The 108,505-nt window shown below is 35.6% G+C and overlaps 14 protein-coding genes and 1 non-coding gene across 34 annotated transcripts; 9 read left to right on the top strand and 6 right to left on the bottom strand.

The window, feature by feature from the left end:
* The first annotated feature begins 2,739 nt into the window (after positions 1-2,739).
* TRNAS-GCU (transfer RNA serine (anticodon GCU)) lies at positions 2,740-2,821 on the top strand. The gene has a single exon. It is a non-coding gene; the product is annotated as a tRNA-Ser (tRNA).
* Positions 2,822-3,834: 1,013 nt separating this feature from the next.
* Positions 3,835-7,935, bottom strand: LOC113692722 (RING-box protein 1a). The gene is made up of 5 exons (XM_027211236.2): positions 7,669-7,935; positions 7,463-7,513; positions 7,271-7,330; positions 4,218-4,289; positions 3,835-4,115 (listed from the first exon to the last, which is right to left on the bottom strand). The coding sequence occupies exons 1-5, from the start codon at positions 7,823-7,825 to the stop codon at positions 4,078-4,080; spliced, it is 378 nt and encodes a 125-aa protein (XP_027067037.1). The 5' UTR covers positions 7,826-7,935; the 3' UTR covers positions 3,835-4,077.
* Positions 7,936-11,466: 3,531 nt separating this feature from the next.
* Positions 11,467-14,834, bottom strand: LOC140008451 (serine/threonine-protein kinase RIPK-like). Its single transcript, XM_072052850.1, has 5 exons — positions 14,128-14,834; positions 13,772-13,907; positions 12,782-12,918; positions 12,558-12,681; positions 11,467-12,307 (listed from the first exon to the last, which is right to left on the bottom strand). The coding sequence occupies exons 1-5, from the start codon at positions 14,500-14,502 to the stop codon at positions 11,739-11,741; spliced, it is 1,341 nt and encodes a 446-aa protein (XP_071908951.1). The 5' UTR covers positions 14,503-14,834; the 3' UTR covers positions 11,467-11,738.
* Positions 14,835-26,067: 11,233 nt separating this feature from the next.
* On the top strand, positions 26,068-31,989 carry LOC140008450 (vanillin synthase-like). Its single transcript, XM_072052848.1, has 9 exons — positions 26,068-26,227; positions 27,306-27,862; positions 27,961-28,082; positions 29,265-29,380; positions 29,735-29,808; positions 29,934-30,198; positions 30,560-30,691; positions 31,349-31,484; positions 31,643-31,989. The coding sequence occupies exons 2-9, from the start codon at positions 27,651-27,653 to the stop codon at positions 31,678-31,680; spliced, it is 1,095 nt and encodes a 364-aa protein (XP_071908949.1). The 5' UTR covers positions 26,068-26,227; positions 27,306-27,650; the 3' UTR covers positions 31,681-31,989.
* Positions 31,990-34,053: 2,064 nt separating this feature from the next.
* Positions 34,054-41,308, top strand: LOC113693853 (protein FIP1-like). Of its 2 annotated transcripts, XM_072052846.1 has the most exons (14): positions 34,054-34,344; positions 35,225-35,316; positions 35,411-35,515; positions 35,732-35,781; positions 36,388-36,454; positions 36,941-37,013; positions 37,254-37,309; positions 37,685-37,781; positions 38,944-39,028; positions 39,303-39,365; positions 39,854-39,913; positions 40,428-40,520; positions 40,814-40,876; positions 40,971-41,308. In XM_072052846.1, exons 1-14 carry the CDS (start codon positions 34,289-34,291, stop codon positions 41,073-41,075), a joined length of 1,065 nt encoding a protein of 354 aa, XP_071908947.1. In that variant the 5' UTR covers positions 34,054-34,288; the 3' UTR covers positions 41,076-41,308. The 2 variants fall into 2 exon arrangements, with proteins under 2 accessions (XP_071908947.1, XP_071908948.1); XM_072052847.1 differs by lacking the exons at positions 36,388-36,454; positions 37,254-37,309.
* Positions 41,309-41,715: 407 nt separating this feature from the next.
* LOC113691280 (uncharacterized) lies at positions 41,716-47,758 on the bottom strand. Of its 5 annotated transcripts, none has more exons than XM_027209367.2 (15): positions 47,244-47,758; positions 46,806-47,057; positions 46,479-46,603; positions 46,180-46,390; positions 45,875-46,000; positions 45,543-45,799; positions 44,694-44,801; positions 44,296-44,437; positions 44,034-44,199; positions 43,645-43,802; positions 43,232-43,555; positions 43,017-43,091; positions 42,764-42,833; positions 42,498-42,655; positions 41,716-42,083 (listed from the first exon to the last, which is right to left on the bottom strand). In XM_027209367.2, exons 1-15 carry the CDS (start codon positions 47,544-47,546, stop codon positions 41,934-41,936), a joined length of 2,625 nt encoding a protein of 874 aa, XP_027065168.1. In that variant the 5' UTR covers positions 47,547-47,758; the 3' UTR covers positions 41,716-41,933. The 5 variants fall into 5 exon arrangements, with proteins under 5 accessions (XP_027065168.1, XP_071908945.1, XP_027065167.1 ...); XM_072052844.1 differs by having other exon boundaries at positions 45,902-46,000; positions 46,180-46,396; positions 47,244-47,757; XM_027209366.2 differs by having other exon boundaries at positions 46,180-46,396; positions 47,244-47,756.
* A 9,983-nt stretch (positions 47,759-57,741) lies between these two features.
* Positions 57,742-64,562, top strand: LOC113691672 (protein OXIDATIVE STRESS 3 LIKE 1). 11 transcript variants are annotated; one of them, XM_072052834.1, is made up of 7 exons: positions 57,742-58,447; positions 58,986-59,407; positions 59,892-59,989; positions 60,109-60,192; positions 60,334-60,492; positions 63,500-63,677; positions 63,781-64,562. In XM_072052834.1, the coding sequence occupies exons 1-3, from the start codon at positions 58,014-58,016 to the stop codon at positions 59,912-59,914; spliced, it is 879 nt and encodes a 292-aa protein (XP_071908935.1). In that variant the 5' UTR covers positions 57,742-58,013; the 3' UTR covers positions 59,915-59,989; positions 60,109-60,192; positions 60,334-60,492; positions 63,500-63,677; positions 63,781-64,562. The 11 variants fall into 11 exon arrangements, with proteins under 11 accessions (XP_071908935.1, XP_071908936.1, XP_071908938.1 ...); XM_072052835.1 differs by having other exon boundaries at positions 63,768-64,562; XM_072052837.1 differs by adding an exon at positions 62,953-63,025 and having other exon boundaries at positions 63,500-64,562.
* Positions 63,462-64,334, top strand: LOC113692910 (uncharacterized). The gene has a single exon (XM_027211517.1). The coding sequence runs from the start codon at positions 63,462-63,464 to the stop codon at positions 64,332-64,334; it is 873 nt and encodes a 290-aa protein (XP_027067318.1).
* Positions 64,563-68,341: 3,779 nt separating the features above from the next.
* Positions 68,342-71,316, top strand: LOC113691288 (uncharacterized). Of its 3 annotated transcripts, none has more exons than XM_027209381.2 (6): positions 68,342-68,522; positions 68,623-68,784; positions 69,879-70,031; positions 70,124-70,299; positions 70,494-70,592; positions 70,949-71,316. In XM_027209381.2, exons 2-5 carry the CDS (start codon positions 68,653-68,655, stop codon positions 70,588-70,590), a joined length of 558 nt encoding a protein of 185 aa, XP_027065182.1. In that variant the 5' UTR covers positions 68,342-68,522; positions 68,623-68,652; the 3' UTR covers positions 70,591-70,592; positions 70,949-71,316. The 3 variants fall into 3 exon arrangements, with proteins under 3 accessions (XP_027065182.1, XP_027065184.1, XP_027065183.1); XM_027209383.2 differs by having other exon boundaries at positions 68,351-68,522; positions 70,494-70,600; positions 70,949-71,153; XM_027209382.2 differs by lacking the exon at positions 70,949-71,316 and having other exon boundaries at positions 68,351-68,522; positions 70,494-70,736.
* A 3,355-nt stretch (positions 71,317-74,671) lies between these two features.
* On the top strand, positions 74,672-77,379 carry LOC113693969 (GCN5-related N-acetyltransferase 6, chloroplastic-like). Of its 2 annotated transcripts, XM_072052832.1 has the most exons (10): positions 74,672-74,806; positions 75,080-75,159; positions 75,307-75,520; positions 75,642-75,694; positions 75,992-76,028; positions 76,114-76,179; positions 76,295-76,399; positions 76,541-76,694; positions 76,780-76,856; positions 76,933-77,379. In XM_072052832.1, coding segments are annotated over exons 2-10 (774 nt in total). In that variant the 5' UTR covers positions 74,672-74,806; positions 75,080-75,157; the 3' UTR covers positions 76,999-77,379. The 2 variants fall into 2 exon arrangements, with proteins under 2 accessions (XP_071908933.1, XP_027068580.1); XM_027212779.2 differs by lacking the exon at positions 74,672-74,806 and having other exon boundaries at positions 74,822-75,159.
* Positions 77,380-77,736: 357 nt separating this feature from the next.
* On the top strand, positions 77,737-81,368 carry LOC113694172 (12-oxophytodienoate reductase 3-like). 2 transcript variants are annotated; one of them, XM_027213036.1, is made up of 6 exons: positions 77,737-78,040; positions 78,135-78,247; positions 78,576-78,716; positions 79,170-79,300; positions 79,582-79,767; positions 80,588-81,368. In XM_027213036.1, exons 2-6 carry the CDS (start codon positions 78,168-78,170, stop codon positions 81,247-81,249), a joined length of 1,200 nt encoding a protein of 399 aa, XP_027068837.1. In that variant the 5' UTR covers positions 77,737-78,040; positions 78,135-78,167; the 3' UTR covers positions 81,250-81,368. The 2 variants fall into 2 exon arrangements, with proteins under 2 accessions (XP_027068837.1, XP_027068838.1); XM_027213037.2 differs by having other exon boundaries at positions 77,747-78,035.
* A 2,043-nt stretch (positions 81,369-83,411) lies between these two features.
* Positions 83,412-84,413, bottom strand: LOC113692906 (probable glucan endo-1,3-beta-glucosidase BG4). The gene has a single exon (XM_027211512.1). It carries the CDS (start codon positions 84,411-84,413, stop codon positions 83,412-83,414), a length of 1,002 nt encoding a protein of 333 aa, XP_027067313.1.
* A 5,571-nt stretch (positions 84,414-89,984) lies between these two features.
* LOC113692905 (probable glucan endo-1,3-beta-glucosidase BG4) lies at positions 89,985-91,028 on the bottom strand. The gene has a single exon (XM_027211511.2). The coding sequence runs from the start codon at positions 91,026-91,028 to the stop codon at positions 89,985-89,987; it is 1,044 nt and encodes a 347-aa protein (XP_027067312.2).
* Positions 91,029-95,942: 4,914 nt separating this feature from the next.
* LOC113692564 (auxin-binding protein ABP20-like) lies at positions 95,943-96,943 on the top strand. The gene has a single exon (XM_027210983.2). The coding sequence runs from the start codon at positions 96,014-96,016 to the stop codon at positions 96,635-96,637; it is 624 nt and encodes a 207-aa protein (XP_027066784.1). The 5' UTR covers positions 95,943-96,013; the 3' UTR covers positions 96,638-96,943.
* An 804-nt stretch (positions 96,944-97,747) lies between these two features.
* Positions 97,748-102,819, bottom strand: LOC113692561 (O-fucosyltransferase 35-like). Its single transcript, XM_027210982.2, has 9 exons — positions 101,996-102,819; positions 101,349-101,492; positions 101,202-101,271; positions 101,034-101,104; positions 100,861-100,949; positions 100,311-100,443; positions 99,860-100,092; positions 98,527-99,003; positions 97,748-98,295 (listed from the first exon to the last, which is right to left on the bottom strand). The coding sequence occupies exons 1-9, from the start codon at positions 102,503-102,505 to the stop codon at positions 98,094-98,096; spliced, it is 1,929 nt and encodes a 642-aa protein (XP_027066783.1). The 5' UTR covers positions 102,506-102,819; the 3' UTR covers positions 97,748-98,093.
* Between the last annotated feature and the right edge of the window lie 5,686 nt (positions 102,820-108,505).

Below are 108,505 nucleotides of genomic sequence, written 5' to 3'. Positions count from 1 at the left end.
ACTAATACCGACAGAGCTCATTCCATCTGCAGCAGGGAAGTATATACGTGAAGCTGAATGAAATACAAAGAACATATTGCACTCGTTTTCAGTACTAATTCCGTGCCATCCCGATTAAATCCTACTAGCTAGCTTATGATCGAGTTCATTGATGACCCTGAGATCCAAGATTGTATTTCTCATAAAGGGTCGCATAAAGGGTCTAAGTGATTAACCTCAACGAAGTGGTAAACAAAAAAGAAAAAAAAAAAGGCATAGGATTCCACCAAAACTAGCCTTTCACAAATGATCACACCAATTTTGAGGTTGCAAAAGGTGATTATAAAGCCCCCATAATTGCTGATCACTTGATGCTGCTGAAAGGGACATCGATGCTTTATGATGTTAGACTTGTTTTATACCTTAGTCACTGTCATGATTATAATTGTCCCACGCTTAATTAGTTGAAGTTTAGTCCCTTTTCTGCAAGCATTTATTTACATGCCCTTGGTTCTTTTTTTCCGATCCTTTTCAATGTTTGTCAAGAGTGTTCGATTTGAAAAGCTTCTTTGACTAATTAATTCTGCTTCCTAATCAACTGGTAGATTGGATTACAGTTTTACGCAACACCAAGTGATTCCAGCTGGATAATAAGATACAAACCATAGAAGGTTGTACGTGCTCCACCAGTGGCATGTGCTAATTAATGACCACTTATCTACTAGTAAAGGACTGCATGCACGGCGTTAATCTTTTGGTTTACTTGCGTTATCAAACAGAGAGCCTTCTTAGTCATGCATGATACCGTATGTTCTGTTTTAGCTAGAATATATGATGTCAAATTAAAGAGAGTAAATAGATTCACTACATATTAACAAAATTCAATTGCTTATCCAAACCTAATTTAGCTTTACAAGCAGGGTTGAGACAGCATTAGTCAATGGGGCCTAATACCTAACTAATACCACCGCGGCATCAAACTCAAAATTTTTTAGCATTACCCCATTATCATTCTTCCTGCATCGAATTTGTTCCTCTATATACTTACTTTTAAGGCATTCATAGCTTAAAGAAAAGTAACAAAAAAAAAAAAAAGGTGCACATAATTAGATATGGGCAAGATGCCAGATCTGTTTAATAATTGGCCAAGTCCACCCAGGATTAAATGAACCATTCTCCAGCAAGTGCAACTTTTTTAAAAGATAACGCTATACTCTTCCTAGTGGGAAATCTGGGCGTGGTTCACTAGCAAATGTTCGAACTTTTGGGCATGAAACTCGAACGGCAGCAAGTCCCACAGCCTCGCTTTCGTGTTATCCTTCTGTTCTGTCATTAGTGAGTTGGAACTCCTGATATATTTATCCTCCTGACTTGATTATTATACCTTAAAGAACTATGATCACTTGGGACTTGAAACCATGAGCAGAAGGCACATATGATAAAAGCAAGGGTTAAAAAAACAAAAAAAAAACAGTAAATCTAATATACAGAAAAACCCTTCATAATTTCAAAACGTTTCTAAAAGTGGCAAGCCACAAATAGTGGCACGACTGGTGGGAGGTAGGGTTTGAAATTTTGACGAACCCTTGACCTCCTACCCACAACCAAAGACTTAAAGTTTTGATAGTTTTGGTGATGACCAACGGACCAAATGGCTGTTGAGTCCCACCGGGATTCGCCACCAAATCTGTTTCTGGAATCTGGATGTTACATGGGCGAACTGGGCTGATGATGATGCTTCCACTAGTCCACTAGTACTTGTTTTTTTAAAAAAAAAAAAAAAAAAACATTGAGCATAAATATACATCTTCTGACAAAGCATGACGTCACGGTGATCTAAATATTAATGTGTTTATTTAGATATATGATAATTTGCTAAAAAAATAAAAACTTAGATCATAAATACATTTTCTAGTTATTTTATTATTTTTTTCAACCACACTTTTTATCATACATTCATCACATAACCTAAAAAAAAATTCTAAATAATCTTCAATCCAAACACAATCGATAATGTTCCAAGAACAGAAGAAGTTGGGCGGAGGTGGAAGTGCCTCTATATCTCTATTGGAAAGAGATTGCTGTCTTTAAGTTGGATTGGGGTGCAGCATGAGTGGAGAACATAAAGCTCCAGTAGAAGCCCCTCAATGGACAGGACGAAGGATTTTTTTTTTTTTGGTCACAATGATAACACTTTTATCATCAAATCCATCGTAATTAATTAGGGGAGAGGAAAAACTCCGTCGAAGAAGAAAGACAATAAAGGCCAAGGGGCTGGTGGCCAGGATGAAGAAGGATTCTTATGCTAGTGCATCTGTCCAAGTAAGATATGATGCCCATTTAATTAATATTTCCTGATCTCAAATGTCTCAAGACTCATGGCCAGCAAATTATGCATGCATCTTGGGGCTGTCTGCCTTAAAACAACAGATACCTTTTTTTTTTTATTATTTTTAAAACAACAGATACTTACTGCCATTTGTCCGTTCACTTTCTGCTATTTTCTAATGAATCTGAAAAGAAGGTACACTGCTTGTCTTCTTCTACCACCTTTCGCAATTCGATTCGATGTAGCAAGTTCTTCAACTGAGACTTAAATAATAAGATTTGTCTTTTATACCGCCAGGAAAAAAAAATTCGCTGGTTAAGGTCCTTGACTTTTTCTTTATTTTTTTTTAAGAAGAAATTATCGTTCGAAAAGACAAAGATCGCCTCCGTATAGACTGATGTTTAGTTACCATTCCGCCACCGTCCAGGGATGTCGCTTTGGCCGAGTGGTTAAGGCGTGTGCCTGCTAAGTACATGGGGTTTCCCCGCGAGAGTTCGAATCTCTCAGGCGACGTTCAAAAGCTTTTTGCTGCTCACCCGAAATTTACTGTGCCAACAGGAATCAGAACTTAATTTCCCAACACCGTTTTTCTTTATAAAAAAAAAAAAAGAATTTTTTTTCCCAACACCTTGTTATTGTGATTGACTTATATTTATAAATTTACCGCCCACTTACTTTTAAGTATCGACCTGAGGCTCCTACATGAACGAGATTTTTAACGTGAGTTATTGTTTGTGAGCGATAAGCTTTTCCACGCACTTGAAACAATGAGGATGATGACCATGAGGCTTCCAACCCCTTAGAACGATGACAGAGAATTTGCCAAACCTTTTCCACCTGCAAAACTTGGGAGTATTGAATTCCTCATCCGTGTTGATTATTCAAAATATTTGTATTCTTTTCAGGAGAAAATGGAGCACACACGGCGGCAAATCTAGCAACACTGGAGAAAAAGTTGAAGCAATACAGTACATCCGTCAGCGTTAAGCTTCCACCTGTGCATATCAGTCTAGGGTGGTAAAAACGGCACCCAATTAGCGTGCCATTTGGTCAGCCATTAAGCAAGTTGGTTAATCTTTGTCCTACTTTCCTCCAGCATTTGGCAAGGCTAGGGGATCAGCACAAAATATCAGGAGGAAATTACCAAGGTAATTTGAAACAAAGCCAAAACATTCACCACCATCTACAATTATCGGTCGTCATCCATCCCAGTTAAAATTATGGGTGTGTTTTCCCCCCCGCGAAAGAAGTTGGAGATTCTTATAGTAATATAAATGGTTCAAACGATTTGAACTACCAGCAGCACAAAAGGAATGGGTACCAATGTACTAGTGGATTTGAAGGTGAAGTGCAGTGCTTTCGAATTTTCAACACACACAAAACCATGGACAGCGCAACCATTTGCTCAACCATTAAGTCAATGATCACGCTAAAACTTCTTAATGCCGTGGCCAAATTAACAAAACCCGTTATGTATATGCACTAAGTGTACGGAAAAGAAAAACAAAATAGACAACAACCAGCAATAAGGTGTTAAAATCATTAAAAGCAAAGAACAGACATCAATTCAGTACGAGTAACTGCAAACTAATTTACTGATGAATCCCTACATAGTACCTAATAGAACCAGATATTGCATTCTACAACAAATAACGTTTCTCAGAATATTTGACTTCGTATTTGCAGCAAACTGGTAAAGGAAGGTAAAGGCAGGGCTAAATCTTCATTTTCAACAACACAGAGAAACCCAACTGTCAATTGCCCAAGCTCTAGTGACCGTACTTCTGGAACTCCCACTCACTGTTATCTGTAACATACAAGAATGAAAGGAAAATGAGATACCAGCGGTATTGAAACAAAAAGAAAAACAAAGGCACTATATAAAGCTTTATGGATCAGAGAAACTTACCTAATGGGCAAACCTGGCGTGTCTTGAGCCATCTGCTAATACAGTGGAAGTGAAAAGCATGATTGCAAACACCTACAGGGATTCCACTTCGAATTAAATTGATAATGATATGCACAATTTTATGTTAACAACATGTAAAAGGAGATTGTATGAATAGCCAGTCAAATTAGCAAGTCAATCTACCTGTGGGCGCGTAAAAAAAGAAGTGATCCAGAGAAAATGCAACTGTTAGACAGCTAACTCCATCCATGGTAAGCTGGCAGCCAGTAACCAAGGCAAGCCAAAAAAGTGAAAAACACGTGTGCGTATTCCTTTCTAGGTTTGACTTTATTTTGTTATTTATGTCGTGATGTTCCAGAAGCTGGCTTGGGAATCAAGGGAAGATCATTTCTTAAAAAACTTTACTCAACCCAAGGTATTAGAACTCATATCAATCATCTAACATCCCCAAACATAATTTCTGTGGAAGTATTGAACAATATGACCTTAACATTTAATACTCAAAAGCTAATGGAAGTTCCCAACAAACATGTATAAATATAGCTTCTCAAGAAAGGAGGTCTCCAAATAGGCAGCATCTGCTTACAACTAGATAATTGTCGCGCAAGATTTAACAATCTTATGCTTGTTAAATGATACAAATGCTATACAGCACACTAAATGATGTGCTATGTCGTAATTTTAGCTCCCTGCTACTCTTGAACAGCTTTTATTCTTATCAAGGCTATGCATAGTTTATATGGAAGATACACCACAACCACATAAGTAGGCTTCATTCATGAAGTGCAATTATACCTCCTACTAACCAAATGTCAACATAAGATGCATTCTGAACGTGATGATAAAAGGTTAAAGACAAAGTCTGATCTTCAGCAAAATATAACACCAATAAGAGGATCCTTTTAATTACAAAGGACTGAAGAAAACAACTGGATTGTAGATGCTGATGTTAACAGTAATCAATGAATGGACATGGTGGATTCAGGCAGACCAACCACATGAATTGCAGCCCCAAGCTATAGAGCAATTCTGGTTCATCAAAAATTCTTGCAGAGTGGAAAATGGCTCACATCATACCATATAGTATAAGCTAGACAATAACAGAAGTTCTCAGATTAAGACCAGGAAACTTTCACAGTTTTCATTTGTAATTAGTAAATACCTTATAACTTGAAGTAGTCAGCAAGGGGTAATGGGACCACAATGTTCTGTACTATTTATAAAGCACTTAATGGTATTATATCTACATTTGGACAAATTTCAGCTATTAGAATCCCATTGTAACAAGCAAACCAAGTACAAAAATTGCTTTAGAATTTTCTCTTGCCACAAGCAATAGGATAACACACTGCTTTTTACCATCTCAAACATCAGTTATTTGCAGAATAAACACAGTGAACAAGTTGATTGGCACAAACAGCTCATATCATCTAGATAACGAGTATCAACTTAGAATAGTTTTTAATGAAGGTAACACTGCTCCTACCAACCAGACATCACAGATAAAGTAGATCTTTGTGTGGCTCAATTTAGTGACAGCTAAAGTTATAAAACTCACAAGATCATGCAGTTAACCTCATATGCTTTATAAGATTAGACATCAATAGTAACATTAGGTACCAATCAGCTAGAAGTCTGAATATTGACCCCACCACTAATAAGACCCTTGCATAGGAAAATCAACTCAAAACTTCTTTAGCATAACCCAAACCACCCCTGCACCATATGCAGTAAAATAGTCATGCTCATCAATTGTCTTCAAAACACTATAGGATTATTAGTTTTTATAAGCATTTCTTAAAAAAACTAATTGGAATACATGAACCTTTTTGTTTAGGCTCCATTTTGGTAGTGAATGTGAAGATTAATACCTAATGGACAAATATTTACCATACATAGTCATCCCTATGTCCCACAGTTGCCAATGCTATGCAGAATCAGTTTCCCCATCATACAAGTCACACATAAGCATGTCCAAATGCTTTTCCAACTTTAGATATTAAGTAGGGAAAGAAAGCATGTACAAAGGGAGAAATCACCATCACGCTGCTCTGCTAAGATAAAAATATATAATGTTTTATGGTAACCGAAATTCCTGAGGATAATAACATGCTTCAATCAACACAGATGCCCATGCCAATAATGAGTGTGCTTCATACATACCCTTGGACCACATTACAAAGCTTCAGTCAAACTGAAACTAAGAAAACTTGGTATTCATAAGGAACATTATCACTCAGAATCTCATCCAATACTCAAAGTTCATTCAAAATTCAGAATTGGGCAGGCTCCTAAGGAACATTAGTTACACTATAGAAAGCATATTTTAAGGAAAATATGAGGAAAAAGAACAAAGTGGAGATATCTATTTCGTGTACCAAATTGTGATAAAAAGAAACAACTCACTTTAACCGCTCATTCAAAGCAATTGCATTTAACACAAGGAAATGCTCACAAACACATCATCCAATAGTCAGATACATTATGGAACTTCTTTTACATCCTTATCTTCTGAATTAACAAAACTCAACAAAGTTATAATCTAATGCCTTCCAAATTCCACAACAGAAAAGCAAAAATCCAAAAGCAACAGAAATTGGAAAATAATCAACAACTGAAAGTGGATACTGTAATAATTTTTAAAACAATTAGCACAGAGCATTATGCAGACTCCTATCAGCAACATGCATATTGTCTGTGGCAACACAGACCAGCAAAATACCAAACTGCCTAAAATAATAAAATAAACCAAGAGTATACAGCCGTCAAAAGTAATGATAATCAATTGAAAAGACACTGCTGTATAATACAACAATATACAATTACTAAATATCTCATTATTCAGCAACGTAAGCACAAAATCCTACATAAAATCCTTAACCATGAATAGACCTACATAAAATCCTTTACCCAAGCAGGACAACCTAAACATGTTACAATTGCATTCAGCACAAAGAGAGATAAAAAAACGGTAGGCCAACTGATACTCTGAAAGGAAAAATCAAAATAGCATGAAAACAAACGCCAGAGTTCGACAAAAAGATGGTACATACCCCAAGCAACCGTGCACTCCTCGCTAGTAGCACTGGCCTGATTAGCTTGACACTCGATGCCTAATAATGCACACCGCAAATCTCACTCAGCGATAAATTACCAGATAATTGAGCATCAATAGACCCAAAAAAAAAGAACTATATAATCAGAGGTATAAAGAATCAATAGAGCGGAAAACATGAAATACTCACAGAGATCCATAATATGATTCCTGCAAATTGCACAGTTATCCACCACGATATCTGAATTCAACCACAAGATGAATAAATAAACAATCGAGAAAATTGCGCCAAAATACCAACAAATTAAAAAAAACACAGAGATCGCAGAATCGCTTCAAATTAAAAAATATACAGAAAAAAAAGGAGTTCATGCTAGGTTAGGGTTAGGGTTTTACCCCAAGCCCAAAGAGCGACAGCGTTCCACTTCTTGATCTCGAATCGCTTGGCTTTCTTACCAGAAGTTGAGGTGGACGCTGTGGAGGATGAAGGTCCGGCTCCGCTGGAGCCTTCTCCAGCCGGAACCATGGTGACGTCGGTGTCAAGAGATGCCATTGGGTTGGCTCGAAGAGATCTCTCTTCTAAGCTCTTTTAGAGCACAGGTTCACACTTCAAACTGCGCGTGAATTGGATAAACACCTTAAAGACCAGGGAAGCTAATGGAATTTTGGCCTTAAACCATTCAGTCAACTCCGGTGTCGTCGATGGGCCTTGGCCCGTTAATTAGATGGCCCAAGGTTGAAGTCATTGTGTCGACATAATATGTCGACATTTCTAATTTTCCATACCAAGAATGTCAACACAATTACTTTTGACTCTTTTGACGTACGATTTACTTATATACTTGACCTTTTTTTTTGTTTTTTTGGTCAACATAGGGGTGTCCGGGTCAATTCTTACGGGTCCCGACTAATCCCCTGTGACCCAGGAGAGGAGACCCCACTCCACACCGAGCACGTTAATAACGGGACTCGAATTTTGGATAAACCAGGAAGGTCGCCATACTCTAAGGAGGGGGAGCAGACCGCTCAAGCTATTCCGTGGAGACAGAAGACCAGCCATGTAAGGTGACAAGTTTTTTTGTGGGAAGCAGCGGTTGAATCCCTGACCTCCAGCATCACTCAATAGAATGATGACCACTGGACTAGGGCTGCAAACGAGCCGAGCCGAGTCGAGTCGAGTTTTGACCTTATCGAGTCGAGACTTGACTTAATTTCATCGAACTCGAACTCGAGCTCGAGCTCGACGAACTGGTAATTTTCAAACTCGAGTTCGAGCTCGAAAAAAATAAAAAATAATTATTTTATTTTTAAAAAAATAAATAAAATAATATTTTTTCTTAGTAAATAATAAAATATTAAAGATATTTATGTAATTTTACTATTAAAAATAAAAACAAAAAAATAAATATATATATACTCGAGTTCGCGAGCCGGCTCGCGAGCTAACGAGTTTAATGTTTTGAGCTCGAGCTCGAGTTCGACTCTGACTCGACCAGCTCGAGCACGAGTCGAGCTTGAATTGAGCTGCTCGCGAGCGGCTCGATTCGTTTGCACCCTACTGGACCAAATGGCCAGTGGCAATTTACTTATACTTGACGTTGGGTGCTATTTCCGCACGATTTACCTTCATACTTTAGGTTGGGCTGCTACCGTGATGCAGGGCGTTACAAATTCCACAAGCAAGGCAACAATTGCCATGGATAGTATGGGCATTTTCTCAACTGGTTTTACAATTTACCTTCATACTTTATGTTGGGCTGATACCGTGATTCAGGGCGTCACAAATTCCACGACCAAGGCAACAATTGCCTTGGAGAGTATGGGCTTTTTCTCAACTGGTTTTACATACCTGATTTAAGCTTTTGATTTTTGAAAAGTTATTTTATTATGTTCTCAACTGATTTTAGATTTGTTTTGGCTCTAAAGACCTAATTTTAGATTTTGATTTTCGAAAAATTTATTGTATTATGTTCTCAACTGATTTTAGATTTTTTTTGGTATAAAAAAGTTGGAAATCAGAAACAGGTTGTGAGATACTTTTGGATTCTAGCCTACTTTATCATGTAGACAAAATTACCTTTCAAATTTTAATGTAATTTCCAAACTTTAACGTAAGTACCTAAAGATTAGATAACTTTTTATGGTCTTTCTATTTTCATTCTTTTCTCATTCAATTACAAATTCATCTTTGTGTCCATTGTTTTTCTCATCCATCATTTAATCTTCATAAAAAAAATTATTTAATTACATTAAAAATTATTTAATTAGCACAAAATTTATTTGCATAGCATGTAAGTGTAATATGGTCATTTTTTAAAATAAAAGTTAGCTTTTTAACTTTTCTTTTGAGAACATCTATGCATTTATTAAAATGGTTTTTAACTGTAAATGGAGACACATGAATTATTTTGAAATATCTAATTTTTATAAATCAAGTTTACAAAATCAACTTTTACAAAATTAGAATAAGTTGAGAGCAAACCCCATATTATATACATGAACATAACATGTAGACACCAAACATAAGTGTAGATACAAATACAATGACAAGTAAACAATTTTGCATTTACATTATAAGTAAAAAATTGTATTTGAAAATCGATTTCAAAACCAAACCAATCCCCACCATTATTAATTGCACCGTACAAGTCACTAGTGATTGTAACGTCCTTTGATTAGGTTGTGCCTTTATTACTAATGATGTGATTGATAACTCAATTCATCACTTAATACTATTAATTAATTCAGACATTAACTATATCATAAAAGAGACCAAATTTTGGGTCAGCAATTGCATGTAAAATATCCCCTTCGAGCCAGCAATTGCCTGGACAGACAGTGGAGTTTAGTGGATCCCCCCTTAAGTTGGTTGATTTTCAAGCATTGTTGGAAAAAAAAAATTGCATGTAAAATATGATAATTGGTCTTGGTCCTCAAGGCAAATACATACGGTATTTAGATCAGTCGTTGCATATAAAATATGAAAAGCAGGACGTTGGAAATAGAAAATTTTGATGGTATGGTCTGACTTTACGTGCCATATTAGTTGATGTGAGAAAATTGCGGTGTAGACCTCGATCCAGATTACACTTCTTAGTTTTCTGGTTTTATTGAACTTAAATTAGTGCTTACATTTTGTTGTCACGATAGAGGACATCATTGATTTTTTTTTTTTTTTTAAATAAAGTATTTGTATTAAACCTTTCCTAACCATCAACCCTACCAAATTGGTCTGAACCATTATAGATATTTCTGTCTCTCTCTCTCTCTCCCTTTTTTTTTTTTTTTTTTTTTTTGGACTCTGGCCATTTTAGAATAATTTAGATACTTGATAGAAAAGGGAGACTGCAAAATACAGAGTAATAAGGTAAAATTTGAAGTGAAAACGAACCTCCTAGTTTCTACGTATCAATTATTTGATCAAAGACATCAAACAAAAGGAGAAGAAAAAAAAAAAGAAACCCCCCTTGCATTTTTGGCTGGCTGGCTGGCTGCCAGTGGGAATTCTAAATCAAAGCTTCTAGATTGCTAGCAACAGTTTAAATATCGCTAGCTGTATCTTTCACTCGACATCTCCTCCATTTGTTATCTATCCAGCTAATTAGGAATCTCTTTTGACTTGGGCAAGTAAAGACAACTAATTAAGAACTCAGAAACAGGGGATTTTGTCGAATTTTCTTGTGTCATTCATTACACTACTACTATTTGTTAGGAAGCGGGTGAAATAGTCTTTTAAGAGGCAGCTTCCTCCGGTTGTTATGTTGAAGTGCAGTTGTTAAGAATGAAACGACCAGAATTTCAAAGATATTAGGAGATGAGTGGTTGGTGAAGCAACTTGCTGATGATCCAGAACAGCACATCTCTGCTAAATGTCAAACCCCATTACCAATTCCTCCATGGGACCCGACCCAAAAAGAAAAATCCCAGTGCCAGTTCCTAGAAGGAACAATCCAGCATAAGCAACTTAATGATGTGTAAAAATTCTTCTTCAAAAAACAAAATGATGTGTAAAAATTAGAGCCTATATTTTCCGTTGAATTCGAACTTCTTTTCTTAATTCTTCTAACTCATCATTGTTTAGATACATATCTGACCGAAATTCTGCCATAATCATTAGTTTTGGCATATTCGGGTCATCTTTTGAAGGTTTGGTTAGATAAATAAATGCATCGAATCCAAAATTTCAGCTAAAACTTATGAAACAAGAAAAAAATGTCCTGAATATTAAAATAAAGTCGATGAATTTTTTTTTTTTCATCTCTGGTACAATCAAGAAAAAGGGTATCTAATGATAAAACCTAATAATTTTTTTTAAAAAAAGTACAAATGCTTACACTTGACAGGTTAAAAAAAAAAAAAAAAAGATAAGGTATATGCTCAGCCTAGTAAGTAATCACCTTGTTACACAAGATGGCTTTTGATGTATATATATTTACAGCTTATATTAGTTATTACGCTTCATTAATCTATACTCTTTTCAATCTCTGATGCAGAGGCGAATTTATCCCGTCTTTCACCCTCTGCTGTAGCTGAGTTTCCGAGTAAATCGTTGGAGAATTAGGAGTTCCGAAACTACGTTTATGGTTGTGGTGGTGTAACCGGTGTTTTTGTTGGTGATGACCATTTTCTTTCTTCACTTTCTTCTTTCCTTCACTCTCCTTTTCGCTTTCTTTCTTCAAATCAGTTTCAACTGGAACCGTGTACACAAACGTCCCAATTGAAGTGTCATTGTAATCCTTGAGAGGCTCCAGGGTTTTTACAATGTCGCTCATATTTGGTCTGTTCTTAGGCCTATGACTCAGGCAATGATAAGCCAATGCTGCAGCTTGCTGAGCCCCTTCCTCGGAGTACATGCCTTCAAGCCTAGGATCCATTATCCGGCTGAGCTTCCGGGAATCTTTTAACATTGGCCTCGCCCAATCTGCCAAGTTCTGTTCCCTGGAAGGACGGGTTTTGTCCACTGATCTTCTGCCTGTAAGAAGCTCCAAGAGTACTACTCCAAAGCTATACACATCACTTGCTGCTGTCAAGTGACCTGCAGGGAGACAATTTGACATGTTTTGGCAAATGGTCACTCGTTTGTTTAGGATAATAGCAATCAATTTAAGTTTTTGTTTTTATGTGAAATTTGACTTCAATACGTAATTTTTCTAGTCGATGGAAGCAGTTAAAATGGCTAAGAACAACCCACGTTGTTGATTGTGGTAAAGATTGCGGCTAACCAACCGTGGAGATCGCCTTAATAAATCTTGCTTAAATTAGCAAGCGATGATATGAATCTTTACCTGTCATGATATACTCAGGGGCAGCATAGCCTTGTGTCCCCATAACTCTCGTCGAAACATGCGTATCATCTCCCTCTGGACCATCTTTTGCGAGCCCGAAATCGGAGAGTTTAGCAGTGTAATCCTGCAGTAAGCAAATTAAAAGCGATTTATTCACTTGTTGAAAGAAAATGAAGCAAAGGATCCCGTAAATGTGGGCAAAGCTAGGTAAACTAGATGCTTACAGAGTCTAGCAGGATGTTCGAGGCTTTAAAATCCCTGTAGATTACTGGTTTTTCTGCCTCGTGGAGAAAGGCAAGGCCTTTTGCAGCTCCAAGGGCAATTTTCATCCTTGCAGACCATGGAAGCGACACGGAATATCCTGCGGCCGGGAAAGTAAAAGAATGAGGACTCTTGTATATATGATTAAGATGACATTTTATGGTAAATTTACATTTTAAATATGTGGCATTTACCAAATTTTAAATCTAAAGCGTCTTAAAATGAGATTAATAGTTGCCGATCAAAGGTTAGTAAAAACTCTATCAGAAAAGTGAAAACCCCATTATGTTCAAAAAATTACAACAAAAAAAAAAAAAAAAAGTTTGTGAGCGTGAGATTTATACGGTATTTAGGTAATAGCATTATTATGTTCAAATATTACATCATTAATTAGAAGGTTACATATTGCAACGACTAATGAATCAACGAAAAGGTAAGCTACCAACCACGAATAGGGTAACGTGAGCTTATAATTCCAGGTTGAACTTTTCTATCTACAGAGAGCAGGTCTCGTACTCATCATGATTATACGGCACATTAATTATTTGCACAATTTCAAGAGGCAACAGTGTCAACATCCCTCACAGGAAATGGTAAAACTAGCAGACAATTATTAATTAAAGAAAATAGCCGTTTCGATCAACTGGAAACTATTACATGTGTGTCTTATAATTAATTGGTTGACGATGGATATCCTAGAGATTACATCCAAACTCTCCCGAAATTTCATTATCAGCAGACCTATTTAAAAAATCTCTTCCGCTAGTTGTTCTTAGTAAGACATTAACAGCTGTCCCAAGTTCTACATGTCTGACAGTGGATACAGCTTACCTACCATGCTGAAGCAACAAAGAAAATTGAGCACCATGGAAAAAAATACTATGTGCGGAAGACGAATCGCTAGCTACTGATATATATATTTCAAACAATGATAAAGCGGAGACAAGACGTACTTCTAAACAGCTGATTCTCCAGGCTGCCTCGTGGCATGTATTCATAGACTAAAAGTCGGTGTTCCTCCTCGCAGCAGTATCCGATCAACTTCACCAAATTTGGATGCCTCAATTGCCCCAGAAATATCACTTCAGTCTGTTATGTTAAGAAAGGAAATTAAAGTTGGTCAATCATTCAATCTGACAAGAAATCTTCATGCACAAAAGTTGAATATCAAAAAATTCTTCGACACTAACTTCAAGAACACTGCGAACCCTTGGGCATACTAACTACCAAGCAGGACGAGGCTATCAACCACCGGACTGCATGTCAAGCCAGTGAGGGAAATAATTAAGTTTGGTAGGTTCGTACATACCAGCCATTCCTTGTGACCTTGGGAGCCGTCCAGATCAAGGAGCTTGACAGCCACTGGCTGAGCCTTCAGCCCGGGTCTAAGCTTGTCGTCAATGAACCCTTTATGAACTGGTCCAAATCCTCCCTCACCAAGAAAGTTACAAGACGAGAAGCTCTGAGTGATCACCTTCAGCTCCTGAAGAGTAAATATGTGAATGTTGGAGCCGGCTAAAGAGATAGAGAGGTCCTCTGAAATGGTTGAAGAACTAAAATCCGACATCGAAAGCCTGTGGAATGAAGTTTGCTTGGCCACAACTTTCTTCTTTTTCGGTTTAGGGTTCTCAATCTTGTAACATCCCAGAACAAAACATTGCCACGAAACCTTCTGGACTGTCATCTCGTGATAAAAGTATATGCTTTCTGCGTGTATGGAAATACTTTGTTGTTTCTCCTCTTCTGCACCCAAATGCCTCGAAAAGCCTTCGTTTATATATCAGGTTGAGAGAATTGTAGAACAAGGAAAGAATGTGGCGATGACAGGAATTATGCAATGGGGTTTGGAAAACTTCTTCTATGGAAAGCCGTGGCCTAATATTCAAATGTGCCAATTATTCTCTCTCCTGGCTCTTGTCTCCGCAGGACATGATAGTATGATACAGATAAGAGGTTCACAACCCCTTTATAAGGCCTGGCTTTATGCTGATTTTCTTTTTTTTTTTTTTAACCATTTACTATTAATTTCTCTTTCGTGGACAAATACTTTTTGTGTGTATATATGGGCGTATATAGTAGTTCGTTTTGTAATGTGATCCTCCATCAATAGTTGATGTAGCTACTATTAAAGAATTTGGTGTACAAAATGAAAAGCAAAAGAGCACCACGAAGTCTACGAATTCGGTTGAGTGAGAAAAGACTTGGCTGCCCCCTCTTTGACTTAGTTCTTTGGTGGGAGCCTCAGTTTCACACCCTTCTAAACATATTGTTCCATTCGGTGGCGATGATGGAAAAGCGGTTTTCGAAATTGTTTTGACTCAGTTTTGTAATAAATTATTATTTTTTTTTTAAAAAAAATGACAAAGAAGAATTTTAATATTTGGTGTGGAAATTCCATCGTGGTATCTAGCTAAGCTAAGGGAGATTTCTCCTACGTGTTTTCCCTGACGCGGGGATCTTTGAATACTCACGTCCTCGATCATTATTATTATCTACTGGTATTCGCAAGTCTCACGTAAACATGAGCATCAAGTGAAAATTAAGAAATGAAAATTGTAGAGAGCTGATGAATGGATCGAGATTTGAGATCAACATAGCATTTTTTTTTAATTTATTTATAAAAGTCTTTGTCATTGTTAATAGTAGTAATTTTGATCCTTCCTTTGACAGCTTTGTATTGTTTGGCAGCCATCACTGCAAATGAGCATTGAGTTGGCCCAGCACTGTTATGTGCTATAGAAAACACGTTGTTAATCCAGTGTTTTTTTTTTTGCTTTTACGCTAAAATCATCAACAGCGATTCTTCACTTATTCTTTTTTGATGACTCGAATTCGCGTGTTATCAATTAGGCTGTTTTGTTATCTGTCAATTCAGTTTAGGTGTTCCTAATTTAAAATTGTTTAATGCTGCTTAAGGTCCTAATTGGGTTTTAGAATTAAGCGGAATAAAATTTTTCATAAATTATCCATTTGTGTTTCGTTTTCAAGAAAAATTAATGAAAAGCCAAAGAAGATATTTTGTCCTCCTTTTTCATGTAGATTATAGTCTGCTTCCTTTTTTTTTTTCTTCTACCAAATATAGGATTCAAAAACGGCTGAGAAATTAGTGGGAAGGAAAGAAAAATGTTGCGTACGAGGTCGGAGAGGGAGAGAGAGAGAAGAGGGGTGAGGGAGATTGAGATTCCATAACACACGCCTTATTTTGAAAAGGACACGCTTTTAAACCAATGATTTGGTCATAGCCTCGTAAGTCGTGGGTAATTAAGAAAACAATCAATGATGAACAAGAACAACAACATTTGGAGGAATTTGTAAGAACTAAGAAGAAGAAGAAGAAGATGGTAGGTTAGCCAGCACACTTGCACATTTGTCTTTGTTCTAGAAACTACGCTCATTATTATTTAGAGAAAAAAAAAAACAACCATTAAAAAGAATAATAGTTGTATATAACATCAGAGTCCACAGTATTCATCTGCGAAAATATGGAACATTTCCGGCTGACCAAATACGTATATATATACATATACGTATTTAGATGGGGCCTGCAGGAAGCGGTAGGTAAAGCATCACCCCCAGCATGATGTTCCCGCTAAAACCATGGAAGTCTGGATAACTAATTCTAGGACAATTATTAATTAACCCATTGCATGGAGCCGCATACCATTGGCAAGAATAGAAAGACATGATGGAATTTTCCTTCATTCTATCAGCTTCGAAAGATTTAGAAATTGGGGGATTCCATGGCGGTAGGTAGATGGGACCCGGCCATATTTTTCTTGCCATCAACAGCATGCAGGAAAGTCAATTCCATAGGATTCCAACTTTAATTGGTTAACGGAGTCAAGCTGGATAAAATTCCCAAAGCGTCTCGCGTAAATCCAACAAAGTCGATTTGGATTGCGATTTTCTGAAGGTTTTTCTTAGCACGAGGAGAATTTTATTTTTTTTAATACGTGAATTCGAATTTTAGGCTATTAGCAGAAATATGCCATTTTATAAATATTGACACTTTTTTCTTTAATTTTCAAGAGAATAAAACACTACTAATACTAATACTGGAAGGGTAAGCAATGCAAATTAGTAGTATTAATCTCAATATGCTAAAAAGCATGACGGCTATGTTTTGTCCAGGTCGTTTTTAACATTAGACACATGAAATTTGAGGACCGGCGGGCGCGTTGTTGTGATTTGAACTGTTTTCTTTTTATTTTCATATGCCAGGGAATTAAAGATTACAACAATTTTATCACCAAAAAAAAAATTTACAACAATTTCACAATCGTACCAAATTAGGTCGACTGCCTTCATTACTCATGTAGAGAAATAAAATGTAGGCCCTATTTGATAAATCAATTCAGCATTTAATTTAATGGCTTCAGATTTTAACATATTCAGACCCTTTGATAATAAAAAATTGAACATCTGAATTAATTAAGTGGTACTGAATTTTTTAGGCAAAACTTGTTCCCAAAGTCAGGTGATAAGCTATTCACTCATCATTGAATGTGATACGCACTCAAATGTATTATATTTAATATTTAACAATTCAATAGCTTGATGGATTCAGATTTCAGTTTTTTAATTTTAATTTTATCAAACGCACCCATAGTCTATTATACATCTTAGCTAGATACAATACTATTTGTCAATGGCGAAGGCACGTTCAATTGAGGGTAGGCAATTACCCTCCCTCAACTTTGAAGAATTTTCAGAATTAGCTCGAAAAAATATAAAATTTTTAAACTTGTTCTATAATCGCATCCTCTAAAATTTCTGATATGCTTCTTCACTTTACCCACCTAAGTTCTTGAAATCTACAATTATCACTTAGTTTATTAATGATGGCATGTGTGAAATGAAGCCAAGTACTAGCTAGTTGAAAATTTAGGAAAAAAGGGAATTTCAAAAGTTTTGATACGTAAAAAAAAAAAAAATTTGTTGTCTACTGTCATAAAAAAATTATCATCTAGTTTTTTTTTTTTTTTTTTTTGCTGGTTATTAGAGTTTTTTAACAAAAAATTTTGCCTTAATCATAGTAATTGCCTCCCTAATTAACCACGAGTCCTAACTTTGCAGTGCTATCTACGGACCTAGTATTTTATTCCAGGATTGCAAATCTTTGGAAGAATTAGTAGAGAAGGCAGTCAGCATGTCATTAGCAATAAGTTTCAGGTTTTAGTTTCGTTTCAAACTTTGTTATATGCCATATTAGCGTCTAATTCATGGAGAGCCAAAAGAAAAAGAAGACTTCTCAGCAAGATATTCCAGTTCTATAAAAAAAAAAATTTAATATTGTATACATATATATATATTTTTTTGGGTGCTCATTCCTGAGGACTCTGGAAAATGCATGAAATCTTCAAAGCATATCCTTTTAAGGGTGAAATTAAGAAGCCACACAGGCCGAAGCTCGCCACAGGATGTAGGCATTGATGTCAAAAGAGCCAGTTGACTAATCCTATTCATATAATATAATAAATAATGACTTGCAAAAAATAGCCACTGCTCATCACATGAACTATCAATTTAGTGCATAAAAGAAATAATAAATATCGCAACTGCTTTTCCAGAAGTTGGGGGGGGGGGGGGGGGGGGGGGGGGGGGGGGGTAAATAAAATTCTCTCTCCCCTGTTGGATCAGTCATCACCTGCAGATTATAAAATTCCAGAAGTGAATGGGCTTTCGGAACTTTCCACACCAATCTTTAACTAATTCTTTATCTAACGCTTGACACTGTAATTAGAATGTGGGTAGAAGTCTAATTTGCAGGAGCGAGAAGGGTCGAAGGTCAAGAATTCGAGATGAACAAATTAAATGAAACAACAACTACCTTACCTTTCGAAGTGGAGTTTTACCGAACCCCAGGAAAATCTTGAAACCCTTTTTTTTTTTTAAATTTTATAATACCATGTTGACTGCAATTAGCTTCCTTTTAATTTGAAAACTATCATCATAAGTAACCTCCCCGTTTTTTCCAAAATTTTATCCAGTTTGTAATTAATACCATCGTCTTCGTCCACACAGCTGCCGTACATAATAAGAAAAGGATGAATCTAAAATCAAACTAAACCAAACAATTCACTGGTGATAGTTTTCCTTTTTTGTTCTGCTTCATCTTTCATTATTTTCAACTCGGATTTGTTGGACCATCATGTCTTAGCTAATTAAACCTTCTTCCGAACTGCCATTCCAACTTTCTAAGCAACAAAATAAAAAACATGCATGCATTAAATTGAAGAGACGCTGCCACAATTAATTGTGTCACAGTCGCCTTTTCTTTCTAAATTTTTATTTTAATTAGGAAGAGGTGAGATTTAATAAACGAAAAGAGAACAGGAAATTAAATTTTAGAATCACTAGATCAAAATTTTCTCGAATTATCTCTACAATTCAGAATCGCTAGATCAAAATTTTCTCGAGTCGTCACTAATGCCTTGCAGGTGACAAAGGAAGAAATAATCATGCTACGAAATTATCAATATGTAGTTCGAACTGTCCGTCCAAATCACCGATCCGAGCAACTAACAAGACAATTTGGGATTTTAGTGCATGTGATAAAATTAAATAATGTGTGGGTTCTGCTCAACCACCGAAGACCATAAAAGCATGAATGGAGGACAGCGGACAGACACGGCTTCCCCAATTCTATATATTCATTTATATCCTTCAAACCTCGAGAGGGGGGCAAATGACAATTGACAACAATTTAAAAATCACGGCCAATTCATATACTACGTTTTGTTTGCAGTATTAGCAGTGCTGTCTCAACTAACTTACGAATACTTTGAATAATCAAATTAATAACAACGCTATGCCGTAGAACCAACCAGTGGATTGAATCACGACATGATTTCCTCGTAAGGGGTACAAATAATTTGTCAATTCTGCTGTGCATCTCCATGTAGGCATGTGGGTATGAATACATGAGCACTTTCGCACGCATGGATAATGGTGTGTATATGGGGCGCATTGGGCAGCGGACATGGTGACATGGTGGTGTCTAGTGTTTACACAATAGGGAACGCGGCAGCTATCTCTGTTGTATTTACAAACAGGGTCAAAGGTCAAAATTATATGGGACTGTTTTTCTACATGATGTGTATTGTATGGTCATATGAGTAAGGGACAAGCAAAATATACTCCAAGATCTCCTACAGCGGAAAATGGGATCAAACATGAAAGCTAAATGGGCAAATTAATAACATATGATTCAGTCCATGACTACTGTGCCCGTCCATGTGTGCATTACATATGGCTCCTCGGTTTGACTTATTAACCTTCCCATGCACGCAATTTGAGTTGCTTGCTTGCTTGGATTGTTGCTCAAGTCAAAATGTCAACTCTAAGAAACTGGATAAATTGTAGAAAACTTGATTGACAAATCCTATTTTTGCACGGTTGCAATTTTTGTAGGAGTGGCAATTGGATCGATGGCCACGGATTGGCAGGTCAGACTGAGATTTAGGTACGACGGGAAATATGTTGATTCGAACCCAAACCCGATCCCGCCAATTCGTGGTGGGTCATGATGCTCAACTTGAATTTGAAATTTTTGGATTGACGAGTCACCGGAATAACTTGATATGACTTGAAACAGAACTCCAATTTATCAATGTAATTTCTAACAGAACCAATTCCGCACAAGACTATTTAGATAATCAATCAATACAAATCTCGATAAAACAATTTCAAACCAGATATGATATGAAATAAAATTAAAATACGGCAAAAGTGTTTTTTCTCAAATCAAATTTGAAATAAATTGAAACACTGTAAAAGTATAAAATAATGTAATACATCATTTGTCCCAACATAACAATTCCAACTATATACAAGTTACACAAATTCATTTAGGATTAAGCGGTTAATGCCTTTGGGAAAAAAGAATAACTTAGTTTAGTTAGATAAAAAAAATTTTATATTTATTAAATTATTTTTAATTCATAAACGAGTTATCGGATCAACTCGTTGGTGATTTGAATTCGATCTATTTTCTTTTCAGATTCATCTGATTTGACTCGAACATGCGAAATCTCAATCCAAACTCATTAATAAAATATTATATTCATATCATATTTTCAGATCGTATCAAAAATTGTCACCCCTACAATTTTGTGTACTGTCTTCGTAAAGATGTGAATGAACATCAAGAATCAAATCATTATGCTTCTAGTTTTTCCAACAACGATGTAAGGCGGCTAAATTTTGAAACGTGTTTGGTGATCCAAGAGTTCGGTACTCCCGCCCGAGGTCCTAGTAAGAAGCCACGTGTAGACATGACCATTCTCATCCAGATCCATTTAACACATGACTGAATGGCTGAATCCATTTATAAAAATCTGATTAAATGGCAGAAAATAAATAAAAGGAATATAGGACGAACTCCAAATAACATAAAACAAAAAAGAAAATGTGCAACAAAACTCTGATCCTTACCATTCTTATATCCACTATTTATTCCCCCGTCATCCCATCCTTCATGTGCTTGAGGTGTTAGTCAAAACTGGTCACTGCTCACAAATATGCACTTCATTCGCCTCCTTCTGATTCATGCAACTGGCAGCACAAATTTCATTCGTTTTTTGTGTGGGAGAATTTTCTATTGGGCCCAGCTGGGTTACATGAACTTCTAACACCCTTGAAAAAAATCCAGGGCCCAGTTGGGCTCCTCTCCACCTCATGTATTGTTCCCATTATCATCCCGACCCAAGGAAAATCGAAGTTGAAGCCTTCAAATATTTCCTGTAATTTGAATGTCAAAATAGTAGTATTTTTAATATATTGATTTAGAGATTAAATGAAAAAATAATAATACAATCAGATGAGTATCAAATGATTTTGATGGAGAGACGAGACCAATGGAGGAAAGATTTAAGGGAGAAGACCCAGTTCAAGAAGATCCAGTATAAGCTTATAAACTCTTTCAAAGATGATGATGAACATGCACACACATTCACAGACTATGAGTCGTAGTCGAACTCTTACTCTGGAAATGACATTCCAGTTCAAGAATCTCATGGTATCTCAAAGTATCATGTTTGAAGTTTGAATGTTCTTGGCTATTGACGTTTTTGGAATCTTTTGCTACAAGAAAATATCTGCTACGCATGATGAGATGGGATGGGAATTTACTCCTCCTGAGTTCTGATGAATCATAGAGTTGGACAGAGGACGCCGCCATGCAGCCTTAATCAAATTTGCGTGAACGACGAAATGAAAATGACAGTCCACTTTCGATTCTTTTCTGGGCCTTTCTTTTTGTCACTGCTTTCATCATGCATCTTGTTGTTTTCTCTTTTATTATTAAGAGCAAAATTATACGCAACTTCCAATTACCCGTCGAATAAACCCTTTTTTCCCCCCCGGAAGAAATGAGGAATGCGTCTTCCATAAAGCGGAACAAGCTTGAAACCATTTTTTCCCCCCCGCGAGTGCCCGTCAAATGTTTGATTTCTGTTTCAGTTGTTGGGATCGTATGCTATTTTGGCTGCTGATTGGCTCTTGTTGGTTGGAGGTGATGTGTATTTATGAGCTTACGGCATGGACGGTCAGCATACGAAATATCTTCAATTATTGTGTGGTCATATGCGAGGACAGTATGGTTTCTAACTTATTTATCCTAAAGTCCAATCAATCATCCCTGACCAAAAAACCTGTACTCTGAAATTTGATGTTTGCTTTTCAGAAATAAAAAATAATAGAGGTGGTTCTTTATTTATTATCAAGGTCACCACGCTCCGAGATTAATCTTTCATGCATTGACGATATATATACTATCAGCATCGAATAATATATATCCCGTCAATGTAAGAAAATTTTACTCTAACTTATAACAGTATTTAGTTAAAATGCGTACACCGTGAAAGATTGAAGTTTTTTTTTATTTTTTTTTTTGAAATGGGAGATCTTGAATTTCCTATTTACATTCCACTCTCTCTCTGTCATTCAACCCGACTCGTGTCCGAAAGATTGAAGTTTAAAAAAGAAACATCTGTATTTGTCCAGAGGGATCCTATAACATGAGGCGGCGTGTCATAGTGAAACACTCATCCTAACATGTGTTTAATCGCAGTTGATTATAAAATAGGACGATGATTTTACAAAGTGACCTAAGATAGATCTAAAATATTTTTGTATATGTTTTTTGGCTAATTGATAGAAATATTGATGCTTCCCAAAATTAGCCGTCAAATGTGGCTCTTGAGTTGGGCGGTATAATTGTATGCCCGTCGCGCCATGTTGGAGCGACGGGCAGCAAAAATTTTTTTTTTAAGTTCTTCTGGCCGTCGCGCCATGTTGGAGCGACGGTCAGCAAAATTTTTTTTTTTAAGTTCTTCTGGCCGTCGCGCCATGTTGGAGGTGTCAGAAATTTCTGACCGTCGCTCCAACATGGCGCGACGGCCAGCAATTTTTTTTTTTTTTTTAAATCCTCTGACCGTTGGTCCAACGTGGCGCGATGGTCAGAAATGTTTTTTTTTTAAAAAATCCTCTTCCTCAGTAAAAAAAGAAAATTTTTTGTTAGGGTTACACTTACGGTAAGGGTTAGGGTTAGGGTTTACGTTACAGATAACTTAGAATTTGTTTTAATAAAAAATCCTTCAACTCAGTGATTTAGAAATATTTTTTTTTTAAATCTTTGTTCAATTCATTTGGAAATTTCTCAAAAATTTTTTTGTAAAAATTATTTAAAATGAAAAGTTTTAAAACAATGCATTTAGTTTGACAAAATTTTAAAAACAAGTATTTTAAAGGAGATTAGATTTAAAAATTTTGATCCATTTGTTAAAGGATTTAGGGAATTCTTAAAGAATTAATGTTTACCATTTTATCAAGTTTAAGTTATATAACATGCGTAACTGTTATGATTTGTTAAATTTAAAAAATAATTTAATAATATGATTTAAATTGAAGTGATTGCGTAATGGATGAAAGTATTGCTTAATATTATTATGATTTGTTAATTTTAACTTTATTATGTATCATGCACACAGAATGTTAAAGGAACCGTAATTGTATAAAAAAATGAAAAATTATAATATGAATTACGATTTATATATTTGAATTTTCATATAAAATGTAATGGTATAAAAATATTAATAACATATTTGTAGAAATGAAGAATTTTTTGCGTTTCATTATTTGATATACGATAATTAGTTTTAATAATTTAATGTATTAAAATAGCTATAAAACGACTAGTATTTATTTGTTTTGTAGGTATTATCGTATAGGGACCCTTCTATCCAATTATAGGGTTTAATAAAATAACTTGTACTTCTTTATTTTGAAAATGTTTAACGTTATTCAAATTAAAAGTGATTGGATTAAACAGAAAAAGTAGACAACAAAATTAAATTAAATGTCATGTGAAATGCATTAAATTAAATGGATGAGATATAAAATATCGTCGCGCCATGTTGGAGCGACGGTCAGAAATTTCTGACACCCCTGACCGTCGCTCCAACATGGCGCGACGGCCAGAAGAACTTAAAAAAAAAAAATTTTGCTGCCCGTCGCGCCATGTAGGAGCGACGGGCATACAATTATACCGCCCAGCTGAAGAACCACATTTGACGGCTAATTTTGGGAAGCATCAATATTTCTATCAATTATTTATGAAAATGACAAATGCTGGTGGGTTACAGATCAGATTAGAAAACTGCACAGGTTGTTATTAAATCTTTGTAAAAGCAAACTTTTCAATCTAAATTGAGTAATTAAATCTAGGTGAAAGCAAACTTTTCAGTCTAACTATTCTTTTTTTTTTTTTTTTTTCAATTACGTGGGATAGCCAATTGACAAACTAGTGAAGTAGTGACTTTTTTAAAAAAAAAAATAGAAATCATAATTTCATTTCATTTCATGATATATGTATTAATGACATAACACACGATAAAACATGAAGTAGATACAAACAAATATGAAAAATTAACAAAAAGATTACAACACATCTGAAAAATTTACAAATATGACATTTGAAGGCTCCAACATGCGTTCAAGATTCAAATAAAAATCAACTATTTTCAACTACAATTCAATGGACATCTAAGCATGGCTTCAATCGTTATATTAATTCCTTAAGTTCAAATAATATGATGCGATCATATAAAATAATTTTATATATGACAAAAATAGATCTAAAAAATTCAAATCTAATAAAAAAAATTTTTAAAAAAAGATTGAAAAGCTGTGATTAGGATACTCTACGGAAGAGCAAAACTCGCACTAGGAGACTAGAAGAAGTGAGCGAATTAACTGATTGGTGAGATTTAAAAAAAATTAATAGTAATAATTGAGATTTTTTAAAAAAATATATATTTTGCTACTAACTCACAAACGCTATTATTTTGTGTTTTTGTTAGAATAGAAATTCAAATGAAAAATTTTCCTCTCTTGTACTGGCATCATCTAATTAAAGAAAATTATAGGACTTAGTTTGCATGTTTTGGATTTCGATTCTACTTGTTTATACCTCATCGATTCCATTTGACCATTCGGAATTTACTTGCATTTTCAGATAGGCTAATATGTATCCACCTCAATTGTGGAAAGATTTATTTTCAAATTCAAATTTAAAAGAAATCATTCTTGTTATTAGTTTCCCTTCAACTCTTAGAGGCACGCTGTGTATTTATAGGTTAAAAAGACTAGTATTTTCCTCATTTATTCCCACTATCAACCTGAGCAAAAAGAGAGAGAAAGAAAGGCGACACCCCTTGCACGGGTCCACACCCAGTATAACTATAATCCTTATTTTCATTATTGTCACTCAACTGACTGCCATCAAAGAAAATAATTGGAGATATTTCTTATACTGACTTTTTATGCCATAACTAATACACAAAATTGAAGATATTACTTATACGTGTTTTTTAAATACAAAATTACCTTCAATTATTTGTGACTTTTTTTTTTTTTGAGGGAATTAAAAAACTATACTCCGACGGAAAAGACACTCCACTAGTCACCTGTCACTGCACTTAAGGCATCGTTGAATTTTGGTGGGTTGATGGTACATATGAATAATTGGGTTAAATGCAGAAAACCTCCCGAACTCTCATATGAGTTGCACAATACACCCTTTAAATATGTTTATAAGCACTTTACATCCAAACTCCATTGAAAAATAACGGATATTTACACACCATTTATTTTATGACTCAAATGATAACTTTATCCTTAGATAATAAGTGAACAGACAAAAACACCCTTCTTCTCCTCCAAACCCATTATGTCGGGCGGAAAATACAAGACAAAATTGAATCTTGAGTTTGCCAAAATTTTTTGCCTTTTTCTTGCGATCGAGAAAGAACCAAAATCAAATGACTGCAGAGGGTAACTAGAAATGGGCAAAAGACAGTTTGAAGAATCTAAACAAGTGAAATATTTAGAGTATCTTATCAAATCAGGTAATATGCAAAGCCCTAATTTTTTCTTTATTTAATCGACTTTTTACCCTTTTTGTATGGATCTGGATGCCCAAACTTGTAGTTTCATGCCCTTATTCTGCTGGCAGTTCATTGTTGTTTTTTACTAGTTGGTTTTATGTTCTCCTCGCCGTGATAAATTAATGATCGAGAGTAATGGTCGGCGGTAAACGGTGAAGCTTGCAACTTTTTCCCTTTTTTTCGTCGCTGCTTTCAATCAGTAGTAGAGTTCAAGTTGTGTTGTTTAACGATTGCCACTGGGTTTGTTCCGATGTCTAGCATTCATGGGTAAGTTTTTATTTTTACATTTTTTTCTTCGTTGTTGCTTTCTGAAGGTGAGATTTTGACTATTGAGTTTTGCTATACTTGTTCCTTTATTGTTTCAGGCTTTTATTTTTTTGGTATTTCAAGTAGCTCAGAAAATTTGTTCATTTTTCTCTGTGAATTTTTTTTTTGGTCTTGCATTTGGTTGTTAGCTAATTTATTGGGTTGGCTTTGGTTTTTTAATTCGTGGTTTTGTTCTTGCCCGTCTTCTTTTCTCCTTTTTTTTTTTCTTTTTGTTCATTGCTGGAACACAGCTTTTATCTGACTGCACTTCCTTTGGTTTGAGACTTGAGAGACCATTTGTATTGCTTGTGCTAATTTAGAAGTTTCTGCTTTTATGTAAAGTATTTTGAGTCAATTATTTTCACCATTGTCAAATCATTGTTCTACGGTTGGATGAAATGTTTTTTGAGATAAAGATAAGCCATATTGAAAGATTAGATCACTTTATTTAATAGTTGAAGTTTGTTGCTTCATATGCATTGCTTGAACTGCAACTATTTGGACTGTGTTCCATGTGAGTAGAAGAAGAATTGTGCATTTGTGAAGAAGAGAAAATACAATGAGGGAAAATAAGAAGTGGTGGTAGATGGTTCTCATTTATATTCACTGGAAAGAGGGTAATTCTATCAGCAAATTCAACGGACAGAAAGTGGTTTTCACGCATTTTGTTTCACCGTAAAATGTGTGAACGGTCGTTTTCTCATGGTGCAAAATGCTTATAAACATATTTCAGGGTGTTTTGTGCAACTTCCATGAAAGTTCGTGGGTGTTTTTTGCATTTAACCATATATTTCAAGGAGCATTTATACTGCGTTTGTTATCAACGGCCCCATCATTAATCAAATGGGCCATGCATCATCCCGCAAATCACAATCGTCGACTACCTGCCCAATCTAATATCGGACGCCTCAGATATCTTCTGACTCTGCATAAAACTCGACAGACAAAACACTCGATCAAATAATCTCACACTCCCCGAGAGACCATAAAATTGGCTGCTCACAACTCTACAGATCTGATTAGCCAACCATTCCACCTTTCAGAGGAGAATTAGAATTAGAAACGAATAGTTGCCGCCATGGCTCGCGTTTCTCGAGTGGCCCTCTTTGCCGTCGTCGCAGTTCTGGTCGCCTGCGCTGCTGGTGCAGAAGAAGGATCGGCTGCTACATTTTACAGTGAGAATCCGATTAGACAAGTCGTAACGGACGGTCTGCGTGAACTTGAGACCTCCGTTCTCCAAGCTATTGGGAACACCCGCCATGCTCTCTCCTTCGCTCGCTTTGCTAACAGGTGAGTCAGCTACTGAGTCACTATGTTTATTTTCATCAGCTGGATTTTTAACTTTTGTAATTGTAGGTTGATTTTTTTTTTTTTTGGTGTTGAGAAAGGTATGCGAAGAGATACGAGACTGTGGAGGAGATAAAGCTGAGGTTCGATATATTTAGGGAGAATTTACGGATAATTAAATCGCACAATAACAAAGGACTCTCCTACACTCTGGCTGTTAATGGTATATACTATCATTTTCCATCTCGGCTTGCTTTATATTTAGAAACACGGATAGTTTAAAATTAGGTATTATCATCTCATACTTTGCGAGAACTTCAGCAGTAATTTGAAATTTTATGAGGTAGAGCTAGTATTGAAGTTTTAAAGTTAGCTCTCGACGGTACCCCCAAAAAAAAAAAAAAAAAAAATTTTTTTTTTAAAGTTCGGATTAGATATCTTTTTTATTTCTTTTTCAAACTTACCGTACTTGTTATACTAAAAGGGGGAAAAAATAAGAAGGAAATAAAAGGAGCTAACAGACAACTTTCCGTACATGGAGAAAGCGTATTCGAACAGATATTCCATAATTACTGTAAATTTGAATGCAATATGTTTCTGTAATCCCTCTTAGAGCGTCTAATACATATTTTGAGTTGTTTATATATTATTCATTATCACATAAAAACCAGTATGTTTTTGTTGTGTGTATGTTTTTTAGTAGAAATTCAAATTAAATTTGGCGTATTGGAGACTGTATTTGTAGTCCGGTTACCATAAAATTCTTTGAAGTATGAATAAAAGTACCAAATAAAATATTGGATATTTAGTGTTTGGCTGTGTTTTAATTTTTGATGAGGTTGCAAATCAAATGAGAACACGTATGGGATTTAGCTACTGAGCACGTAAGGTAGAATAATTAAGGGAATACAGAAGTCTAGCATCGTAAGGGTGAATTTCTAGCCTTAGTTATTGAATCTTTTCATTTACTTTCTTGTTTTCTTTTCCTTGTTACCTTAATAGTTATTCTGTGGTCCTATTTCTTCTTGTTTCATTGCTTCCACTTGCTGGATGAGTCAGCACGATAGCGACCGACTGTGTGATACTTTGTTGTAGTGCTAGATATTTTTGGCAGTCGTGTAGCATTGATATCCTTTAGGTTAGTGTATTCACATCTTGTTGTGCTTGATGTATGTATATGATTAAGATGATACTGTAGCAAGTAAATACATATTTTGCTTAATTAAGAGAGGTGACACTCCGTGGTAAAAGACTTAATTCCACTATTTGAGTTTGAGAAAAGAGTGAGAATGAGATGAAGAGAGGAGGAAATGGGGTGCCAAAAGATAACGTATGCCTAATATCTACATTGGCTTTCTGAGAGAATTTCCCCCAATTACCTGATACTTGGTTGTGTTTATGGCAGAGTTTGCTGATATGACATGGGAGGAATTCCACAAACACAGACTCGGTGCTGCTCAAAACTGTTCTGCAACTACCAAGGGCAATCTTAAGCTCGCAAATGTTGTCGTCCCTGAAACGGTAATGCTTTATAGTTTCAATTTGTTTCAAAACTTAAATTTCGTTTAACCCTTAAGTATAAAATTTCTGCCACCACAGTTCAGGGAACAGTTTAAGTAGAATTTGCAGGTATCTTGTTCACTAAAGTTGCTTCTTGATTATTTTGAGCATCAAATTGGTTTTTAAAAGAGTCCATTCTTTTGATGGGTGAGATAATTCTTTTGCTGTGGTTTTGCTATGGAAAAATGAAAACGCGAGTTTGGATTCAGCTTTTACCAATATGGTGGTAATAAGAATCTTAGGTACTAAGAGTGGAGTTTATTATTTTAAGAGTAGTCTCTCTAATACCATTTGGACCTCACTAACATGCTACAGAAAGACTGGAGAACGACTGGTATAGTGAGCCCTGTTAAGGATCAAGGTGACTGCGGATCTTGTTGGACATTCAGGTGTGCTGGAGTTTATATCATGGCTACTGAAATTAAATGCTTCTTGAATAGTTGATCTAGTTCCTAATACAAATAAGAAATATAATGTTCTTGTAAGCTGTGAAATGAGAATTCATCTTTTACAGCACCACCGGAGCCTTGGAGGCAGCTTATGCACAGGCTTTTGGGAAGGGAATTTCACTGTCAGAGCAGCAGCTTGTGGACTGTGCAGGCGCTTTTAACAATTTTGGCTGCAATGGTGGCCTGCCATCACAAGCATTTGAGTATATTAAGTACAATGGTGGACTAGATACAGAGGAAGCATATCCATACACTGGTGTGGATGGTTTATGCAAATACTCGTCCCAAAATGTTGGTGTGCATGTCCTTGACTCTGTCAACATCACCCTGGTAAATTACTCAAGTACTTGTACAATTGTATTTCTTATTCTATTGATAGAGATTTGTTTGAATATAGATAAAAACAGATAATTCAAGTAACAAGATTAACTACTTCCGTTCCAACAGACATCCCAGCTTTTACCACTCTCATGATGGTCTAATTTCCATGTGACTGATTTCCTTCCTCATCCATGTTTGATTAGCGGTTACCATGTTAGAATCATTTATCAGTTGCTTATGATACCTGCTCTGGATTATGCTGTAAAAACTGCATCGTTTTCTAACTTGACACATCCAACTTTGATTTGAATATAAGATATATTTAAACGATCATATGCTGTATTGGTTTTTGATTTTTGAAGAATTGCAGGGTGCCGAAGATGAACTAAAATATGCAGTGGGAACTGTTCGACCAGTAAGTGTGGCTTTTGAGGTTGTAAACGGTTTCCGATTTTACAAAGGAGGAGTTTACACTAGCAATACATGTGGCAGTGCTCCAATGGTAAGCGGGTGCTTTACCTCAAGAATATTGTCCATATTCAGAAATTGTTATGCAAAGAGCAAAATTGCCATTTTTGGAGATTGGATTGTGAAGTCAAGCATTTTAATTATATGAAATCTAAAATTGCATGCTTGACAAAAAGCCAATCTAGGAGTTAGAGCTCTCTATAACAGAAATATTCTCGAGCACTCGCTTGGTGGACCAGCAGGTATGTGACGAAAGTGTGGAGGATGTGAGGGCATGAAACTTGGGACGCTTATACACATAGGGCCATACTATCTGTGACTATAAACTACATCAATATAAATCAGTAGAATCCAAGAGATAAAAGAGTGTGAAATAAGCTCCAAATTGGCTACAATGAAGAGGCAAAAACACTTGTTTATGTGCATACACACTTGCAGAGATGAAGAGGGAGGGAGGAAGCAAAAATCAGCTGCATCTTTGAGTCATTTGCTTTTGTCAAGTCTCTACATTTCAAGCATGAGTACAAGACTAAGCCCATCAGTACCATCACAAGATTTATCACCAATAGCTTGTGCCTAAAAAAATGAACATAGTTGATGTTATTAATTTGGGTTTTCACAAGCAGGTTCAAGGTAGTGATGGATTCCTCTTTCAAAAATAGTTTCTTATATATGCTCGTGATGATGGCAGGATGTAAACCATGCTGTCCTTGCTGTTGGTTATGGAGTTGAAAATGGTATTCCATATTGGCTTATCAAAAACTCATGGGGAGCTGAATGGGGTGTTGACGGGTACTTCAAGATGGAGATGGGGAAGAACATGTGTGGTAAGTGTCTGTCCCATCAAGTATGAGGGTCTCCATTTTCTTGGACATGTTCACAGATAAAAGCAACCGGCATTTACTCTCACTGTTGATCGTCTTGTTTAGTATAGGTTGACCTTTGCCCCAGGTTCATTCCGTAATTGTGATGATTTTGATTGCAGGTGTGGCGACTTGTGCATCATTCCCCGTCGTCGCTTAATTGTTCCAAAATGATGATAGGCTCTGCCCCTGCATGAGAACTGAAACCTCTTATCCATAAGATCATTCTCCGTTCCCCAAGGTGGACTGTTTATTTAGTGTAAAACTCATCTTAGTACGGCATACTCTAGTTTCCTCTAGTAAATAGGAGCCGTGTCATGTGAAGATTGTCCTTCAGGCTCTACGTACAATAAGAATCAGTAGAAAAAAGTAATCACATTGTTGACTCGTATATGCATGTATGAAAAAAAATTTCTGGATATGTATCATTAATGCTTAAAGAAAAGAATCATTATGTCCTTGGACTCAATTTTGTTGGTGGTTTAGTCGTTATTTTATTCATGATGAAAAGCTCTTGGTACTCACTAGGAATTATTTGGATGATTCGGATGGTTGCGGCCGAATGACAGGGTAGTGATTACTCCTGTTAAGCCTGATATTGCAAGAACCACCCAATTCCTATCCTTGAACATCACTCTCATTTTATACCAGACGCCAGTACGCCACCGCTGTTCACCCCTCATTTTCCTCCTTCCGTATGCACACCAGTCATTCCCTTTTACTTTATCCTCGTAATTTACAGCTAGTATGGGAGTTTAGGATAGAAAAGGATAGAAGAGAGAGCTTAATTTATAAGAAAAGAAGAGAAAGAAAAAAGAAAAGTTTTGATGTTGTCTGGGAGTTTAGAAAGGAAAATAAATGAAATGACATTCGATGCAAATGTTAATAAAATTCTGTTTAATAGACATTTAGGGATAAAATTTTATAAAGCTTGCTTCAACTTTCTTTCATTTTATGGGCAGAAAAATTTTTTAAACCACAGCTGTTAGAGTGATTCATAAGAACTAGTGTTAATACCAATGTTACGCACGGTGCTGATATTATTGAAAGAAATTAAAAGAGAAGGTGAATTAAAAAAAGTAAAAAAAAAAATTGTACCAACATAGTTAAAATTTAAGATTTGCCTAGTAATAGTTCAAAGCATGATAAAATGTGTACATCATTTAAGAATTGCGTTTTTGTGAAAGATGGATTTTGAAGTAATAATAGAAATTTATGTTAGAAAATGAATGATATATGAATAGAAATGAATGTAATCACATGTTTTATTTTATTTCAAAATGAAATATTTTCAAATATTATGCATTCGATTTGATAATCTTGTATAAAAGTCAAAATTGGTGGTTTAATTGACTTTGTTGAATTTTGTGGAATTCGCACTATAAAAGAATATTCAGTAAGACTTGTCTTTTTTGGAAGCGAACTTGCTAAACTTTTTGAAGTATTTTTAGGAGATTACTACGATGTAGACTTTGTTTTGTGATCAGTTATTTTCTCCTTTGCAATCTTGCAAATTTGGAATTGAGGTGCTATTGAAATCAATGACAAAGCTAGGGGCCCCCTAAATTTTAAAAATTTTATTTCATGGTGCGTAAATATATGTGTAAAATAAAATTGGTCCTTCTCCATTAATTTTTACAATTTTAATTTATATCATGAGCGTTTCACCATTGAATTAATTTTTTTCCTCAAAAGAAGGTTATTTATTTTTTATATACCTTTGGAATTAAAGTTAATATTTGAAGATTTTAGATGTCATATATTTAAATATATGAAAATTATTTTAAACATAGCATATTAAGATAATTTTGTTAGGAAAAATTTTGGCTCCCAAGCAAAAAATCCTGACTCTGTCACTGATTGAAATGCTTGTAGATGAGATTCGTCTATGGTGAGAGTATGATACGTAGCCTTTTTTTTTCACTGTATTTGATTTGTGTGAATGACAAATGAAATTGAGTTAGTAATTGTCAATTTTGTGAATGATTATAATAATAAAATACGTTATGACAATAAGATATGTAGGTATAAGATACAATATTTGGAGGTTTTTCATAAAAAACCCGTCGTTCAATACATATAGATATAGATTATCTTCTCTCACTTTCTTTTCTTTTCTTGTCAAATCTAAGCTTTCAAACTAAGCACTAGGAAATGCGACCAATTCACGCTATGAATAAATTCTGCACCCTCGAGCTCGAAAAGAAGCTGTGAAATGTCAACAAAAAATAGAAATTAAAGAGCCTAATTTAGTTCGTCATTAGGGTAGTATGCTTAAAAAATTCTAAAAAACATATGAAAAAATTTGTAGAGTTTCATAAGTGAATGATAATATATATTTCTTAAAAAAACAAATTTTTTTTTTGTGGTCCATTGTCAACATCTATATTTATGCAAGCTTACTTGGAGTTTTTTTTGTAGAAAAATGTGTAACAATTATTTGACTTAGATAAAAAAGGTGTTTAGGATACGTAATCACTAACAAATTTTTTTTTTTTTAAATAAAGATTGCAAACCAAAGAATAGATTATCCGTATCTTTCCCTTCAAATATTTACCTTCAACTTAAATTAAATTGACCAGTGAACCTCTTCCTTCGTAAGTCGACCTTTGTCACCTCATCTTTGTTTTGTTAGATACAGAGTACAGAGATCCAAGTAGCAGAAATTTAGTACTGCGGATTGAAGTCGTCGAGGTTGCTAATTAACGGAAAATGAGCTGACGAATTCTGGGAGCAGGAGGACAAAAAGCAGAACTGAAAAAAAAACGATGGCAGCGGACAGACAATCTTCCACCATCGCTGCATCTCCCGAAGAAAACAACCTGTAAGATTCCGGTTCCTCCTGCACTCCAGCGCCATACGCACCCACTCATGCACAAAAACAAGCACACTTGTTTCTATTACAGTCGATTGTTTGAATTCATCTGAATTTCGTCAGCAAATTTCTGGGGATTGGTTCGTGAATCGTGAATGCAATGCATTGGCTAAATAGTTAAGATAGTTTACATAATGATTCTTTTTGAGAAATAAATATCTTGGGAGAATAATTAATCTAGGATTATTTCCTTTTTCTTTGTTATAAGTTTTATTGTTTTTGCTGCTGGTACTCTCCTAATAAAGTACAAAGCAAGTGAATTTGAAACTTTATGGTCCTGTAATTTTAGGTTTAGGTCGTATTATGCGAGAATTAAATCAAACTCAGATGCTAAATGAAGTGATAGGAGGACCAAATGATATCTAGAATAAACAAAAATGATTGTTGCTTTGCTTAGCCGTGCTTAGGCTTAGTTTCCTGCTGCCCAATTTCAGTCATTTGTTTTACAAAACATTGCACAAATAAGGTCTTCAGAATTGCTGGAATTTCAGATTTAAATTGCTCAAAAGAGTCCGAGAATTCTTACGTTTCCAATAAAAAAATTTCCACCTTCATGAACATGCATTTAATATATTAACATGAGGAAATCAGAATTCTGTTCTTAGCATCTCCAAGCAGTAGTGCAGCAAGTTAACTCTTTGGTGTCGTGCTTATTTGCTTAACTGTTTAAGCTGTTGTATAAAACTGGACTGTTCGTTCTTTATTTATTTATTCCTATGCTGGAGGAAGTGTACATTCCGTTTGATTACATTTCTTTTGTCATGTATAAGCATCATGTTAAAGTTTTGGCTGTATTTGTGATGGATTATTGCGAATCATTTTGCCATAGGTTCCTTGACATTCTGCATGAGGCTCCTTTATTTGGTCACCGGAAGCCTACTAGCATTTTGGGGAGTATATTCTACTGTATTTTGCTGGCAAGTGCTAGCTATTATCTGCTTCGGAGTCAACTAAGTTAGATTACTACATTTTCAGTTTGTACCAAGAACTGCTGATTTTCTTGAATTTTAGGCAGGTTATGCTATTTTTGCTGCTGGAGCTACATGGTTTTTTCACCCTCAACCGGAACTGATTTCACCTTTGCTCTGTAGTTCTGATGTCATTCTTTTGGTAATCACAGGTACATGCTTGGTCTTCTTGCCCTTTTTTGATGTATTCTTCGATGTGATGACTTAACTGCCCTGGAAGTTGGCGGTGATTTTAACTTTGCTTTTTGCAGGCTTCATCTTTCAAGTTTCATTTGATTTAGATGTCATATAATTCATCTCAGTTTTTTTGAGTTTTCTTTTCAAATACTTCCTGATCTGTAGTTTATCATTGTTACTGTGTTTTCCAGGTTTATTTCAGCAATACCTTGTCTATCAAGTGCAGAAAATACGGTTACAGGTTCTCTCTCTCTCTCTCATACACACACTCACACACTCGCACAGACACACATACACACACAGAAGCACATACATAAACATGAGTTCATATGCATTTGGGGTATGTATGTGTATAATCCTTTCTATTTATCAATTGATTTCAAGTCCATCTTGGTACTAATTTGTTTTCTTTTGTGTATGTATGTTTCTTTTCTTCCAACTTTGGGAAGATGTAAATAATTCTTTGAACTAAAGGTAGAACTTCAGAAGGAAACCTTAACCATCATTGTCAACTGCATAAATAATTTGGAAGCCAAAGTTTTGATTGAATTTTGGGATTTGTGAAGTCTAAGCTAAGAGAGAAACTAATAAATTGACTAAAGAATTAGGTATAAGACAACACACAAGGCGAGATGTGAGGAGATTGGTGGAATCATGGGGACATTAGGACATTCTGAGTGCACATGTGTTCGTAATAGTTATGTTCTTGAACTAATTTATGTGTGCTGTTATTTTACTTAGCAAGTTTATGAGTATTTTTCTTGATCTCTTGGTTGCTGTTATTTTATCCCAGCTTAAAATTTGTAGCTTTTGAAGCTTAGATTCAAGGCATGCATGTGTTTTGTAGGGTTACTACGTTTTCAGCCAAAAGTTGAAGCACATTATTCGCCTACCTTTTGCTGTTATAGCATATGGTACGTTTGTATCTGCATTTTCATGCCCTATGATGTTGTAACCTGAAGAATTTCTAAATATGAAGAAATCATAGTAAATATTTACTCCATTTTGACATCAAATTAGTTTGTCCCATTCTATATAGTCTAGTGTTTATCTCGCATTTGCACGCAGTTCTTTGCTTTTTGTTTGAAGACATTTTCAGAATTCAATCTTCACCTAGCATTTTTTAGTCCTTAAGTAGGTCATCTTTGCCTTTTGACCAGTCTTCCATCCAAATATTACTGGAAATCCTACTAAATTACTACTTTTTCTTTTTCATTTTAAATTATTATTCTTTTTCTTTAAGTTCCTTGTTTACTGCATGATGATCAACCTTCTTTTATTTGAATGTTCCTCCATTTATCTCTTGTAATACCTTGCTCGTATTCTTCACAGAAATACTGAAATGTACTCAGCACCTTTTTGGCTTTCAATGAGATATCTCTATGATATATGCACTGCAGGAACTGCAGCTATGCTGCTTATCCATGTCTGGGAAATTTATATACGCTTTCTGTCCATATCAACAATACTTAGGTATGCTATTAGTTCTTTGAATACATACTCAAGTTCACTAGGTTCATCTGGACTAATGTAAACTCTTTTTTTTCAATCTGTCTGGAAGAAACAAACATGCATATGTTAAGCACTTTTTTTTATGTGAAAAGTTACTTTTGCCAAATGCAAGAAGCATATGTAGCATCTAGGAATCCATGATTGCTGCCAAGGGAAACTGTTCATTTCTGACTATTTAATCACTTAGCATTAAATGTGCAGGATTATTATGCTAGCTGAGATAATTTGTGCTGCGTTCTTCATGAGTGTCTATATTGGTGAGTTTTGACTGGCTAATTGTTATATGTAGTCATTAAAAATTCCACATTTTTTTGGCAATTAAATCGAGATGCTTTTGTTAGGATCCTGTTGATGACTGCACTGACATGCATTCTATCATATAATAGCAACTTCATCTTGCTTAAAACTTTATTACTTTTGCCTATCAAGCATTACACTAACTAGTCCAGTATATAAGGTTCAACTATAGCTGATTTGCTATCAGTTATAATTTTTCTTTCTGCAGGCTTCCAATTTTTAGTCATATGTAAGCATTGTAATGTTTTGGAATATGAATGCTGCAATGGCCAGCACAAGTAGCTCCGCAATGGTTCTTGTGCCATCAGTGTTTAATAAACATTTCGGTGCTGCAGGTTATGTACACCAGTACAATGCATTGGATTCTCAACCTGATGTTTTGAAATCATTATATTCTCCACTTCAACCATCCAGCTCTCTGGAAGAGTTAAGGTAACAATATTACAATGGTCGGACTGCTTCAGCCTCTGAACAATTTTTCAGCTAGTTTACTTTCTTTCCTGTAATGTCTTAAGGCTGATGTGGTAGGTCACCACACAGTGTAGGTGATTGCTTTCACTACCATAAAATTAACCTTCCACTGCCCCCGGTACCTCCCCTATCCAGAAGTTGTACTACATAATAGCGCATTTTGAGAACTTCTGATGACTCTGCTACACTTTTTGCCAGCAGTTCTCTTGAAACCGTTCTGTTACTGCCGGCATTTGAAACTTCCTGATAATTGCTAATCATGAGCTTGAGTTATATTAGACCACTTTGGATACCAATCTATCTAAACTAGATGTTCCAAGTCTATTTGTGTGCTTAAACTTCAACACTCTTTTTCACCACCTCTTGGTCATTCTTCTACAGATGCATATCCAAAGTTTGCTTTCTATTTGTCATTATTGTATTACCTTGATGAAACTAGAATGTATATTGTTGTAAAGCAGGAGTTTTCATGTTCAACTGGCCTATAAGGCAAAGTATTATGTAACAAATCCATGACATCATGATGTATTTGTGCTGACAATCTTCTCTTCTACATGAATTCTTGCATTTATGAAGATGTTCTCAGCATCTAGATAAATGCTTTCGTGATTGTTATCCCAATTTAATTTTGGGAATGATTATTGCTCTTATCTCATTCGATACTCTGGAAGATCACAGATAAATGGAGATAAAGTACTGAAACAGTAGGCCATTATTGTGCTTCCAGACCCAAGCAGAAAATGGGCGAGTAATTTTTGGTGCTCAATTGAAATCAAATGCTGCTTCTGTGCCAATTAGCTTGCCTGGATTTGGATTTTTTTGGGGCTCAACTGAGATGGCTCAATTGTGGTTTGAAAGTGGCATTTTTGAAATACTTTCCTAGGATGAGAGTTTTGATAATTAAGTTGAAATGTGTACAACTGTGACGTGGTTGGTTTTAATGCACTCTGATAAGGACATCTGTTTTTTTTTTTTTTTTTTTTTTTAGATTTTGTATTCTGAAAATCAGTACTTGGGATAGCACACTGATAAGGATGTCTCTTTTCTTTTCTTTATGTCTTAAAAAGTATGTTCTGGATGTTGTAGTGTGGAATGCAATAGTAAGAACTCCTTGTTGTGACAGGCATCATGAGGGTGGTAGGCTCTCTGATCAACAAATGGCATTGCTGCAATATCAGCGAGAAAATATCCATTTTCTAAGTGAGGAGGTATGTGATTATTTTGATGTATTTGATGGTTCTTCAAAGGTATTGATGCTTTTGGTGACTCTGAGTACAAAAGAATGTCTCCAGGAGCTGCTGTTGTTCTAATTCTCCATTTGGTCGTTACATGATTGAACTTTAGGCTTGTAGCTCGAGCAGTATCTACTAGCAGTCTTAAAATGCTGGGTCAATTACTCAGTCTGGTCAGGGGTTGTTTGCTTGACAAATTGAAATGGAAACTCCTTGTAAATTAGTTTAAAACTTTTTATTTCTCTTGTAGATTCTCAGATTACAAGAATGCTTGAGCAAATATCAAAGGTCTGATGATGGGAGCACACCTCAGGTAATGTTTCAAATTGGAAAAACAGATTTTCTGAACGGTGTCAATGATTACTTAATTGCTTTGTAAATTGCTAGGAGAATACACCTCATTTACTAATCATGATTCTGGAATTTTCATGCATCATATGAACAATATGTTAGTGAAGAATTAAACCATTGTAGTCGCTTGCAGATGTGGGAATCAGCTTTATGTACATTAGGATAGAGATGATTGCAGACAATTTAGAAACCTGAGATAATGGAGGAAGGGGTGCACCTAGGTAAAAGCTGTAGATTCTGTAGTAAGATTTAAAAGCATTTTAGTGTCACTATGGGTGTTCAGTGTTCCGATGTATCCAAAAAAGTAATAAAGTGGCTTGTAATTGCCGTTTTTGCATCATGAATCTTTGTTTGACTGAAGAACATTGGAGCTTCTCTGTTTGGTCTGAAGAGAAGAGACGGAGTTATTTTTCTGGGAAGTAGTAGAATAATTTCATATCGGCTTTGCAGGTTGATCTTGCTCATCTATTAGCAGCTCGTGACCAGGAACTGCGCACAGTGTCAGCTGAGGTACATGCTGCTTGCTTCCTCGCACTCCCCCAACAACCCCCTTTCTTTAATTTGGTTACCTCTTCTTTCTCTTTTGTTTTTGCCGGATCTTTTTAGAGGCACTTTTCGTAGTCAGAGCTTTAAGTAACTTCTTAGTCAGTGGAAAGGTTGACATTTTACCCTGATGGATTCAGTTCGGACTCATAAGCCCCCAGTAGAACACTTAATTTGGGGACTGCTTATGATCCCATATGGGCCAGATGGATTTTTTTTTTTTCCGAGTTCGTGGATTTTGTTAAGCATTTAGAGGATTGAACATATATATGCTGGACAGCAAACGGGAGAGCAGTTCCCTCTTTTCAACTTATTCAATCATGTAAAATGATGAGGATCAATATGGCCAAAAAGTTGGCATCCAACTGCCATCTAAAACATTGTGACATTCAGGAATATGATCAAGAATGCTTCTAAACAGATTCATAATCCTTGTATTTCCCATGCTTTACTCATGAAGTAGATGGTTCTTGTGTTTCAGATGAATCAACTTCAATCTGAGCTTAGTCTTGCTAGATCTCTCATTTCTGAGAGAGACTCTGAAATCCAGCGCGTCCAGAGTACAAATAATCAGGTTTTTACTTCTAAGCATCCTTGTCATCAATTTGTCACTGTGTGTTCCTGTATTTTGAGACTATCTCGTCTCATCAATATTAAGGTGCAGATAGCTTTCTTTCTACGTCAGTCAAGAGTGATATACTTGTCTGCTGCTGTGACAGAGGGAGAGAGTTGGCCTTGGCCTTCTGTTAAAAGCATTGAAGAGTCAAAATGAATCTAAAATTTTCTAACGAGTCGTTTTAAGTGTTGGTTCTCTCCAAGCAGTGCATGTTTGCATTCTAATATTACCAACTTGACCTTGCTGCACAGTATATCGAGGAGAATGAAAGGCTGAGGGCCGTTTTGGGTGAATGGAGTACCCGAGCTGCTAAGGTATAATTCCCCGACGGTTCTTGTTAAGATGACTAATTAGTTTTGTCCCGTTCGTAAAATGGTTTGTACTAACATGTATTTCTGGATTTAAAAGCTTGAGCGTGCATTGGAGGTTGAGCGATTGTCAAATTTGGAGTTGCAAAAGAAGTTGGCAACAATGAAAAGCCAAACATCGAGGGAATTAACTGGACCGAGTTAACAACTGGCTTGTCAATTAGGGTATATCTGAAACAAATTCATTCATTGATTCTCTATGTTGTATACGATCGTTTTCTTTTTTCAGCTAGTCTATGATGACTGAATGTCGATAAAAAAAAAAAAAAAAAAAAAAAAGGAGAGCGCAGCAAGAAGAGCTGACGACCCAATGTACAGATTACCATTGGCGTTAACGTTATTATCTGGACAATGGAGTGCGTACGTGTTTTTCCTTTTTTTTTTTTTTTTAATGACCGTCCAGATCCTGTAACAGTCTTCAGTCTTTAATCATTCGTAGTCCCCCCCCCCCCCCCCCCCCCACATCTAAAAGATGAAGATTTTTGACATTTCCAGTGCTTGCTTCTTCAGAGTAAGTGCAAAAGGGAAAATCTGTGACTTTGCGAAGTTTTAATTTGTACATGGTATGCGCTTGTACGGAAACGGTTGTTTCTAGTGCATCTGTCCTATTGCCTTCGAAAACTGAACAAAGCAGTGACAGACTTCCAGCGCAAATAAAATTCTGAGAGGTTATATGGCAGCAGCAGCTGATGTTTCTATCCTGGTATGCCAAAAAGTTACAATAAGGTTAAAATCAAATGTAAAAATTTTGTTGTCCAGAAATTTTCAACACACACACGGGAGGGTTGGACGTATAAACCATAAAAGTTAGATATATGCTAAAACATTACTATTTTCAAGTACAAGATTTGTATAACCTACCAAGATCTCTTTTGGCGAACTCCAGCATGATGAGGTTCAGCAAAAAGCCTCTTAGGAGCGGGCAAAAAGAGAGCATGAAGATACACACACGACATCATTTCTCAGTGGTCTATATACCACAAGAATTTTCCACGTAACTCAACTACAATGGGGATACATGAGCAGTTTCATTTAGAAAAAGACAGCCAAACACATAATTAAAAAAGTCACTGCCTTTAACAAATCCTCCTGCCCTGATCACTGGTTCAGTATCATACTTGCAAGCCCTAGTACAGTCAGGACAGTACGTCACCTGCATTAATGCAGTAATAACAAGATAAGCACGGAAAGCAATTTTATACTGTAATAGTAGAAGGAGCCAAAGTATAAAGGCCTGCAGATTCAAAACATATTTGAAACCTCTGAATACGTCCAACTCAAGCAAAATTAAAAGATCTTTACAAGCTTTTTAAAAGCCAGGGAGTTTCATACAAATGCTTTTTTATGATAGTTTTAGCACAGGACCTTCATTCTATCATTAGGTTCAGCATTCGTAATAATTCGCTTGCCCATGTAAGGATAGATTTGTGATAGCCTAATTTTTCAGATACATCATGTTATATGCACACAATTCCACAATATATGTAGAAAGTTTCTTTCCAGAACTTCACGTGTGTGTGTGTGTGTATATATATATAAACTTGGACCAAATGAGATAAGTCACAACCTCCAATATTTTAGGTTGGAAATGGCGGTCAAGCATGACATCCACCCCATAAATGGCCCTTGATGTTGGACTCTGCATTTCTGGATGAACTGCTGCTGCTGATTCAAAAATGGATCTGATCATCCTTGACACTCGTGAATGAATATCCATCCAGTTAACTGAAAGTGTAGGAAATAAAGTCAACAAATAGACCAAAACCACAAAACTTTGAAATCTCTCCCACTTAGAGGAAGTGAAATATTTGGAAGATAGGAAGATTAAAGTACCATGATGCTCCTTCTCAAACTCCTTAACGAACTCTGATGTATTCATGTGATTCAATCTTCCTCTGTAATTCTGAAACAATGAAAAGAAATCTAATTGTAAATGCATATATTACCTAAACAAACTTCACATTAATCAGCATCTGCATTCTGGCAAACTGCTAACTGCATTTTGTTGTGACAACCATCTAATCTAGCAATTTCTCCTTACCAGGCAGTTAAGCAACCAAAAACCATAAAATTTTCAGCCACTTACCATAACAGTAAAGTGTGTTTCATACTCAAAAAGACTATGTTTGTCCAGAGAATAAGTGTTGTTTGCCAATCGAACCTGAAAAATGAACGTAGAAATAAATTTAGCAAGGTATCTAGCATCCACAGACTTGACATGAAAACTTCTAGAAAGCAACTTTCTCTTGAGAGTCATGACAATTATATTAGTGCGGTACCCAGTAAAGATAGTGTCCATACCCAGAAAGTGTCAGCAAGAAAAATTTCCAATGGATTCATGCTGCGCACCAAAACAATATAACGAATATCAAACTTCCTCCCATTGAGCAATGCAGGATGCTCAATATATTTCTGACATACTTTTGGACCTGTCTCCATCAGACGGATAATTGCAGATAAATTTCCAGTCACAGTAGTATCAATCGTTCTTGCCATATTCCATGGCTTTAATATCCATAAATTGTTCAATCTTTCCCTTTCACGGATGCAATAATCGCCAATGAGTTGAGTAAGCTCTGTCTCAAGATTATAAGTAGGCTGAAGCCATTCAGGAGATCCATGAGCCTGCTAAAAAATAGAGATGAATTTAGCAAAAGGAGACACATTTTGACTTGGACACCTTTAGTCTTGCTAAAAGAAAGAGATGCAGTGACCTTCTGAATAGTTTCTGCTAAATGATGTTTCATGACAAGGCAAGCTTCAAAAGGAAATTGATTAATGAACTGCTGCTCATTCAGGCCCACAGCTTTCCTCATTTCCTCATCTACCTGCATGCTTGTCCATATAATATCTGCATCCTTTGGCTCAGATGCTGCAATAATAGTTGAATTCAGAAATACCACAATAGAAGCAGCCACTTAAAAGGCAAAATAGGTTAACATATTACATAATTTTGGTGGCCTCAACGAGTTAGAATCACAAGAAGCAATCACTAGACTTGAGTAAATAAGAGTAACAAAAAGTGCATACTGGACAAACTGCCGGTAGAAAAGAAGAATACCAGAACAATCATGAACTAAAAGTTTTACTCTCGAAAACATACTGATTATGAATTCAGGCCGGGTCAAAAATTCCTCCACTTGAGGTATATCTGTGTAAACGCGCAAGGCAGTTCCATCACTCCCGTACAATGCTTTTGTTGTAGAAGATACAACTGGCAGGGGATGAAACTTCTTTGATTGCAATTTCAGCCTCTGTTTCTCATACTCCTACAAGATTGCTTAAAAGTAACCTCCCTGAAAAGTACTGATGTATACCACAAGGACAAAAAAGAAACAGAAGAAATGGAAGGCGTAAGGACATACTCTGATAAAATAATTTTGAGGGGTATGGAACCATGCAGTAAGTCTAGCAGACCGCTGCTTTTCCTCTCCAATGCCAAAAAGGAAATCACGAGTGCACTCATCACCTCTTTCTATGTTCGCAATAGGCCAAACAATTGAATAACTGTGATTTTTGTTCAAGTCAGAAACTTCACAAGGAAATGGAATGACAAATCTAGGTCCCAACCTTCAGCAGGGAAGCATGGACTCATCTAGGAAAAGACACTGATTTAAACAGAAATACCATAACAGATAAGCAAATTCCAAGCTCAATTGGCTAGAGTTCCAAGTTAGATACCTAGCTTCACGCAAATGGGACCTATGCAACTTTGGAGAAAAGGAGAAGAGGAAAAAAGAGATAGCCTGTGTATTAAGACAACCTCACAGCTGATGCTAGGTCACCCCCCGGCATGTATAGAAAAGGAGAGACACTAAAATTTGGTTCATCACTATGCCACAAAGCTGAACCTAGTTCATCCATCACATACCTACAAGAACACCCAAAATATTGTTACTACAATACTTAATAAAGAAAACAAGCAGATATAGAAACAGCAATTTGTGCCATTTATTCCTCTCATTACTTTCAAAAACTAAGGCATCTATTTAATCGGTGCCACTCACATATTCAATATCCTGCTTCCAGTTAAGCAGGATGCCATATTGAAAGAATTTGATTTTTAAAAAAAAAAAAAAAGAGAGGCATAGTACCAATTGACACTTCCATAAAAATTTTTCTGCAAGAATTAAAAAAAGAAAGAAAGAAGATGCTGGGCCATGGGTTTAACAGAGAGTCTCAGTGAACAGACTATACTCAACATGGAAAGTGATATAAACTATTAGTCCACAGCAAAACTCAAAGCCAAGAATCAGAATTTCTGTCCCATAGAGAAGGTATTTCACTTCTTCGTGCAGGAGGGTCAAGAAAGAAATAGGTTTCTCAGTCTCTATCCTCACACATCTTAACGAGTTTTTACTTGTCCTGTGACTCTAACATGCACATTCAGTAACTGCTACGACTCTTCTGAACTGGAAAATCTGACACTAATAGAAGCATCGTGGAAAACATTTCCACAGCAATGATGTGAAATTTTGTTTTAAGATAGTTAAAGACAAATGAAAATTTGATATCCAGAAATTGACGAAAAATACATTCTCCATGCATATCTAATGATAATATACAAAGCACCAAAAGCAAATTATCAAGCATGAATATTTAAGTTCCATACCATACAGAAGTTTCATCTACTTTTTCCTCATCTGCAAGTCTGTATGTCATTAAGAATAGCCACATTGCACTAATAACACGGTCAGAAATGGGTTCACCAGCTGTCCACTCTGGAAGCCGTGGTTGTAACATTGAATCAATCACAGATTTCTCAGACTCCGATATTCTGGCTGCATCAACACCATTCAGTAAAGAAAGTTGAGGAAGGGACTCGAGAATTTCTACAGCACTATCTCCAAGTGGGCCTGGAATATCAACCTGTTTTTATCACTTTCCTGTATTAGTACAATTACATGCTTTCAAGTGAAAGAAAACTAGTATTAACATAAATACATCAAGGGCTTGTAAGCTGCTGAATACTCCAAGTAGGTCCAGCAGATCACCAACTGAATTTTCATCTAATGGGTTTCCATGAAGATTCAAATATGAAAGGCATGGCAATTCAGCAGGGGAAAATGCCTGATAAAGAAAAACCAAATAAACTAAATGAGGGCATTCTTGAGGAATATTGTATTTTACCAATCAAAGAGACAAATTTACCATTAGGTGACGCAATGCTGGACGATATCTTTATTTTGCAAACCAGTAAGAAATTGATGAGAAAAGAAAAAAAAGGCAATGTGATAAACAGCACTGACCTTGTTGATGAGATTGTGTATGCTCCTATTTGAAAGGTCTAAAGATGTCAAACTCTCGAATGGACAGTCACCTTGGAGATTGTGGCCAGAATTTTCTTTGTGATATATTCCTCCACAAAATCCAAGTGCCCATTTACCATAATTAGCAGTAAAGTGTGAGTTATAAATTTCCAGTTCGGGGCAACATTGAAGAATGGTATCAGCCATAGAACTGTCTCTGCAGAAAAGTAGCTACCGTCAGAAGCCAAAACCAAAAATCATGGAAAGAATTATCATTGTTACATATTTGTAAACTTTACCCCCTCTCCAGTACTGGATTATTGTTCAGCCATAGGGCTCTGAGGTGCTTGAATTGGGTAATTTCTTTTGCAACTACTTCAACGTTCTCGAGTTTGTTGTCACACAGGCTTAGTGCAATTAATGTCTGGTACATCAAAGCAGATAACCCACTGTAAAAGTTCATATAAAAAGCCATCTTAACGCAAGTTACCAATTTGATAAATACTACGGCATCTCCTAAATTCTTTTGCAGACAGCAATGGAGTGCAGAATTCCACAAAATCACTTCACTGGATCACTTTCCCACTAAAAATATCAAATTTTTAACGCTATAAAGAGAGACTTACAGGAAATTTACTAGGCAAATCAAGAGAAACAAGAACATCATCATCAATGTCAAGTTCCTCAAGTTCCAACCACCTCAGACCATCAGCTCGGCCATCTCTGATTCCACATAATTCTCTCTCCACAATATCCACAGCACTCAGTTTAGTAGTATCGATTTCATCTAGACCTCCGCTTTTAGCCTCTCCATCCAAATCAATGTCCACACACATCAATGCAGCCATTCTTTCCGCCAATCCGGGAATCTCCTGCAACTGCAAATTCCCTACATATATTACACTAATGCAACCCAACCAAAAAGAGAGAAAAGAAACCCACAAAAAAACCGCAAGAACCCATGTTCGAAAATTCCCTACATAGTATGGACAAAAGCAATTTAAAATAACTAAATAATTGAAGATAATACGACCAAAATCTAAACTTGGATTACTACTTCAAACCTGCTTATAAGCATCAGAAAGTCGAAATGTCCAAGCATGGTCGACAACAAAAAGATTAGACTCCTTGCCCAGAAACTCCGAGGTGAACACAAGCCTCCTCTGGCGGCCTTCAACCTCCTCCACTGGCTCAATCTGGAAATAGTTGCCGCCATCGAAAGTCTCATTTGTGAGCTTATCGAAGAGTTTGGGGTAAAGTGATTGTGGGATTCCAGAGGCTGCAAGTAATACAGCATGAACTTTTACAAAATCCTCGTAGGTTTGGATTCTGTTGCCACCGTCGATAGTGATGGCGGTGGCAGCCATTTTCTTCTTGCTGGTGGAGCTGGGGTTTAAGAGGGGTCGCTGTGATTCAGATTCCAGGGTTTAAGAGATAAAGGGCTTAAAATCTTAAGAGTGGAGCTTGGCAAATTACTGTATATATGTTGGAGTGTGCGAGCGCGCGAGCGTGTGTGATTACATTCTTGAACTTTTAGTCTCCACGGAGTTTTCTTAAGTAATCTTTTAGTTACACTCTACTCTACACAGAAGAGTAATCCTTGTTCTCTTTAATTTGGAGTCGCTTTGGTCATTGATCATTTTTTTATCTTTATGTTGCATTTGAAGTTGTAACTTCGCAATTTAGACGAAAATTGACTGTGAACCAGCACCTGATAGGAGCATAATGCCATGAGCAAAATTAGCTCGATTCTATTAATTTAGAGTGCTATCTTATTTGAGTTAGTTGTATTAAGTTCCTATGAACTCGTAGAGAAGCTACATTTTAAGCTCCTTACTACGCAGTAGGAATAAAACCTCACACACATGGGACTATCTTCCATCTTCCCAAAGGAACAGGGGCGGATTTAAGGTGGGGCCCGTTAAATTCCAATGATACTTATACAATTTTAATATATTTTTAAGTGTGCTGAAGAGTTTTCTTAAAAAAATGTGAAAGAATTACGTAATTTTTTAAGTTAGTTCATAAACTAAAATTCTAAAAAAATACATGGGGCACAAATTCCATTTGAAATAAGCTAAAAAAAAAATCTTTTCATTTCAACTAACAAGTATCAATCATATCATTCACTTTTTTTTTAGCCTCACTCCTCAATTTTCCTTCCCTCCGCCGAGCCTCCATTTTTCCCCCACAATCGAGAGCCACTACCTTCCATAGCCAAGCAACTAGCTACTCTTTCTCTTGATCAATTCATCCAATCATATCATTCACTTCTTTTTCCCCACTTTCTAATTTCCCTTTCCTCCACTGGTCCCCAATTTTCCCTCCACAATCGAGAGTCATTTTTACTTCCACAATCAAGTGAGTTATCAAAATATAAAAACTTGCAATGAACAATTGTAAATATTTTAGTTTATTTTTTAAATAAAATTATTATTACATTAATAATTTTGAATTGTCTTTTTATGTATTTCATGGAATATATGCATCATTTGTACTTGTTGATGAATTTTATTTATTTATTTTTTTTTGCTTAAAAAACTAGAAAAAAGAATAGGTAAAAATTTTAGTGTTACTTTTGCCCCCACTAAGAATTTTTTCTGGCTCCGCCACTGCAAAGGAACCTGGGAATATACTACCAACAACGAGTGTTGCTGATTATGCGTTTGGATAGGAGATTATTTGAATTTTTTTTAAAATTACTGTAACACTTTTTAAATGTAATATATGTAAGACAAAAGCGTGACTTAAAAATATATTTATGGCACAAACATATTAGTTTACGTAAATAACTTGCTATCCAAACACACATGCCCATCCAAATGGAACGCAACATCATTACTAATTGAGTAAATGTGTTCAAAAATACTGTTCACTATCTCTCCAATATATTTTATTAGTGTTCGAGACTTCCAAGTTTCTCCCATGGAGAAATTTTGCATAAACTTTTTTTTCCTTGGGTACATCCTACGAAGACATAATAAGTTTATCATAAACTAAACATCATCTAGAAGTGGCGATATGTCATAGGTCCAATGGACTACCCCTACCCAAAGGAACTTTAGGCAGGCTGGATATTCTAATTTTGATGTTATGTTTGAAATGGGACTAATTTCATATATACCTGTTAATTGATGAAAACTTTTGGAAAATCTTTGGGTACCCATTGGGGTCCAAGTGTCTCACCAAAAAATTATCTTATTAATTGTTGTATATCTTTTTAATGATCCAAGTGAACAACTTTTTTTCTTCCGGGCAGATCCTTCGGTTTTTTCCTTATGATTATAGTTAAAACTCCCATCTAATTTCATGAACCCCTTTGTCCCTTAGAAATAAAAAAAAAAAAATTTTTTTTTTTTTTGCAGAATTCTGTTGCCGGTCTTAATTTAGAGTGTTTTTTGAAAAAATGTCGAAAGAAATTTCTTATTTTGAGACGAAAACTTAATGGTTGCATAGTCAAGCCAAAAAAAGGTCTAAACGGGACTAATGGGAGTTCTTTTAGACTTATAAATGGTTTTGAACTCCTTTTTTTAGTATAATACTGATCAAAATGAATATTGGAACTAATATGGAAATCAGTAATCTATAATCTTATTAGAAAATATTTTGTCTAGTTTTATAATGATTCATAGTTCTAAACACATATCTTTATACTCATAAATACAACTCCTTTCAAGTTTTTATAGAACTTATTTTTTCCTCAACTAAAATTTAGTAACATTGAAAATCAAAGATTAAAAAAAATATATATACACAGAAAATAAATAAATAAAATTTGAGAAAAAATTCAGAAAAATATAAATTCACAATAAGACTAAAAGAAATTTAATATAAAAAATAAAAAGAATTAAAGGAAAAAATACATAAAATAAATTTAGATATTGGGCGGGATCAATCTAAATACATTTCAAAGTAATCCCATCTAAATTAATCCAAAAAACACAAATGAATAGGATTAGACCAAATTCATATTATTCAGTTCCATTTCAAACTCAAGCAAATCCTGCCACATTTTGCCACCTCTAACGTCGACCATGCATCCTAAATGCGCATCACATGTTTTGACCAGATCATTTTGTTATCTACCACGTTATTGCATGGAGATTGCAGTGGCGTTGCAATTGGCTGCCATGTCAGCTCACAAGTCAAAAAAAATCTTTTCAATAAGGTCTTGTTTGGAAAGGGATTTTTCATCAAAAAAAATCTCTGTATTTTTGGTAAACATCTTTTTAGTTATTTTTTATCTCAAATATATTAAATGACTACAGTATATTTTCTATAAAAATTTTTAAAAATTTGTAATCCAAACACAACCATCTTTATACGTATTTGGAATAAACTTTTCCTATCACTTTATATACACATTCCCATTTACCAATCCCAGTCAATTGACATCTCTCCCTTCACTCTTGCATCATTTGGTATACCACATAATTGCGGTTTTTTTTTTTTAACTTCCCAAATCATTTGTTAATAGTCTTTTTATCAATATTTGCTCTGCTCAATCAATTTTTTTGGCTAAAATTTTCAACTTTTTTCCGCAATTGGTAACTTTAATGCTTCTTCGTATGGCTTCTTTCCATATTGAGTGGTTATTGCTCTCACACGCATGACGTTAAATTCATCAGATAAATGTCTCTAAATTAGTGCACTGATTGCTGCTCTTTTATATATGCACATTCTTTTATCTAGACACATCTAAAAATATATATTTTTGGAATAAGCACACACGTAGAGAGTGTAGCATCCCACGTCGGGTTGATGAAGAAAGGAAATTATTTAAGACTTTGGGCCTTTTGGGTGCCTTGTAATTTGGGTTAACCCATTTGGACTAATGGATTTTAGGCCAAAAATTACTTGGGCCAGCCATTTGACTCGAGTCGTGACGGTGTTAGAGCGATTATCGAGTTGTATCTATGTGATGTCTGTTTAGGCCAACAGGTTATGATTCCAATCACGCAACGAAATGCAAGAATCTAAATGTTGTGCCGAACTAATGTTACATCGGATGGAGGTCACCTCGAGTGCAAAGATCTAAGTGCTGTGTAGGGTTAAGTTGTCACGTTCAATAAGAATCACCTCTAGAATTCGTATGAGCCATTTTTAGAATCCGAATACAATCAAATGAACAGTTTAATAGTGGGGTGAATGTAGCATCCCACATTAGAAGAAGAAGTGGAAATGATTTAAAAGCTTGGACCCCTTGGTTGTAATTTGTGTTAACCATTTTGACTCAATGAATTACGGTCCAAAATTACTTCAGCCAACTCTTCTACTCGAATTTTGATAAAGTGTGTGCCAAAAGCACTAGTATATACAAATTCAATCCCGCCCAAGTCACTAGAGAGTGTGGTGTAAAAGAATATCCTACGTCATTCATTTTAATCCATTCGCTTTTACAACTCGTTATCATTCTTCTCCAGCTCAATTGGTACCACTAAACGCATAACAACGTTGTTGGTTAAACTTCAATTAGCATAAAAGATGTGGATATATGAAATTTATTAATGAGCTCCACTTGATCAGGAATTCCACCAATAAACTTCCTGGAAGCACTTGCTGAATTTCTATTTGGAACAAAGAACATGGACCTGTTTGATGGTTTGAAGGTAACTTGTGTGGATGAATAGTTTCGGAAAGTAGTTCAGTCGAAACGGTCAAAGAGCCATTCATAAAGCCTGTGTAAATACGAGAAATACACCAATTATGGTGATATCTTCGGCCTTCACCACAGGATCTCTTGGCAATTCACACCTCATGGGGTGATTTTTTACATATATTCCACAAGCTACTTGTGTGCACTGTGCAGGCATGATATCATCATGTTCATTGGTTTAACTTCACCTCACAGCCAAATGGTTAAGCAAGTCGATGATACAATTTTATGCCTTCAATTATGGATTTTTCTTTTTTAATTCGACGATGTCTGTACACCAATCTACACAAAGGAAGACCCAATTAAACGGAAGAGAATTCAGAGGAGTTAAAAAATACCTCCAAAGGACAAAAAAACTCATTTATAGATCAGGGGATGTACTACTACACGCTCTATAAATTTAATTACACATGCAAAAGTTAAATTACACCTAGTGTTTTGTCGGATGAACGATCTAGCTTGGATGATTTTTCGAATTGTCCTGTGAATTTGGGACCTCCCCCAAGTTTTAGTAATTTTTTCTCAAGCATAATTATATAAAGCGTTAATAGCAAAATGCACCCTCAAACTATCTTTGAATTGTAGGTTGCATCTTAAACTATGAATTGTAGCACTATAATACCTTCATCTATTGATTTTTAGCACCTTACCTCAATCGATTATAAATCAATCAAGAAAAAACTTTCATGACTATTTTGCCCCATTTTGAGTAACTAAAATCCCTTTGGTGACCATTTCCTATGCTCACATTCTTTTGCCTCTCCCTATGAGATACACTCCACTCTCCAATCTCTGGAACATCCCCAATCCATTTCCATTTTGCTTTTCTTCACTGATTTTTTGTCCTCAAACAAATCCCTTATCCATTTTTTAAACTCCCTCACCCCTCTGATTCTTTGTTCTCAAGCAAGTCCCAAATTCTCCTTTCCACTCTTGCAAAACATATGAATCAATTGCAGTTCCTCTAAAACCCCAATAACCTTCGCCTTTCTATCCTAATCTCAAAGATGACGCCTATCTATTATCTCAATTTCTCCATCCCAAATGAATTAGGGTACGAGTTGTTTTTAGGTCTATGGTTTTGGTTTCATTAATGATGGGTTTATCTGGGTGGCTTGTTTTGGTTTTTCTAATTTGGTTAGTTTGCCATGTGTCTGCTGTGGTTATGAGCTTGGTGACGGTGAGTTTTGATCTACGGTGAATCTGAAGTGGAATTTGATGGAAACTAATTTTGGATTAGTAAATAAGAGATTAAGCATTCTAATTACCAAGACAAAAGCATAGGTGAAGAGATTTTTCCTTGCTTTTGCTGTGAAAAAATGGAAAAATAATAGATAAGAAGAGAAAATAAAATCCTTGCATGTGAACTTCTAAAATTGCTTCTGATGCCATTAATTAGTTGTAAATATGACTGTGACTGCAGTTGTAGGAGTAGTAAAAGATCAAATTAGGCACCGTATATTTTGCAAGGTTGTTGAAGTCTTTTCACTAACCTGTACCCCACCAAATTAATGATAATTGAGTAATATGCTAAAAATTCAAAGATAAAGGTAGTATATTGCTACAATTCATAGTTAGGGGTGCAATGTAAACCGGTAATAGTTTAAGGGTGCACTTTGCAATTAAGCCTTATATAAATTACAAACTCAAATTTTATATAGAAATTAATTAATTTACACGACTGACTTAAATTAGAATACAACTCAAATTGCAAGACGGTAGATCCATTGTCACACCGTACACTCGCGCAATCCATGTACAATACGATTGTAGATGACACAGTATCGGGTGCTGATGAAATCCTAGACGCGCCAACGGCATGGGTTATCACTTATAACATAAGTCGACGCCATTTTGCCGAGAGAAGGCATGGATATATATATAACACATGACGTTTGCAGCTATTTATGCTATATCTTTATCAACTTTTTATAAAAAAAGAAAAAATTCAAAGGATCATATAATAAAAAAAAATTAGTTTGAGAGTCAAACTAAAAATGTTATACTAACGTCTTTAGCAGCCAAATTAATAAGTGTTAAAATATCGACTTCAATTATTATTTCTCAAAGTGTAATTATATTAGCAAATCATGAAAAAAGTGAACTCGTTTTCTCTATCCTACTAGAGGTACCTCGGCTGTGCAAGGCACAACCTAGGCCCTCTAATAATTTAATTGAACATATAACAGCAAAATTTTTCGGCACATAATAGACAAAAACACGAGAAAAATTGAGCATCAGAAGAAATTTCAACTATGAAGTTAACTCTTCGAAATCAATGAGACAATAAACATAGCATCTATTAAATCCATCACTAATCTTGAGATTAATAAACAAGTGCATAGTTGAATGCAATTGGGAAGGAAGAAATCTGATTTTTTCTATGCAACATTGAGAAACGATTTATAAAGAAATAGAAAAAGAGACTTAAATTGATTACATAAAATAGTTGTTTAAATGTAATAGTTGGTTAGCTACTAATCAAACATAATTAATCAATATCCAAGGATTAAAATTTTTTCATTAATCTATAAAGGTTGATCTTATAGTCATAAATTAGATAATATATAAAAACAGTAGAAGTTCTTGTAGTATGTAACATGACTTGCAATTGAAATCTTTTGTCTTATCCTGCATGGTACATCTTTTGTCTTGCTCTATCAAGATAGAAGTAGGGAAATAAAAAATGGGAGAAAAATCATAGATTTCTCATAGGAGAGTTACATCACATGTCAATAAATGAGAGTATTACATTAAATTCTCATGTCTCTTATATAATAGGTAGACAATTAGAACGAATGAAAATTGATCCAAGGGTTATAATGTAGTGTTATTGTATTAAAACTAATCTAACGATGATGAATTAAACAATAGACTCATTTAGTAAAATCATTAAGGTTAAAAAAATTCGTTAGGCTCAAAAGGAGAATAAAAGAGCCAAACTTGCTCAGTTTGGCATGAAAAAAAAGCAAAAAAAAAAAAAGGGGGATATGCAAGAGGCAAGGAAACCATATGCAAGAAAAATATTAGACTTATGCCACTTGTCAAATTATAAAAAAGTCAAGTGACAACAAGGGAGGCAAAGAACTAAACTTCCTTTCCTTTTTATATACAAGGTAGAAATGAATGGATCAAAGATTATTATCAGACTTTCAAACGAAAATTGCGCACAAAATACCTTTTTATCTCACATAAATCACATCACAAAAAGTGCTACAATAATTATTTCAAATAAATCATCCAAATAAACTCCAATCTAATCAAATTCACTGACCAAAAAGAAGACAGAAAAAAAAAACACAAAGTACATAGACATGCGTGGTGGATAAGGCAACGAAGGAAATGATATCGATATCACATTTTTGACCAATAACTGATCCCAGCCTGTTTCCTCCTCCGAGGAAGCTAGGACTGAGTCGTGTTTCCTGATTAGGAGTTTAGGACCACCGGCCGGAATTGGTCCAGACAAGCAGTAGTACTAATCAGTAAACTGTGAACCATTTATTGAAAAAAAAAAAAAAAGAAGAAAAAGAGAGAGGTAGGCTATCGCGATAAGCCTGGCGGAATAGCACTAGTAGGCGACTGCGACGCAGGATTGAGGGAAGAGGCAACCCACATCAGCTTTGAACACCGACCAACCATATCTGCATTTGGATGCTGGACCCCACCCCCTATCACATCTTTCACCAGAATTCAGCTTCCATGATCAAACATTAGTCCACGTGGCAACCTCCCAATTTCAGCCACGTGTCCTCCATTCATAGATTTTTTTTTTCATACAGAGAAATCTGTCTCTCTTTTTTGTTTGGGGTCTAGCTGCAAAGTGTTGACGACGGCGTTTTTAGGGTTTTAAAAAAGTTAGGAGTGTCGAGAACCGTGCTGATGCCAAAGACGTGATTTTCAAGGTTGACCCTCAGGGTTGTTTATCTTGTTAGTAGTTTGTTGGTTTTGTCTAAGGGTCTGGACTCTTGACATTCATTCTTCCCGCCTTATTTAATTTTGCTGTACACGTATGACTTATTGTCCCGTGTTTAAATGGTAATTTCTGGAATTTAATCGACTTATATACTTCCGGCTTTTGTTTTGGATGGTTACTTTCGTTTTCGCCTATGATGTTAATTCTCTTTTTCAGATACATGTTAAGTTGGTACAAGTGCAAATATATCTTGTCTTTTATTACTAGTCTTTCAAAATTCAAACACACACATGTACACATACATACATACATATATATATATATATATATGTGTGTGTGTGTGTGAAGTAAACCTATAGACACAAATGCTACTGTTCGAAGGTTGTATTCAAAATTAATGTGTATTTATTTCAATCACACAACTGCTCAAAGTAAATGCGTTTGGATATATGATTATTTGAAATAATTACTGTATTATTTTTTATGATGTGAGTATATAAAATAAAAAAAAGATTAAAAATATAAGAAAATTTATTAGAAAACGCGTTTATGATGTAAGCGACTGATTATTTGTAAATAATGTCTATCCAAACAAATTAATGAACATAACACTAAATCAACTTTCATATATGTAGGGGATAATTTTATAAAATATTTTATTACTTAGCTTCCATTGAATTCAAAAAAAAAAAAAAAACACCTTCCCTTATGTTTTTCTCTTTCAAAATATAAGATCAAAATATCATTTTAAATTTGCTCTTTTTATTGTATTCCTTAATTGTCATAGCAAACCAAATCCATTAACGTTTGAGGAATTACAAATGTGGTCCTTTAATAGAAATCACGAGTTGGTAATGAGATTGAAAAGACAGTTTACATTATTTCAAATATGGAAAGTCCTATTCTAAATAACTTATACGATGTATACAAATTAAATGATGGATTGTCTCCTTCCCACATTGACCGTTACATGTCTTGTATAATAGACCAGATTAAATGATAGCTTGCCTGCTTCATCTTTCAAATTCCCATATTGGCTATTACATGTAGTGATTTTACACTCGTTTTTTTGTAGATAAATCTTTAAATACTATTTTACTTGCATTATAAATACGAATTTCAACTCACCTTTTCATGTTTTTAATTATCTTTTTTATCTCATATATATTATATCATAAAAAATATTACAATAATTATTTAAAAAAATATTTTAAATGATATCCTATCCAAATACACCTTTTCATATTATTGATACGGAAACAATTTTGAAAAATTCAAAAATTTTGAATAATTTGCAAAACTCATAAGAATTGCTTGAAAACAATTATTTTACACAATGGAAAATGATATTCTAATATAAGTTTAAGCATTTTGTCTTTATCTACTATTTTTTCGAGCCATTAATCTAGGCAACAAAATGCAAAAAATTTAAAAAATCATTTGTCCCGTCAGACTTGCATTGTCACATCTTTTTCTCTTTGTGTTCAATTCTCTAATGATATATATAAGTATAAATTTTGTACTTTAAAAAAAAAATTGAACAACAGAAGGGCCGAGCAAGAAGAATATGAGGCGAAATTTCCCGCGAGAAAAAGAAAAGAAACGGACCTTTTATTGGGACCTTTGACCTTAATCGTATTCAAACCTCAATTTTCAAAGAAGCCGAAACAAATACGGATTTGGTTTCCACAGCTTCTGAGAATAGTGGACTCTTCCTTGGCAACAGCAAAAAACCGCATGGATCAGAATCCTTTTCAACCCTACATACCAGCGCTACCAACCCCATCAAGAAGCTACCAACGGCCAAGATCACTCTGTCCCCAAATCCGCATCCCCGTCTACTGCACGGGCGCCCATACCATAGAACTCTGTGGCTCTGTCCAATTATGATTAAAAAAAAGGAAAAAGATAATCTTGTTTAATTATCCAAATTGCAAATATTTTATTGAATTTTGTTGTCAAGACATTATAAATATAGTATTTGTCTGTGAATGATGATGGATGGATAAAGATAAGGCTGCTCCATCTCTGTCTCTCTCACACTCTCTCTCCCCCCTCTGATTATTCCGTTTCTCATCATATCTCTCTCTGTCTCAAGTCGCAGTTCCCTATATAATCCTCTCCTCTCTTCCTTAAGACCCTCCTTTTCCTTCGTTTCTATCTCCATCTACGTATGCGTAGAGAATTCTGTGTCTATAGCATACTCCTGTAAGTTTTGGAACTTCTTCGTTCGTTTTGTTCTTCTAGTTAGAGAAACCGGCGATGTCAATCGTGGTGGAGAGGGGCAATAGTAATACGACTGGTACTACGACTGCGACTGCGGCCTCTACCGCGGCTGCTGCCAATCATATTAATGGTAATAGTTACGGGCTTGATCATCATCTGATCGGACGGTCTGGACTTGGTGGACAGAGAGTGACGTGTTTCTCGATGTATGCTAATGGAAGTAAGCCGCCGGCACCGGAGTTAGGGGCAGCCGGCGCCGGAGTTGGAGCGGGGAGGAAGGTGGTGGAGGAAGAGGATGAGGGTCGGAGTGGGGAGTCATCGTCGTCGACTTCTTCGATTGGGAGGAATAGTGATGAGGAGTCATCGGCTGGACGGTCGTCGGAAGCCGGCGACGGTGAGGAGGTGCAGAGTGAGTATAAAGGCGGAGCTTTGGATAGTCTCGAGGCGTTAGAGGAGGTCTTGCCTATCAAGTATGTAGCTGTCTTCTGTTAATCCACTGTAGATTTAGGGTTTGTGCGAATTTTATGTCTAGTTTTTTTTTTTGGAATATTTGGAATTTGCGTACTGACTTTTAGCAGTCAGTATGAGGTGGAATGCATATGGTCTGAACATGATTGAGTTGTGATCATTTGGGCAGACTGTTTGAAAATTGGAATTACATCTTTATTTTGCTGTTAGATCCTGAGATGCGGTTCTTTTTTTAATATATTTTTATTTTTACCTCTTTAATCTCTACTTTGACATTTTTTTAAACTTTATTTATTAACTGAGAGAGGAGTTACATTTTTTGGACATTGACACTGAATTAACACAAGGAAGTCTTTTTTTTTTTTCATTTTCAGCTTCCATACTGTTGAATGCTTCTCTTGTAGCAATATTTATGTGAGAAATCTCACAATTACTGCAAGGCATTTAAATTCTTAGACACTTGTGCTGCTTTTTTTTTAAGTGATTTTTTTTTTGGGTTGTCTAAAGCTTTGCTGATACGGGCAATTTGACTTGTTTCAGGAGGAGCATATCACAATTTTATTTTGGTAAATCCAAGTCTTTTACCAGCCTATCAGATGCTGCAAATTGTTCGTCCATGAAAGATATTGTAAAGCCAGAAAATGCTTACACCAGGAAACGCAAAAACTTGCTTGCCTGTAATAATTTCTGGGATAAGAATCGCAATGGCATTAGAAGAAATAACAGCGGTGGGATATCAAAGAGAGCAGCAGGCTCTAGAAGTTCATTGGCTCTTGCAGCATCCATGGGCTGTACCGAGAGCAACAATAACAGCGATAGTTCCAACTCAAATTCACCATCTCGTGGCATTTGTCTTCCTCCTTTGCCACCACAAGCAAGAAGATCACTGTACAATGACTCATTGTCACCTCCGGGACAGAAGTTTTCTCCTTGGAGGTCCTTCTCTTTATCTGATCTGCAAGGTGCAACTGCAACCCCAAGCATCTCTGGCATAATGGTCAATAATAGACACGTATAGGACAGTTGAGTCCATGATCTTATGTGTTTTTCATTGTCACCCTATGAATCTAATTTGGATATATGTTCATGGAGGTGGAAATCTTTGTAAGCGCTTTGTACTTATCATCATAGATGTACCGACTTCTGGCCAGCTTCAAAATGTAACTGATATGCTATTGTCATAGCAGTCGATCCTTTGTCAAGCATTTAGTTTGTTATATATATGAAGTCTTATTCCCATAATATGTCAGGCTCCAGTGCTCTTTTTTTTTCTTCCTTGACCAAGATATATGTTGATGAAGAACCGATTGCAATGCTTTTCACGCATGAATATTGAAAATTGAAGCTTTACCTTTTTGTTCTCCTTGTACTTGGTTCAGCGATAGTTGCTTTTCATTTTGCCACTTAAGTTTGCTGTCGCTGAACCATGTTCTTCCCTATTTGCAGGGAGGGAACTTGGGGGCTGCTAAAGGGGAAGATTTCAGGTGTATTTGGTTTTCTGCATTTTGGTCCACCATTCAGGGTTGAGCTGCACATGTTTCGATGTATGCGTATGATTACAAATACTTTCCTCCTCACCGTTGTGCTTTGGATATTGGCTCAAGACTTGCTATGAGATGGTTTTGAACTCTAATTTGACCATCAAATTTTTGTTGAATTCCAGATCTGTCTCAAACTCCGCTCTAGTAAAACCAGTCAAAAAGGAAAAAAGAAGTTACAATGGCTGGAAGAAACTGTTTCTATGATGGTATGCAGATGATCTTCCTGTTATGAAGTAGTTGAGAAATGAGCATGGGTTTCCAGCTTAGGATTGTGATAGAAGGTATGAATTCCAGATGATCTTTTGTGTGAAAGAAAATTTGACCATCTAATTTTTGTTGAATTCCAGATCTGTCTTAAACTCCGCTCCAGTAAAACCAGTCAAAAAGGAAAAAAGAAGTTACAATGGCTGGAAGAAACTGTTTCTTTGATGGTATGCAGATGATCTTCCTGTTATGAAGTAGTTGAGAAATGATCATGGGTTTCCAGCTTAGGATTGTGATAGAAGGTATGAAACTAACTTCTGCTAGGCAAGTGACTTGTTGAAACTAAGTGTCTTTTCTTAACTGCCTAATGATGGACGATTTGAGCACCTTATGGATTTTATAATAGTTTAGGTAACATGCCTATCATGCAACTCATGCTATCACTCAAATTGTAGCTAAGTGTATTGGAGAAGCATTACCAGGAAAACTGAAGTTCTTAAAGTTGTTGGAATGCATATGCTGAATTAGGCATGTTAAGTTATGCTGAGCTTTTCCTAAGCACCATCCGAATGAGAAGGCTTTGAAGTTACTAGGCAGAACAAGTTTTCTAAAGCATATTACCATAATCATTCAACATTTACTAGTGATATTCCTTTTGATAGAGATGTAAAGATAATCATTTGACCAATTAGCTACATCCACATACATATATCAGTAGAGTATAGTATGACAACAGCATAAGTGTTGTTCCCAACCTTGGAGGACTAGTGAACCAGTATAGCACCAGGATTTACCAGATTTTATAACATCTATACCTAATGAGCCAAAATTGAGTACATTATATGAATGAGAAATTGAACAGAGAGGCTCCAGCTTTCTGTACTAATAAACTGAAAAAAGAAAGAGGCCTTTGTGCTTGTGATCTCATTAGAAGAAACTAGTGCTGCAGCTCATGCTATAGCCATACAGCACAGGGCCTCATGTTATATATACACAGAGTAATATGTGTCGCAATTCCCTTTGTTAAGAAGTAGGATTTTAAATGACAAAACTTACTAATAGAAGGCTGTGACCTCATTTACGAGTTTTCTAACACTAGGGGTGCTTTTGAATATCAGACAGTTTTATAACCATTATTTTACCCCATTTACGAGGTTTCCAAAAACTGGGGTTGGTTTAGAAATTGGACCGTTTGAAACAGCTTCTCACGGTTTTTTTATTTATAGCTTTTATGATCCGATTAAACGACAAATTTCAACTTTTGTATTTAGGATTTTAAAGAAAAACAAGCACCTGTATTCATAAAGCCGTATAACGACATACTTGCACTTATATAGGTAGTCAAATGTATTCATCAAATCTTCTGTATAATGACATTCTTGCGCTTGATAGGTAGTCGATAGGGTATTATTGATGTAAAAACAGTATAAAAAACTTTTGGACTTATTTATGGTTCATGACAAAAAGCTGTTTTTTTTCCACTTGTGTATTTTTTTGACTTCAAAGAAAAACAAGAACCCGTATTCATATAACTGGCTGTATAGCGACATAATTGCCCTTTACTGATAATCAATAGGGTTTCTTTGATGGGAAAGTGGTATAAAGAGTTGTTGGGCTTATTTGAGATTCCTGATAAAAAAGTGGTTTCATTCAACTTGTATATTTTTACGAGTTAAAAGAAAAACAAGAACCTGTATTCATATAATTAACCACATATCATCTTATTTGCACTTTATAGGAAAACCATAGAGTTCCATTGACGAAAAGCAGTAAACAGAATAGTTGGTCTTATTTAGGATACCTGATGAAAGGGTGGTTTTTTTTTTTTATTTCAAATAGATTGGAAAAATTATGAAGAAGGCAACTTCATGCCGAAATGCCATGTAGAATCTTAGGTCAAACCAAAAAAAGAAACATAATAATAGGACCAGATATTGCTATATGCAAATTTTATTTTTGGCCTTCGACAACATTTACTTGATGATGTCTCATAGAAAGCTTCCTTGCCTGTGTTTCTCACTATGGCTTGGCTATTGGAAACTGAGATCATTGTGTTGCACAAACACGTTACTGTAGAAATGGGGTATCATACAGAAAACCATGTCACCTTATTGTGACTGGTTCATGTTGGCAGATGAATGATCTACTAAGTTTGAATGATCTGAGATTTGATACTAATTATGTCATCTGAGGTCCCTGTTATGATACAACGCAAGGCTATCTTGGATGAACAATGCAATAGTGTATCAAATTAGCTGAGCAGTACTGAAGATATTAACATAAAACGGTTTCTCGTCATTATTCAAAATCCTAATCTCGTACCATGTTACTATTGTGGATGCATGACTGATTATTGGCCACTAGATGATAATAAGCTGTCTTTCTCCTGGTCTACAAGTAGTGGGATGGGGACATTGAACAAATTGACGAGTAAAAAGCGTTACAAAAAACTTTTGACCTACTAGAATTACCTCAGAATGGTAATCTCTAGAAGCTTGGCTATACGGTAACTTGTTGAGTTCTTTTATCCCTTCGCCTTTCTTCATGTTTGACGTGTGTCACATAGCCAGAAAATGAATTGACTGAAACAGAAAATTTTCGCATGTGTCCAATTTTCAAGGCTCAAGATTTCTTCAAACATTAAATACAACCTACTAGCGAGGATATCTCTTGGAAATTAATACCAATATCTTATCTTCAGTTTGTTGTTTGTGGAGTACATTGACAAGAGAAACTAAAAGACTTCTTCGCACCTGTTTTAGAGTCTTGAGCTGCCTATAAATCATGTGAGTTGGAGTTGAGTTGAAAAGCAATTTTCTGAGAAGTTCCCTTCAGGTTTCTTTTCCCTTCTTTTGTACTAGTCAGATTTATTTATCCAGTTATTTCATTGTTTTATATTTTGCTTGATCTGGGTGTATATCAGCTAGTTGTTAGGAGAAATTGGTGGAGAAGACCAGCATGGAAATTCACTCTCCATGGTTTCCATGAGGATCCTGTCTTCCATATACCTTTCTGGTTCAAGGACCAGGCACCAAACTCATATGTTTGTCACTTTAGTGGAGATTAAGTGATGTACAGTTTTGATCCAGTTCACCCCATTCTTGTTGTGCCTGCGTCTCTGTGTCTGTGTGTGCTGTACCCACAAAAACAAAAAAAAACCAATTTAGTAAAGTTGCCAGTCCATTAAAATGCTAAACTGCTGAATCTATGATTTTTGTGGTGTATATGGTGGAAAATTTTTTGCCTTGTCTTTTTAAGGTTTTGTAATTCGATGTTGATGGTTGTATATGTGAATGTTGGTGTGAACAGGTTTTGGGCCATGGATCCTGAACTTTTGCCGGTTACACCCAACGAGTACGGTACTTTCCATGCAATGGATAGAGCGCTTTACTCTCTCCTTGCTGTCGATCTCTGGCGTGATCCTTATGAGTCTGTGCAAATTATGGCCCTGTGGCTTTGGATGGAGCGGCTAGGTTTCAAGAATCTTGTATTAACAATCTTATCTATGCCCCCCATGTTGATAAATAAATATGCTGACGAGGCTTTGACATGTGTCAAATGTGTTAATGACCCTCAGTTTGTGCTTTCAGCTGAAGTCAATGAAATTCCTGCAACTTCTAGACTCGTGAAGAAGAGGATCACTCTCCAATATTTTCATGAGAATAGGCCCATTGTGGTGAAAGAACTTCGGAATGTTGTAACTGAAACTTGTGCCATGGCTTTACAGGATGTCATAGAGGATGCTGTCAAGAAGCATAATGCATACGAGTCTTTGGTTAACAGCTTTTCTAACTTGGGTTTTGTAGGTGAAGCATGTGGAGACTACAGGAATGCTAATGGGGCATCACAAGAGGAAAGGACCATGTTTGTTACATTTTCGAAGGGCTATCCTGTTGCAGAATCAGAAGTCACGGAGTTCTTCACTAAGCTGTTCGGGAATTGCATAGAGGCCTTCCACATGCAACCAGTGAGGTCTGATGAGCAACCATTGTATGCTCGAGTAGTGTTCTCTACGCCTAAAGTCATTGACTTGATTCTCGGTGGTGTTACCAAGGCCAAATTCACCATAAATGGGAAGCATCTCTGGATGCGCAAATTTGTGCCTAAACGCAAGAGCTCCTTCCCTCGGTCGCGTCGGCCATAGAATCTGTTGGTCCTTGTCGAATCCCCTTGTCCAACAGTTGTGGTCCTTTTGTGTCGGAAGTCTTATAGTTGTGTCGTAAGGGGTCTCTCAGTAAAGTCTCGGTTTAAATTTGTAAGTTGTTGTCAATCAAGTCCAGGGAGGGACGCTTGTTCACAGTTGTACTGCTGTTAAAAGCTTTCCTTGCGTGCTGCAATACAAGTCTTATGAATATTGCCATTTTTGACTGCAGATTATGTATTTACATTGCGACTGGATTGATGAAATCAAGAACATTCAGTAGAACTAGTTTAATTTATGCCGTTGAGCATTGATGGATTCCAGAAGGGCCACAACAGTTCTGCAGAGCATAGTTGTTTGGAATTAAAATTGTTTCTCTGAGTCGTTTCTGGTTGGAGAGACGAATGAAAAGAATCATTAGTCATTTTGGACTAATTTCACGCGCAAGTTTTTGTTTCATACTGTATGTTTTAATCATCCTTGAGAAGAAGCCCCTATTTTATTGAAACGTCGAATTGTCTTTGCACAAAACTAGGAAATTTTTGGGTCGGATGTTGTGTGGATCCCTGCAAAATTGTTTTGAGTTTCCGTTTGGATGGATGTCTTTTTGGAGTGTTTTCTTGATAAATTTTATCATTTCATATTTGTGTATAAATGTATATATGACATTAAAAAGTGACTGGAACATGTACATAAAACTTCCTCGACAACATGTTCGTAAAAGCATGTCTATCCAAGCCGAAGCATTCAAGTCGGCTACAATTTCTGGTATGATTTGGCTGCAATTAAATTATGGGTGGTCACTCGTCAACACAATTAAATTTTACCTAATCTATATTTTAAAATATTCAATAGACACCCGTTAGATAGACTCATTAATTATTTAAGATTTTGGAGTGCAATGTGACATTGACTCTCTCTTGGTCTTGCATATTTTCCCATTTCTACCATCAACATTCTAGTAAAAGAAAAGGAAAAAAATCTACTAATATTAATACATACTCATTTACTTCCAAATTGAATGCATGGATGCAATCTTAAACCGTATCCGTTCTCTTCAATTGGAAAATCTATCAATGGTTTGTGCTTCTCATTCTTCTTTCTTCTACATTTCAATTTTTATCAACGAGGCAACATGTTTGCAACTCCAAGTTAATGACCAAACCAAGCTACTCAATTTGGGAATTGAGTACTGGGTTATGAAAATAGAATAATCTTCTAAAAGATAGGCAAATCTACATCTTAGTATATTGACTTACCTTTTATGTAATTCTTCATAAAATGAAGCATATAATACAACGGTCAAGGTACAATGCTTTGGTAGATTTGGGTGCATTTGATAAAATTAAAATCTGAAAATTAAATTCTAAAATCTGAAATGTGAATTCATTAAATGAATGAATTATTAAGTACTAAATTTCATACATTTGAGTATATATCACATTAAGTGATAAGTGAATAGTTTATCACTTATTTTTAGGAGCAAGTTTTATCTAAAAAATCCAGTGCCACTCAATTAATTTAGATATTTAATTTTTAACTATAAAAAATATCTGAATATCTTAAAATTTGAATCCATTAAATTTAAATATTGAATTAAGTGATCAAACAGGGCCTTATCTTTATTGTGTCTGATTAGTTGGTTAATGATCAAGTGACATCACACACCTTGTTGTCTCTTCAACACTTATTTTTCATATTTTAAAAGAATTTACTACACTAATAAAAAATGAAAAAGAAAACGGTAATAGATAATGCTTTCCCACTGCAAACCGCTGGGACTTTTATATGCAAACGAACAAGAATTTGCATGTATATCCTACGACGGTGAAGTGGAAAAAAAAAAAAAAAAACCGAATAAGTAAATGGACGCTCAACTGCTTTTGCGCTCAATTAAGTTCTGCGGTTACCACGGTGTCGTTTTCTACCAACACGAGCTGGCATATCTGTTACCCGACTCCGATCCCGAATTCCTACATGTATTACTTGCATTTTTCAAGGTACATCCAATAAGTAGTTTGGAATTTGGATTAAAGATTATTTGGAATTCTTTTCCTATTTTTCACTGTAATATCTTCAGGACAAATAAAAACTTGTAAATTGTGCAAAAGAAAAAGACATTTTGGTCACTTTAATAAATGAAAAAAATAAATAGATGTACCGTCGAAGCAAGCATTTGTGGATAGACTGATGGCTCCATATAAAGAGTACAAAAGATAAACCAACCGATATAAAGAACCAACACATATCTTATCCTGGTTATATGTCGCCCGAATTTAAAGTTAAAAATTATCCATCATTGTTTGCAAAAAAACAAAAATTTTGACAGCTGAACTCAACGTTTCTTATATATTAACATTCAAAGCTATAAATACTAAGTATAATCTCATGGGTTATTATCACTTTACCCTCTTAAATTATATCACTACTATCAGTTTAGTCTCCTAACGTTATTTTTTAGACATTTTACCCCCATAAGTAATTCAACTCAATATGTTAAAAAATTTTGGACAAAAATACCCTTTTATTTTATAGCATTACTACATTGTTATTATCACTTTATTCGTTTGAATTATAGTGATACAATCACTTTAGTTCATAACATTATTTTCTAGACATTTTACCTCATCATTAATCTAACTAACATGGTCAAAAAATTTTAAATATATTTACCCCTTTTTTTTTTATATATAATTAAAAATAAAAAGTTGGAATGGTTATTCTTCCTTTTTTTCATTTTAAGAGATCGAAAAACATAAAAATAAAAGGATTTTTTCAAATTTCTTTTTTTCACACTTATTAATACTAGAAAAAGAAAAGGAGATAAGAAAAAAGGAGACAAAAATTAGATTTTGTGAAAAAAGAAAATAAAGAAAAGTCTAACATTATTGTATTACTTTAAGGTTATCGGGATTAGAATTAGAATTTGGTCGTAAACAAAAAAATGAAATAATTTTAAAAGAATAAAAGTATTTAATTCTTTTTTATTTGTAATTTTTTAAAAAAGAATTGAGCTCTTTTTCTCCCCTTCTCCCTCTCCATCTTTCTTATTTTTTTCAATATTAATAAGATTGCCAAGAAAAAAGAAATTAATATTTAGACTTTTTTTTCTTGATACTAAAAAGGAGAAAAGTCGCTCTAAATTTTTTATATTTTTTATTATGCAAAGAGTAGGGTATTTTCTTTTAAAGTTTTTTAACTTGCTAAGCTGGTTTAATGGTAGGATAAATTGTCTAAAAAATAACTCTAGAGGGTAAATTGATAACGAGACTATATTTTATGGGGGTAAAGTGATAATAATTTTAAGAATTAAACATGCCTCTTCACTTTAATTAACAAACTTTGTTAAATTTGACCGTTGATCTTGGGAGATAAAGTGACTAAATGATAATGTTAAGGAGGATATTGATAATAGCATCAAACGTTAAGCGGGTAAAATGATAATAACCCTAATCTCATTCACCCTTTTGAGTTGTTGTCCTAATGAAATTGAAGCAACCTCAGGTTTCGTAACAAATTTGAAATCATTTTTGTGACGTAATCGTGCCGTGCTTTTTGAATTATGCAGAATTCTTAATTGAACACAAAAATAACTGTCAAAAGAGCTAGACATGTTTCAATAATGAATTTAGTCTTGTCAAAGACTAGACACATATTATCAGAATATTTAGTTGTGCAGTAATCTAAAACTTGTTTATCAAAAAAATTTAAAAAGAATACTGAGAAATCAAAGCTGAAACGCAAAGTTATTATAATTTTTTTAATAGAAAAAATTGGTAATTCACATAATATGTCGTGTTGCTGGAAGCAAGTGACCGAGAGCGGAGAGTGCTAATTGCTTTTTTTCGGATTGAAACAAAGCAGGGAGCTTTGAACTTTGGGCCAAACTAAAAGTCTGTGTGGTAACAACTGGACCATCTTCAGAGAGATGATATGTATATTTGGGCTAAACAAGCCCAAGTACTGGAACACGCTTATGGGTCCTTTCCTTTTAGTTATCGAAGATTCTGCACCTGCTCCTCCTCAGAAAATGCCTAAGCCTAACTCTTTACTTCCAGAGTTCCGGTGAATCCGAACGGGGATACTCACTCCAGAATGATTGATTAACTGGATTTTTTGATGCTACCTAATACTGACAGTTCTAAAGCGCTGTAATCATTTTTTATAGGCAGTCTGAAAAAAAAGAAAAAGGTAATCTGGTGAACTTTATAGCACAGTAATCTGTAACTCTTTAAAGCTATTTACGATTTTCATTTTTCTTGAAATTGTTGGTGTTTTTTGTTGGCTGTAGCTTTGCTTAGTTTGAATTATTGGGGTGAAAATGGAAGCGGGTTCGAATGGAGAAGAGCCCACATCATGGGAGGAGCTTTACAACATCAATTTAGTGCCTTCAGAGTTATTTGTCAAGTTCAGAAAAGAAATTGAGGGGTATCGTGTTGGTGTCAACTTGGAGGTAGTATTTCTTCTGCCGCCTTTAATTCTATATGCTGATGGAATTAACTGGTTCAGGCTTGTGTTAGGCTTAAAAAGTAGCATGGAGTGCTTATAGCGCTGCTGATGATTAGCTTGTGTGAAGGATTTCTTGAAATTTCTCAAGTTTGGGTTGATGCAGAAGCCTAAAAGACTTGATTTTTAAGTTTTACTTTTCGAACTACTATACTTTGATTTCTAGGCTTTGTATTGTGGAATGTTGCTTCTGGTATTCCTTAAAAAATTCATCATTGGATGGCCTTGTTTTGGTAATATCGCCACCAATGGTGCTCTTTTGATGATAGTGTCAAAATTCTGAATGGTGAAATTGTGGTAGTCATGTGCTTTACCAATTGAACTCTTTTCAATAAATCAATATCAAGCTGGATGGTTTTTGAAATGACTAATACTCTTATTCATGGATATCGTACATAATTGTATTCTGTTCTTCGCGACATTGGACATCTTGGGCTCTGCATGTTTGTGTTCATTCTCCCCTTGGCATGTACTTATTGGGCACTTAGCCCAGGCTCAGCTTAAGATTTAAACCAAGGCATTTGGATTTAGATGTCTGGCTTCCCAACTAAAGTTATAGCTGGACATCCTTTTAGGACATGCATATTATTTTTAGCATTTACGGTTCTAGATTGTATATTTTGGGATATCAACTGTAGTTACTGTATGCGGACGAATGTAGGAACATCATTATAATTCTTGACTCAGATTTAATTTGTCTTTCAAAACTTTCCTCGAGCATGACTTAAGCCACTTAGCACAAACCTGAATGGTGGAGTTTTTGTATGCATGAAGTAATTGTTCTGCTTCCTGGTGAAGGACATTCTACTATGGAGATGGTAGTTGATGATACTGATGATTTATGCTTTTTGATTCTTACTTTTTAAATGCAGCAATGTGCATCTCGGTGGGAGCTTGACTGTTTGCTCTATGTACTGAGACTGTGATAATACAACTTGGCCTTACTCTTGCTGTTTCTATTGTAAACATGAGACATGTTGTCCTGTGAGATACAGCCGACATTTTGGATGCTATTAATTTGAATTCTCATTTTGACCTCAGTTCTACAATGCTCCAATCAATGAGTACCAGGCAAAGCTGGTGTTAAAGCCTTTAGCTCATGATCGGAGATGGAAGTTTATTTATGAACCTTTGCATCATGATGTGCGACTTCTTTCTAAGAAGATTCCAATAACAAAATTCCTGAATCTTCAGGTTAATGCTTTAGTTCCTTCCCACAATCCTTGACTACTTTCTAGCAAATATGTGCTAAAAATATTATCTCAAAAATTGTTCATCTGATGCAGGTAGGAGTAGGCCATAGCTTTCAGTTGCATGCCACTGGTTGGAAGTGGAAGCTTACTACCTGTTTGGGTGGGGATGGTGTCTCTAGGATTCGAAATAAAACAACACTTGGCTTATGTCCTGGTATTGATTTCCGTTTTGGGTGGAGAGCTGATTATGTGTTTCCAGAAATTACAGGGCAAGTTAGCTACTGCTTATTTGCTTTTTTACTGAAAAAAATCACGTGTTAAAACATCTCCACGTGTCATGACAAGTGCATGTAGAAGTTGGAGAGAAGTTGCAATCTTTCTTAGTCACAGCAAATAGTTTGAAATGGTAATTTTTTCCCCTTATGAGTTCTCTGAGCGGATCTTGGATGATTTTCTGTCACAGGGCTATGGGTACTGGTGAACCATTGTTCAACATGAATTCTGGACGCTTACAAGCATCACTTGACAGAATTGAGACCATATATACGCACACGTCATAATGGTAGCTTCGTATGTTTAGATCATCAAAGACTTTCATTCAAGTTTATGTACATAAGAATCTTTGCCATGATTTGTTGGAAACTCTATTAGCTAAAGTAGCTCGAGTGCCCCTTATGAAAATATAGTTGAAATCAACTTTACTGTAGTTTCCTGTGTTCTTTTTCTCGAGGAAACATTTTTTTTTATCACTATATTCTGACAACTTGTTTGAGAAGTGACCGCTTACTCTGTAAATCCATCTTGCACGTTGGAGCTTTTGCCTGGAAACTCTTAGCTGAGCCGGCAAAATTGCATCTTAAATATTCCCCATTCTGATGGCTTCAAGCATCTAACATTCACTCTTTCATGGTATGGCAGATTGTGATCTGGCTGTAGTAGTATCTTGGAAGAGTTCTATTAGGCCATTAATACGCGGCCCTTCACTATGCCTTCTATCACGTAATTGAATCAGTATCATCTGGGAAGAAATGAAGTGTTAGGTGGAACGGCACAAAAATGAATCAGGATCATCTGTGATGTGTCTACCAGGCTGTGGACACTGATGAGCTAAACAAACTTTGCAGATATTAGAGATTTTTCTTCCCTTGCACGTTACGAGTTTCTGTAGTCAAACGGTATTTCTATTCAGGCATCAGTTATTCTGAGTCTATTTTCCGTTCGATGGTTGATATGTACCAGTACTGCTGTTTTAAAGAACAGATGAAGCAATGAGGTTGCAACTTGTATTTCTTCTGGCTTTTAAACTGAGGATCATCCATAACATATAGTCATGTTGTCACCTCTTGCCCCTGGAAACCTAATGAAGTGTAGTAATTCGTAAACATTCTTTCAGTGGTATGCATGGTGGGGTTGGCCAAGTGAAGGCTCTCTTGATATCAAATTGGTTGCATCTCGACACACTTTGATAGAGCATTGTCGGACCGGCCTAGGACACAACCTTGGACTAATTTTTTGAACTCTGCGATTTTATTCAAGTCTGGAATTCCAGCTTTTACTATAGCCATTCAAATTTCTGAGGTCCACTGAAACAAAAGGTGATGGTTCAGTCGAGGTCCATCCAATCTAGCCGTTGAGCATTTGGGTCTTCTGTACAACGGCCATCTGTTTTGCCTCCTATAAAGATTCAAACTAACACCCTTCTTCCCACATATGACATAACCTCAAAACATTCTCAGACAAACATTTTTTTTTTAAGTTGTCCTGCTGAAGAATTATCAGAAATTATCTCTGTTCAAGACTAGTAGTAATGGCTTCCTCCACCAAGCTCAGAAGAAGCTCATGTTCCTTCCCAATTGTTCTCGTCTCATTCTTGAATTTCATTCTGTTCATCCTCTCTTCAGCCTCTCTTGCTCCGATAATCCTCCTCAAAACGCCACCAACTTGCCTTGGTTGGGCATTTCTCACGGTCTCTTGCATCTCCCTCCTTTCCTCTTTCATTGGCTTCTACTCTCAACTCACCCACTTTTGCTTCATGACCCACGTCTCCCTTCTTCTCACCTCATTGATCGGTCAAATACTCGCTATTGTAGCGCTGTTCAGGAAGGAAAAATCGAGTCTGTCGATGCTAAAATCACCAAGGGATCCAAGAGAAGCAAAACTTTTGGTGAGGATGGAATGTGGGGTTTTGATGGCAATGTTCGTGATGCAAGTGGGAGTCTTAATCTTAACTTGTGCTGTCCACAGCTGTTTGATGAGAGAGTATGAAGGTTTGGAAGCTGATAAAGAGGCAGTGGAGAGAAAGAGGAGCATGAGGATTGCTAAGGTGCAGGAGGAATCCATGGCCAATGCAGCAAAGTTGGCTGAGATTAAATCCAAAAAATTGGATGAGAGGGTGAAGAGCAAGTATGGGCAGTGGGTGAAAACTGATTTTGAAGGATGAAAAATTTGTAGCATCACCATCTCTCTTGCTTTTGTGTGATGGTAATTGTAGACAGTCACCATGGGGTGGCTTAGCCTGTAGCCGCCTGCCTATGCAAACAAGGGTTGCCATATATATGGCGTTTGCCAGTTGAGAAAAGAGAAATGCATAAAATATTTTTCTTGAATCCAATTTGTGCTTGAAAAATTTTCGCATTTATTCATGCATTTTGTGACGAGTCCTGCACACTAGAATGCTGCAGAAGAAAAAGGTAAAATCACGCGCGCCCAAGTAGCAGGAGAAAAATTGTACTACTACTATGTTTTTTTTTTTTCCCAAAATCCATCCCCAAAAGTTGGACTTGATGCTCTGCGATTATGAGCATTGAGCAGAGGGATAAGAATCAACCAAAATCAATACTATGTTGGTTAAAAAGTTTCAACATAATTACAATCTATATAAACACTTCTGGATGGGGAAAAAAAGGTAGCAACAATTAACAAAGAAAAATGTAATTTCTGAAAATTAACTACATGAGACACTAACTCATACTCAAACCCATTCCAGACCAGCTTACTGTCAACCATTTTTCTTTTGCTTTTTTTTTTGCTGGTTTTTTTTGGAGGGGGGGGAGGTGTTTATCTACAGTGGTAGGATGAATTCAAATAAATGAATACACATAAATTATATCTAACCAATATTATAAGAATTCATACAAATGGTGGAAACAATAACCCACGTATATTTTGGGCTTGTGGCCACCACTAAAGCATTAAAATTTGGTGGGGGTGGGAGATTAAGGGTTCAAACTTTGCCTCTTACCAATTATCACAGGAAACAGTTCTACTTAAAAAATCCATACGGACGAGCAATGCATCCATTTGATCCGACGGTGATTCAGTACCCTTCCGCTCACCCTTGAGCCTCTCCCGTTCTTAAATTTGGTCAACTAAACTAACCCAGCTGGTTTACTCCCAAGTCCCAACTATTATTGAATACATCTGGAGATTTTCGTTCAAAATTAAAACTTGTTTTTGAATATAACCGGTCACAGCAAAATTTGCCTCCACCGAAGAGAAAGTCTGAATTAGAACATAGGAAGATGAATACTTTTTGTTTATATAAATCTTTTGGATCTGTGTTAATTAGCGAGAAATGTACAACCTCCTATTCCAACAATGGTTGTTGTGCTACATAATGAATAAAAAGAATGTACAACCGCCAAATAGTGAATAAATAATAACAAAAAATACCACATGCTACATGATTGTGCCCTATCAGAATCAATAATTACGAATTGTGACATATTAGATTATCAAGTGATACAATTAGTGGGGGGTTAGTTGAGTAGTCAGAGGAGGGCTGCTAAAGTTTTTTCGGCCATCAAATTTATAGGATTCGAATTATGTACATGTTAGTTGAGGGATGAAAAAGGTGCGAGAAGGGGTGAAAGGATTAAAAAAAAGAAGAAGAAGATTATCAATTGACATTTGGTTGCAATGTGGGGATGAATATGTAGAAAGGTGGATGCTAGTCTTCCACACGTTTCTCTCAGTGAGGTAGACATCCAGTTACCATACATCCGCTCATGGTGTTAATTCGAAACAATGTGCTCAATTACCAAAGTACCGGACGCCATTTCCCTTTCACAAACATCAGCCAGCAGCATTGAAGGAAAGGAAGAAGACAGCTTCAAGTTATGGCTCTTATTCTAGATGTGGCACCATCCACAGAGTGTTTTAGGTCCACAAGCCCTCATTTGCTTGTAGGTTATGACCAAGTCCTCTGTCCTCTACTATTATTATTTTTTTAAAAAAAAAAAAAAACAGTTTAGATGGATTCGATTTTGATCACTGTCGCAGATTAAAACATGCTTATAAAATCATAGATCGTTTATGGAGATTCTTACAAATAATCCATTAATATAGATATCTTTTTATGAAAAAGTGATCCGAAGTTATCAGTGAAGATAACTTATAGTATTTATTTATATAAGGGTAGGATTTTACGAAATTGCATTTTGGCTATTTTGTTGGGAAAACCATGAAACCACGACAAAGTGAGAATGTGATTGATTTCATTTAACCTGTCACTATAAAGTAAAGAGTTATTTGAACTGAGTAACCTGTGACTCTCAAACCTTGCATTCCGCACCAATAGAACATATAGAATAAATTGCTGAGCATTGATTAGAGATAGAGAGAGATTCCATTGGCAAACTGTGTCACTGTTAACTTAAGGGCTCTGAATTTTAATACTACTAATACCCGTCAATCAGCATTGACACCGGCATTCATCGAACAACTTCAGCGGGTCCTACGTGGGCTTAAATCCATTACCCAGCAGCTGATAGACAGGTCGGCTGCTGCTGAACTTTGTTAGTTGTCACATTATTGTAATCCTAGAAGAAGATCAAGCTACGATTCTACTCTTGCATTGATCATTGAACCACACTATGCTTTTGGCCTTATTCTACTTATACATTGAACCATACTGTGCATCTGTTTCTTAAAATCTATTTTTGCTAGAAGAACAGAATCCAGAATTTGTATTTGTTCCATCTTTAGTTTGCCCAAAAAGCTAAACCAATCTACAGAATAGAGTTGACAATGGCAACAATTGCTTTGCAGCGACCTTTTCTGTTGAAAACTTCATCTTTCGGAATCAAAACGCCATACCGCAATGACAGAGCTTCTGGCATTTGGACAATGTAAGGAGGCCCTTCTTGCATTAATTTTTATTATGTCTCAGAAGTTATTAGTTTTATTCTCTTTTTCAGATTTTTCAAGTCACTCCACGCAACAATGATAAGGTTCCAAAGTAAACATTGCACGCTAAAACTTGTTAAAATTCATAGGTCAGCGAATTGGAATCCTTCACAAACGAGAGAGCAAATGGAAATCTCAAAAGAGCTTCGAACTGTTTCTGCTACCGAATCTGTGCCGGTGGTAGCTCCAGCAGAACTCCAATTTGACAAGCCGCAACCACAGGATCAAATGCTCTTTCAAGAAAACCGACTTCAGTTTGGACAGTTTGTGGTTCGCAGGGCTGTACTAGACGAAGAGTATTGGGTGCGTTGACATAATTATTGGTTATTTTCCATGTCAGTTGGCAATCATGTTTTCTAGTTATTCCTCATGGCTAATTTGCAGCGGTAGCTTCGTCATTTTTTCTTTTCTTCTTGGGTGGTAGACAGCAGCTTGGCTGCGAGCAGAGAGTCACTGGGAGGACAGAAGAAATGACAGGTATGTACAGAAGCTCAGTTTAAGATGCATATGGTTCCTTCAGAGATAAGCCCATTTAGATCCCCACAACACATACATAGATTTTGCAGACAACACCAATAATTGTACTAAGCTCAGAGAGCAAGCTGGCCTATGTACTAAAGAGAAAAGGTGGTAAAGATTTCCAACGGTACACTAATTGCAATTAAAGGTTAAGTTATACAATCAAACAAATCCCGGTAAGGGTCTGGAGATTGTATATTTGACGAGGAAGATTTTTAAGAATGTCATTAACTCCAGTTGTTAACTGTAATGCAGATTTGCTGATAACTACAAAAGGAAGTTTGCGGAGCAGGTATAATATAGCACTTTATTAGTGTGAGATATGTGTCAGTTAAATGCATAGAGTATTCAAAATTAAAAACCATTGCTTTGTGCAGGAATATAATGCACTAAAAAGAAGATCCAACACACAACTAGGGGATAAATGCACCTGCATGGTGGCGGTATGAGCCGTATGACACAAATGCTCCCCAGTTCTGACTGTTCTTTGGCATCCATTTTTTCGATCTTCACTCAGAATTGTCTAGATCATAAAATCTCTCTATTTGAAATTATCAGGTAAAGAAGGAAAACAGAGACGTGAAACATACTGTGCTGAAGAGTGTCGTTGGAACACTAGACTTGAGCATCCAATACTTGTCACAAGGAGAGACCTTTCCAGGGGTACGAGTTTGATTTGAATATTCAGCTGATCATTAGTAGGCATCGAAGTTTGATTGCTTTAAAATCTGGATTCTGAATTGATCATCCGTAGGCATCCATGCTCACTGCCTTGCAGTCATTGAAAGTTTTGCTCTCTGACAGGAACGGGTGAAAAATCCTCTCTTCTGCAGTATTGATAGAAAATCCTGCAGAAGATATGGTTACATATCCAATTTATGCGTTGCCAAATCAGCACGCCGGCAGGGCATTGCAAGCAAAATGATTCTCTTTGCAATCAGCTCAGCAAAAAGAGATGGTGAGGATGCATTACTTTTCAAGATTTGTTGAAAGATGACTATTGTCGATTTTTTCAGTCGTCTCAGCCAGGTATCTGTGATCAGGCGCAGAACAGGTGTTTGTGCATGTACATAGGTTCAACACGCCTGCTCAGGAACTGTATCACAAGATGGGTTTTCAGGTAATTCCCTCCTTAAAGTTCTCTAGTATTCTTGCATGTAGTGATTTGCTGATGCTCGTCTAACATTCGCCTCCAGATGGTCGAAGCAGCAAGTTTTGACAAGTCAAATGAGCAAATTTATTTGCTTCAACTCGGATCATGAAATCCGTCCAACAAATTCTGTTTGTTCCTTGCAGAAGCCTACCTTTTCGGTGCAACCAACCTCAGCCCAAAAAAAAAAAAAAGGGGAACTGAAAACCGTATATTCAGAGTAGTCCAAGCTCCACATCGAAGAAACTATGAGAAAGATTGGGCTGCTGTCAATTTCTAATTTAGCACTATTATTACATCTAACAAGTTTTCTGGAGCCTTGTATTAGCTGCCTCCAGAGTCTAGATTCCAGACCGGCACAGCCACAAAGGAAACTAGCTGTCTAACCGTTGTAATTGTAATCTTTGATCAAACTGTTTGGTATTGAATATCAAAAAGTTGTTAGTAGTAATTCCTAAGTGGTAGTCCAAATGATAATGATTGGTTTCTTAAATGATAGCCAATTGCATTACTTTACTTTTGGTCCATTGTCATAATTCTGCCTTTTTAAAAAAAAAAAAAAAACGTCATAATTCTGTCATACATTCGAACTTGTTTGTATAAAGTGACTATAAATAAACTTTCTCTTTAAAAATGTTTGTTGTAGATGTAATTCCAATGAGTAGAAAAGCCAATGTCCGATATTATTAAATGTATGAAATATAACAAAATAGGATTAAAATTGTTAATTTCTCTTTTCGTCCTCAAATTCGATCGATTTGATTAGACTCGTCTCCCAATTCAAAATGAAGTAGTTTTTCCGAATAGTTTTTATTCATCCCTACATTGACAATTCTCATGGGATCACCGAGTAAAATGAGAAAAGAAAGGAGAGAAACGGAGTAAAATGACCCTCTTTCCTTCTACCGTCCAACCGTTCAAGGAGGCAGGCAAGAACAAGGAAACACATACACATTCACATGGGCAGCTGGTCAACGGGTCCAATGATTCTCCTCCTCCTTTCTCTGATTAGCCAATAATAAAGAAATACCCATTGTGGAAATCGTGACCAAATTTCTTGTTGAAAACAACACTCCATCTCAAATCAATAGTCCACCACAGACCATTGTAGTTTGAAATCGACCATACCAGTCAACCCGCTTTCATCTTGTCAGGCAAACTCCACTACTTCTTTTGATTGTTTATGCCCATTATTATTTGTGTATCGCTCTCCTAGAATTCTGATCAGATCACTTCCATTTTCTCCAGTTAGTAGTACTCCTCAACTTCTGAAGAGCCACCATGGCTGAAACTAAGTCAGATCAAGGAAGCCCATCTCTCTTTTCTCCATACAAGATGGGAAAGTTCAATCTGTCTCACAGGTTAGTGATTGCAGTTATCAGTTGAGTCCTCTGTCCCTCCCTGCAGATGCGTATTTTCCTGATCCTTCTTGATCAGCTGCAAATTTTCTAATCTTTTTTTTCTGTAACAAGCATGACTAGATAATTGAGCTCTAAAGCTGAATTCTTGAGCTTGAGATATATAGTAAGTACTCTATTAGTAGGAGTGCTAATATACTGGAGCTGCAGAATTTCATTTTTGGGCTGCCAATTTTGTCTTCATTTTTCTCTTACACTAATTTGTCCCTTTGCATGACTAATGACATATTCTGTTTTTCTGGGGCTACCCCATTTATATATATGATGGCAGGGTGGTTCTGGCGCCGATGACAAGATGCAGGGCCATAAATAGCATTCCTCAGCCTGCCATGGCGGAGTACTACGCCCAAAGAGCAACCAATGGTGGCTTTCTCATCACGGAGGGCACCATGATCTCCCCAAGTGCTGCCGGGTAATTCTGTACTTTATGCTTTCTGGATGTTTATTAGGAAAAGTATATTACTGCTACTTGGTCAATTATTTGAAACCGTAGGGCCTCTCTGATAAAACAACGTTGTCTACAAGTATTACTGTAGTTGAGTGGGATCCATATGTTTAATGTTCGCACAATTGGAGCCATTAGAGCTAGATATTTTTTCTTCATAAAGTTGGAACATCATTTTTACACTAACCAATCGATCCTTACACTGCAGTTTGGTATATAACGCAGTAGATTTGGAAGCTTAGTATAGCCGAAAGGAAGGAAAATATAAATGAGTTGTGTAATATTTTCTGATAAAATTTCACATTTCCCTTTAATTTTCGTTGTTATCTTTTGCATGGCATGATATTTATTTCATTTCTACGCGAGGGAAAGTTGAGCTGAATAAACATTTCTTTTCTTACGTTTGTGATGTGGATCCAGGTTTCCGCATGTGCCGGGGATCTTTACAAAGGAACAAGTGGAGGCATGGAAGCAAGTGGTTGATGCAGTACATGCCAAGGGTGCTATTATTTTCTGTCAACTGTGGCACGTTGGCCGTGCATCACATGAAGGTGTAATTTTGTGGTGTTAGTATAAAATAAAGCTAAACTTGACTAGAATTAATGGCTAATGCTAAATTATTTTATAAGACAAATTTCAGCTGTATTCGAGTATGATAACGAAAATGTGAGAACTTTTATTTTTTTTTCTACTATGCTGGTTTGAAGAATTATTGAACACAATGTTCAAGACCAAATGAAATTCGAACCGTTTCAAAACTACTTAGACACTTTAATAACAATTAGGCGATTATTCCACTTTTACTTACTTGGGTTGTAATATTCTTGATCAGTTTATCAACCTGGTGGTGGTGCACCCATATCATCAACGGGAAAGCCTATATCAAAGAGGTGGAGGATATTGATGCCTGATGGCAGCCATGGGATCTACCCTAAACCACGTCCATTAACAACAGCGCATGAGATTGCGCAAGTTGTGGAAGATTACCGCCAGTCAGCCTTGAATGCCATTGAAGCCGGTCAGTCCATTTTGTTTATCTATACATATTTTGACAATCATGTGTATGTTGAATCGGTTTGATTTTTCCATTAGCACTTCCTTGAGCTTGATGAGAATATTGCTAGGAGATTCTAAGGCACCATCACCCCAAGCTATGGCATTTTGATGTAGAGGAGGAGCTGCCGTGAATGGACTGCCATTGCTTGGTTCTTACAATACTATGTGCTTACTTTGCAGGATCTTCACAATCACTGGAGTCTGGTTCTGCATGACCTTTCCATTACATATTATATTTATTTAATATTTCCCTGCTGGAAATTCACAAAATGGGAAAAAAAAATACTCGTAAGACATACTTGGGATATTAACTGCACAGTAACATCAATACTTTACCATGGTGGTCCTTTTAGCTCTCCGGTTATGTGAGGATTCATGTAGTGTTCCTGGCTGTTTTTCGTTTGTGGTAGAAAGTAGTAAAATTGCCAATTTGTAGTAAATCAATTATTAGATCAATATCATTAAAAGTACTTAGTTGACAAGGATGTAACCATGAACTTAAAAGATCAGCAATGTGGAATGCTGAATGGAATCCAGTTCAGCCTGCAGTTGGCATTCCAGTTCCTTTGATTGTTTTATCATATTTGAGAATCCCAAGAGAATTGAAATTTCTCAGCTAACTGTGATAAACAAAAATTGTCATATGTCGTTGCTGTTGGCCTTGATGAAGTTAAAACTATGATTTGCTATACCAATTCTTCATGATTATATTCTGCACTCTATAATTATATCTTCCATGAGTTTCTTAGGTTGATGGATTAAAGGATTTCTTACTGTAACAGGTTTTGATGGTATTGAAATCCATGGAGCACATGGCTACCTAATTGACCAGTTCTTGAAAGATGGGATCAATGATCGGACAGATGAATATGGTGGATCTGTTGCAAATCGCTGCAAATTCATTGTGCAGGTGGTTCAGGCTGTTGTTTCAGCAATTGGTGCAGATCGTGTTGGTGTCAGAATTTCCCCTGCTATTGACCATCTTGATGCCATGGACTCTGATCCACTAAGCTTAGGCCTGGCAGTGATTGAGAGACTTAACGAGCTCCAACTGAATTCAGGCTCCAAGTTAACATACTTGCACGTGACTCAACCTCGATATACAGCGTATGGCCAGACAGAGGCAGGCAGACAGGGGAGTGAAGAGGAGGAGGCCCAACTAGTGAGGACCTTGCGAAAAGCTTATCAAGGAACTTTCATTTCCAGTGGTGGGTTCACCAGAGAGCTAGGAGTTGAAGCGGTAGCTCAGGGTGATGCTGATTTGGTTTCCTATGGTCGCCTTTTTATCTCAAATCCAGACTTAGTTTTACGCTTTAAGCTAAATGCTCCTTTGATTAGGTATAATAGATCTACCTTCTATACTCATGATCCTGTTGTAGGATACACAGATTACCCTTTTCTAAGCAATGGTACCAGTGGCAATGTACCACAATCACGTCTGTAATTTGCATGTTGTTCTATTATGGTTGAGGACTTGATAGGTTTATGCCTTCAACTTGACTGGTTTTGTTTAACGTCGTCTCATCTGCTTTTATAATGGAAGTTTCCAGTGTGTTCTTTGAATTTTATTATCCATACATCATGTTGACGGGGAGAGATCTCAATATATTCTGAACTAGTCCCAAAACGTACAGAAGACGATTGACCCCATTGCTTTTGGCGGAGAGGGAGAGAGTTCATAGAATTTTTTTAAAATTAATTATTGCATTCAACTTAGGATTTGTGATCATGACTGCACCACCCTTCTATTCCTTTCCCTTCCTACTCTCTGTGCAGCTTGGAAATGATTATTTCCAGTAGCAGTAAACAATGGACAAGCAGGCTCTGAGGCAGTGCCATTGAAGATGCAGAAGTTTCGTCTAGTCTACCATCCTTATTAGGATCAAGCTTTTCATCAAGCAGAGCAAAAACAAAAGCCTCTATCTCAAATCAATTGGCCCAGGCCTCTTGGATGTTATTCCAAATCTGCAGCCTAGTTATTTAATTTCATTTCTCTCCCTTTTAGTCATGGACTTTCACAAGTTTGAGTTTTGTCATAGTTCTACCTAGTTACCATAATTCTTAGAACTCTAGGAATAAGGGTCCGTTTGTTTCGGGTGAAAATATTTTCCAAGAAAATATTTTCCTAATTTTCCGTGTTTGGTTGCACAAAAGTTACTGAAAACATTTTCCTATGTAAAATATTTTCACTCATCTTATGGAAAACAACTTCCCTTCCAAACTTACTGAAGTTGTTTTCCGAAATGCATGCATTCCACCTGTAGTATGTTCCAAACTTACTGAAAACATCTTGTAGTATGTTCTTTTTTTTTTTTTTTAGTGTAAACAGGAGGACTCGAATCCAAGACCTCTTCCTTACACTCCCTCCCCCGTACCACCCAACCCAACCCAACCCTCCCCCTATTATATTCAAAATAAAAAAAAAACCTCATCCTGTTCATCCTATGCTAGTAATTAATTATGTATAATAGGGACATTCTTTTCTAAAGAAACTTTCAACAGTGAGAGTGCAAGATATATGTCACAATAAGCATTGCATGTGATTGATATTTGACACTAAATGACCAGCAATTTGTTTATTGTTTAAGGAGATATTTTTTATTCATATATACATTTCTCCAAGATTTTTTAAAGTTAAACAATGAGATAAATTTTCTTATTTTGCATGGAAAGAAGTATGTAGTTATAATGTGTAAAAAGTAAAGATAGAGATAAAAGTGAAAATATTTCAAAAGTTAAACAAACACCAGAAAAATGAAGTAAGAAAATATTTTCAATAAACTAACCAAACACCTGAAAATGATGAAAGGGAAATGATTTTCATGGAAAATTACTTCCACGGAAAATATTTTCCCAAGGAAAATATTTTACTTCCAACCAAACAGACCCTAAATTCTTATGACTCATAAACTACATTAGCAATTGCATCAAAATTATATAAGTTTACCCCAATTGGAATACGAATTACGCAAGCAGATCTTAACTAGATAAACTTTAACTTGTGATTCTCATCCCCCCTCCCCCAAATAAATAATCGAAGCCCTGTTTTGGCTTTACATATCAAGCTTAGAAACATTTTTTTTTCTTCTTTTTATAATTTGTTTACAATCCTTTTCCTTTTCAAAGTGTTTGTTTTCCTTAATTAAAAGATACGCTGGTTCCAAATTAGTTTTGAAGATTCCGAAATCTCGCTCTTTCCACTGCCCACAAAAATGCAACCAGAGTTGCATCGTACAATTTCGTATAATTCAAATTTCCACTGCCCAGAAGCACTGGTTCATTGGCCGTGAACTGTGCAAAATCGAGTGACGAGTGTTGATGGGATCGATCGGCTGCATGGTCGAAGTAAGGGTACAGACACGTTGACCATGAGAGCAGATTTTTCGAGCTTGCAAGAAGCTCACTACTTTTGCAAGATCATCAGGAGCCTCTTCCGTTAAGGTAATTCTCTTGATCGGCTAATTAATCAACAGAAAACGAATTATATCTTGTTTTGGTTCTATTTGTTCAATATACTCCAACATGTATTAAGATCAAGATGCCGACAGAATAATAGTAAGCACTTGTGTCAAAAGTCCAAATGAATACATGCATTTGGACTTTGTGTCAAAACACTGGATAAACAGGTTTCTTGTTAGGATAGAAAAGTCCCCAATTTTGTTCTACTCCAGCAGGCTTGAGATCTTCATTAAACATGGCAAAAATGAAGCCTTCAATGTGAGCCCCTGGCCTTTTAGGTGTACCAGCCTTGCTCAAGATATGCTGCTTGAAGTGCTTGTTGTACGTAGACGCAAGTTTTGGAGTTGTGAAATTCCCCTTCCCGGCAGAAGGCCATCCACTCTCAGAAACTGCCACTCCCACATTATGATTATGCACGCCTTCTTTCTCCATTGCCCAGTACACTGCATCTACCATAGCATCAAACAAGTTATGATAAGTCAAATTACCATCCACAACCACCGCATCTGTTGCGGTGAAGAGTGCATAATCTTGACGAACATGCACTGGATCGGATGCATAGGCGAAGTAAGGGTACACATTCACCATCAGAGGTGATCCCTTGATGGTTAAAAAGTTCAGAACATCGACAATTGCACCCTTTGCATCATCTGAGAATACGCTGGCTGAAGGCGGAAAGGAAGTTCCTAGCACAGCTGTTGACACTGATGTTGTCACGGTTACACCATTAAGGTTGTCATCGCTTAAGACAGACTGAAGATTTTTCATGGCTGGTGCAATACTGTCTGCGAACTCACCTGGGATGGCCTCATTTCCCACAGAAACGAATGCGAATGTAATGTCATTAGTATAAGGCTGTAGATTTGTCGTAAACCATGATCTTGCGCCGTCAACGCTTGCTGCTATGTTTGGTATATCTTCATTTTTTACGCCTAATGTGACATCAATATCACTGCCCTTTAGTGCTCGTAGGGCATCTCGATTTGGATCAAAAAGCCTCAGTTTGCCAATGCTATACTTCTTGTAAAGGGCAATGACTTCTGCGGCAGGAGGTAAGTTGTCCGCTACCATTCCATAACAAACGCCTATATCAATTTTGTCACCAGCAATGGCTATTGGGAGCAGCATAGTTGTGATTGCAAGAACCATGGGAAATATAATCAGCAAGAATGACTTCATTTGAACCGTTACATGCATATTTTGCTTGTCTTACCTAAGTAGAATGATATCTGAAAAATTAGATACATCAATTAGTGACTGGTAATATACAGCAATATTGTTAAATCACAAAAACGAAATCATAGTCAGAAGCACCAATTAAAATTTCATTTGTAATGGTGACTGCATTTCTCAATTTACCCCCTCCATCCCCCCCCCCCCCCCCCCCAAAAAAAAAAAAAAAGAGGATCTACGTATGTTATACAGACATTTGTTTATGCCCTTTGGTGCATGAAACTAATGATTGGCAAAAAAGATAAACCTATCTATTTAGAGAACAGGATTACATTTACAAATAGTATCATAGCATTAGTAATAACTCCAAAGCTTAACGGCAATGGGTAAATTGGTGTAATGAGAAATTATAAACACGAAACGAATATTAATTAGAAAATGGCTTTTTATTTTTATTTTTTTTTTTGTGGGTGGGTTTACCACATATGATCAACTATTTACCTCTGAAAGAAAAAATAACAAAAGAGAGGAAAGGACTACGATGATAGAGTTACGAAAATGTTGATGGTACGGTAACCTGAAGGACATATACATGTAAAACCATGGACTTACAGGCAAATTAATCAGCTATAAGTTTGGTAACGACAGCCATAATTAGCAGCCCATATGCTCACAAGCTATGAAGATAACTTTGGTTTTGTACAATTGTCTCCACTCCAGTAATTAATAATGCTTTGGCTGGTAGCTATAGATAACAACGTTCAAGCGCTGGAGGGGCACTGCAATTTGCAGGCTGTTTCTGCAGAATTGTCTCGGCCCCTGGAACTGGCATAGCTTCGAATGAACAAGCCTATGCAATATATATAATCATTCAAACCTTCTTGTTAAGTTTGGTGTTTTGGGGGGGGGGTCATAAAAATTTATGGTCAGTGGCCACGAATGCAAACCAAGCCGCATATGGGTTCTTGTTTTTCACACCTGGTGGAAATCGCTCCCTGATATAATAAAAAGATTAAGATTCTATTTATTCAAAATTTTGTAAAATGGTAAGCTGAATGGAGACCTGTTATCATCTATAAATGAATAAAGACGGAAATCATTGATGGAAATATTTAAAAAAGAGGTGGCAATTTTGATCCAAATCCATTAAACCATTAATTCGTATCCATCTCACTTAGGCTCAGTTTGTTTCGAGGGAATAGGAGGGAAAGGAAAAGAAATGAAATGAAATGGTGGAATAAGGTTTTTTATATTTGAATTGGTTTTTTAAAAAATGGAAAGGAAAGAATAAGATTTAGTTATTTTTTGTCGGCTTGGTTGCTGTCCAAAAGTGGGCGTAAACGAAGGAAAGATACCAAAATTAATGCAAATTGTGAAATTTTCTAAATTTTTTTTATGCATTGATAAATTGACTTTTAAATTAGGGATGAAAATGTAACTAACTCGTGATAGCTTACTTTTCTTTACTTTCATAATCCAAAAAAGATGAATGGATTCTGATTTCCTTTGTTTTCTTTTTCACTGCAGCTGTCTTCTTTACTTTCCTTCTCTTTCCATCAGTCCCAGCGGTGCCTTAATTGGCTATGGATTTATCCAAAACCTTAAACGGAAGCTAATGACTATCCTGGTTTTTAGTGAATAATCCATTAACATCCTTTAATGAAAAAAATTTACGACTCTGTTTGGGGTTTTTTTTTTTTTTTTTTTTTTTTTTGGTTTGGGTTACATAAACATCACCCATTTCAAAATTGACTAGGTAGTTGACAGAAACCACTATTGTATGGTAATTTAACCACGTCCACAAAATTAGTTCAAATTCCAAATTAACTTTTTTGAAAAACAACTAAAAAATAAATAGATACGCTTAAAAGACAAAGTAATTCTCTCCCAAATTCAGGTTCCCATATAAAAAGAAAAGGAAAAGGAAAAGGAGACGTAGACAGTAGACACTCTCTTCCTATAAGTTATTTGTACGTTAACTTGAGAGAATTCCAGTACTATTTTCCTAAACTTGCTTCTAAAATATGCAATTGAAATGAAACAGGAATTTTTCGAGCCAAAAAAGACAAAAGCGGCGTTGTTAAAAAACTAGAAATATAACATTAGAGGAACGAACATATATATTGTCTGAGAGAAAGTTTAAATGACAAAGTATACACCAAATTTAGACTCCAAACCCCAAAAGAAGAAGTAAAAGGAGAAGTAAATACGAGATCTTTTAGAAAAACATCGCATGTCTTAAGTGTCCAATCTATATTTAGAATATAATTTTCAATTAATGTTTTATTATTTTAATTACGTTTTTCTTCTATGCCACGTTACATCAATAAGAATTACACAACTATTATTTTCTCAAGAGCCACATCTGAAAAATACAATTGAAATGAAACTAGAATTTACGGGTCAAGAAATTCAAAAGTAGGTTTTTTTTTTTTTTTTTAATGTACCCTCAGACCTCTCATTTATATTCTCCCCTTCCAAACCACCCAACCCATCCCTCCCTCTAAAAAATGAAATTGTTAAAATACTACAAGACTATAAGAGTAGTGTAATATTCATTTATTTTACAAGGGAAAAAATTTAAAAAAACAAAAAAAAAGAAAGAGAAAAGGAATAGCTGATGTGTTTTAAAAAGAAAAAATTGGAAAGCGAAAACAATGGGCTGCAGCAGCCAGCGGGGGAGGCTAGGATAGTATTATATCATATCAAAGGGGTTGAAAGTATCAAATTAAATGGATTTAACGGGTAATCAATACCCATTAAATTCCAAATCGTTAACATCCATCTACTAATTGGGGTGACTCCATTTCAATTATAACAATTAATTATGAGTATCTGTAAACTCTTGAGCAGAAACCTTACATAGACGTCTATTATCTAGAAGGAATTCTCATAAAATTTTCATATCTCCATTTTATTTTATTTTATTTTTGATCGAATAAAAAAAATAGCAAATTTATATTTTAATCCGTCTTGAGTCCGAAGCAGATTGGATCTATTGAATTCATGAACTACTTAGGATTTATTCCAATTAACCATTTTACCACCTCCAGTTGAAACCTCCATAAAGAGCAAGATTTTGAAACTAATAAAGAATAAGATTCCATTTATTCAAAATTTTGTAAAATGGTAAGCTGAATGGAGATCTATATCATGTAGTATAAATGAACAAAGACGGAAATCATTAATGGACATGTTTGAAACCTCCATTTTAGGTCATTGTGAGTCAATGACCGACAAACATTTTTCGTCGGAAATATGAAAAAACCTGCACCGCCAGGTTATCAGCCTCCGCTGCAGGGGAAGTAGGAATTTCAATCCTTTTTTTTTTTTTTTTTGCTTTTATCTTTTAACAATTAGCATCTTTTCTGGTTAAGGGGAAAAAACCGACTGTGTCATTTGATACTCCAATTGAATTAGATTTGTTAAGAGAACTTATAGTTCATCAGCCAAGCCTGAATAATATTTTTCTATTAAATAAAGTTTCAAACTTGGTTCAAACTCGGTTTGATCAAAATTAAATTAAAACTCGACCTCATCTAGATCTAGACTCAATAAAAGTTCATTAGAATTCAACTTCATAAATCAACAAACTAAACTAGAACATAATTTCAAAATTGTTAAAATAATCATATAAATTTAAATATTAAGGTAATCGACTTGATTAGATTGGCTTATGCCCCTGTTGCTGATCATGCGTTAAAAAAAAATTTAAAAGAAAACCAATGCTTTAGGTACCGATTATTTCCATGTTTTGGAATACGTGTCATGTTTTGAAATACATGATAGGCGTGCTTAGCTCAGAGAGGCAAATAAAAAATTTCTCCTAACTTCTCGAGACTATAGAAATAATTGAGTAGAATGAAGTTAAACGATGGTATTGATTGTTTTTTTCTATCAGTTATAATTGGACAAGTAATTTACTTTTGTTTGCTGACCTGTAATCAATTGCCTCAATGCCTAGATTTTCCTTAAGCACATATAAGTTTGTTGAAGAGAGCACTACCGGCTAGGGATGCATGTAGCTTGCGAGCAACTCGGTTAATAACTTGACTTGAACTCGGTCAAATCGAATTCGAGCAGAGTCTTGAGTTATTCGAGTATATATTCAAGTCGAGTTCAAGCCCGGATTTTTGCAGCTCGGGGCTTGACGAGCTGCTCATCGAGTAGTATAATTAAAATAATATATATGTATTATAATTATAAAATGACCGTTATGGGTACAATTTATAATGAATTTACAAGATTGATCAAAAAACTCGATTGATCAGTTTACTTGACTCGATAAGACTCGACCCGACTCAAGGTCGAACCTTGTCCAATCGAGTCTCGAACTTTTAAGGATTTCCTCGAGTCAAGCTCGAGTTGAGATTTTCTGACTCGATCGAGATCAAACTCGAGCTCGAGTATAATTATATTGCTATACTTGAACTCGACTTGACTCGAATACACCCTTACTACCGGGGGCGGATAGAGGGACCAACTATGGCCTTGTTCTCAGTTGCTTTAAATTTTCTAAAGTCTAATTATAAAAATTACTTATGAAGATAATCAAAATCAGTAAAAACATTTTTTTTGGGTGATTATAGATATTATCTTTTTTGGTCATTAAAAAAATTTATAATCAAAATACAAAATTAATAAAAAAATATCACAAAAAGGGATTATAATCAAAATTTATAATCATAAAAAACAAGCCCTATATATGATTTAAGACTTGTGCCTCGCATGCAAGTAAAGGCTGTAAAATAAACAGTAAGCGTATTACTTGCTATAAAAGATTAGTGTGACAAGATTCCCAAATCTTATCGAATACTAGATGTATGTGCCATGCACTAGCACGAAAAATTTTGTGAAGTTAGCATAAATCATTAAGATTAATAGGTTGGAGGAAGCAGAATAGAAAGTTCTATTGCTAGCTCTCAATTATACAAGAAAGCTATTGTACCATAATAAAAGATATATTCAACGACACCAACGAGCATTGGTTGTTAAACTTTATTTATTTATAGCCAACGTACTCATTTTAACACCTGGTACCTTCTGTACCAGTATTCATTGCTTGTACCAACTATCATCCAGCAGATCCGTTGAGAAAAAAAAAAAAAAATCCTTTTTCATATATACAACGAGAAAGGTAGCTTTGCATGTATTTCAGAGAAGTCAGTGTTTTTTTTTTTTATCAAATCTGTGTGTTGCATGGTAAGTACATGGATTACTCTGGCTTTTACTATGTACCTAAGAATGCAATAATTAGTTTTAAAAACTAAATAGTTCACAAAAAGGAGCAAGTTTCAGTTATCCTTTATGTGTTGTTCTTGAAGTATCATGGACTAAAGAGCTTGTGAAATTTCACATTTTTTAGTGCCTTGAATTAAGATACAATAGAAATTTAAAATATAGAGTCGTTGATTATTGAACCCAAATTTAACAAGAAAAAAAATGTTGTGCATCCATTCCAATATCCAGAATAACTCTTTCTTTTTTGCAGTTCCTTTTTGTATGGAACTCTTTGACCTAAGTGCAAGATAGGCATTTCAAATTGTGTCAAAACACTGCATATACAGGTTGCATGTTAGGATAAAAAAGTCCCCAATTTTGCTCTATACCAGAAGGCTTTTGATTTTCATTAAACATGGCAAAGATAAACCCTTCAATATATGCCCCAGGCCTCTTAGGTGTGCCACCCATATTCAACACATGCTGCATAAAGTTCCTGTTGTATGTAGATGCAAGTTCTGGGGTTGTGAAACCTCCATTCCCAGCAGAAGGCCATCCGCTCTCAGAAACTGCCACTCCTACGTTATTTACACCCTGTTTCTCCATTGCCCAATAAAATGAATCTACCGTAGCATCAAATAAGTTATGATAACTCAGATTTCCATCAACAACCACTGGATCTTTTGCAGTGAAAAGAGCATAATCTAGGCGAACTTGGTCTGGATCCGATGCATAGGCGAAGTAAGGGTACACATTGGCCATCAATGGAGACCCTTTGATTGATAGAAAGCTCAACACATCTGCCAGTGCACCCTTTGTCTCAGGTGAGAATTGATAGGAAACTCCCAACACCATCGTAGCGACCGCGGTGGTCACGGTAATACCATTTAGATTGTGGTCATTCAGAACAGCCTGAAGATTACTCATGGCAGGGGCGACATCGTTGGCAAACTCTCCTGGGATTGCTTCATTTCCAACAGAAATGAATGAAAATGTAATGTTACTCAGATAAGGCAGCACATTTGTTGTAAACCACGATTCTGCTCCCTCAGTACTTGTGGCTATGCTCGGTATATCTTCATTCTTTGCGCCTAATGCGACGTCAATTCCACTGCCCTTCAATGCTTCTAGAGCGTCAGGATTTGGATCAAATAGCCTTAGTTTGCCGATGTTATATTTCTTGTAAAGGCTAATCACATCGGTAGCAGAAGGTAGATTGTTGGCTACCATTCCATAACAAACGCCTATGCCTATTTTGTCTCCAACAATCACCATTGGGCTATGCATAATGACCATCATCATCATCATGCCAACAGCAAGGAACATTCTTGGGGATGCCATAGTTTGAGCCCTCAAATGCATCCTGTGCATTTCTCCTACTTGGAATGATCTAACAAACTAATTTTAATCAGTCACAACTGATACTCCTTTGGGTTCAATTCCCAAAGGAAACAATTCAGGTACCACTAAAGCATAAGGATCGATAACTTTATATCACATAAATCTCAAAAAGTACGGAGAAATTTCAATTCTGAAGATATGACATGTGCACAAGAATATATATATACTAGTTATTGCGCATATTAGGATTGTTTGCTTGTGAAATTGACCATGATATATATGTAGAACCAAGAATCGGAGAACAGAGAGCTAATGCTGTATGAATGGAAGTTGAGACGTGGGTCGAATTAATGACTCTCAACATGCGTGAAGCAGATTTTTGCAATCTTGTTTATCCTTCTACTTTAATAACTAAGTAATGTTCTTCAGGCAACGTAGTAAATCACGAATTGCATGGCATGCAATACTACGAATGAAGATGAATCTTGGAGGGAGGAATGTCCTTGATTCATAATCTCGCCCTTTATTCTAGCAGATGCACCTTATCTTGGAGTAGTTATGAACATTTTCCTCTGCTAACTCCTAACAGTGTATATTAAGTAAATCCACAGAGCTTTGTGTCCCAGTTTAGTGAAAAAGTGCTTTAGAATTTTTTTTTTTTTTTTTATACATTTACACGGTAACAAATAAAGCGAAAGATTTGAACAAAAGGCGCAAGATATCAGTAGAAATTGATGACAAAAAAAAAAAAAAAAAAGACAAACGGATTAATATTTATCCAATTCTTCAAATAACAAACTATTAACAAGTAATCTCTGATAATTTCTTCTTCTATCAAAACAAGAAGTAGCAAAAATATTAAGCACGACGACATAAAAAAGATACCTAGCTATGCTGCCAGTGCCACTGTCAATTTGAAGAGATTGGTCATAATACCTTGTAGTATTCGTCCTTGCTCGCAAATTAATGTCACTAGCAATTAGTACAAAAGCACGCCAGTTTTAATAAGTATACAAAATTCACAAAATATTGAACTTCTCAGCATATTACGGTTTCATACACAAAAAGCACCTTTTTGAAGATTCAGTAAATAAAATTAGGTTGGGTAATAATCAAATTTAAATCTAGAAGTTTGCAAATTTAGGGTCCGTTTGTTTCGGGTGAAAATGTTTTCCAGGAAAATATTTTCCTAATTTCCCGTGTTTGGTTGCACAAAAGTTACTGAAAACATTTTCTTATGTAAAATATTTTCACTCATCTTATGGAAAACAACTTCCCTTCCAAACTTACTGAAATTGTTTTTCGAAATGCATGCATCTCGCCTATAGTATGTTCCAAACTTACTGAAAACATCTTGTAGTATGTTCTTTTTTTTTTTTAGTGTAAACAGGAGGACTCGAACCCAAAACCTCTTCCTTACACTCCTTCCCCCGTACCACTCAACCCAACCCAACCCTTCCCCTAATATATTCAAAATAAAAAAAAAAACCTCATCCTGCTCATCCTATGCTAGTAATTAATTATATATAATAGGGACATTCTTTTCTAGAGAAACTTTCAGCAGTGAAAGTGTAAGATATATGTCATAATAAGCATTGCGTGTGAGTGATATTTGACACTAAATGGCCAGCAATTTGTTTATTGTTTAAGGAAATATTTTTTATTCATATATATATATATATATATTTCTTCAAGATTTTTTAAAGTTAAACAATGAGATAAATTTTCTTATTTTGCATGGGAAGAAGTATATAGTTATAATGTGTAGAAAGTAAAGATAGAGATAAAAGTGAAAATATTTCAAAAGTTAAACAAACACCAGAAAAATGAAGTAAGAAAATATTTTCAATAAACTAACCAAACACCTGAAAATGATAAAAGGAAAATGATTTTCATGGAAAATTACTTCCACGGAAAATATTTTCCCAAGGAAAATATTTTACTTCCAACCAAACAGACCCTTAGGTAAGGTAGTACTTTACATCATTCATCAACTACTGACTAGAATATTTTAGGGCTTGTTTGGAATGTGAATTTTTGTGATAAAATTTTAGGAATATTGTGTTTATACATTTTTTTTTAATTACCTCATTATGTGACTGACATATATCACGTGTTCTAGTAAGTTCTTTTTATAAAAATTCCAAAAAAATTACAATCCAACTGGGACCTTAGAATCCAAAATTCTCGATGGATTTCAGAAGATAAATTCCTTACACGGCAATTAGCTTTCGTTCCAAGATTCACTGGGTACGTTATTCCTTGCTTCTTTTCTTTTCTTTTTTTCTTTTACAAACAGGAAGGAAATGGATAACAAATTGATGCTATAATTATACCAGTTATAAATACATACTAAAAAAAAGGATTTCGAAAGAGAATTCGGGTTATTCTGGAGAGAACCAATTTAACTAGTTAAGAAAAGGATATATTACAGAATTATTATATACCATCATTGAACCAAGATATTACCATATAAACATGCAAATTCTGGAAGCAAAATGTTGATCCATGCGAAAATGCATTCTTACAGATAGAAACATAAAAAAATGAAGACATACTAATTTTTTTCAGCAGCATAGGGCAATGCAAATGTATATACTTCTCGTAAGATGGTTCTCTTGTTAAATTCTGGGTGATATTTAGTTAGCCTCTTCTGCTGCGCATACAATAAAGATTTTACTCGTGGGAATAAGATTTGGGCTGTTTAGAAAGACCCTAATCCTAGACTAGGCGAATAAAGTGGTGATATATAAGATGAGAAAATGACCCTAATCCTTGTTTTCTTGTTCTTTTTCTCCATCCTGGTAAATCTCACCCCCCCCCCCGGTTTGTCATAGACATAGCTTGCAATCTTCACTCGCGTTTTTTAGCAATGCTATTCTTTTTACCTTCAGATTATACATTATCTCATTAAGGAGGATGAATGGTTCACTTTTAATAATAGGATTAGATCCAATTGATGCTTCCTTATATTCATGGTAAGGTCTGATGTGCTGACATTATGGCAATGGAATGAACAAGAAATAAAAATGCTCAGCAATATTTCTACTTATTAAGAATTTACCTGGTATCCATCATCACGAACGGTTTGTGGGGCTCATTCTGGTTAGATCTCTGTATTCTAGTCTGCGTGACAGAATTCGAATGAGAAATTGTCAGTTTCTTGGGGTTTTCTTTTGCCAGTCTATCTAGCATGTTGGCAGTACGTGAAAGAAGTTCAAACTTTTAGGAATAGCACGTCCACATGATTCGAAATCCTCAATGCCAAAGATTTTTTGTTTGCTTTCTACAATGTCATGATGATTCTTAATGAAACTTGTCCTTTGCTTCCAATGTAGCAAAGCTATCATGCTAGCTTGCATATCAGAGCTTTTGTATTATTAATTTAAGGAGAATACCCTGGCCTCTATGGTGTTCCATCTTTCTACCCATGAAGCTTTGTTGAATTCTTCAAGGATGCTGAAGCCTATGATTCTCTGCCAACGTTTATCCATGTAAAAGTAATATTCAACTGCAAAAGTAATTTATCACTGGTTCGTAATTTTGGTGATTCCTTATCGCTTCAATTTCCATGGAAAAGAACCTGATTCTCAAAATTGCAGTAATTGTCTACTGGCACTTATGTTGCTATAATTCCTTAACCATCACTTTACTCCTGTGTTATAAAATTCACTGAACTGTGTTCGTAGTCAACTTTTTCTTCCATTAAGGTGAAAAGTGTTTGTCTTCTGCAGACAGGATTTTACAAGCAGAAACCTTATCCTTTAGGTGTGTCTAATCATCCTCAACAATGCCGCAAAGGATAGGGAAGTTACCAGATCCATACATTTATACACGGCTGTTGGCTAACTTAATATGAAATGACAAGACGGGCCTGCAAAAACTCACTTTTGGCTGTCAAATGTCTTCTTCTACCTTGAGTGATCATGGACCACATTGCGACTCACTTTTGTCTCTCAAATGTTTTCTTCTACCTTGGGTGATCATGGACCACATTGCAAGATTTTTTTTCATCTTTAAAATCTCTTTTTGATGGAGAGTCCTTCAAAATTTGATAGAAACTGTGTACTGTTTGGTTCATAAGACATTTTCTCATGTGCTTGAGACTAAAAATTTCCAATCAGAATATATTTCAAGTATGTGTTAGCTGACCAAACTATCACCATCTTTTGTCCAAAACCGCAAAAAGAGATAATTTAAGGGGCAGTTTGCTTAGAACTACAGAGAAAAATCTGTTTCTGTCAAATGAATTGATCACAAACTAAAGTAACAACTACTGACATAGTGCCCAATGCCTTTGCTAGTAAGGAGCAAGGACTACAATCATCATAATTGCATTCTCTGTAGCGTTTCTTAGGTGCACGGTTCCTTATTCGTGGATAATCTGATAATATGAAAGTTGCAGGACCACTGATAGTGCCCTGAACTACTAATTGCAGTCACCTAAGTAATTTACCAAAGTTTTCTAATTATATTAAAGCCTATAAACCAAAACCAAAACCAAAATGAAGACACTTCTACTGTTGGAAATAAAATAACTGCCATCTATAAATCCACTTAATCTACATTCTCCTTGATTTCACTGTTATAAGGAAGCCTATTATGCCATAAGACTGCTGTTAAATTACTAAATTAGTATAATTATGCCACGAGTAGAAACTCCTAGCCCATTTGGAACCTTATAAACAGCAATCTAGCTCATTTTCTTTCCTTGGATTCTTTTTGCACTTTACAGAATATGCTTCTCAATCCTAGCCAATTCCAAACAAAAAGGGACACTTTGTATTTGTCGATTGAGAACGTACTCAATCACATGCATGACAACCCATAATATGTCCTTTCATTCGTCAAATTTTGCATGCATGTGAAATGCTTCAAGGCATATCCCCAATGGTCCAGAAATATCCATGCCATCACAGTCTTATAAATTCAGCATACATTCTCAACATCACAATTCTCCACCACTTAATCACATATCCACATTCCTCCCTTGTTAAACTCAATAGCTAGCAGAAATGTTGATACAAGCCCTCTTTTTCTTTTCACTCCTTGTTGCCTCAACTCAAGCTTTCGACTTCTGCGTAGCGGATCCTTCATTGCCTGTTGGACCTGCAGGTTACTCTTGCAAGAAGACTGCTGACGTCACAGTTGATGATTTTATTTTCAGCTTAGCAGCTTCTGGCAACACTTCTAACATCATTTCTGCGGCAGTAACCCCTGCTTTTCCACCCACGTTCGCTGGTGTGAATGGTCTTGGCATTTCAATTGCCCGTCTGGATTTTGCTGTGGGTGGTGTTATCCCATTTCACACGCACCCTGGAGGATCTGAAATCCTTGTTGTCATACAGGGGCAGCTCTGTGCTGGCTTCATTTCTTCATTGGAGAATCAAGTCTATTTCAAAACTCTTGTAAAAGGAGATGTGATGGCATTCCCACGAGGGTTGCTGCATTTCCAGTTTAATTCCGGGAAGAGTCCTGCTCTAGCTTTTGTTAGCTTTAGTAGTCCTAACCCCGGTCTTCAAGTCACTGACTTTGCATTCTTCAAGAATGATTTGCCAACTGAAATTGTTGCCAAAACCACTTTCCTTGACATTCCACAAATCAAGAAGCTCAAAGCAATCCTTGGTGGCACCAATTAGATTACCGTGAAGTTGTTCAGACGGAATTTGGAGTCAGTCAATTAGTTCGTTCTTTCACAAAGCTGTGATCCATTTTATGTTGCTCATCTGTTTTGCAGTTCAAGTACTTTCGTTTAAGGTCAGGATTGAAGTCTCTAAATAATGAGAATGATTTAGTGGAGTAGTTATCCGCAGTTCAGTCTCCGGTGGTATTTCAGCTGTCCTAATGATGGCTTTTCTCGTATTTCCTCTTGTTGTCAAATCTGAAACTCTCGTGCCGAAATCTGCCTGTTCTGGAAATGAAATTAAATGTGATGTTGTCGTAAATGAATTCGGGATTGAAGGAGTACATTTGATTTTAATATGCACGCTGTGCTCTTCTTCATGCTAGGCCTTTCTTGTTTTCCTTTTGCGCCCCTAATGTTCTCAACTATTCTGATTTTGCACCCTTAGCACCATTTGCAATGTCCCTTTTGCCCATCAAATACACATTAAAATACTTATATAGAAGGACGAACTTGTAAAAGTCACATATAATATAACATTGGTAATCTTCTTTCATCCTTTCGCACTCAAACGTAGCACAGGAGGACCTAACCAGTTCTCTTCTTTTGTTGCCCAACTTGTACTTAATCTTCCTTCTTTTCTTGCCTAAATTTTGTAAACCAGGCTTAAAATTTGCCAAAGCGATTAGTTTAGTCCAATAGCAATTTGAAGGTACGGTTGACTGCATTTTCCTCCTCTAAAGTTTATCTTATATTACCAATCAACCCCCGATGCATGACCAAATTATAAACAACCGCTTTTCATTCACGGCAGATGGAGAGAGCAGAATGATTTTTCTAAACGACCAAAATATCCTCATGCTTTTACCTTTTAAGGGAAAAAAAATAAGAAAAGCTAATAACAAAGAAAAATTGTTCTACAAATTGTTTCAAGTAAAATTTTATGAGCTCCAAGCAGCAGATTTTAAGTGTTCCTGAACGAGTTCTCTTGCGTGATACAAACATAACAAGTTAAGAAGATGGAATTTACTCGAAGAACGAAATTCAGGAACGGTTGTAGTATCAATCAATTGCATATTCTGCATCCAGCAGCGATAGTAAAATAAGTTGTACTATGAGTTTTCCATTTTCCCAATTCATGCAAGTGTCTGTACTTGGTACATGGAAGTCAGCAACTTACATATCAATTACCAAAAGTCATCCGCTGCAGGATGTGTAATTAATGTAATGTGTAAGCATTGTGTGGTGAAGAGTATGCTTCAGAACCGTGCGATGAGCTGCCAAATTTAGCTGAACTTGAGGAGCGCAAGTCATCACTGATCCAGTTTGCACTTGAAATGTTGGCTAAATGAACTTCAAACAAATCTTTAAGCCATTCACCCTTAAGGAGCGTTGTATCAGTCTCTGGTAACAGCCCTTTGAAGTGTTCAGTACAGAAACCAATCAGCAAAACCTGTTGAGTCAAACCTCTTCTATCTTTCGTGGCTTTTTTCACAAATACAGCCAGGAAGCGGATTTGCATAAAAGCTCTCTTCTAGCTTTGGGAATTCGCCAGGCTCCCTTGGATAGGGGGCTCCAATGCGATCCTTGTGAAGCTTTTTTACCTTAGAACTGAATTTTTTCCAGGACATTACCCCTTCATCAAGATCATCAACTAACTTTACAAATTTCATCCTGCATCCGGAAAATCAGAAGGCATTAGTTTAGCATAACAAATTATAGTAAGTCGACATAATTTATATCCAATCAGCATGAGGCATTTTAACACCGGGCAATTTTGGATTTATGCCAAGTGCAATAACAATTGCACATCATACATAAGATGAATCCAACCTTCAAGTGCCATAAGAAACCCATTCTGTTCCTAACAAAATTCTGAGAAGGCTCTGCACCTAGAATCATTACCTGTCTGGATTGACAGTTTTCTTGAAATCCTCAAAGCGCCGATGACCTTGTACTGCTTTTGCCATATTACCATCATAGGTGTATACAAAAACATCACTCTCAAGAGCAACTACATAGTCCAACCCAGCTAACATATTCTGGTGATTTCTGAAAGGATTTAGTTCTTCCTCAGATGATAAAGTCAAATGGGAGAAGATATTTGGGAAGCTCTCCGTGAGATATTGCATACTCCCATTTCCATAAGCTTCACCAGCAACCAAGTAAATCCTAGTGTTGGATGGATATCCTAGCCCCTGAAGCAAAAGGGCCGTCTCCCTGGGTGTCAAAGGGCATCCACCAACCTTTCTTCTCTCTACTGCATCGATCTCTTTTTCCTTCCAATGGCTCACCTCGTATCGCATCTTACGAAGTTCCTCATCTTCTTCTGCTGTCAAATTGTGACTGCATCCTGTGAAAGCCAGCATATCCTTCTCATATCTGACACAACAACAGATAACGGTTAACATGTAGTATGGGAATTAAAATCTATAACAAGTCACTAAGGAATTCAACTAGAGCACCAGATGCCATTCAGAATAAAAGCGAAATGATCTAAAACAATCAAAGGTATTGGTGTTGGCATACTAGTATTTTTGTTTTCTCATTTGGACCATCATATCAGCGTCTTTCTTCCAAGCCCACAAAAACCAGTATCAAATGTGCAAAAGGATTTGTTAAATTGTCAAATCATTTGAAGAACAATATCAAAGTTTTACATTCAATTTCTGTTGAAATGCAACACGAATTAGAGGAATATAAAATCATTCAAGTTCCTAAGCAAAAAGAGAGGAATAAAACCCTTCAAGTTTCCTAACCAAATGAGAGGAATATAATCATTCAAGTTTCTTGAACTAGCATATAAAGGTTACTGCAGCTAGAGTTTAGTAGACTGTAGAGGAATATAAAATCATTCAAGTTCCTAAGCAAAAAGAGAGGAATAAAACCCTTCAAGTTTCCTAACCAAATGAGAGGAATATAATCATTCAAGTTTCTTGAACTAGCATATAAAGGTTACTGCAGCTAGAGTTTAGTAGACTGTAGAGGAATATAAAATCATTCAAGTTCCTAAGCAAAAAGAGAGGAATAAAACCCTTCAAGTTTCCTAACCAAATGAGAGGAATATAATCATTCAAGTTTCTTGAACTAGCATATAAAGGTTACTGCAGCTAGAGTTTAGTAGACTGTAGGATAACTACACTCCAAAAGTTCAATGTCTGGATCTCAAACTTCAAAACAACAAGCAAGTCTTAGAGCATCAAATTCCCACAAGTCATTTGTGACCACCATGACAGACCTCAAGTGGAGAGCAAGGTAAGGACTTCCATTGTATCGTATTCTTGACACGAAAGTTTTCCCTAATTCTTCAATTTGGGTTGAGTACTTCAAAGCTCTATAATTCACACGGCATCTTAGCTTTTGTATGGAGTTTGGAAGACCATTGTTGGCAAGCCGGGAATCAGTATGAGTAAAGTAGATCACTTTATGCTGCTTCAGAAGTGGGGCAACTTCTGACTTGTAATAGCTGACCTGAACAAGGAAAGTTTTGAGCATAAGATAAATAGAAAACACAAAAAAGCCATCAATACATGGCAAAACATGTGCGGAACAAAGTTTTCCAATATATTTTGAGCTATAGTATTAAACCGTATGTGGGACCTACAAGTTTACAAGCATGCTACAATAAAATCTTAGGCATTACAGCAGGCATGCTTGTTGCTAGAGGTGGAAAAGGTTCACAAGACTACCTTAGACCAGGAAATGGGTGTTTTGTTGAACGGTTCAATTCCAGCATATTCAGGTGGTAGTGCCTCAACTATGTGAATATCATCTTTCAATGTCTGAATAAAGTGTTCCCAGTCAAATAGATCTTTAAAGCCACTGCACAAAGACAAGAAAAGCAAACCATAGGAAGTTGTTAGCACCTGTTGATCTTCCATTAAGGCATTTAAGTGCTATTAATGTATGGTACATGTTGAACCAATGCAATGGACATATTTTGAAGCTCTTGTATCATAGAGATGTACACTTCTTAAAGCTGAAATATATTTTGCTATCTTTCCTTGTATACTATTTTAAGGTGGTCAAGGTGTAATAATTTTACATGAAAACCAGTTTTATGTCTCATCTGCTGTTCGTTAACAAGTATATCAGGCAGACATACCTTGTGAGTAACAGGATGATGCTAAAAGAATTTGATTACTAAGAAACACAAATCAAATGCAGCATTTGCAACTGGTTAAATGCATTATTTGTGCTATCTTATACACTGAATGAGTGGAGGATGATTGAAGGTACCTCTCGTCAGCCCAGTAAGAAGTGTGATCGAGGGAGGGAAGAACAAGAGTTGCCCTCATGACTTTAGCAACAGCAACCATGTCACAGATCTGCACTCTAGAAATACTTGTTTATCAGATTAGTTCATTATGTTCTTCAGCAGAAGTCATACAATCATTGAATAAGAACCAGACCCCAAATCTCATCTGATTTAAGCCACCATTTGCGTTTATCAGAAGGTAACCATTCGTCTTTTCGTCCAACTCTGTTCATGAATCAGAAAAGCAAGATAGTAAAGAACAAATGGAGTATGTGCAACATCAGAACGAAATCAAATTCAAGAGAAAGCCATAGAGCTATACTTTTGTGTTTTGACTGATCAATGCACCGAGTATAATTCTCACTATCTGGCTTGGCCCATGTACCTGAATGCTGAATAATTTTCACTCAGAAATGATACGAGAAGATTATGCAAAAATAAAATTGGTCAAACAAGATTTGGTGCTCACATCAGCCATTCTAGGTACCGTCTTTAGAGTCCGGTCATTATCATTTTCTCTGCCTGCATTTTCATTAGCTCCTGTTCGATATCCATAGTCATGAGCCCCTTCATCTCTCACATTATAAGCAGCGTCTGGATTGTCATAGAAATCCTAAAAAGGAAGTTAGAGCCATTAAACCACCGTACCACTGTTATTTCTATAATAAAGGCAGTGCACAACATATATGCGAGAATACATGAACCGGGTATGAGAAAACAGGAACTCGCATTCTCCGTCAGATGCATTAGCAAACCTAAAATCAATGGACCCTATTATGCAATAGACTACTTAAAATAAGAAACCGAAGGGTGCCATGCTACAATATAACCAACCTAACTTCAGTAGGAAAAGAAATTGACATAACTAATCTGTCATTCTTTTTACGTATGCAAGTAAACGAAGACCTTCCTAATCACTCAACCAGTAAATTCTCAGCTTACTCTTAACACCATCATCTAAAAAGCAGTAGTATTTAATTATTCCACTACTACGAAGTAAAAAAGCTTGGTAAGAGCACAAAGAAAAACCAAAAAATTATATACATCATAAATCCACGAATCCGATGCCAATGATCCATACAAGAAATGGATTTAGTTCAAGCGAAATGAACCAACCTGATTGGACCCAACTGTGTCAATTGCAGATCCAAACCATCCACTGACACAAAATTTCAAAATCCCCAGAAACAAACAAAGCCCGCAAAACAGAAAAAACATCCACTGCCCCCACTTCACCTTCCCCTTCAACTCCAATCCCAACCCAAAGTCCATACCAAAAGATCCAATCTTTCTCTTCAAATGCACTCTTTGAGTCAAATTCCCCAAACGGGTCTGCCTCTTTTCCACCAAAGAATCGAACCCATCTCCAGAGTTCGCATTCGAGTAGTTTTCAGATCTGGGCGAGTTCAGCTGAACATTAATCTCGTGAGAGCTATTACTATTGTTGTCTTTGGTTTGGGAGCTGTGGTTGCTACCATTGTCCCTGTTGTTATTTTGACGTTTGAAAGAGGTGGCTCTGCGAGTCATTGGACCGGAGAATCGAGGGCTATTGACTCGCTGAGAAACTGCGCCATCTGCGGCGGCTGGGTGGTGGTGGTGGTGGCTGTGGTTGTGATGCTGAGCCATCCCATGTAGTAGGGATTAGCACAGTGTTTATCTTGCCCACGATTCTTGCAGAAGCGTTTCCGAAGATAATGTAGTGATTCGGTTTCAGTAGGATCGTCGATGGGATCAGAAAAAAGTTTATGAGATCGATTAGTTAGTAGTAATGGAGTGGGGCAAGTCACAGGACGAAGAAAAAAGGAGAGCATGGAGTTGAACGCGGCAAGGGGGAAAAAAAACTTTCTGGAATAAACAAAAAAATGATTATGATTGGTGCTTTGATTTTTGGATCAGTGTCACTTGTTAGTGTAGGACCTAGCTTTTGTATTCACTATCATGCATTCTACTTTTCAATTTTCATATACTTACTAGGAATACAAGCCAAAATATAGTTGGATAATTGCAATCAAAATTGGGTAATTACTTTAATATAAAAATACTTAAAAGTGCTTTGATCTTCTTTTCCTTATTTCCACAAATACACGCATCTTATGAATTCGTGACATGTTCGAGCTTGTACACATATGTATATGAACTTTGAAATTATCTAGGAATCAACTTGACCTCAAAAAAAAAAAAAAATGGTAAAGATATTACGTTATCAATACTGGTGACGAATTGTTTATGAATTTGTCTATTAACATATGGTTTCAGATTTTTTTTATATATATAAAAGTGAAACTAATTTAGAAAAATATTAGAAGCAGAGGACGATAAAATGTGAATCACATGATAGATTAAATATAATTTAACTATTTTAAGAAGTGCCTTGGAAGCAATCCTTACAGTAATATAATTATTTAGTACAGCAAACGCAACATCAATTAGTTAGTGATAATTTATTTTGAAAAAATGTTATTTGCATCCACGCCATTTGTTTATCATATAATTTAATCAATAAAAACGAGTATATGATTAAAGTAATAATGAAGGTGTGACTAACAAAAATGGAAGTGAAAATAATATTTTTCCTTTATTTACAATGATTGACTTTTGGCTCTGAAAAAACAAGATAATCTCGAGTTTGAGAGCTCACATGAGCTAGGCTTGGGGGACAGATGAGTCAGCACGCTTTCGAATTTTGGTAAGATAAAATGTTAATTTTCTCTTTTGAGAAATAGATTCTTTTGTTTTATTTATTTGAAAAAAAAGGTTATTACATCTGAATGACAAAATTTCTACAATTCTTTCCCTTTGTTTTTATTTTTGGGTAAAATCTTTTGATTTGGAAGAAAATGCTAGAAAGAGACAAATGTACTAGATGATGCTGATTAGACTTGACGGTAATTTAAGAAAATGTTTCAAATTGATAATTTCCATTCTACCAGCAACTTTGCCCTATTTTATTTTATTTTCTAAAAATCACCTAATTAGAATGACGTGCCTGGGGTTTAGATCTATCAGCAATTGAGCGGGCTTGGATAGACTCCACGATTTCTTCTTCTTCTTCTTCTTCTTTTTTTTTTTTTTGGGTAATTCGTGTGGCTCTTTATTTATTTTACTATTTATTTAGTTCTAAATCTTGTGTAAGTGGTTGGCCGTGCAAGATTGCGAGTTGTGGGCAGCGCATACACTTATCAATGGGACCATGAATATTTATTCTAATTAAAACCCAAGAAAATAATTGAATTAGTCAAAAAATAAATAAACTAGATAGAATCAACAGCTTGTGCTTTCTTGATAATGAGCCATTCCATAAAACAAGTTTTATGTGTCGTTTTCTTCAGACTCTATAATAATAGTACTAATACGCCGGTGATGGAATAAAAAGTCCTCGTCGTTGCCTGTGACTGTGAGAAGTTTTAAGAAATAAAATAATAATAACGAGGAATGACAAAATCTGCCACGTCTTAAGTTAATCTACCATAGTAAACTAATTTATATGATTACTAATTGAGGTGATGCTGAAGTAAACCCACAAGTCAAGTCTAACCACGTGGGTCTAATCTCTCTCTAATTCTTTTACTAATATTCTTAGAATTATTTAATGCTCGGGTCACCACCGTCGTTTATCTGTATTTTTCCATGACGGGACCATATCGATTCAACCATGCATGCAAGAAGCTCTTGACCCACATCGAAAGATTGCGGGGTAGTTATCCTGGATTTAAGGTTCTCAGTCGCACTTTCAGTTATTAATTAGTTGGATGGTATTGGTTTATGGGCTCTACCTTAGCTTGTGCTTTGTACCAGAATTTCGCTTATTTTTGAGTGTTAATCTAAGTTTGTTGTGTTTGTTCTAGTAATGCATCATGATTTCGCTTATCTCTGAGTGTTAATCTAAGTTTGTTGTGTTTGTTCTAGTAATTCTCTGATTGTTGAAAAAATATGCATGCAAGAAGCTCTTGATTTTTTTTTTTTTTTGGGTAAAATAATCCCTAGTTCTTTGGTTAGAAAAAATAAAAACCATTTGATTTTCCAGTGCATTTCCAGTTCGTGCCGCCACATTTGTTGACCTTATGAACATGCAACTCAACTGTGCCTGAATGGTCCTCTTTCCACCTGGCTTCTTTTGACAATAATCTTTTTGGGTATTTTTCTTAATTTTTTTTTTCCTGCATCTGATATTTTCGTGTAATCAATTACTGAGTATAATTCTATATGTACTTTCTTTTTTTGACAAAAGGAAAAAATGCATTTTATTGCAAGGGTTGCTGAAAATCGTACGAAGATATAATCATATAACTACTTCCTTGTTTCAAGTTTCAACGATGCATATAACACAAATCTTCGACTTAATCAAATTAGTTCCCAAACTTTTTCAATTTCAATATACAAATCATAAAAGTTTTGCCAACAATTTTTCAATTCATCACTAATTAGCTTTAGAGAGAGCAATCAGCAATGTGGATGACCGATCTTTTGGGACTCTTTTATAAGACTAACGAGCCTTACTACATAGGTCTTGTTCTTGATTGTTTTAGACTTTATAAAATCTTATTATAGAAACTAATTGTAAAAAATAATCTTAATTATCAAAGTTATTGTTTTAGTGATTATCGCTTTTAAATTTTTTTTATCATTAAAAATCTATAGTCAGACTACAAAAGTAACAGATATCATAATAAAAATTAATTATTCAAAATTAGAATATATAATTAATTAAAATAATCAAGCTCATAAACTTTACATCTGTCTCTTTGCGGTGGTAGGGAAGCAGTTTAGTCAAACGTAAGACCATCGCTTTTTTGTTAAATTGAAGAGTCATCTAGTCATGACAATTGGGGAAAAAAATTTCTGATCATGACAATTGGGATAATGCGTCCAACCAAACCGAGAGATAGAGAACGGGGCCCCCATAAGGGTTAAGACAATACTTCACGAATGTATGACTCTTCAATCATGTTAAATAGTGTACTTCATCATTTTCAAATGATCCTTTTTTTTTTTTTGGCTATTCTGCTTAAGTTACTGTATCCTCACTAATATAACTAGTGTGAATACCCGTGCTACGCACGGTGCTGATATTATTGAAAAAAATAAAATGATGAACAACTAAAGGTGAAAAAATTGAACCAACAAAATTTAAATGTAATATCTGTTTAACAATAGTTTGAAATATAATAGAATGTGTATATCATTCAAGAACTATCTTTTTTCGAAAGATGGATCCTGAAAAAAAATTAAAATTTATATTAAAAAAGGGAATGATATATTTCTACAAATGAATGCAATTGGATGTTGTTAAAATGAAATACTTGCAAATGCTAAGCATTCGATTTGATAATCTTTCTTGAAAGTGCGAACACTCTTCACACCAATCCACTTTTAGTACGAAAGCCAAAATTGATAATTTAATTAACTATGTTGAATTTTGTGGAGTGTGTACTACAAATGAAAATGCACGATCTTTGACGATATAAAAAACTGTATATTTACCATGATCACGCAAAAGTATTGGTGATGCGGATGGCTGTCGAACTTGAAGAGAGGCAATATTTTTATTTCTTTGATCTAGAAAGAATATATATATTAAATAAAAAATAAATAGTTTTTGTATTTATTTTATGTGTAGTAAGTGATACATTGTATGAGAATTGTTAACAAAAAAATACAATAGTTAATATAGAAGTAGAATCAATAGAATTTAATACAATTGTGTTGTAATCAAATGAAAATTACGTACCAATAGAATTGTTATTAGCACTCATAGTTAATGAAGTAATCCCTATATAAATATATTTTGGTATATGTAGACCCCCCAAATCCCCCAAAACCAATAACCACTTATTGAAAACAAACCAATAAATGCACTAAAATGCCTCCCATCTATACCTCAAAGTGCACTTTAATCCATGAATTTTGTGCGAAATTATCCCTCTAATTGCTTTTGTCCTTTTCGATTTTTTCACATGTCGCTAACTGCTTCATTCCCTCTGCTATCACTTGTATATTTTAAATCAATTTTTAATATTAAATAAAAAGGAATGTATTAGTTTATAATATGTTCATAATATAGATAAATTATTAAATTTGGAAAAGGGCGTATGTTCTTATAGGCTTCTTTTTTTTTTTTTTTTTTGGAAAATGAGTTTGTTCTTGTAGATTTTTTTTTTATTTTTTGGATACAAAATTGTTTTTCAAAGATTTTGGTTCGTAGACCCTACTATGTTTAAACCATCTTTTAATATCCAATTCAATATTGTCTTTTAATTTGGCAGCCTCTATAATTTTTAATTTATTCTTTTGGTTTAAGTTCAGTTAGAATTCAGAATTTTTCAAATACCAAGAGAAATCAGATTTTTTTTTTAAAATCACTGTCTTGAGTCAGGTAGAGCGCCGAAATATGAGTCAGGATTATTTCTTTTGTACAGTTTCCTGATATCTGGTATGATATATAATTATGTCCCTTGGGTTTTATTTTTCATATAGATATCATTAGGTCTTTGACATCACTACTGAACATTATCCAAGCTTAGAAGGACGCGTTTTTTCTAATCCAGTGGATGCAAAAATACAAAAATATAAAAAATGAAGGTAATATTTCAATTCAAACTCTAAAAAGTAGGATACCATCTTTCAAGAAGTTTCATGTCTTCTTTAGCATTTCAAAAAGATGCAACATAGAACAGTTATTTGAATGCTAATAAAATCTCTTTCTACCAATTTTGAAAGGTCAACCATTAAAAGTGAAGTGAAAATTATTGCAGTCAATGCAGAGAGAAAATGATAAAGAAAAGAAAGGCTAGAATGCAATTTTGCCAAAAGAATTTCTGACGAAATTAAAAATTAATCCAATTTTAATAATGGGCGTATAGTGCCTTAGTTATTAGTAGTATCTGAATTGTTTTTCTCTAATTATAAACAATTTTTAATTATTTTTTATTATCAAAAAAATATTTTTTTTATTTCATGCACGATCATTTTTGGAATAAAATTATGAAAATAATTATCGTAACACCTTTTTTATGTGATAAATGTGCAATACAAAATAATTAAAAAAATTTCAGTAATACAAACAAATAAATTTTATAATATACAATTTATGTTAGAAATAGTAAAACCCTCAATCATGAATCTATACCATTCGCAATTATATAAGCAAGTAATACCTTAGGTTAGAAATGTGATTGTGATTTTGTATTTATATTTTATCCCACTATTGACTATATTTGCTTTACAGTGTAACAATAAGCAAACAACCGTTCATAGGATTTTGTAAAAAATTTTCAGAAATAATGGATGATCAGAAAATCAATGCAATATCATTCATGACAAAAAGCAAAGCAAAAGCAAAACATACTTAAAAGGCAGAGGGGACTGACCTGAAAAATTAAGTTGGCAAGAATATACTTCCAATTCTCCGCAAGAAGGTTGAGTTCTGCTAAAGTCTCTGCACATAATATCTTCCATTACTGCTCATAAAAGAAACAAAATCAATACATTTACAAAATGAATAGAGAACCAAAAACAAATAAGAAAATGAGGGAGAGTAGGGGTGAGATAGTGGGATAGTGGGAATAGAGAATTTGTAGGAGTGGTTATAGGATGAGTTAAGATAGTGGGATAGTGGGAGTGAGATAG

Source organism: Coffea arabica, chromosome 6c, assembly GCF_036785885.1.
Source record: "Coffea arabica cultivar ET-39 chromosome 6c, Coffea Arabica ET-39 HiFi, whole genome shotgun sequence".
NCBI lineage: Eukaryota > Viridiplantae > Streptophyta > Magnoliopsida > Gentianales > Rubiaceae > Coffea > Coffea arabica.
Note: the sequence above shows the minus strand (reverse complement) of the source record. Positions and strands in the feature narration are given on the sequence as shown.

What these genes read in the sequence shown, in the direction of transcription:
- LOC113692906 (XM_027211512.1), bottom strand. Translation starts at nt 84,413, where the DNA reads ATGGTTCTTGCAATCACAACTATGCTGCTCCCAATAGCCATTGCTGGT.
- LOC113693853 (XM_072052846.1), top strand. Translation starts at nt 34,289, where the DNA reads ATGGCAGCGGACAGACAATCTTCCACCATCGCTGCATCTCCCGAAGAA. An exon ending in TGCAGAAAATACGGTTACAG is followed by an intron (nt 35,782 to 36,387) that starts GTTCTCTCTCTC and finishes TGTGTTTTGTAG; the next exon opens with GGTTACTACGTTTTCAGCCA. An exon ending in TTTTGCTGTTATAGCATATG is followed by an intron (nt 36,455 to 36,940) that starts GTACGTTTGTAT and finishes TATGCACTGCAG; the next exon opens with GAACTGCAGCTATGCTGCTT.
- LOC113693969 (XM_027212779.2), top strand. Translation starts at nt 75,059, where the DNA reads ATGGCAACAATTGCTTTGCAGCGACCTTTTCTGTTGAAAACTTCATCT. An exon ending in AAGGAGAGACCTTTCCAGGG is followed by an intron (nt 76,400 to 76,540) that starts GTACGAGTTTGA and finishes GCTCTCTGACAG; the next exon opens with GAACGGGTGAAAAATCCTCT. An exon ending in ATCACAAGATGGGTTTTCAG is followed by an intron (nt 76,857 to 76,932) that starts GTAATTCCCTCC and finishes ATTCGCCTCCAG; the next exon opens with ATGGTCGAAGCAGCAAGTTT.
- LOC113692905 (XM_027211511.2), bottom strand. Translation starts at nt 91,028, where the DNA reads ATGCACAGGATGCATTTGAGGGCTCAAACTATGGCATCCCCAAGAATG.
- LOC113692564 (XM_027210983.2), top strand. Translation starts at nt 96,014, where the DNA reads ATGTTGATACAAGCCCTCTTTTTCTTTTCACTCCTTGTTGCCTCAACT.
- LOC140008451 (XM_072052850.1), bottom strand. Translation starts at nt 14,502, where the DNA reads ATGACAGTCCAGAAGGTTTCGTGGCAATGTTTTGTTCTGGGATGTTAC. An exon ending in AAGGTCACAAGGAATGGCTG is followed by an intron (nt 13,908 to 14,127) that starts GTATGTACGAAC and finishes TTAACATAACAG; the next exon opens with ACTGAAGTGATATTTCTGGG. An exon ending in GGAGAATCAGCTGTTTAGAA is followed by an intron (nt 12,919 to 13,771) that starts GTACGTCTTGTC and finishes TCCCGGCCGCAG; the next exon opens with GATATTCCGTGTCGCTTCCA.
- LOC140008450 (XM_072052848.1), top strand. Translation starts at nt 27,651, where the DNA reads ATGGCTCGCGTTTCTCGAGTGGCCCTCTTTGCCGTCGTCGCAGTTCTG. An exon ending in CTACACTCTGGCTGTTAATG is followed by an intron (nt 28,083 to 29,264) that starts GTATATACTATC and finishes TGTTTATGGCAG; the next exon opens with AGTTTGCTGATATGACATGG. An exon ending in CATGTGGCAGTGCTCCAATG is followed by an intron (nt 30,692 to 31,348) that starts GTAAGCGGGTGC and finishes TGATGATGGCAG; the next exon opens with GATGTAAACCATGCTGTCCT.
- LOC113691280 (XM_027209366.2), bottom strand. Translation starts at nt 47,546, where the DNA reads ATGGCTGCCACCGCCATCACTATCGACGGTGGCAACAGAATCCAAACC. An exon ending in AATCCAGTACTGGAGAGGGG is followed by an intron (nt 46,397 to 46,478) that starts GTAAAGTTTACA and finishes ACTTTTCTGCAG; the next exon opens with AGACAGTTCTATGGCTGATA. An exon ending in TAGCAGAAACTATTCAGAAG is followed by an intron (nt 43,556 to 43,644) that starts GTCACTGCATCT and finishes ATTTTTTAGCAG; the next exon opens with GCTCATGGATCTCCTGAATG.
- LOC113691672 (XM_027209927.2), top strand. Translation starts at nt 58,014, where the DNA reads ATGTCAATCGTGGTGGAGAGGGGCAATAGTAATACGACTGGTACTACG. An exon ending in GAGGAGGTCTTGCCTATCAA is followed by an intron (nt 58,448 to 58,985) that starts GTATGTAGCTGT and finishes GACTTGTTTCAG; the next exon opens with GAGGAGCATATCACAATTTT.
- LOC113692722 (XM_027211236.2), bottom strand. Translation starts at nt 7,825, where the DNA reads ATGGCATCTCTTGACACCGACGTCACCATGGTTCCGGCTGGAGAAGGC. An exon ending in GGAGTGCACGGTTGCTTGGG is followed by an intron (nt 4,290 to 7,270) that starts GTATGTACCATC and finishes GAATCCCTGTAG; the next exon opens with GTGTTTGCAATCATGCTTTT. An exon ending in ACGCCAGGTTTGCCCATTAG is followed by an intron (nt 4,116 to 4,217) that starts GTAAGTTTCTCT and finishes TGTATGTTACAG; the next exon opens with ATAACAGTGAGTGGGAGTTC.
- LOC113694172 (XM_027213036.1), top strand. Translation starts at nt 78,168, where the DNA reads ATGGCTGAAACTAAGTCAGATCAAGGAAGCCCATCTCTCTTTTCTCCA. An exon ending in ATCTCCCCAAGTGCTGCCGG is followed by an intron (nt 78,717 to 79,169) that starts GTAATTCTGTAC and finishes ATGTGGATCCAG; the next exon opens with GTTTCCGCATGTGCCGGGGA. An exon ending in TGGCCGTGCATCACATGAAG is followed by an intron (nt 79,301 to 79,581) that starts GTGTAATTTTGT and finishes ATTCTTGATCAG; the next exon opens with TTTATCAACCTGGTGGTGGT.
- LOC113692561 (XM_027210982.2), bottom strand. Translation starts at nt 102,505, where the DNA reads ATGGCTCAGCATCACAACCACAGCCACCACCACCACCACCCAGCCGCC. An exon ending in ACACAGTTGGGTCCAATCAG is followed by an intron (nt 101,493 to 101,995) that starts GTTGGTTCATTT and finishes CTTCCTTTTTAG; the next exon opens with GATTTCTATGACAATCCAGA. An exon ending in AAAACTGTCAATCCAGACAG is followed by an intron (nt 98,296 to 98,526) that starts GTAATGATTCTA and finishes TTCCGGATGCAG; the next exon opens with GATGAAATTTGTAAAGTTAG.
- LOC113692910 (XM_027211517.1), top strand. Translation starts at nt 63,462, where the DNA reads ATGTTGATGGTTGTATATGTGAATGTTGGTGTGAACAGGTTTTGGGCC.
- LOC113691288 (XM_027209381.2), top strand. Translation starts at nt 68,653, where the DNA reads ATGGAAGCGGGTTCGAATGGAGAAGAGCCCACATCATGGGAGGAGCTT. An exon ending in GTGTTGGTGTCAACTTGGAG is followed by an intron (nt 68,785 to 69,878) that starts GTAGTATTTCTT and finishes TTTTGACCTCAG; the next exon opens with TTCTACAATGCTCCAATCAA. An exon ending in CAAAATTCCTGAATCTTCAG is followed by an intron (nt 70,032 to 70,123) that starts GTTAATGCTTTA and finishes CATCTGATGCAG; the next exon opens with GTAGGAGTAGGCCATAGCTT.